This window comes from Homarus americanus, unplaced genomic scaffold, assembly GCF_018991925.1.
Source record: "Homarus americanus isolate GMGI-L3 unplaced genomic scaffold, GMGI_Hamer_2.0 scaffold40565, whole genome shotgun sequence".
Lineage (NCBI taxonomy): Eukaryota > Metazoa > Arthropoda > Malacostraca > Decapoda > Nephropidae > Homarus > Homarus americanus.
In genome coordinates, this window is record NW_024735503.1 from 4,887,328 (window position 1) to 5,018,010 (window position 130,683).

A 130,683-nucleotide genomic window follows, 5' to 3' on the forward strand; every position below is an offset into this window, starting at 1 on the left:
TGACATGCTTTAGTTCGGTTACGTATTGCTTTCCCCGAAAAGTCGATAATCTACTTTATTGAAAAGTAGATAATCTACTTTTCGAAATAACCAACCAACTTTCCGGAAAGTAGATATTTCATTTTCTATGATACAAATTTTCCGTTTTCTATGATAATCTACTTCGCAAAATTAGGTAATATTTCCCCCAAAATTCGATAATCTACTTCACGAAAAGTCGATAATCTACACAAGTAGATAATCTACTTTTTCGGAAAACTCAAATAACCAATAACTTTCGGAAAGTAGATATTTCCATTTCTATGATACAAATTTCCCGTTTCTATGATAATCTACTTCGCAAAATTAGGTATATTTCCCCCAAAATTCGATAATCTACTTCACGAAAAGTCGATAATCTACTTTCCCGAAAAAGTAGATAATCTACTTTTCGGAAAGTAGATAACCAACAACTTTCCCGGAAAGTAGATATTTCCCATTTTCTATTATACAAATTTCGTTTTCTATGATAATCTACTTCGCAAAATTAGGTAATATTTCACAAAATTCGATAATCTACTTCACGAAATCGATAATCTACTTTCCCGAAAAGTGAATAATCTACTTTCGAGGAAATAGATAACCAACCAACTTTCGGAAAGTAGATATTTCCCATTTTCTATGATACAAGTTTCCCGTTTTCTATGATAATATACTTCGGAAAATTAGGTAAATATTTCCCAAAGTCGACAATCTACTTCCGAAAGTCGATAATCTACTTTACTGAAAAGTAGATAATCTACTTTTTCGGAAATGAAATAACCAACTTTCTCGGAAGTAGATATTTATTTTCTATTAGGTATTAGGTAATATTTCCCCAAAACGTCGACAATCTACTTCCCGAAAAGTCGATAATCTACTTTACTGAAAAGATAATCTACTTTCGAGAAATGAACTAACCAACTTTCGGAAAGTAGATATTTCCCATTTTCTATTATACAAATTTCCCGTTTCTATGATAATCTACTTCGCAAAATTAGGTAATATTTCCTCCAAAATTCGATAATCTACTTCACGAAAGTAGATAATCTACTTTTCAGGAAAATAGATAACCAACCAACTTTCCCGGAAAGTAGATAATTCATTTTCTATGATACAAATTTTCGTTTTCTATGATAATCTACTTCGCAAAATTAGGTAATATTTCCACAAAATTCGATAATCTACTTCCACGAAAAGTCGATAATCTACTTTCGAAATAGATAATCTACTTTTCGGAAATGAATAACCAACCAACTTCCGGAAGTAGATATTTCCCATTTTCTATGATACAAGTTTCCCGTTTTCTATGATAATATACTTCGGAAAATTAGGTAATATTTCCCCAAAAAGTCGACAATCTACTTCGAAGTCGATAATCTACTTTTAGTAGATAATCTACTTTCGGAAAATAAATAACCAACTTTTCTCGAAAATATTTCCCTTTCTATTCATTGAGTAATATTTTCCCCAAATGTCGACAATCTACTTCCCGAAAAGTCGATAATCTACTTTACTGAAAAGTAGATAATCTACTTTTCGAAAGTAAATAACCAACCAACTTTCCCGGAAAGTAGATATTTCCCATTTTCTATTATACAAATTTCGTTTTCTGATATCTACTTCGCAAAAATTAGGTAATATTTCCCCAAATTCGATAATCTACTTCACGAGTCGATAATCTACTTTCCGAAAAGTAGATAATCTACTTTTCGGGAAAGTAGATAACCAACCAACTTTTCCGGAAAGTAGATATTTCCATTTTCTATGATACAAATTTCGTTTTCTATGATAATCTACTTCGCAAATTAGGTAATATTTCCCAAATTCGATAATCACTTCACGAAAGTCGATAATCTACTTTCGAAAATAGATAATCACTTTAATCTACTTCCAAAATTAGGTAATATTTCCCCCAAAATTCGATAATCTACTTCACGAAAGTCGATAATCTACTTTACTGAAAAGTAGATAATCTACTTTTCGGGAAAATAAACAACTTTCTCGGAAAGTAGATATTTCCCCATTTTCTATTAGGTATTAGGTAATATTTCCCAAACTCGACAATCTACTTCCACGAAAAGTCGATAATCTACTTTCCCGAAAAGTAGAAAAATCTACTTTTCAGGAAAGTAGATAACCAACTTTCCCGGAAAGTAGATATTTCCCATTTTCTATGATGCAAATTTCCCGTTTTCTATGATAATCTACTTCGGAAAATTAAGGTAATATTTCCCCAAAAATCGATAATCTACTTCTTCGAAAAGTCGATAATCTACTTTCCCGAAAAGTAGATAATCTACTTTTCGGGAAAGTAGATAACCAACTTTCGCGGAAAGTAGATATTTCCCATTTTCTATGATGCAAATTTCCCGTTTCCTATGATAATCTACTTCGGAAAATTAAGGTAATATTTCCCCAAAAATCGATAATCTACTTCTTCGAAAAGTCAATAATCTACTTTCCCGAAAAGTAGATAATCTACTTTTCGGGAAAGTAGATAACCAACTTTCGCGGAAAGTAGATATTTCCCATTTTCTATGATGCAAATTTCCCGTTTTCTATGATAATCTACTTTGGAAAATATGTTCATATCTCCCAAAAAGTCGATAATCTACTTCCACGAAAAGTCGAAAATCTACTTTCCCGAAAAGTAGATTATCTACTTTTCAGGAAAGTAGATAACCAACTTTCCCGGAAAGTAGATATTTCCCATTTTCTATGATGCAAATTTCCCGTTTTCTATGATAATCTACTTTGGAAAATTAGGTAATATTTCCCAAAAAGTCGACAATCTACTTCCCCGAAAAGTCGATAATCTACTTTACTGAAAAGTAGATAATCTACTTTTCGGGAAAGTAGAAAACCAACTTTCTCGGAAAGTAGATATTTCCCATTTTCTATTAGGTATTAGGTAATATTTCCCAAAACGCCGACAATCTACTTCCCCGAAAAGTCGATAATCTACTTTACTGAAAAGTAGATAATCTACTTTTCGGGAAAGTAGATAACCAACCAACTTTCCCGGAAAGTAGATAATTCCCATTTTCTATGATACAAATTTCCCGTTTTCTATGATAATCTACTTCGCAAAATTAGGTAATATTTCCCACAAAATTCGATAATCTACTTCCACGAAAAGTCGATAATCTACTTTCCCGAAAAGTAGATAATCTACTTTTCGGGAAAGTAGATAACCAACCAACTTTCCCGGAAAGTAGATATTTCCCATTTTCTATGATACAAGTTTCCCGTTTTCTATGATAATATACTTCGGAAAATTAGGTAATATTTCCCAAAAAGTCGACAATCTACTTCCCCGAAAAGTCGATAATCTACTTTACTGAAAAGTAGATAATCTACTTTTCGGGAAAGTAGATAACCAACCAACTTTCCCGGAAAGTAGATATTTCCCATTTTCTATTATACAAATTTCCCGTTTTCTATGATAATCTACTTCGCAAAATTAGGTAATATTTCCCCCAAAATTCGATAATCTACTTCCACGAAAAGTCGATAATCTACTTTCCCGAAAAGTAGATAATCTACTTTTCGGGAAAGTAGATAACCAACCAACTTTCCCGGAAAGTAGATATATCCCATTTTCTATAATACAAGTTTCCCGTTTTCTATGATAATATACTTCGGAAAATTAGGTAATATTTCCCAAAAAGTCGACAATCTACTTCCCCGAAAAGTCGATAATCTACTTTACTGAAAAGTAGATAATCTACTTTTCGGGAAAGTAGATAACCAACTTTCTCGGAAAGTAGATATTTCCCATTTTCTATTAGGTATTAGGTAATATTTCCCAAAACGTCGACAATCTACTTCCCCGAAAAGTCGATAATCTACTTTATTGAAAAGTAGATAATCTACTTTTCGGGAAAGTAGATAACCAACCAACTTTCCCGGAAAGTAGATAATTCCCATTTTCTATGATACAAATTTCCCGTTTTCTATGATAATCTACTTCGCAAAATTAGGGAATATTTCCCCCAAAATTCGATAATCTACTTCCACGAAAAGTCGATAATCTACTTTCCCGAAAAGTAGATAATCTACTTTTCGGGAAAGTAGATAACCAACCAACTTTCCCGGAAAGTAGATATTTCCCATTTTCTATTATATAAATTTCCCGTTTTCTATGATAATCTACTTCGCAAAATTAGGTAATATTTCCCCCAAAATTCGATAATCTACTTCCACGAAAAGTAGATAATCTACTTTCCCGAAAAGTAGATTATCTACTTTTCGGGAAAGTAGATAACCAACCAACTTTCCCGGAAAGTAGATATTTCCCATTTTCTATTATACAAATTTCCCGTTTTCTATGATAATCTACTTCGCAAAATTAGGTAATATTTCCCCCAAAATTCGATAATCTACTTCCACGAAAAGTCGATAATCTACTTTCCCGAAAAGTAGATAATCTACTTTTCGGGAAAGTCGATAACCAACCAACTTTCCCGGAAAGTAGATATTTCCCATTTTCTATTATACAAATTTCCCGTTTTCTATGATAATCTACTTCGCAAAATTAGGTAATATTTCCCCCAAAATTCGATAATCTACTTCCACGAAAAGTCGATAATCTACTTTCCCGAAAAGTAGATAATCTACTTTTCGGGAAAGTAGATAACCAACCAACTTTCCCGGAAAGTAGATAATTCCCATTTTCTATGGGTATTAGGTAATATTTCCCAAAACGTCGACAATCTACTTCGAAAAGTCGATAATCTACTTTACTGAAAAGTAGATAATCTACTTTCGGAAATAAATAACCAACCAACTTTCGGAAAGTAGATATTTCCATTTTCTATTATACAAATTTCCCGTTTTCTATGATAATCTACTTCGCAAAATTAGGTAATATTTCTCCAAATTCGATAATCTACTTCCACGAAAGTAGATAATCTACTTTTCCGGAAAGTAGATAACCAACCAACTTTCCCGGAAGTAGATAATTCCCATTTTCTATGATACAAATTTCCCGTTTTCTATGATAATCTACTTCACAAAATTAGTAATATTTCCCCAAAATTCGATAATCTACTTACGAAAAGTCGATAATCTACTTTCCCAAGTAGATAATCTACTTTTCGGGAAAATAGAATAACCAACAACTTCCGGAAAGTAGATATTTCCCATTTTCTATGATACACAAGTTTCCGTTTTCTATGATAATATACTTCGGAAAAATGGTAATATTTCCCAAAAGTCGACAATCTACTTCCCCGAAAAGTCGATAATCTACTTTACTGAAAGTAGATAATCTACTTTCGGAGAGATAAATAATCCAACTTTCTCGGAAAGTAGATTTTCCATTTTCTATTAGGTATTAGGTAATATTTCCCAAATGTCGACAATCTACTTCACAAAAAGTCGATAATCTACTTTACTGAAAAGTAGATAATCTACTTTTCGGGAAAGTAAATAACCAACCAACTTTCCCGGAAAGTAGATATTTCCATTTTCTATTATACAATTTCCCGTTTTCTATGATAATCTACTTCGCAATTAGTAATATTTCCCCAAAATTCGATAATCTACTTCACAAAGTCGATAATCTACTCCCGAAAATAGATAATCTACTTTTCGGGAAAATAATCAACTCAACTTTCGATAGATATTTCCCATTTTCTGATACAATTTCGTTTTCTATGATAATCTACTTCGCAAAATTAGGTAATATTTCCCCAAATTCGATAATCTACTTCACGAGTCGATAATCTACTTTCCCGAAAAGTAGATAATCTACTTTCGGAAATAGATAACCAACAACTTTCCGGAAGTAGATATTTCCCATTTTCTATGATACAAATTTCCCGTTTTCTATGATAATCTGCCGCAAAATTAGGTAATATTTCCCCAAAATTCGATAATCTACTTCACGAAGTCGATAATCTACTTTACTGAAAGTAGATAATCTACTTTTTCAGGAAAGTAGAAAACCAACTTTCTCGGAAAGTAGATATTTCCATTTTGCCAAATTGTTAAGTAATATTTCCCCAAAACGCCGATAATCTACTTCGAAAGTCGATAATCTACTTTACTGAAAAGTAGATAATCTACTTTCGGGAAGTAGATAACAACCAACTTTCGGAAAGTACATATTTCATTTCTATAATACAAATTTCCCGTTTTCTATGATAATCTACTTCTAAAATAGGTAATATTTCCAAAATTCGATAATCTCTTCACGAAAAGTCGATAATCTACTTTCGTAGATAATCTACTTTTCGGAATAAATAACAATAACTTTCCCGGAAAGTAGATATTTCCCATTTTCTATGATACAAGTTTCCGTTTTCTATGATAATATACTTCGGAAAATTAGGTAATATTTAAAAGTCGACAATCTACTTCCCCGAAAAGTCGATAATCTACTTTACTGAAAAGTAGATAATCTACTTTTCGGGAGAAAATAACCAACTTTCTCCGGAAAGTGAATATTCCCATTTCTATTAGGTATTAGGTAATATTTCCCAAAACGTCGACAATCTACTTCCCCGAAAGTCGATAATCTACTTTACTGAAAAATAGATAATCTACTTTTCGATAAATAACCAACCAACTTTCGGAAAGTAGATATTTCCCATTTTCTATTGATACAAATTTCCCGTTTTCTTGATAATCTACTTCGCAAAATTAGTATTTAAAATTCGATAATCTACTTCACGAAAAGTCGATAATCTACTTTCCAGTAGATAATCTACTTTCGGGAAAATAAATAAACCAACTTTCGGAAAGTAGATATTTCCCATTTTCTATTATACAAATTTCCGTTTTCTATGATAATCTACTTCATAAAATTAGGTAATATTTCCCCAAAAATTCGATAATCTACTTCACGAAAAGTCGATAATCTACTTTCCCGAAAAAGTAGATAATCTACTTTCCAGGAAAGTAAATAACCAATAACTTTCCGGAGAAGTAGATATTTCCCATTTTCTATGATACAAATTTCCGTTTTCTATGATAATCTACTTCTCAAATGGAATATCTTCCCCCAAATTCGATAATCTACTTCCCGAAAAGTCGATAATCACTTTCCCGAAAAGTAGATAATCTACTTTTCGGAAGAAATAAATAACCAACAACTTTCCCGGAAAGTAGATATTTCCCATTTTCTGTGATACAAGTTTCCCCGATTTCTATGATAATATACTTCGGAAAATTGATATATTTCCCAAAGTCGACAATCTACTTCCCCGAAAAGTCGATAATCTACTTACTGAAAAGTAGATAATCTACTTTCAGAAAGAGATAACCAACTTTCTCGGAAAGTAGATATTTCCCATTTTACTATTAGATTAGTAATATTTCCAAAACGTCGACAATCTGAAAAGTCAGATATCTACTGCAAAAAGTAGATAATCTACTTTTCGGAAATAAATAACCAACCAACTTTCCCGGAAAGTAGATATTTCCCCATTTTCTATTATACAAATTTCCGTTTTCTATGATAATCGCTATTAGGTAATATATTTTAAAATTCGATAATCTACTTCACGAAAGTCGATAATCACTTTCCAAAGTAGATAATCTACTAGGAAAACGTCAACAATAAACCGGAAAGTATTTCCCATTTCTATTATACCAAATTTCCGTTTTCTATGATAATCTACTTCACTAAAAATGGGTAATATTTCCCCCAAATTCCGATAATCTACTTCACGAAAAGTCGATATAATCTACTTTCGAAAAGTAGATAATCTACTTTTCGAGAAATAAATAACCAACAACTTTCGGAAAGTAGATAATTCCCATTTTCTATGATACAAATTTTCCCGTTTTCTATGATAATCTACTTCGAAAATTAGGTAATATTTCCCCCAAAAATTGATAATCCTTTAAAAGTCGATAATCTACTTTTGCTGAGAATAATCTACTTTTCAGGAAGAAATAGATAACCAACTTTCTCCGGAAAGTAGATATTTCCCATTTCTATTAGGTGTTAGTTAATATTCCCCAAAGCGTCAACAATCTACTTCCCGAAGTCGATAATCTACTTATTGAAAGTAGATAATCTACTTTCGGGAAATAAACTAACCAACCAACTTTCGGAAAGTAGATATTTCCCATTTTCTGTATACCAAATTTCGTTTCTATGATAATCTACTTCATAAAATTAGGTAATATTTTAAATTCGATAATCTACTTCCACGAAAATAGATAACCAATAACTTTCGGAAAGTAGATATTTCCCATTTTCTGTGATACAAATTTTACGTTTTCTATGATAATCTACTTCGCAGAATTAGGTAATATTTCCCCCAAAATTCGATAATCTACTTCACGAAGTCGATAATCTACTTTCGAAAAGTAGATAATCTACTTTCGAGAAAAATAACCAATAACTTTCGGAAGAGTAGATATTTCCCATTTTCTATGATACAAGTTTCAAATACTATGATAATATGCTTCGGAGAATTAGTAATAAAAATTCGATAATCTACTACGAGTGGGTAAATAACCTTTTCCTGAAAGTAGATAAATCTACTTTTCGGGAAATAGAAATAACCAACTTTCTCCGGAAGTAGATATTTCCCATTTTTCTGTGGGTATTAGGTAATATTTCCCCCAAAATTCGACAATCTACTTCCCAAAAGTCGATAATCTACTTTGCTGAAAAGATGGATAATCACTTTTCGGGAAAAGATCAAATCTTAATAACTTTCTGAAAGTAGATATTTCCCATTTCTATTATACAAATTTCCCGTTTCTATGATAATCTACTTCGCAAAATTAGGTAATATTTCCTAAAATTCGATAATCTGCTTCACGAAAAGTCGATAATCTACTTTCCCGAAAAATAGATAATCTACTTTTCGGAAAATAACCAACATAACTTTCCGGAAAGAAGTAAATATTTCCCATTTTATGATACAAATTTCCCGTTTTCTATGATAATACTTCTTGCAAAAATTAGGTAACATTTCCCCAAATTCGATAATCTACCAAAAGTCGATATCTACTTTCCCAAATAAATAATCTACTTTTCGAGAAAATGAAATAACCAATAACTTTCGGAAAGTAGATATTTTCCCATTTTCTATAATACAAAATTTCCGTTTTCTATGATAATCTACTTCAAATTGGGTAATATTTCCCCAAAATTCGATAATCTACTTACGAAGTCGATAATCTACTTTACCGAAAAAGTAGATAATCTACTTTTAGGAAAATGAAAACCAACTTTCTCGGTAGATATTTCCCATTTTCTATTAGGTGATGAGTAATATTTCCCAAAACTTCGACAATCTACTACGAAAAGTCGATAATCTACTTTTGCAAAAGTAGATAATACTTTTCGAGGAATCAACCAACAACTTTCAAAGTAGATATTTCCCATTTTCTATGATACAAATTTCCCGATTTCTATGATAAAACCTTCGAAAAAGTCAGTATCTTCACAAAGATTCGATAATCTACTTCACGAGTAGATAATGCTTTCGGGAAAAATAACCAACCAACTTTCCCGGAAGTAGATATTTCCCATTTCTAATACAACCTTTCTGTGATAATATACTTCAAAAAATTCGATAATATCCCGAAAAGTCGATAATCTACTTCAAAAGTAGATAATCTACTTTTCGGGAAGTAAATATAACCAACTTTCCGGAAAGTAGATATTTCCCATTTTCTATTATACAAATTTCCCGTTTCTGTGATAATCTGCTTCGCAAAATTAGGTAATATTTTCCCAAAATTCGATAATCTACTTCACGAAAAGTCGATAATCTACTTTCCCGAAAATAGATAATCTACTTTTTGAGAATGAAATAACAATAACTTTCGGAAAGTAGATATTTCCCATTTTTCTATTATACAATTTCCCGTTTTCTATGATAATCTGCTTCGGAAAGTGGTAATATTTCTAAATTCGATAATCCTACTTCACGAAAAGTCGATAATCTACTTTACTGAAAAGTAGATAATGCTTTCAAAATAAATAACACAACTTTCCGAAGTAGATATTTCCTTTTTCTGATACAAATTCCGTTTTCTATGATAATATACTTCCGAAAATTAGGTAATATTTCCCAAAAAGTCGACAATCTACTTCCCCAGTCGATAATCTACTTTACTGAAAAGTAGATAATCTACTTTTCGGGAAATGAAATAACCAACTTTCTCGGAAGTAGATATTTATTTTCTATGGTATTAGGTAATATTTCCCCAAAACGTCGACAATCTACTTCACGAAAATTCGATAATCTGCTTTACTGAAAAGTGAATCTACTTTTCGAGGAAATGAAACCAACCAACTTTCGGAAGTGAATATTTCCCATTTTCTGTTATACAAATTTCCCGTTTCTATGATAATCTACTTCACAAAATTAGGTAATATTTCTCCAAAATTCGATAATCTACTTCCACGAAAGTAGATAATCTACTTTTCGGGAAAATAAATAACCAACAACTTTCGGAAAGTAGATATTTCCCATTTTCTATGATACAAATTTCCCGTTTTCTGATAATCTACTTCGCAAAATTAGGTAATATTTCCCCAAAATTCGATAATCTACTTCACGAAAAGTCGATAATCTACTTTCGAAATAGATAATCTACTTTTCGGAAATAAATAACCAACCAACTTCCGGAAGTAGATATTTCCCATTTCTATGATACAAATTTCCCGTTTTCTATGATAATCTACTTCGAAAAATTAGGTAATATTTCCCCAAAATTCGATAATACTTGAAGTCGATAATCTACTTTAAGTAGATAATCTACTTTCGGAAAATAAATAACCAACTTTCTCTAAAATATTTCCCTTTCTATTAATTTGGCATTATTTTCCCCAAATTCGACAATCTACTTCCCGAAAAGTCGATAATCTACTTACTGAAAAGTAGATAATCTACTTTTCGAAATCAAATAACAACCAACTTTCCCGGAAAGTAGATATTTCCCATTTTCTATTATACAAATTTCGTTTTCTGATAATCTACTTCGCAAAATTAGGTATATTTCCCCAAATTCGATAATCTACTTCACGAGTCGATAATCTACTTTCCGAAAAGTAGATAATCTACTTTCGGGAAATAAATAACAACCAACTTTCCGGAAAGTAGATATTTCCCATTTATGATACAAATTTCGTTTTCTATGATAATCTACTTCGCAAATTAGGTAATATTTCCCCAAAATTCGATAATCTACTTCACGAAAAGTCGATAATCTACTTTCGAAAATGAATAATCTACTTTAATCTACTTCGCAAAATTAGGTAATATTTCCCAAAATTCGATAATCTACTTCACGAAAAGTCGATAATCTACTTTACTGAAAAGTAGATAATCTACTTTTCGGAAAATAAACAACTTTTCGGAAAGTAGATATTTCCCATTTTCTGTACAGGAATTAGGTAATATTTCCCAAAATCGACAATCTACTTCCACGAAAGTCGATAATCTACTTTCCCGAAAAGTAGATAATCTACTTTTCGGGAAATAAAATAACCAACAACTTTCCGGAAAGTAGATATTTCCCATTTCTCTATTATAATTTCCGTTTTCTATGATAATCTACTTCGCAAAATTAGGTAATATTTCCCCAAAAATTCGATAATCTACGCTTACGAAGTAGATAATCTACTTTTAAGGAAAGTAGATAACCAACCAACTTTCCCGGAAAGTAGATATTTCCCATTTTCTATTATACAAATTTCCCGTTTTCTATGATAATCTACTTCGCAAAATTAGGTAATATCTACAATTCGATAATCTACTTCCACGAAAAGTCGATAATCTACTTTCCCGAAAAGTAGATAATCTACTTTTCAAAGAATGAATAACCAACAACTTTCCGGAAAGTAGATATTTCATTTTCTATGATACAAATTTCGTTTCTATGATAATCTACTTCGCAAAATTAGGTAATATTTCCCCAAAATTCGATAATCTACTTCACGAAGTCGATAATCTACTTTACTGAAAGTAGATAATCTACTTTCGGGAAAGTAGAAAACCAACTTTCTCGGAAAGTAGATTTTCCCATTTTCTATTAGGTGATAGGTAATATTTCCCAAAACGTCGACAATCTACTTCCGAAAAGTCGATAATCTACTTTACTGAAAAGTAGATAATCTACTTTTCGGAAAGTAGATACCAACCAACTTTCCCGGAAAGTAGATATTTCCCATTTTCTATGATACAAATTTCCGTTTTCTATGATAATCTACTTCGCAAAATTAGGTAATATTTCCCACAAATTCGATAATCTACTTCCACGAAAGTCGATAATCTACTTTCCGAAAAGTAGATAATCTACTTTTCGGAAAGTAGATAACAACAACTTTCCCGGAAAGTAGATATTTCCCATTTTCTATGATACAAATTTCCCGTTTTCTATGATAATCTACTTCGGAAAATTAGGTAATATTTCCCAAAGTCGATAATCTACTTCCCCGAAAAGTAGATAATCTACTTTTCGGAAAGTAGATAACCAACCAACTTTCGGAAAGTAGATATTTCCCATTTTCTATTATACAAATTTCCCGTTTTCTATGATAATCTACTTCAAAAAGGTAATATTTCCCCAAATTCGATAATCTACTTCACGAAAAGTCGATAATCTACTTTCCGAAAGTAGATAATCTACTTTTCGAATGAATAACCAACAACTTTCGGTAATTTCCCATTTTCTATGATACAAATTTCCCGTTTTCTATGATAATATGCTTCGCAAAATTAGGTAATATTTCCCCAAAAGATGACAATCTACTTCGAAAGGTGATAATCTACTTTACTGAAAAGTAGATAATCTACTTTTCAAAATAAATAACAACTTTCCCGGAAAGTAGATATTCCCATTTTCTGTTACAAATTTCGTTTTCTATGATAATCTACTTCGGAAAATTAGGTAATATTTCCCAAAATTCGATAATCTACTTCCCGAAAAGTCGATAATCCTACTTTCACGAAAAGTAGATAATCTACTTTCGGGAAAATAGATAACCAACTTTAAAATAAATATTTTCCCATTTCTATTAGAGTTAGGTAATATTTCAAAACGTTGACAATCTACTTCCCCGAAAAGTCGATAATCTACTTTACTGAAAAGTAGATAATCTACTTTTTCGGAAAATAACCAACAACTTTCCGGAAAGTAGATATTTTCCCATTTTCTATGATACAAATTTTCCGTTTTCTATGATAATCTACTTCAAAATTAGGTAATATTTCCCCAAAATTCGATAATCTACTTCACACGAAAGTCGATAATCTACTTTCCCGAAAAGTAGATAATCTACTTTTCGGGAAATAGATAACAACAACTTTCCGGAAAGTAGATATTTCCCATTTTCTATGATACAAATTTCCGTTTTTCTATGATAATCTACTTCACAAAATTAGGTAATATTTCCCAAAATTCGATAATCTACTTCCACGAAAAGTCGATAATCTACTTTCGAAAAGTAGATAATCTACTTTCGGAAAGTAGATAACCAACCAACTTTTGAAGTAGATATTTCCCATTTCTATATACAAATTTCCGTTTTCTATGATAATCTACTTCCAAAATTAGGTAATATTTCCCAAAAATTCGATAATCTACTTCCGAAGTCGATAATCTACTTTCCCGAAAAGTAGATAATCTACTTTCGGAAAGTAGATAACAACCAACTTTCCGGAAGTAGATATTTCCCATTTTCTATGATACAAGTTTCCCGTTTTCTATGATAATATACTTCGGAAAATTAGGTAATATTTCCCAAAATTCGACAATCTACTTCCACGAAAAGTCGATAATCTACTTTACTGAAAAGTGAATCTACTTTTCGGAGAAAATAAATAACCAACTTTCTCCGGGAAAGTAGATATTTCCCATTTTCTATTAGGTATTAGGTAATATTTCCCAAAACGTCGACAATCTACTTCCCCGAAAAGTCGATAATCTACTTTACTGAAAAGTAGATAATCTACTTGGGAAAGTAAATAACCAACCAACTTTCGGAAAGTAGATATTTCCCATTTTCTATGATACAAATTTCCCGTTTTCTATGATAATCTACTTCATAAAAATTAGGTAATATTTCCTCCAAAATTCGATAATCTACTTCCACGAAAAGTAGATAATCTACTTTCGGGAAGTAGATAACCAATAACTTTCCGGAAAGTAGATAATTCCCAATTTCTATGATACAATTCCGTTTTCTATGATAATCTACTTCGCAATTAGGTATATTTCCCAAAATTCGATAATCTACTTCCACGAAAAGATAATCTACTTTCCCGAAAAGTAGATAATCTACTTTTCGAGAATGAATAACCAACCAACTTCCGGAAAGTAGATATTTCCCATTTTCTGATACAAGTTTCCGTTTTCTATGATAATATGCTTCGGAAAATTAGGTAATATTTCCCAAAAATTCGATAATCTACTTCCACGAAAAGTCGATAATCTACTTTACTGAAAAGTAGATAATCTACTTTTCGGGAAAATGAATAACCAACTTTTCGGAAAGTAGATATTTCCCATTTTCTGTTACGTATTAGGTAATATTTCCCAAATGTCGATAATCTACTTCCCGAAAAGTCGATAATCTACTTTACTGAAAAGTAGATAATCTACTTTTCGGAAATGACCAACAACTTTCTCCGGAAAGTAGATATTTCCCATTTTCTATGATACAAATTTCCCGTTTTCTGATAATATACTTCGGAAAATTAGGTAATATTTCCAAAAAGTCGACAATCTACTTCCCGAAAAGTCGATAATCTACTTTACTGAAAAGTAGATAATCTACTTTTCGAAGATAACCAACTTCTCGGAAAGTAGATATTTCCCATTTTCTATTAGGTATAGGTAATATTTCAAAACGTTGACAATCTACTTCCCCGAAAGTCGATAATCTACTTTACTGAGAAAGTAGATAATCTACTTTTCAGAATAAATCATCAACCAACTTTCGGAAAGTAGATATTTCCATTTTCTATGATACAAATTTCCCGTTTCTATGATAATCTACTTCGCAAAATTAGGTAATATTTCCACAAAATTCGATAATCTACTTCCACGAAAAGTCGATAATCTACTTTTCCGGTAGATAATCTACTTTTCGGAAGTCAAATAATAACAACTTCCCGGAAAGTAGATATTTCCCATTTTCTATGATACAAATTTCCGTTTTTCTATGATAATCCTTCATAGAATTAGGTAATATTTCCCCCAAAATTCGATAATCTGCTACGAAAAGTCGATAATCTCTTTCGAAAAGTAGATAATCTACTTTCGGAAATGAATAACCAACAACTTTCGGAAGTAGATATTTCCCATTTTCTATTATACAAATTTCCGTTTTCTATGATAATCTACTTATAAAAATTAGGTAATATTTCCCCAAAAATTCGATAATCTACTACCGAAAAGTCGATAATCTACTTTCCGAAAGTAGATAATCTACTTTTCAGAAATAGATAACCAACCAACTTTCCGGAAGTAGATTTTCCCATTTTCTATGATGAAATTTCCCGTTTCTTGATAATCTCTTCTAAAATTAGGTAATATTTCCCCAAAATTCGATAATCTACTTCACGAAAAGTCGATAATCTACTTTTACCGAAAAGTAGATAATCTACTTTTCAAGAATGAATAACCAATAACTTTCCCGAAAGTAGATATTTCCCATTTTCTATGATACAATTTCCCGTTTTCTATGATAATCTACTTCACTTAAAATTAGGTAATATTTCCCCAAATTCGATAATCTACTTCCACGAAAAGTCGATAATCTACTTTACTGAAAAGTAGATAATCTACTTTTCAGGAAAGTAGAAAACCAACTTTCTCGGAAGTAGATATTTCCCATTTTCTATTAGGTATTAGGTAATATTTTAAAACATGACAATCTACTTCCCCGAAAGTCGATAATCTACTTTACTGAAAAGTAGATAATCTAGCACTAAAATCGAATAACCAATAACTTTCGGAAAGTACATATTTCCATTTTCTGTGATACAATTTCCGTTTTCTATGATAATCTGCTTAAAATTAGGTAATATTTCACAAAATTCGATAATCTACTTCACGAAAAGTCGATAATCTACTTTCGAAAGTAGATAATCTACTTTCGGAAATCGATAAAATAACTTTCGGAAAGTAGATATTTCCCATTTTCTATGATACAAGTTTCCGTTTTCTATGATAATATACTTCGGAAGAATTTGGTAATATTTCCCAAAAGTCGACAATCTACTTCCCCGAAAAGTAGATAATCTACTTTTCGGGAAGTAGATAACTCAACCAACTTTCCCGGAAAGTAGATATTTCATTTTCTATTATACAAATTTCCGTTTTCTATGATAATCTACTTCGCAAAATTAGGTAATATTTCCCCCAAAATTCGATAATCTACTTCACGAAAAGTCGATAATCTACTTTGAAAAGTAGATAATCTACTTTCAGGAAAATAAATAACCAACAACTTTCCGGAAAGTAGATATTTCCATTTCTGTGATACAAGTTTCCCGATTTCTATGATAATATGCCGGAAATTAGGTAATATTTCCCAAAAGTCGACAATCTACTTCCCGAAAGTCGATAATCTACTTTATGAAAGTAGATAATCTACTTTCGGAGAAATAAATAACCAACTTTCTCAGGAAGTAGATATTTCCATTTTCTATGATACAAATTTCCGTTTTCTGTGATAATATACTTCGGAGAATTGGTAATATTTCCCAAAAGTCGACAATCTAACTGAAAAGTCGATAATCTACTTTACTGAAAAGTAGATAATCTACTTTTCGAGAATAAATAACAACTTTCTCGGAAGTAGATATTTCCCATTTCTCTAAATTATTAGGTAATATTTCCCAAAACGTTGACAATCTACTTCCCGAAAGAAATCGATAATCTACTTTGTTGAAAAGTAGATAATCTACTTTTTCGGGAAAATATCAACAACAACTTTCCGATAGATATTTCCCATTTTCTATGATACAAATTTCCCGTTTTCTATGATAATCTACTTCACAAAATTAAGTATATTTCCCAAAATTCGATAATCTACTTCACGAAAAGTCGATAATCTACTTCCGAAAAGTAGATAATCTACTTTTCGGGAAGCTCAAATAACCAATAACTTCCCGGAAAGATTTCCCATTTTCTATGATACAAATTTCCGTTTTCTATGATAATCTACTTCGCAAAATTAGGTAATATTTCCCCAAAATTCGATAATCTACTTCCACAAAAGTCGATAATCTACTTCCGAAAATAGATAATCTACTTCGGAAAGTAGATAACCAACCAACTTCCCGGAGTAGATATTCCCATTTTCTATTATACAAATTTCCGTTTTCTATGATAATCTACTCAAAAATTAGGTAATATTTCACAAAATTCGATAATCTACTTCACGAAAAGTCGATAATCTACTTTCGAAAGTAGAGATTATCTACTTTCGGGAAAGTAAATAACTCAACCAACTTTCCCGGTAGATATTTCCCATTTTCTATGACAAGTTCCGTTTCTATGATAATATACTTCGGAAAAAAGGTAATATTTCCCAAAGTCGACAATCTACTCGAAAAGTCGATAATCTACTTTACTGAAAAGTAGATAATCTACTTTTCGAAAGTAGATAACCAACTTTCTGAAAGTAGATATTTCCATTTTCTATTAGGTATTAGGTAATATTTCCCAAAACGTCGACAATCTACTCGAGTCGATAATCTATCACTGAAGTAGATAATCTACTTTTCAAAAGTAGATAACCAACCAACTTTCCGGAAAGTATATATTTCCCATTTTCTATTATTACAAATTTCCGTTTTCATGATAATTCTCGTTTAGTAATATTTATATTCGATGATAATCTACTTCCACGAAAGTAGATAATCTACTTTTCGGAAAGTAGATAACAACCAACTTTCCGAAAGTAGATATCCCATTTTCTATGATACAAATTTCCCGTTTTCTATGATAATCTACTGCATTAGGTAATATTTCCACAAAAATTGATAATCTACTCACAAAGTCGATAATCTACTTTCCAGTAGATAATCTACTTTTCGGAAAGTAGATAACCAACCAACTTCCCGGAAAGTAGATATTTCCATTTTCTATGATACAAGTTTCCCGTTTCTATGATAATATACTCGGAAAATTAGGTAATATTTCCCAAGTCGACAACCTATTTCGAAAGTCGATAATCTACTTACTGAAAAGTAGATAATCTACTTTTCGGTGCAGATAACCAACTCGAAAGTAGATATTCCCATTTCTTATTATAGGTAATAGGTAATATTCCCAACAATGATTACATTCCGAAAGTCGATAATCTACTTTACTGAAAGTAGATAATCTACTGGAAAAAGATAACCAACCAACTTTCCGGAAAGTAGATATTTCCCATTTTCTATTATACAAATTTCGCTTTTCTATGATAATCTACTTCGCAAAATTAGGTAATATTTCCAAAAATTCGATAATCTACTTCCACGAAAAGTCGATAATCTACTTCCGAAAAGTAGATATCTAATCTACTGGAAAGTAGATAATCAACCAACTTCCCGAAAGTAGATATTTCATTTTCTATGATACAAATTTCGTTTATGATAATCTACTTCCAAAATTAGGTAATATTTCCAAAAATTCGATAATCTACTCACGAAAGTCGATAATCTACTTCCAGTAGATAATCTACTGGAAAGTAGATAACCAACCAACTTTCCGAAAGTAGATATTTCCCATTTTCTATGATACAAATTCCGTTTCTATGATAATCTACTTCGCAAAATTAGGTAATTCTGAATTCGATAATCTACTCAACGAAAGTCGATAATCTACTTTACTGAAAAGTAGATATCTATTTTCGAGAAAACCAACTTCGGAAAGTAGATATTTCATTATTAGGTATTAGGTAATATTTCCCAAAACGCATACAATCTACTTCGAAAAGTCGATAATCTACTTTACTGAAAGTAGATAATCTACTTCGGAAAGTAGATAACCAACCAACTTTCCGGAAAGTACATATTTCCCATTTCTATGATACAAATTTCCGCTTTTATGATAATCTACTTCGCAAATTAGGTAATATTTCCACAAAATTGATAATCTACTTCCACGAAAAGTCGATAATCTATTTTATAGAAATCTACTTTCGAAAGTAGATAACTCAACCAACTTCCGAAAGTAGATATTTCATTTCTATGATAAGCTTTCCTGTTTTCTATGATAATATACTTCGAAAATTTGTAATATTTCCCAGTCGACAATCTACTTCCCCGAAAAGTCGATAATCTACTTTTACTGAAAGTAGAAACTACGAAAGTAGATAACCAACTTTTCGGAAAAGCAGATTTCATTTTCGCAAATAGGTAATATTTCAAAATCGAATTTCCCGAAAGTCGATAATCTACTTTCCGAAAGTAGATAATCTACTATAGATAACCAAACCAACTTTCCCGAGTAGATATTTCCCATTTTCTATTATAAATTTCCCGTTTTATGATAATCTACTTCGCAAAATTAGTAATATTTCAAAATTCGATAATCTACTCACGAAAGATAATCTACTTTCCGAAAGTAGATAATCTACTTTTCGGAAAGTAGATAACCAACTTTCCGGAAAGTAGATATTCCATTTCTATTATACAAATTTCCCGTTTTCTATGATAATATACTTCGCAAAATTAGGTAATATTTCAAAATTCGATAATCTACTTCACGAAATCGATAATCTACTTTCCGAAAGTAGATAATCTACGGTAGATACCAACCAACTTTCCCGGAAAGTAGATATTTCCCATTATTATACAAATTTCCGTTTTATGATAATCTACTTCGCAAAATTAGGTAATATTTCAAAATTGATAATCTATCCACGAAAGTCGATAATCTACTTTCCCAGGATAATCTACTTTCGGTAGATAACCAACCAACTTTCCCGGAAAGCAGATATTCCCATTTATTATACAAATGTTTTATGATAATTCACTGCAATTAGGTAATATTTCAAATGATAATCTACTTCACGAAAGTCGATAATCTACTTACTGAAAAGATAATCTATTTCGGTGAGATAACCAACCTTTGCAGATATTTCCATTTTCTATTATAGGTATTAGTAATATTTCCAAAAAAACGTCGACAATCTACTTCCCGAAAGTCGATAATCTACTTTATTGAAAAGTAGATAATCTACTGAAAGTAGATAACCAACCAACTTTCCCGAGTAGATATTCATTTATTATACAATTTCCCGTTTTCTATGATAATTTACTTCAAAAATTATAATATTTCCCAAAATTCGATAATCTACTTCACGAAAAGTCGATAATCTACTTTCCTGAAAGTAGATAATCTACTTTCGGTGAGGATAACCAACCAACCTTCCAGTAGATATTTCCATTTTCTATGATACAAATTTCTGTTTTTATGATAATTCACGCAAAATTAGGTAATATCGTACCGATAATCCACTTAAAAGTCGATAATCTACTTTCCAAGTAGATAATCTACTTTTTCGAAAGAGATAACCAACCAACTTTCCCGGAAAGTAGATAATTCCATTTTCATGATACAAATTTCCCGTTTCTATGATAATCTACTTGAAAATTAGGTAATATTTCCCAAAAAGTCGACAATCTACTTCCCCGAAATCGATAATTACTTTACTGAAAAGTAGATACACTTTTCGAAAGTAGATAACCAACCTCGGAAAGTAGATATTTCCATTTCTATTAGGTAAGGTTTTCCAAAATGACGTTAATTCCTCTGAAAGTCGATAATCTACTTTACCGAAAAGTAGATAATCTACTTTTCAGTAGATAACCAACCAACTTTCCCGGTAGATATTTCCATTTTCATTATACAAATTTCCTGTTTTATGATAATCTACTTGCAAAATTAGGTAATATTTCCCAAATTGATAATCTACTAGTCGATAATTATCTACCTTTCCGAAAGTAGATAATCCACTTTTCGGGAAAGTAGATAACCAACCAACTTTCCGGAAAGTAGATATTTCCCATTTTCAACATACAATTCCGTTTTCTATGATAACTACTTGCAAAATTAGGTAATATTTCCAAAATTCGATAACTATCACGAAAAGTCGATAATCCTTTCGAAGTAGATAATCTACTCGAAAAGTAGATAACCAACCAACTTTCCGGAAAGTAGACAGTTCCCATTTTCTATGATACAATTTCCCGTTTCTATGATACACTTCAAAATTAGGTAATATTTCCCCAAAATTCGATAATCTACTCAAGAAAGTCGATAATCTACTTTCCCGAAAGTAGATAATCTACTGAAAGTAGATAACCAAACCAACTTCCCGAGTAGATATTTCTTTTCTATTATACAAATTTCCGTTTCTATGATAACTACTTCGCAATGATAATATTTCCAAAATTCGACAATCTACTTCGAAAGTCGATAATCTACTTACTGAAAGTAGGTAATCACCGGAAAGAAGATAACCAACCAACTTCCAGCAGATATTTCATTTATGATACAAATTTCCGTTTCTATGATAATCTACTTCAAATTAAGTAATATTTCCAAACGATAATTCATCAACGAAAGTCGATAACTCATTTCCGAGATAATCTATTTTTCGAAAGAGATAACAACCAACTTTCCCGGAAAGATAATCATTTTCTATGATACAAATTTCCGGTTTCTATGATAATTCACTGCAAAATTAGGTAATATTTCAAAATCGATAATCTACTCACGAAAGTCGATAATCTACTTCCGTAAAAGTAGATAACTCATTTTCGGTAGATAACCAACCAACTTTCGGAAAGTAGATATTTCCTCCATTATACAAATTTCCTGCTTTCTATGATAATCTACTTCGCAAAATTAGGCATTTATTTCCAAAATTTGATAATCTACTTCAACGAAAAATGATAATCTACTTACTGAAAAGTAGATATCTACTTTCGAAAGTAGATAACCAACTTTCTATAGATATTTCCATTTTTCATTAGGTATTAGGAATATTCAAACGAAATCTAATTCCCGAAAGTCGATAATTTACTTTACTGAAAGTAGATAATCTACTTTTTCGTAGATAAACAAACCAACTTTCCCAGCAGATAATTCCCATTTTCTATGATACAATCCCTGTTTTTATGATAATCTACTGCAAAATTAGAATATTTCAAAATTGATAATCCACTTCAACGAAACAGATAATCATTTTCCTGAAAAGTAGATAATTCATTTTCGGGAAAGTAGATAACCAACCAACTTTCCCGGAAAGTAGATATTTCATTTTCTATGATACAAATTTCCTGTTTTCTATGATAACTACTACAAAATTAGGTAATATTTCCAAAATTGATACAATTCTTCCACGAAAAGTCGATAATTCATTTCGAAAGTAGATAATCTACCAAGAGATAACCAACCAACTTTCCCGGAAAGCAGATATTTCATTTTATTATACAAATTTCCCGTTTTCTTGCGATACCTACTCGCAGACAGTAATATTTCCAAAATCGATAATCTACTTCATAAAGCGATAAACACCTTCCGGAGTAGATAATCTACTTTTCGTAGATAACCAACCAACTTTCCCGGAAAGTAGATATTTCCCATTTTCTACATAAGTTTCGCGTTTTATGATAATATACTTCGAAAAAGTATATTCCAAATGACAATCTACTTCTAAAGTCGATAATCTATTTACTGAAAGTAGATAATCTATTTTTAAGTAGATAACACCAACTTTATCGGAAAGTAGATATTTCCATTTATTAGGTATTAGGTAATATTTCCAAACGTCGACAATCTACTTCCCGAAAAGTCGATAATTACTGAAAGTAGGTAATCTACTGAAAGTGATAACCAACCAACTTTCCCGAAAAGATATTTCATTTTCTATTATACAAATTTCGTTTTCTATGATAATCTACTTCGCAAAATTAGGTAATATTTCCCCAAAATTGATAATCTACTTCACGAAATAAATTCTTTCCCGAAAGTAGATAATTACTTTTCGGAAAGTAGATAACCAACCAACTTTCCCGGAAAAGATATTTCCATTTTCTATTATATAAATTTCCCAATTTCATGATAACTATCCAAAATTAGGTAATATTTCCAAAATTGATAATCTACTTCCACGAAAAGTCGATAATCCACTTTCCCGAAAAGTAGATAACCTACTGGTAGATAACCAACCAACTTTCCCGGAAAGAAGATATTATTTCCATTTCTATTATACAAATTTCCGCTTTCATGATAATCCACTTCAAATTAGTAATATTTCCCCAAAATTCGATAATCCACTTCCACGAAAGTCGATATCCATTTCCCGAAAAGTATAACTACTTCGGGCAAATAGATAAACAACCAACTTTCCCGGAAAGTAGATATTCCATTTCTATTATACAAATTTCCTGTTTACGATAATCACTTCGCAAAATTAGGCAATATTTCAATTTCGATAATCTACTTCACGAAAAGTCGATAATCTACTTTCCCGAAAAGTAGATAATCTACTTTTCGAAGTAGATAACCAACCAACTTTCCCGGAAAGTAGATAATTCTATTTTCAGATACAATTTCCGTTTTTATGATAATCTACTGCAAAATTAGGCAATATTTCCAAAATTCGATAACTACTCACGAAAGTCGATAATTATTTCCAATAGATAATTACTTCGCGAAAGTAGATAACCAACCACCGAAAGCAGATATTTCCATTTTCTATGACAATTTCCGTTTTACAATTCACTTCGCAAAATTAGGTAATATTTCCAAAATTCGATAACTACTCAATGAAAAGTCGATAATCTACTTTCCGAAAAATAGATAATCCACTTTGTTAGATAACCAACCAACTTCCCAGAAAGTAGATATTTCCATTTCTATTATACCTTTTCATATAATCTACTTTTGCAAAATTAGGCAATATTTCAAAATTCGATAATCTACTCACGAAGTCGATAATCTACTCTAAAAGTAGATAATTTTCGGGAAAGTAGATAACCAAATAACTTTCCCGGAAAGTAGATATTTCAATATGAATTAACAAGTTTCCGTTTCTATGATAATATACTTCGAAATTAGGTAATACTTCCAAAGTCGATTAATCTACTTCAAAAGTCGAATAATCTACTACTGAAAGTAGATAATCTACTTTCGGGAAAGTAGATACCAACTTATCGAGCAGATATTTCCATTTTCTATTAGGTATTAGGTAATATTTCAAACGTCGACAATCTACTTCGAAAGTCGATAATCTACTTTACTGAAAAGTAGATAATCTACTGAAAGTAGATAACCAAATCAACTTTCCCGGAAAGTAGATAATTTACTTATGAACAAATTTCCCGTTTTCTGGATAACTACTTCCGCAAAATTAGGTAATATTTCCAAAATTCGATAATTACCACGAAAGTCGATAATCTACTTCCCGAAAGTAGATAATCCATTTTCGGTGATAACTAACCAACTTTCCCAGCAGATATATCCCATTTTCTATAATACAAGTTTCCTGTTTCTATGATAATATACTTCGAAAATTAGGTAATATCGCAAAATGACAATCTACTTCGAAAGTCGATAATCTAATTTACTGAAAAGATAATCACGGAGTAGATAACCAACTTTGTAGATATTTCCATTTTCTATGAACAAGCCTGTTTTCTATGATAAGTAGATAACCAACTTTCCCGAAGTAGATATTTCCACCTTTTCATTATACAAATTTCCTGTTTTCTATGATAATTACTTCGCAAAATTAGGAATATTTCAAAAAGTCGACACTACTTCCCGAAAGTCGATAATCACTTTACTGAAAAGTAGATAATCTACTTCGGGAAAGTAGATAACCAATCTCTTCGAGCAGATATTTCCCATTTTCTGTTATACACTTGCTTTTCATGGAGGGAGGTGGGAAGGAGGGGAGGTGAGAAAGGGACGGGGTGGAGGGAGAGGGGAGGTGAAGGAGAGGGGTAATGAGGATGAGGAGCAGAAAGAGGGCTGGAGGAGAGGGGTGGAGAAGGGGTGGAGAGAGGAGAAGACGAAAGGAGGGTAGGAGAGAGAGGAAGGAATGAGAAAAGACAAGTGGGAAGGAGGAGAGGAGGTTAGGATAGGGGAGGAGGCAGGGAGAGGTGGGGAGGTGGAAAGAGGGGCAGGGGGTGGAGAGAGAAGAGGAGGGGTGGAAGGAAAGGGAGAGGGGTGGAAGGAAAGGAGAGTGAGAGAGGAGAGGAGGTGGGAAGGAGAGGGAGAGGAGGTGAAGGAGAGGGGTAGGGGTATTGCAGAGGGGAGGGGAGGAAGGTGCAGGGAGAGGATAGAGTGGAAGGAGAGGGAAAAGGGTGGGGAGGAGAAGGTGAAGAGGGGTGGAGGGGAGGGATGGAGAAGGAGGAGAGGGGAAGGGGTGGAGGAGAGAGAGAAGGTGGAAGGAGAGGAAGAGGGTTGGAAGGAGAGAGGGATGAAGGAGAGGGGAGAAGGGGGAGAGGGGTAGGAGGGGAAGGAGAGGGGTAAGGTAAGGAGAGGTGGAGGGGCTGGAGGGAGAGAGACTGGGAAGAAGAGGGAGAGGTGGAGGGCGAGGGATAGGAAGATGGAAGGAGGGAGAGGAGGTAGGGGAGTGGGTGGGTGATGAAGGAGAGGGGGGAGGGGTAGAAAGAGAGGGATGGAGGGGAGGGGAGGCGTAAAGGGGAGGAAGGGGAGGGGAGGAGGCACAAGGAGGTAGGAGGGGGGACGGTTGAAGGTGATGGGAGGTGGGAGGTGAGGGAGGAGGTGGAAGTGGGAGAGGAGGGGTGGAAGGGGAGGGGAGGTGGACGGAGAGGCAGATGGGGTGGAGAGAGAGGGGAGAGAGAGGGAGGGGCAGGGAGGGAGGGGAAGGGGAAGGAAAGGAGAGGAGGTGGAAGAAGAGGGGAGGTGGAAGGAGAGGATGAGGGGTGGAGGAGAGGGGAGGTGGAAGGAGAGAGAGGTGGAGGCGAGAGAGGTGGAGGGGAGAGGAGGAGGGAGGAGGGGAAGGAAGGGAGAGGAAGGTGGAAGGAGGAGGGGAAATGTAGAGCAAGAGGGAGAGGCGTTGGAGGGAGAGGGGGGGTGGAAGGAGACGAGAGGGTGGATGAGGAAGGCTGAGGGGGAGGGACAGAAGGAGAGGGGTGGAGGGAGGGATAAGGGTGGAAGGAGAGGGAGACCGGTGGAAGGAAAGGAAACGAGGTAGAAGGAGAGGGGAGGTGGAGGTAGAGGGGAGGTGTGGAAGAGAGGGTATGGGGTAGGAGGAAAAAGTGAGAAGGGGGTGAAGAGGGAGAGGGGGTGAGGGAGAGGTGAGGGCTGGAGGAAAGAGGAAGAAGGGGTGGAGGGGGTGGATGAGCAGGGGTGGAGGGAGGTGGAGGGGCAGAAGGAGAGGGAGAGGAGGTGGAAGGAGAGGAAGGGGGAAGGAGAGGGAGAGGGGAGGGGAGGGTGAAGGAGGGGAGGGGTGAAGGAAAGGGAATGGAAGAGAGGGAAGGGTGCAAGGAGGGAGGGAGAGGAGAAGGTGGAGGGAGAGGGGAGGGATGGAAGGAAAGAGAGAGAAGGAATGAGAGGAAGAGGGTTGAAAGGAGAGGGGAGGTGGAAGGAGAGGGGAAGGTGAAGGGGAGAGGGGAGGGAGGAGGAGAGGGGAGGGATGAAGGGAGAGGGGAGGTGGGAAGGAGAGGGGGGGGTGGAAGGAGAGGGGAAGGGGTAAGGAGAGGAGGAGGATGGAAAGAGAAGGAGAGGTGGAAAGAGAAGGAAGGAAGGAGAGGAAGGAGGGGAGGGGGGGAAGGTGGAAGGAGAGGGAGGTGGAGGGGAGAGGGGAAATGTGGAAGAAAGGGAGAGGGGGGAAGGAAAGAGAGCGGAGGTGGAAGGAGGGGAAGGGGTGGAGGAAGAGGGAGGAGGGAGAGGAGGAGAGAGGGGGTGGAAGGAGAAGGAGGGGTGAAGGAGAGGGGAGTGAGGGAGAGGGAAAGGAGGTGGGGGAGAAGGAGGGGAGGGAGAAGGGAAGGTGGGAGGGAGGGGGTGGAGGAAGAGGGAGGAGGGAAAGGGAGGGGTGGGAGGGAGAGAGGTGAAAGGAGAGAGGAAGGTGTAAGGAGAGGGAGAGGGGGAAGTGGTGGAGGGGAAGGGAGAGGAGGGAAGAGAGGGAAGAGGAGGAAGGAGAGGGGAGGTGGGAAGGAGAGGGAGAGGGATGGAGAAGGGAAGATATGGAAGTAGAGGGAGAGGGGTGGGAAGGAGAGGACAGGAAGGAGTAGGAGAGGAGGTGGAAGGAGAGGATGAGGGAATGAGGAAGGGTGGAGCGAAAGGAGAGAAGGTGACGAGGGAGGGAGGAAGGAGAGGAGGAGTTTTTTATGAGGAATTACCACACAGGTCAAAATGACCCACAACGGAAACCTGGGGCGAAAAAAAGAACGGAAAGAAATAAATATAGAAAAAGGTTATACTGTAAACTACACCACGAAGATGCGAAACCAGTATTAAAGTGAGACATTGTAATAAGGAAACACAGAAGATGGCAGAGCATTCCAAGTTTGGCTGTGTGAGGAAAGGAGGAGGTATTATAACGGGTTATTCTTCTAGTGACCGACATCCACAGAGAAGTGGCAGGGCCGGCGGGCAGGACGTAAAAGGATGAAACCCAACAGGCCTTGCCGGCTGGCACACAGGATGCCAAATCCAGAACATTGCCCGTTAGAGTACCTGCAAAAGAGAGAGAGGAAGAAACATTGCGGCGAAGAGAAAGGGAAAGAGAGATTGTCGACTAAAGGGGAGAGATAGCATAAGACGAAATGTGATTCCAACTATCTAATAGATGGACAGAAGAAGAGCACCTAGAGAAGAGAGAAGCACTTCCGTTAGACGAATGAATTTATATACTTGGAGCAAACTGCTCAGAGGAAGAGGTGAAGGAGAGGAAGAGTGGTGAAGGGGAGGGGTGGAAGGACAGGGGGTAGGGTGAGGCGAAAGAGAGAGGAGATGGACAGAGGGGGGAGAGGTAGAGGGAGATGGGGAGGTAGAAAGGAGAGGAGGGTAGGGATGAGAGAGGAGAGGTGGATGGAGGGAGTTGAGGGAGGTGATGGGAGGAGAGGTTGGAAGGAAGGAGAGGGAGGGGGAGGGAGAGGGAGAAGGTGGAAGGATAGGAGGTAATGGAGGGAGAGGGATAGAAGAGAGGAGAAGTGGAGAAAGAGTAAGGGCTGGAAGGAAAGGAGGAGGCGGGAAAGGGATGGTAGAGGGAAGGGAGGAGGCGGAGGGAGAGGGAGAGGGTGGAAGGTGAGGGGGGGAGGCTGAAAGGAGAGGAGGAGGGAAGGGGAGAGGAGGAGGAAGGAGAGGGGGTGGTGGGAAGAAAAGGGGGAGAAGGAGAGGGGTGGGAGGAGAGGGGAGGGGGTGAAGAGAGGGGTTGAGAGGAGGAGAGGAGGAGGCGGGAAAGGAGGGTGGAAGGAGGAGGAGAGGCAAAAAGGCAGTAGGGGAGGGGTGGAAGGAGAGGGGGAAGAGGATAAGAGGTGGAAGGAAAGGGAGAGGGATGGGGAGAGAGGGGAGGGTGTGGGAAGGAGAGGGAGGGGGTGAAGGAGGGAGGGGTGGAAGGAAAGGGGGGGTGGATGGAGAGGAGGGGATGGAGAGGGAGAGAGGGGTTGGAAGGTGGAAGGAAATGGGAGAGGAGGAGGAAGGAGAGGGGGAGGGGAGGGAAGGTGTAGAAAGAGAGGGGTGGAGGGGAAGGAGAGAGGTGGAAAAGGAGGTAGGAGGGGAGGGAGGAGGCGGGAAGGAGGGTAGGAGGGGAGGAGGAGGTGGAGGGTGGAGGAGGGAGGAGGGAGAAGGGAGGGTGGAGGGAGGAGGAGGTGAGAAGGAGGCAGAGAGGAGGAGAGGTGGAAGGAGTAGGAGGAGGAGGAGAGGTGGAAGGAGGTGGAAGGAGGAGGCAGAGGGGGCAAGGAGAGAGAGGGGATGGGGGAAGGAGGTGGAAGGAGGAGGGAGGTGGATGGAGAGGGAGAGGGGTTGGTGGAAGGAAATGGGAGAGGGAGGAGGAAGGAGAGGGAGTGGTGGAGGAAGGTGGAGGAAGGAGAGGAGGTGGGAAGGAGGGTAGGAGGGAGAGGAGGAGGCGGGAAGGGAGGTAGGAGGGGAGGGAGGAGGCGGAAGGGGAGGTGGAGGAGGGAGGAGGAGAAGGAGGTGAGGAGGAGGAGGAGGTGAGAAGGAGGGAGGGAGGAGGGAAGGGAGGGAAGAGGAAAGGAGGAGGAGGGAGGAGGTGAGAAGGAGGGGGGGGAGGGAGGAGGCGGGAAGGAGGGTAGGAGGGAGGGAGGAGGCGGGGGGGGTAGGAGGGAGGAGGAGGCGGAAGGAGAGGGAGAGGTGGAAGGAGGGGGTAGAGGGGAGGTGGAGGGAGAGGGGTAGGTAGGGAAGAGAGAGGTGGAGGAGGAGGGGAGGAGGAGGGAAAGGAGGAGGCGGAAAGGGAGGAGGGGGAGGGGTGGAAGGAGAGAGGAAAGGATGGAAGGTGAGGGGAGGAGGGTGGAAGGAGGGAAGAGGGTGGAAGGAGAGGGAGGGATGGAAGGTGAGGGGAGGAGGGGGTGGAGGAGAGGAAGAGGGTGGAAGGAGAGGTGGAAGGAGAGAGGGTGGAAGGGGAGGGACGGGGTGGGAAGGGAGAGGCAGAGGTGAAGAGAGAGGGGTGGAGAGAGGAGAGGCGGTGGAGGGAGAGAGGGAGGGTGGAAGGAAAGGGAGAGGAGATGGAAGAAGAGGGGGAGGGGAGGAGGAGAGGGGAGGGGTGAGAGGGAGGGGTGGGAGGAGAGGGGGAGGGGGGATGGAGAGGGGGGAGGGTGGAAGGAGAGAGAGGGGTGAAAGGAGAGAGGGGTGGTGAGAGATTTGATTTGATTTTGCTGCCTACAGCGGCTATACTTTATTGTGCACCCACACTCATCCTGGGTGAGCGGTAGTGAAAAGGATTAGAGTAGAGTTTACAACGGGTCATAATAATTAACCTCCTGCTGGATATTATGGCACTGAATGTTACACAGTATTCCAATTACATTATTTGTTTAGTTCTATACATAAGGTAACTGATACCACAAATGTGATATTATAAGGCAGGAGGCAGTATAATCTGGTCAGCACAATTTTGTTATTCACATTTTTACGTGAGAAGTATCTTGCCAAATTGCGTATTTGGTTCTGGTACATGAATCCGATATAGCTACCAAGTGCAAAAGTGGATACAATCTTAATATGTCGGCTATCTTGCCATTAGAGATGAAGTGTTAGCCATTTCACACACAGTGTGCTTTGGACCTGTCCCTAAAGGTTCTATCTTTCACACAGTCACATCGTATAGTCTAAGTGTGTGGCCATATGTCTTCACACACTTACATTTAGTCTTGTTTACATCTGCTTGAGGAACATACTGCCAGAGTAGTTTTATATCCCAACTTTAATCTAGCGGTTACAACATCTTGTGATCTAGTGATCTTGTTACTTGCTCCATATACATGTTTCACTTCTGATACATCTCATCATGGTAAACTATGGATCGACTAGTGCCTGTTTGCACTTGTCTACTTGCGTCAAACCCATCAATAAGTTCTTTCCTAATTACTTTAAGGGTTCTTTTGACAGACCCAAATTGTATTCAACGGTGTCTTTGTTAGACACGAGTTTGGTAGAGGGCATCAACTCTGTCATGTTTTATGAGGCCTGTGTGAGAGGGGATCCATTAGTAGTTTGACCTTGACACCCCGGTCAACAAGGCACGCATATTTGTGTCTGGTTTCAGAGACAAGAACGTGACAACCTGAGTCGAGGGTGCTATGGGCAAGTAGTGAATATAGAGTGTCAGTATGATGAGACAGTAACAGTGTGGTTTCCCCAATGAATTTAATAGCTGTGAGTATGGCAATCCAATTCAGTTTGTAGAGTGGATGCCCAGTTGTTAATCCTAACTCCTTTCTCAATTATATATTACCGTCAGGTTGAGTCACAACAATAGTACTTCCAGCCCCTCCCACAGGCGGTGTTAAGAGATCCATCAGTAGAGGGTTTGTGTGATATTATCATCAGTCTGTAGAGTGCCTATGTGTTCAAAAAGCTCTCAATTTGGCAGTGTGTTGGAGATAAATGTTTTGTATAATTAATTTTTAGGCGGATACGTCGGTATTGTGATATCGAAGGAACTGTCCGCCAGGGTGGCAGGAAGCGCTGTTGTGTCCTTCAACTTTGTACAGGTGGTCTAGTCCAAACATCTTCATATATGTGTAGCTGTAGTTTGATCCATTTAGACTCAGCAGTCCCATGGTTCATACATTCCAGCAATTTTAAGGAAACAATGTTAATAGGATCACCACGCAGAAGCCCTAGGCTATCATGAGGTTGACTTCTCACTATTCTATCTTTAACACTGGGTATACCTAGTTCTTTCTCATATTAAGTACTTTAGTGCTCGGCGGGGACATCCTAGGATACTCTCCGGAGGGCTTTATTTTGCATTTTCTCGAGCTTGTCAACGCCTTTCCCGTCAATGAAGCGACCAGGGCCGGAGCGTGGTAATCTATCAAAGATCTTATATAGCCTAGGTACATTGTTTTAACAATTTACTATTAGCATCATAGTGCGGGCTGTACCCAGCTGCTGATCTCTAAGAGGTCTCAGTCTGTCAGTACATTGGCGGGTTAGCTGTTGTATGGCGGCAGGTAAGGTACAAGGAAGCTGAGACACCCGCATGTTTAAAAGAAGAAACATAGTCAATAGTGTTGTTACCTATCTTGAACTTATGGGTCAGTGTTTGCGGTTACCAGCTTCTCTTTGTTGAAATCTTAGTTTCAGGAGACAATAAGACCGAGGTTCTCACAGGCTGCGTATACATGGTTCAGGGTAATTTTGCATTTCACGATGAGTTTTAGTATGTATAAGAACATCATCAGCATAGCCACTTATATATTGCTGGGGTTGTCTGGTATTAAATTTAATAATGTACTGATAAGAACATTGAACAAAGTGGGGCTAAGCACTCCACCTTGAGGGGTACCTCAAGTTGTATAACTTTAACTTCACTTTTGTAACCCTGAAACAGCAGAGCAGCCCTCTTTTGGTTAGGGTAACCACTTATCCGAAAACAGCCTACCTCCTATATCCATTTTGGCTAGTTCGTACAATATCATCAGTTGTCTATTGGCAATATCAAATGCAGCTTTTAGGTCAAGAAAATGTGGTGTATCTGTGCCTTTCATCACCATGCACAAAGTTAGAATGTGGTGATGCAATTATGGAAAACCTTTACTCATGTGGGTGAAGCACTTATGTTAGGAGACATGTGTTCTCAGATTCTATGTAAGAGTCTGCCATTAACCACCATCCTCTCAAAGGTTTTACACAGGCAGCTGGTTAGTGATATGGGACGAAAGGTATCAGGCTGTCCTGGCTGGTATTGGTACAACAATACTGCTGGTCCAATGATGAGAGAGGGGTGGAGGGGGAGAGAGGGGTGGAGGGAGAGAAGGATGGAGGGGGGGAGAGGAGGGGAGATGGAGGGAGGCGGAGGGAAGGGGTGGAAGGAGAGGGAGGGGGAGTTGATAGAGAAGGGAGGGGGAGAATGTTCAGAGAGAGGGAGAGGGGGGTGGAAGGAGACGGAGAGGGGTGGATGGCTGGAGGGGAGGGACAGAGGGAGAGGGGGGGAGAGGAGGGGGTAAGGGGTGAGGGAGAGGATGAGGCGGTGGAGGGAGAGGGTTGGAAGGAGAGGAGGGTGAAGGGAGGTGTGGAAGAGAGGGGTGATGGGGGAGGAGTGAAAGTAAAGTGAGAGGGGGATAGAGAGGGAGAGGGGAGGGTGGAATGAGAGGACGAGGAGGAGCGGTGGAGGAAGAGGGGTGGAAGGAGAGGAGGGGGGGGAGGAAGAGCGTGAGGGGCTGCAGGGAAAGAGGGTAAAGGAAGAAGGGGTGGAGGAGCAGGGGTGGAGGGGGTGGAGGGGAAGGAGGAGAATGATAGGAGAGAGGTGGGAGGGGGTGGAGAGAGAGAGGGGGTGGAAGGACAAGGAGGCAGGAGAGGTGGTGGAAGGAGGATGGGGTAGGAAAGGGGAAGGAGAGGTAGGGGTGGATGAAAATGGGGTGGAGGTTTGGAAGGATGATTGGAAGGAGAAGACGAGGGTGTGAGAGAGAGGGAGAGAGGGAGAAAGGAGAGGGAGAAGGAGAGTGGAGGGAACAGGTAGGGTGGAAGATGTGGGAGAGAAGGTGGAAGGAGAGGTGGAAGGAAAGGGGTGGAGGGAGGTGGAGAGGAGGGTGGAGGGAAAGGGAGGAGTGGAAAGAGAGAGGTGGAGGGGTGAGGAAGTGGAGAAGAGGCAGGTGGAAGGGAGATTGGTGGGGTGGAAGGACTGGGAGGCGTGGAAGGAGACAGCTGGAAGGAAAGGGTCGAGTGGTGGAAGGAGGAGGGTGGAAGGAAGGGAGGTGGAAGAGGAGGACGTGGAAGAAGAGAGTGGTGGAAAAGTGGTGGAAGGAGAGGGGAGGAGGAAAGAGAGGGAGGGGTGGATGAGAGGGGAGGGTGGATGGAAGGGGAGGGTGGATGGAGAGGGAGAGGAGGTGGTGGAAAGAGGGAAGATGGTGGAAGGAGGGAGGTGGTGGAGAGAGTGGAAAGGGAGGGTGGATGGAGAGGGAGAGGAGGTGGAAGGAGAGGGGAAGATGGTGGAAGGAGAGGGGGAGGAGATGGAAAGAGAGGGGGAGGAGGCAACTTTGTAGTAAGTGCTGGAACGCTGGAGAGTTTTAAAAGGAGGCTAGATAGATTCATGGATGATAGAGAGTGGTAGTAACTCTCGACAGGAGCTGCCATGCACAGGTCAACCGGCCTATTGCAGACTCCTTATTTTCTTATGTTCTTATAGACAGGTGAGCCAGACCAGCATAATATGCAAAAGTACTTGAGAATATTATCAGAGATGCCGTTATGGAACATCTACTACGATACAACCTTGTAAAGGATTGTCAACAAGGTGTTATGCCGGGGCGCTCCTACTTAACACAATTGCTCAAGGTTTTGTTTATTTGGACACATATTCTGGAACGGAGTGGTAATATCGACAATATTTACCCAGATTTTGCCTGGGCTTTCGACAGTGTACCCACGAAAGGCTGAAAATCAAACTGGAAGGGTACGGAATTCGGGGAAATGTTCTAGCATGGATAGAAGACTTTCTACATGACAGCAAGCAGTGTGTGGTGATTAATGGCACGAAATCATCATCCATACCTGTTACCGCCACAGTAAGATAAACTAGAAGAGAGAGAGAGAAAGAGAGGGATAACCACAATAAGATAAACTAGGCGAGAGAGAGAGAGAGGGTGAGATAAGAGATATAGTGTTGACAATGAATTGCTGACGAATCTGCTGAGGTGTTTCAATGCGAAACATATGGCCCTCGCCTCCGGGCTGCGATTGCCCTCGAGGGTAGTCTACCGATTTCTACAGGACAGACAACAAGTTGGTTCAGACCACTAGACCCTAAAACGTGAGTGATCGTGAAGTATTAGAATCTTATAAGAAACTCTAAATAACTTTAATAAGTATATTTATGTACTGTAATTTGATCATATTATACAAATTGTCTCCTGTATCAACAGTTATAACATGTGAGTTATATTTAAGATGTTAACAGGCTATGTACTGTATATTGATTGTATTATTCATACTATGTGTCCTGAGATAACAGCATTTGTTATACAGTCAACCCTCGCTTTACGTGGTCCCACATTACGAGTTTCCACGTTTACGCGGTACCCTGCCGAAACCGGAATGCTCACTTTCCGCGGTGCGTGTACCCCTTTACGCGGAGAGCGGCTGGCGAGCCGCGCCATTTTTGGATCCAAACTTCCCGCCATGTTGTGTAAGCGGCGCGAGTAGGCTGCGTAGTGTGTGTCTTTGTTGCGTTATCAGTGACGTCATATGACGTATCGGACTGTAATTGGGCCATGCATCCTTGCCTCCCTCCGCTGCTAGCTGTGATTGGTTTAAAGTAATATGACGTGTCCACCCGCGGGAGGGAGGGAGGAAAGACGACGCTTGACCTAGCCGAGGCCGTTTCATCCCTCCAGGCCACACCGTGTATACGTGATTCCATTGTTCTGTAAAATGGCTTCCGCCGGACCACCGCCCCCAGAGAGAAACCTTTCCTTACCTGGACCCAGCCGCCCTAAGCCAAAGAAGACACGACATTCCTTAAGCTACGAAATTAAGTATAAGATCATACAAGAGTTGGAGAAAGGAACAAGACAGGTTGATCTCGCGCGCCAGCATGGTGTTAACGAGTCTACGATCAGGACAATTAAGAAGGATGCAGCCAAGATAAAGGAGCACATGAACATCACAAAGTCTACAGGTGCTTCTATGATCAAGTATTTCCACAACCAGGTGCTTCTCAAGACGGAAAAATTACTTGTGAGCTACTTGGTGCGTCAGGCGCAACGGAACATGGCGGTGGACACGCGCTCAGTTAAGGAGTACGCACGTGAACTGTATGCTGCAGTGTCACGAAAGATGGGAATTACAGAGCCCAAACCCTTTAATGCTTCCTCTGGGTGGTTACAGAGATTTAAGAAGAGGAACAAGATCACCGATATCAACATTGGTGGTGAAGAAGCTAGTGCTGACCGTGTTGCGGCTAGGGAATTTCCTCCGTTTTTACGTGAGATTATGGAGGAAGGATGGTACACCGACGACCAGGTGTTTAACATGGACGAATCTGGTCTTTTTTGGAAAAAGCTACCTTCCAAGACCTTCGTTGTGAAGAATGCCAGCAAGTGTCGGGGCCGTAAGTTGCAGAAGGAGCGCATCACCGTCCTGTTTACCACCAATGCCTCCGGTACCTGTAAGCTCAAGTTATCGGTGATCCACACAGCACGCAAGCCGCACGCCTACAAGAGCATGGACATGACCAAGCTAAATGTCCACTGGCTGACCGCACGTAAGGCGTGGATGTTCTCTACACTGTCCCTCTCCTGGTTTGATGACTGTTTCGTTCCCGATGTGAAGAAATTCTGTGAGCAACAGAATGTGCCATTCAAGATTTTGTTGCTGCTGGACAACGCACCAGGACACACGCCCCTACTGTTAGATCGTCACCCCAACGTAAAAGTGGTCTTTCTTCCTTCCTCCCAACACTACGTCTATATTACAGCCCATGGACCAAGAGTTAATCTGTAATGTAAAAGCTGCATTCTCTACTAATAAATTCAAGCTCCTGAACGACTACACCAACATCAAGGAAAAGTTGCGTAACCTGAGTGATACCGATAGCGAGAGCGAAGACGATGAGGATCAACAGTTGGCAGAGCAAGAAGTACTTTTAAAACAATTCTGGAGAACATTCAACGTCAAGAAAGCTGTGGACTTCTTGGTGGAGGCATGGGATCAGCTGTCTGTAGCAACTGTTCGTCACGCATGGAGACATGTGTTGCAAGGAATTCTGGCCGTTAGGCAGAGTCAATCTGTGACTGGTGAGGTTCAGACTGTTGCAGTAGCAGTGGACCTTGCCAGAGAAGCTGCGCAGAGTGTTACAGCTGCAGGCTTCTCCGAGACCACCAACGACGACATCCTGGAGGTGATAAGGGATCCTGATGTGACTACCGACGAGATGGTAGATGATGATGACGTCAGTGAAGAGGCAGGTGGTGCGTCATCCCAAGAGGAACGCCGCTTATCCCATAGTAATGTTAGGGGTGCCATCGAGTGTATCGAGAAAGCCAAGCTCCTCCTTTCCGACGACCCTGACGCAAACAGGTATGAAATCTTCACTACCCAGCTGTTGCAGACTATGGAGCTCTACATCAAGGTTTATCACGACAACATAAACACCAGCCGTCAGCAAAGCATAACAGAGTTCTTCGCCCGCAACCCACCACAGCCAGCCCAAGCCAGTGATAGTGACAGAGGTAGAGACAGTGATGATGACTTTGAGGGATTTGTCAGGGAGGCACTAGTAATTGTGGATGACACCGATGAAGACTCACCTGAGGGCCAGTAGCCTGCCCTCTGCCTCGGAACCAGCCTCCATTCCCCTACGCCGACCCATCTCTTCTACTAACGTAAGTGTTAACCCCAGCCTTGTTTTTTTCTAACCTAACCTTCATTTTATTCTTCTCTTATTGACTGTTCCCGTCTATATTATGTGTGGGTGAATACCATCATAAAGTTAAGAGGTTATTTTTAGTAAAACGTACGTATTGTGTCGGGAAAAAGTGGAGTTTGGGGGTCGGCCCGGTCTCTATTACAATTAATCCCATATGTTATGTTGTTCACTTTACGTGGGCCGCCGTGGGTTGAATTAACCGCGTAAAGTGAGGGTTCACTGTATGAGAATTGTTCTTTGACTGGTTTTGACCGAATTACGTATATGGTACGACTCAACGTTGAGGGTTTATTTCTCCAGCATCAAACCAATAACGCTCCTATGAGCGTTAACAGTACCTGTCACAAGCGGGGTACCACAGGGCAGTGTATTGGGCCAGCTGTTGATTGTTTGTTTCATAAATGACATGTCTGACGTTGTACACTCCTCCATACAAATGTTTGCCGATGACGCCAAGTTATTTCGGGAAATCAAAAACCAAGCGGACTGTGAAGAGCTGCAGAAGGACCTCTGAGGGCTCCAAGAATTGGTGAAGAAATTGCTGCTGAGATTCAATATCACGAATTGTAAGAGGATGCACCTGGGGCGTACCAACGGTAGGGAGGCGTATCATATGTCCCAACGGGATGAAGAAACTGCGCTATTTGAGACGGAATGTGAGAAGGACCTAGGTGTGTATGTTGACAATGAGCTGAAGTTCTTGGGCAATTGCGAGAAGAAGGTAAATCAGGCAAATAAATTATTGGGTCTTATAAGAAGAACGTTCAGATATCTAGACGGTCCTTCCCTCATAACAATCTTCAAGAGTGAAGTGCTTCCCCATCTGGAGTACTGTCACCCCGTCTGGTCCCCGAGATATGCTAGGGAGCTGCTCGTCCCAATAAACCTTCTTGCCCACAGGTTTCCTCAACAGTTCTCTGAAGGGTTCCATGATTGGGGCTGTAGCCATGAAAGTGGCCAGATGGTTCACGAAGCCGTGCCAGGCCCGGATGTCAGTGATTGTGGGGCGTACTAGCGGGGAAGTCCCTTACGGCCACCATCCTGTCAGCCGTGGGGTGGTATGAGTCCCAGCCCACGTCGAACCCCGCAAATTCCACCTCCCTCTGGCAGAACTTGAACTTCTCTTGGTTCAGAGTGATGCCCTTCTTCCCATATGTCTCCAGAAGCTCGTAATCATGCTGGAACGCTTGCTCCACGTTGCTACCGTAGAGCAGTGTGTCGTTGATGCACTTGTATTTGCGCTCCATGCCAACTATCACGTCATCAGCGCGTTTTGTGTAGGCATCTGGGGCAGCACACTGTCCCATAGGGGTACGAAGGTATTGAAACCATCCCCAGGGTGTGATAAACGTGGTAAGTTTCCTGGTCTCTTCATGCAGCAGCACCTGGTGAAACCCCGATAACTCATCAGCCACTGTTTTGAAGGAGTGGATAGGCACACCGGACAACATGTCAGATGGGGCCGGAGTGCGATGTGTGTCCCTCGGGCATGCAGTTTTGAGACGCTGATAATCGACGGGGCTGCCCATTCTTCTTTCCTGTCATCACCATCCGCGAGCACCACTCGGTCCCCTCGCCCGCGGGAACGTGCATCAACAGTCCTCAAACAGTTGTCAACTTACCTCTTCCTCCCAGTGCTTGGGTACGGATGCTGTTGTGTGGCAGGCAAAGGGCCTGGTCCCCGGTATGAGGTGGATGTGATGCGGTGGTCCTTCCATCACCAGCAATGGACACCTAGCGACGTTAAATGTGGACGCCAAAAAGTGCTGCAGAAGCCAGTCCTGCAGGCGGCGGCGCACATTGGTCTCTACCAATGGGATGGGAGGCAACGCCGGCCACACTGGTGCCACAGGGTCTTGGGGAGGGTCCACTTGCAACCCCGCTGCCATACGTATGGGAAGTCCTTCGGCACCAAACCCAGGCCCTTGCAGGCCGACAGGGACAGGAAGAGCATCGTCACTGATTTGATGAAGTACAGTATACCCTCTGCTGTGTTGAGCGGCCATCTCAGCTAAGTGACATCTAGTAGTCAAGGTTTGGTCTGGAGAAGGTGGGCGGCCTCTATGCCCAACACTCGCCTGTGAGCAGGTCCCGCCACATAGACCTCAACCCCGTGGCAGCGATAGTCAAAATCGGGCAAGCTTTCGTGGTTTCTCCATGGCCGACCGTCACCATGAATTTGGGGAGGTGGCTGAGAGCAGCAGTGACCTCCTTTACTGCGGCCAGCAAGCTCCCTCCCACACCGTGTGGTGATGTGTGGGGTCCTTGCCTAGAGTAGCCGGACTTGCAGCACTTAGCGAGGTGGCCCTTCTTCCCACACAACCAGCACAGAGCCTCTCTTGCCGGGCACTTGTCCTTCCCTGCTGTGTGTTGGCCTCCACAGTTGTTACAGGGTTGTGTCGCCTTTGACACCACTGCTGGGGGGAAGGTTGACTTCCTGGCAGCAGCTATGGTTAGCTGTTCGGGGCATAGTCGGGTCTTGTACACCCGGCAGGTCCACAGCCACTCCGCACACAGCTATGATCTTGCCACTTGTGTATCTGAGTGCCATTTCATAAGTTTCACACCTTCGTCTCAGTATGTCAAGCGACACAATCTCGCCCATGTTCTGATACAGCTCCATTTTCAATGCAGGGCTGTATAACCCTACCATGAGCACATAGGGCATTTAAACCTGCAGTCTATTGCCTGCTGTAAGCACTTATTTAAATAACATTTCAGCGACTCGCCTGGCTCTTGGCGTTCACTAAAAAAAACATCTAGCAATACTGCCTGATTGGACGAGGACGTTACCAAATCCTTCAATGCATCCAATGCCTCTGTCGTTGAGAGGGCCTCCCACTGGGCACTTGTAAACCTGGCGTCCAAAGCACTTTGCAGCTCTGGGACGCATAGCAGACGGATATCCAGTACGGAGTCCATCCTTGACCACCCATTGAGATGCAGTCAGCTGTTGACAGAACTCTTCCAGCTGTGGAACGCTGACGCGGCCATGTCCAACATGCACTTCACTGGAGCTGTTATGGGCGCTGCCCTTGCGCCACCAACCTGCTGGAGAGTCCATTGCCTGGTCTGCAATGAGGCTAGCTGTGCCGATAAGGAGTTGATGTTCGTCTGTTGCACCTGAAGAGCCTCAGCAAGGTTTCCTAGCGACTGTCCAGCTGGCGTGGGCCACCTCCCCACCCTGGGTGATGCCAGCCGGCGTGCCGACACCCCTCTTGACACCTTGAAGTTCGGCCTCATTCTGGTTAGCTTGGTTAGCTTAGAGTCCATAATCACTGTGCCATGCGTGGTTGGTAAATAGCAATCCAAGTTCGTCGGTAACTATATTTGAGTAAACTTATACAGATGCCCAACTAGAAGGTGCACTCTCCTTGCTGGACCATGGACGACTGCCTCAGGAATGCCACCAGTCTCCTCGCCGGCTCCCTACACCTACAGGCCCAACATATTGTACCTCACACACATTCATAGAAAATGGGAAATATTCTTCAAAGAAAATGAGAAATTTTCATCATAGAAACTGAGAAAATTTCATAAAAGGAAAGGAAAAGATTTCATCAAAGTAAACGGGAAATTTTCACCATAGAAAATTAGAAATTTTCACCAAAATAGTAAATTTTCAACATAGAAAATGGGAAATTTTTCTCATAGAAAATGAGATTGTCATAAAAGAAACAGTAAATTTTCATCAAAAAATATGGGAAATTGTTTCCATAGAAAATGGGAAATTGTCATCATAGAAAATGATACATTTTCATCATAGAAAATGGGAAATTTTTGTCAGAAAATGGAAATTTTTTATGAGAAATTTTCATAAAAGAAATAGTAAATTTTCACCATAGAAAATGGGACATTTTTATCATAGAAAATAGGAATTTTTTCCCATAGAAAATGGAAATTTTTTATTATAGAAAATGGGAATTTTTTACCAATGAGAAATTGTCATCAAAAATAGTTTTCACCATAGAACATGGGAAATTTTGATCATAGAAAATGGAAAAATTTCCTCTTGGAAAATGGGAAATTTTATTATAGAATTTTTTTATTTTTATCGTAAAATGGTAAGCTTTCATAAAAGAAAATGGAAAGTTTTTCATTACAGAAAATGGGAAAATTTTATTATAGAAAGATGGAAGATTTTTTAAAAGTTCCTGTTGATAGATATAAATGAAAAAAAAATTAGTTTATTCTTTATTTCATACTAAAACATACGTTATGTACATGGCAGTTTCATTAACCTATATTATTAAAAAACACACCTAAGTGAAATAAACAAAGTAAATAGAGTGGGACGTACAGTCAGTTCTGCTGTAACGCGATAGTTGTGTTCTTGTAAGACCTCGCGTTGTAGAAATTCGCGCAATAGTAATAACAGGGCTTATGGAGAAAATAGGGTTAGGTGCAGATTATGCGAAATCGAAAAAAATTTAGTAGTTAGCCTAACACAAAGGATAGCACAGTCTACATAAATGTTATTCATATCTAATAATGAAATCATACAGTAAATGTTACACTTTACCTTGAAAAAATATAATATAACTTGGTCCCAGATCGCTTTTTCATTTGATCTTCTATCCACACTTAGAAGCCATTCCATCTCCTCAAGTTCCTCTGGCCATGATCTCACACTTTTGTTTGCACTCAAGGTTTTTTCAGCAATACAGCTTGCTTTAATCTTTCCTGCATTGTCTCTAATGGTGCGTAAAGTAGACTCCTTTATTCCCGTTACATGCACAATATCACATGTTCTTTCCTTATTTTCAAAACGCTTGATAACATCAAGCTTATCTTCAAGTGTTAAAGCCTTTTTTTTACGATCACCAGAGGAAATGCGATCACTAGAACGCTTCCTGGAGATATTCTACTTTTCCATATTCACAAAATTGGAGAAACAGTAAGCAAAAAACACTGAGGACGCTTCAAAACTTCCCACGCATTTCAAAATGATCGTGTGTGACGTAAACAGAGCGCGGGTGTAAAACGCCACGTATTTTGTTTTTCTCTTTTTTTAAATTTTATAATTTATATATACAGTACTGTACAGGTATACTGTACACATAAATATTACATAAATTATTTCTGCAATTCTTCACAAACAAAACACATAAATCAATTGAACATGTGATGTCGAACGCGAACTGTAAACACTGCATCACCCCGCGCCAAGCGACAATACTGTACACTTAAAACGTTCGAGTGGAATCGCGTTACAGCCAACACGCGTTCGCGTTTTACAAATATCGTTCTTCTATTCATCAATCACGTTACAGCCAATTCGCGTTGACAAAACACACGTTACAGCAGAACTGACTGTAAAACAATTCAATGTCAGACAATGGTTGCATTAATAAATATCCCAAAATGGCAACTCTCCATAACGGTGACATGAAATATGAGTACAGCATACTGTAACCTTAAACTTCTGGTGATGGAGACTCCTATGACAATGGTGACTCCTCAAGATAGTGACTCATACCTTGATGAAGACAGTCACCACTAGCAATTCATGCAAGGACAGTGATAATTTATAGATCAATAACCCTATCCCTTGCAAAGCTTAACTAAAAGACTTTGATGCATCAGATACTTAACATTTAGTAAGAAACTGCTAGTAGTATTTTATCCACCTTCATGGATGAATCATAAACAAGGAAGCCAAGTTTGGAGTAAATCTGTCAAATTCTAGTTGCCAAGTGTATATACAGTGATAACTGATGCCAAAATAGTAACTAATAAAATAGTTTTTCAAAATGTACCTTAAACTGCCAATTTGTTATTTGCATCTACACTACAGCCTTTGATTATCTCTAAATAAAAAAAGTAATTTGCATTTGAAACTACTGGTATGCATAAAATGCTTCTCACATTCATTTCTTTGGTAAAACAAAATATGAAATACAGTACTGATATAGTAAAACTTTGATAAATAGGACTAATTGGGGCAGACCCATCCAAAAAATGCGAGTCCAAAAAAAGTGCATCACTCAAGGGTAGTAAATATTAAATAACATTGTTAGGAAGGTATTTTCAAATCAAATGCTATACAGTGCATTATAGTGATCCCCATTTCTGAAAATATAAATACAAAATTTTGTACTGTATTTCTAGTGACCAGAGCACCCCAGTCCAACAAATGCCAATTCCAATACAGTATAGTGAAGTCTGATTTATCAAGGTTTTACTGTATTCTAGCCCTAATACAAAAATAAATGGTTGAATATATTTGCTTACAATTACTACTTTGAAATAAACTGTATATGAAGCTACTGTTGCATACAGTTACTTGAGGGAACATCAAATCCATAATTGACTGGATGAATATCATAAATTGAAGAATATGTATGCAAAAAGTCAATACTGTACAACAAAACAATAGCATCAAATATTGGAACAATATATAGAACTTAAAAGAAATACTTGTCAACTCATACAAAAGATTAACAATCCAAAATAATTTTGGTCCCATGGACAGGTATACAGGCTACAGCACTGACAAATTTGTAATATTGTTGTGTGTGGAGACAAAATTTCTCTTATCACTTGTAAAAAATATAAGGGCATCTCCAGACACCTAAATAACATAAAAAGGTTATGATTTTCTTTTAATAAGCAACAAACTTGTACATAAATTTGTTTTGTCATCCTGCCACACAGTTGCTATAGTGTGAAACTTGGGAGTGGTCAAACTCGTCAGTATCACACAAAAAGTTCAAGTTTGTACAATATTTTTACAATTCAAAATTTTCAAATACTGTACCAACATTATTGTTTAACTGGTGATATTTCTGCCTACCCTAAGGCAATTATTATTTTACACAATATACATGAAGTAACATCCACATCATGTGTAAATGAAAGGAAGACGCCACAATGCAATCTTAAAACCCTCGGTCCTATTATCATAGTAAATAATTGTGATACTCTCTCTCTCTCTATTTTCGTGAGTTACGTTCTTGGAAAACATCGCAAATGCTGAATTTAATACCGCATGGAAAAAATAGGGTTAGAAATGATAAATGTTTCAGAGATGGAGTTGATGTTTATATGGAGTGTGTTTTTGCAATACAATTTAATAAATTAACAAAATAATTGTTTTCTCTACATACTATATTTCAAGTTCGAGTCTGTAAATAAACACGTAACTTATAGTATTCAGGATATTACTGTATAACCAACCCTAGCAAAACTGCTTTCTTTAATCCAAAGTTAAAGAGTAAAAACTACAAAAGTACTCTAATGAGGCTTAGAAATAAAGAAAATATAATATAAAACTATAAAATAAGAAAAATGAAGAGTAATGGTGTGTGAGGTGAATATATGTGGATGCAGTGAGCTGTACTGCTGGCCAATTCACCCGAGCCCCTCCCTCCAATGTGGGGTCAAGGCATACACACAAACGTCTCAACTGGCTGGTTCAGCCTGGCTGAACTGTGGGGCATCGCATGGATGAAGGTTTGAGTGTGGAAGGAGCTATTTTTTGTACATAAAGTATGTGCCATTGTATTTTATTATATGCTATGTACCAATTTTCTTGTTTATCATAGAATTACTGGTGATATACATGCGAAAGAATGACTTCAGGTGTGTTTAGATTGTTTGACTAAATTATAATTTTTACTGAACAGTTGAAATTTGGATAAGAGGAATTGCACCATATATTAAATAAAGTCTACGACATTTGATTTACAGTTAAAGTGGAGACATTCTGTATACAATGGCCCGACATGAATGGGGGAGGGTTGTTGAGCCAGTACCATGGGAACCAAATTTTACCAGAGGATGCTGAACACTAATTCTGGTACCTTAGATACTCTATGGTGCAATGTACAGCACCTTATACCCAAAATATTGGGGTGCTACAACAACCTCCCTTCCCACATCCATGTACTAAGTGGAGAGAGAGAGGAAGACAGTGTGGCATACACGGGTGAACTGACTAACCACTGAGTGTGTGTTGGGGAGATCCACTAAAAAATTTTCCTGAATAAGTGAATTCACAAATATAGGGGGATAAGTGTACAGTATATTAATAATAAAATGCAAAATAATAATAGGTTTAACTCAAAAATATTCCTAGACAATGGTTATACATAAAATTATCTTAATGTTCACCTTGGATCATACATTTTAATGTGATAAATTATCCTGCTCACAATTTCTACGATGACACTGCTAAAAAATCATCTACCTGTACAATACAGTAAGTCTTCGATATATGTGAGTTCAGCATATGCAAGACGTCATACTCCCTGATATGGATTCCAACCCTGATGACTGCAGATATCACTCCAAAACCATCACCCACAATGTAAAACCTCTACCACCACCTCGTCTATGTATCAGCTTTTATTGTTAAGTACAGTACACTGTACTGTACACTTTCTTTATCTATTCACTGAAAAATAATATTGTACTGATGTTTTATTATTTGTTGGTCTTGAAAATGAGTCTGGAACATTCTCTTTTTGGGTTATGGAGTGCATCCTATTTTTTCCCATTTAACCCAGTTCTGTATTCGATATATGCGAGGGTTTTCAGGAACGAATCCCTCGCTTATATTGAGGACTTACTGTATTGCAACACAAAGTTATAGAATGCAGATTCATCATGCAAAAATTTAATACAAACAACTTCCTGTACAAACCAAACTAATCACTTCCCACAGTAAAGTACACCATTTAGAAATGTCAGTAAGCTCAACTAACCTTTAACACACCCAAGTTTAGGTACAATTCAAAAAAAGGACACAGGCATGTTTCTCATACACTACTCACACTATACAAAATCCCAGTGCTCAACCTATATTATGCTCAGATTTTACAAACTCCAGTTATTTTAAATGTATGTATTACTGTTTACTCAAACTACAATCGAGAGCACTATTTCATAGAAGAAAAAAAATAAAGTTGCCGAGAAAGAGGTACTGTACTATTAAATCATTGGTGCATAAGTGATTTCCCTATTAGCCAGAACAATTGGAGCATAGCACTTCCGGGGATGAGAGATTTCCAGGAGACAAGACGACTTTCTCAAACCAGGAAAAATTCCTTATCCCCAGAATCTTTCCCGGTTACTGGGCAAAGTTTCCGAGTGTCTAAACTATTCCTCTTACACATATGCGCACTAGCCCACTTCCGAGAACGTTTCTGGGTGCTGGAGATGTTTTCCTCGAGTCTAAACTACTGGAATCCGTAAATACAGTTCTAATTAAGTTAGAAACTTCATTTCTTTACTATAATAATCCAAAATAGTTTATCTAAAAATTTGGTTAAATAAATATAATTAAAAATTAAAAATCTATAGAATATGGTAATGAATGAAGCTGTGTGTTACAGCAAAAACTTTTATTTTTCACTCCCATGGAGCTGTGGGGAATTAGTGGGTCTCGTGTAACTGACCTGACCTAATGCAATGTCAGGTGGAGGTAGGATGGGGGATTAGTGGTCTCATATTACTGACCTGATGGAATGTCAGGCTACCCTTTCTTGGATGGAGGATTAGTGGGTCTCATGACCTGAAGATACTATCTTGAATAAACACGAAATCTCAAGTATTTTTAGAGAGATTGTGATAAGTGCAGATATAAGTATAAATGAGCAAAGTTGTATCCCTTCAACATTACGTTACATAACATTTTAAAATATGGAGTGCGAAAGGTGTGGGTAATTAGAGAGATGGAGTGGAAATGAGTGTCGCCAAGCGCTCCTCAACAGCTGATATTTAAATCGCTACCCTGCAGTCACACACACGCAGAGGTGTCTTAATTCCCTTGCTGGGTGTGTGAGTGGTGTTGGAATGTGTGTGTGTGATTGTTGGAGGGTGTGTGTGTGTGTGGTTGTTGGAGGGTGTGTGTGTGTGTGTGGTTGTTGGAGTGTGTGTGTGTGTGTGGTTGTTGGAGGTGTGGTTGTTGGAGGGTGTGGTTGTTGGAGGGGTGGTTGGTTGTTGGAGTGTGTGGTTGTTGGAGGGTGTGGTTGTTGGAGGGTGTGTGTGTGTGTGGATGTTGGAGGGTGTGTGTGGGTGGTTGTTGGAGGGTGTGTGTGGGTGGTTGTTGGAGGGTGTGTGTGGGTGGTTGTTGGAGGGTGTGTGTGGGTGGTTGTTGGAGGGTGTGTGTGTGTGATGTAGGGTGTATGTATGATGTGTGGGTGGTGTTGGTGTGAGTTGAGGGAAGTAAACCTTTTTCGGGGGTAGTGTCCCCCCCCCTTCCTCACTCAAGCATGGCTAATTGTGATAGGGAGATGAATTTGATACTATAATGATCCTTAATAAATTCTCTACAAAACGTTTCCAATAAGATATCCCTAAACGAAATATTTCTATATGATATAGTGATGGAAATTCCATTACAAGAAAAAACCTAAGAAATGTTGATACCGGAGTGTGTAAAATCAGTTGTAATTTCGTTAGACACCATTTTTTATGAAAATAATCATGAATACTTTAACTAAAAGTTTGGTTAAATGAATATATGTATTTTTAAAAACAAGAGCTCTATATGATATGGGTAAGAATAGAGTTGTGTTACTTTTATACTCTTCACCACTGATAGGCTTGTTAGTCGCTTGGGCGATCGGTCACTTCTCTGTTACGCAATGTTGGCAAGTGTTCTTGTGTACTGTACATACTGTACTACCAGATCCTGTCATCTTTAGCCTAGAATAGGCAAACACTTCACTCAATTGACTGTAATACATAACTAATCATGTCTTACACTTGATGTTGGGTGGAGGATTAGTGGGTCTTATGACCTGAAGATGTCTTGAATGACATTTTTTACCTTTGAGGTATATACATAGTACAGTACTATACTGTATTGTATATGAAGGGTACAGGTATTAATAAGCACAGATTATTACAGTCCCATATCTTTACTAATTATTGAAAAAATAAATAAAAATATTGTATCATAAATGAGTCAGTACAGTAGACAAACAGTGAGGTGACCCTTTGGGGGAGGTGGGGTGTCGACAGACAGGAGAGGAGATTAATTCTTACTCAAGGCTTATGAAAGGCAGGGGTTTAATTTTTTCGCTTATAAAATGTCATTGACTTGACTTTAGGAGAATATAACTTGCATTGCTGGAATTCTTGTAAAATGGCAATTAATTTGAGTATAGAGATCCCATATTTTGCACCAGACATAATAATTTTAGTAATTAACTTGGTACATTTAAGTACAGATTGTGATAACTTATGTGGTTGCAGTTTTGAAGCTTCGTGACATCACTATTGTATAATGCATCTCCATATGCCCTGGTTTATTCAATGATCAGTTGTCTAAGTGCAAATGTAGCCCAGTCGAGCCATCATGTATCAATTAATTTTAAAATAGAAATTATGTAAAATGTTATAAGACAATGGTTTAGTAGTGCTGTTAATGTGTGTGCTGTGTGTGTTGGCATGTCACCTCACCACCTGACTCCTGAACAAACTCTTAATCAATTTCTTAAAATCCTACAATGTGCTTGGCAAGCTCAAAAAACACACACACACACGGGAATTAAGACAACAAACATTCAGTGAGGGTCTTGTTGTGTGACTGCAAGGAGGCGAATTAAAAGATCGCTTGGCAACACTGGTGCATGTTACCACTCCTTTTCACTCCATCTCTCTCATTACCCACCCCTTTCTCACTCTATATTTAAAATGTTATGTAATGTAATGTTGAAGGGATACAACTTTTCTCAATTATACTTATAACAATCTCCCTAAAAATACTTTAGCTTTCGTGTTTATTCAAGACATCTTCAGGTCATGAGACCCACTAACCCCCCACCGAAGAAAGGGTAACCTGACATTTTATCAGGTCAGTAATATGAGAGTAATGAGACCACTAATCCTCCACCCTACTTCCACCTGACATTGAGTCAGGTCAGGTCAGCCCCCCCCCCCTTAAAAAATACTTTAACTTTCATCTTTATTCAAGACATTTTCAAAAAATTCTCTCGATTTTCAACTTCGGAAAATTTGTTCCTAAAGCCAGAAATTTTTGGAAGATTCCGGCTTTGGGAATGATTTTCGAAGCTAATTTCAATTCTGGCTATCGTAGAGTTATAGGTTTGAGGGAATCCGGCTAACAGAGATATTACTTTATGTATATATTTTCACCTCCAACTTTATTCTGATTTCTAAACACCATACCTGATGCTGTACACCAAATTACTGTACTGTACTTAATAAGGTTAGTTAGAGCTACTTTGGTATAACAATTACCTCAAAAATTGTAAAGCAAGTGATATACAGTACTGTATTAAACCAAAAGTTAAAACGGCTGATGTTCAATATACTGTACTCTAATAAGTTCACAGTACAGGTACGTGTGCATCTAATTGCGGCAGATCTCAAAGATTATAATGTGTAAAAATTAGTTGGAATATATCTTCAAGGATCATGGGAAGATTACAAATACTTTACATTAAGTTATTCTAGCCAAGTTGCTTCCCTCTGATGGGTGGCCACAATAAAAGAGCCTCCTTCATGCTCATATCTCCAAAAAATTATACAAAACACATGAGCCTGTTGAATGAGGTTTAAACTGACAGAGAAGGAGTGGAATGAACAAAAAATTAAGTAAAATTACTCAAAATACAGTAATAACAATTGCGCACATAAACAGAATTTTCCTGCCTGTATACAGTTTGATTCAATGATTTCAGTCACTTGGACCCACCTGACAAACTGAGGGTTTTGGCTTTATTACTATAAAAGTAATAATGTAATTACCAGAAATTACCCGTATGCATTTATTGACAAGATATAATATGCAACAACGAGTACCTTACAAAAGAAACCATCTTCAAAAAAGGCTGAGCCAGTAGAACTAATTTTACTGTAGAGAAAGGGATCAGTCCAAATGCCCTAAAGTCTCCACCAGATGAACCTGTGAATACATTCTACCAAAATGCTCATGAATGTACTGAAGTAGAGAAAATTTTAGGTTTTTCATTAATGCAATGGTTGAAATGCAAATCATCAGGCTTTACATTTACAGTACAACTAATACTGAAAATATGAAGGATTAATCCTGAAATCTCACTTTATAACAAAGTATGAACTAGGTAGTTTATGAAGTCAACAAAGCTATAGTGTGACAACCATGGTTCTCAAGACCCTTACATGTTTGATTGGAACCATAATCCATAAATTGCATTCCCTTAAAATTCGCAGGGGTTAGGTTCTCAAAATGGCCACAAATGGCCAAATCTACGAATAACATTGGCTGACCAGGGGTAAGGGGTACATTTTTACTCTTGTGCAAAGAAATGTATATTTTCTTTATGAGTTTGCCCTTTGGACAATTATTTCTTTTACCTGTATTGTATATATGTATGCATGTGTCGACACTGTGTAGACACACACATACAAATAAATAATAATGGGAAAATCCTCTCACAAATAATTAGAAACAAGACAACAAAAATTTATTAAAAATGTGAGAGTCCACCCTCAAGTCAACACCGTGCTTTGTGATTAAAGTTATAAGAAAGCACGGAGTTGACTTGAGGGTACACTAATATATTTTATACATTTTGTTGTCTTGTTTCTGATTATTTGTGAGAGGATTTTCTCATTATTTATCATTTGTATGTGTTTTGTGTTTCTGTGTGTGTGTGTGTGTGTCTACAAACACACACACACACACATATACAATACAGGTAAAAGAAATTACTGTCCCTATAATGAATGGCTCCCTGTCCTGGCTGCAAAAATGCGAGCAACTTTAAAACTACCCTTAGACATTCTTGGGTACATCCAGGGTGTCATCCGCGAATAATTAATCGAGGTCCGCGAATTAATAATTCCCGAATTGTCAAGGCATGCTGTACCTGTATTTTCTAACAGTAGCCCCAACAAAGGGGGTATTGGAGATATGAGTTGCCAAATAAGCATAAGCTAAGAGTCTCCACCTGCCACCCTAACACACATTCACTTCATGACCCATGTTGCCATTAGTTACCAAGGCAACACAACAACCACCAACCATCTCTGGATCCTATAGTGAGGGGTGAATTTAAACATAGATGACCTTCTGGAATTTGGGGACTCTTAGCACCAGTCAGAGACTAGTAGGCTGTAATGAGTTACCCAAGCCACTGCACAAGTTAAAAAATCTATGAGCAGATATATTTATGGGCATGACTCCTGGCCAAAAAATTACAATGTTAACTCATACCCGTACAATGGAAATGCACTGTGTAAATGATATTTGTAATACTGTACAACAAAACATGTTTGATACCTGTATGTATCATGTGTACTGGTTCCTACATACAATGTAAATATACACACACTATTCTCCCAAACATTCAAATTACTGACCAAATACCGTAAATACAGTACACTCGTATATGTTTTGGTGTGGATTTCATACATAACTTCCACACATTCATACAACTACAGTGCTTTAAAAAGCTCTGTCTTAAAATTATTTAACAATATCAATACATGTTCCTTCATTCATTTTGGTTAGTAATTTACAATATTCTGTATTTCAAAGTTTCTCTACTACAATACTGTTTATGGTTTGGGGTAACTGTTTTGCCGCCACATATGTACTTGAGAATGGAGTAATTATATACTGTATATATATATATATATATATATATATATATATATATATATATATATATATATATATATATATATATATATATATATATATATATATATATATATATATATATATATATATATATATATATATATATATATATATATATATATATATATATATATATTTTGTAATGGGGGTTTGATCTACAGTGACACTCATTAACCCTTGACACAATATTGAAGTAACAAAACGCTTAAATACGGAAAAAATGTTGGACGGATCTTTTCACCCAACATTCTGCAACCCTGAGTATCTTATACAGTACTGGATACGCAGTATATGAGCATATTATAATTGTACTGACAAGCTTCGGTGAATGAGGGTTATGGACACATAAAAATCAACAAAATGTCTTCGACAACTTTGTGGAACCATAAAAAAGTGTGACTGTGGCTAAATATTTAACACACAAGTACAAAAATACTGTGTTGTGGGAATGGAAAAGTTTGATATGGAAGATCTGATAATTTTTATTTATTTATTTATTTTTTATTATTCTTTTTAAAATTAGTTGCTACAGTTGGCCACCAAATTTCAGGCAATTAATGGTCCGGAACCACTGATGGTCTGGAAAGTTTTACAGTGCTGGAATTTCAAATTTACCGTGCATTTATGGTGAACTATAGCTGCCCGGGACATGCTTGTAGGAGGCTAACCTTACCGGGCTGTGAGGTGTTATGGTTATTTTTTAACTCATAATATCAGATTGTACATAAAATCTTTGATACAGAATGTGCAAAAACAAACTTATCATAAAGTAAAAAACATAAAAGAAAATAAACTTTCTTTGTGTTAAGAGTTCACGCTAAGTGGGGAGGGTGGTGTGGGGGATCTCACCTGTCTCTTGCGTGTAGTCAAATGATTAACAAATTTCTTTGTCCAGCAGCCAAATGGGAAGAGCGCTAAGATTTTTGTATTAATTAATTTATTATTATTATATTGACTTATTCCTCACATTTACTAGTAATTTTATATTATCTTATTCCTCATAGGAGTAGGTAACTGGCAGGAAATCAGTTTCACAGTTGGTAAAACTGTTTATAGTGTCAGCAGTTGTGGTGGTGTCATGGCCAAGACTCGTTGGTGTGAATCTGGTGTGCTGTTACAAATTATGTCTAAGATTTTAACTATAACTGAGCGGTTCGGAAAAGTAAATTATTATTATTATTATTATTATTATTATTATTAATATTATTATTATTATAGGAATATACAGTATTAAGAAATGGATTAGGATGCAGTATTACATTTATTTATTACTGTATTATTTACTTTATTATTACTGTATATACATTTACCAAATATTTTTGTTTGCACAGTAATTATAAATAGATTATTTCACGTGGCAGCCAAGGGAATGCGCAAAAACTGGACAGAAGACAAATGAATAATTGAACACAAAAATGTCATAAATTTTCGAATGTTAGTCAAAATATATATTCCGAAATCGGTAATTTGAATTTTTCGGTAATTAGAGTGCCCCAGAGCCCTTCTGTGCTAATTAACGAACGTATAGTGTGCATTGATGTCCCAAGTTGAAGAAGATAATCCAGACAGTCCCCCAGGTCCAGAAATATAATCAGCGTAAGTAATACAGCAGTTTATGTAAGTAAACAATAAACTTCCATATACCCTACACCGGCTTTTCATTTAGTAATTGCTTATGCTATGTCATATTGATTTTCTAGCAGCCAAGAGGTTTTCAGAGTTAGAGCATACGGTAGGTTTCGGGAGTGGTAGCTCCAAGGCCATGACCACCCATGGTTCGTTAAAATTGCTGTTCCGGCATCAATGGTGTCAGCAAATCAGTGGTCGACCTGTAAAACCAGGTCATAGCAAGCAGGTTTGCATCTAACAGGTTTTATTATGAAATTAACTGGCACATGTAGCCATTGCATTACACCTTTGACCCCCTGCAGTTACTCCAAAAAGCCAAATATTACTTGACTTATTTAGATGAAGTCTTCATCCAAATAATAATCTCCTACAAGTTACAAATAATCATCTAAACACAGGCAAGCTTACATGTTAGTAGATTTCACGGGTGAAGTTTCTATGTTAAAACAATGAATAATTTCTGAGAATCTTTTCAGTCAAGCACAATTTTCACAAACTCACTGTGAAATGAGACATACATGACCCAGATATCAAATACAGTACCAAGAAACACACAATCATTACCATCACACATGAAAATAAAAAACTTAAAAGAATGAAAGATATATGGTAAGACCATACAACATTTCTTACAAATTACCTTTAAATCTTGAAATTGTTCAATTGAGTCATACTTTCAAAGTATATCTCGACATATAAAGGACACTGTCTAGATTTCTTTATGTGTTCATGATCTCTGGCTTTATATATATATATATATATATATATATATATATATATATATATATATATATATATATATATATATATATATATATATATATATATATATATATATATATATATATATATATATATATATATATATATATATATATATATATATATATATATATATATATATATATATATATATATATATATCATGTAGTGTAACTGATAGTGTAGTGCTGTATTGTAGGTGATAGTGTAGTGATGTAGTGTAACTGATAGTGTAGTGCTGTATTGTAGGTGATAGTGTAGTGATGTAGTGTAACTGATAGTGTAGTGCTGTATTGTAGGTGATAGGGTAGTGATGTAGTGTAGGTGATAGTCTAGTCACAGACAGAGACCACGAGCTGCCCTTAAAACACACTCACACAGTACCAGGTTCTCCAGCTAGTATAGTATATCACAAAACTGAATGCCAGTAAATACATTGATAAATTCACTCCATCCATATATGAACTAATAAATTAAATTATTCATATTTACAGGTGTTTATGACTTAAAAATATAAAACAATTTTACAATGTACTTTTTGTACTGAATAAAGCGGATCTTCTAAATTTAACCAACTTTTTGCAGTGTCAGAGTTTGGGAACCTTACCTTTTGTAAAAACTGCTAATGTTCTGATGCTTACTTTTCTGAAATAACCAATTTTGTTATCAGCTATTATTATTCTCATGGTGCATCAAAAAATACTAATTTATTTTCATAATTCAGAAAATCCAATTTCAGCAGCTTTTTTAAGCCTCCCTCTCTTTAATTTCTCACCTGGCTATGTGAATTGGTAGAGCAGGTGGAAACAGGACTAGAAGATGATATGAGGATGACTGCAGCACGTACACCTTGTAGCTATCAGTGGAGATGTATGACTCGAGGGGTGTATGATCTGGATGCAGCTGTATGTGCAGGAAATAATTTTGTCTTAATTATTACTGGATTTATTTATTTTTATCATGAGCCATAAATGACAATCAAAAGGAAAATGGAATTAAAAACAGATGCACAGTAATATTAAAAGCTGTGTCACTTCATAAAATGTTCTACAAGGATAATAATCACACCCTGCTTTCTTTGCTAACACAATCAGCAACAAAATTTTTATGAGCACAAGATCAATCATAATATCATAATTGAACAAAGTATAATAAACAACTCATCAATCACAGTTTAATGCATCAATATAGAACCAATTGTTCTGAATCAACTTTAATCACAAAAGTCAACTACAACCTATTAATGTAAAGGAGATAAAGTCACATTCACAGGTGTGTGTACATTTCATCTCCAGGTGTCATATGAAGTCCAGGGCAGTGTACACTGAACCTTTTGTTTTGTTATTAAAAACTGATGACAATTATATTTACACACAGTACGATTGCATAAATATTTCCTATAACTTATGAAATGTTCAGCTTGTATTAAATGTATTTATGCATATCTGTTAGGTTATGGTGGTCCAATGAGGTAAAGGAGGGCCACTCATGCAGTTCATTGAGATGAATTAAGGCCACTCATGTAACCCAATTACTAACTTAGGTTGCCCATCACTGCTCTATAGTGTCATTTATTTCCTCCAGAATACTGTACTGTACTTAAAACTTATGTAGCTTTCTCTCCGAGCCCAACTAGGGATCCGTCACCATGACACAAAGTATCATATACAGTACGGTGCTCATTTAAAGTTCCATAATTGCCCATCACATACAAACCAATAGGTACACACCAGTAAATCAAACACAGCTTCTGTTTACTCACACATACAAATACTGTAGTACTTTCTAGCACAGTAGCTTGCATTTCTTTATAATACTCTTTTATATTAAATGCATGATGACTCTCATGGACAAACCCAAGAAATATTTACTCGTGATGGAAAATCCTCTGGAGGTATAGCAGGAGGCTGAAGTAATGATCCAACAACACTTCGGTAAACAGAGCGCAATGCAGCCGTCTTCTTGGCAACACTTAAACATCTAGATCTTGTCTCTTCACTAAGGTGCACACAGCTCACACATTTTTTGTGGTCGTAGTTGACTAGAATGAGCCTGTGGAATTTTAGGGTTGGAAATAACAGAAGCAATAATTTTACAGAGTCCAGTAACCATTACCCACAATAGCTTGAGATTTTTTCTATATCTTCATACAAGTACACCCTATGCTACAGCATCAAGTCCCAAGCTAAATATCAAAACATCTAAAAATCCTCTCCCATGACAAAGAAGGACTCCAGAACTACAGGAACCAGATTCTTCAAAATAAAAGTTATCCAATGTTAAAATTTAACTAAAGAAAGTTAAAGTTAATCTAAGAATACCAGAATACAGTACAGTAAAATGACATAAATTTGCAGAAACATAAAAATAAGGCCAAACACCACAAGCACTTAAACATATTACCCTATGACAGCATTATCAAGCTGGGACAGAAGACTTGGCATAATATTCCATGGTAACAAAGTGGTAAGTGTCTCCAAGACTTGGTATGATGGGGCCCAAAATGATGAGGCTGCACGAATCATTTCTGACAGAGTGGGTGTTGGGCCACAGAGAGTTACCACTGATATATGACCTGTTAGTCGTACCACCAGCATTCTGAACGGTACCTGAAACACATTTTAACCTAGTTACCATTACATTAATTGGCAATTTTTTCTTCTCTAACATGTACTGAATTCAACAGTATGACTACAAGAAAAAGACCAAAATAACTAAAGACAACCATGTTATGAAATACAGTAAGGTCCCACTGAAGGGCAATTCAGTTTAACAATCATCAAGTTTTAAAGTAAAAAAAAAAAAAAAAAAGTGAACATCCGGCATTCAATTTAACCAGAAAAATTCAGTTCACATTATCATGTGGAAATTGGGGCTAATTCAGAAAGGCTAGAGCCCATAACTTGTTGAATTACCGAGGGAGGGAGGGCTCAGCTAAATCATGTGGGAGAGTATATACAGTACCCAACTTGTCAGATGTAAATAGTAATACTGTACTGTAACTCACATTAGGACTTTTATTAGGGAGGTAGATGGGTAAGTCACGTGCTACAGTGAATATGTTGGTAGCCACCAGCAGAGGGAGGAGAACCAGCTCTGTGTGAGACAATGACCAAAAGTTGCGAGTCCCACACAAAATATATCCCTGCAGCATCACACACCCGTATGTTGAGTCTGCTCCTTCAGCAAATTTTTCAAGTTCACTCTGGAAAGAGGGAAGGTAAAATAAGAAATATAAAAACAAATGGAAATAACAATGCATTTTATTTAATAGATATACAATACTGTAATACCTTCATCAAGAAAATAAAAATATTAGTTGAAGACATTCTCATATACACACAATCAACATCAGCAACCCTGAACTGGGCCAACAGTGAACAAATAACCAGGATGACCCACAGGGGACTAATTAACTGAAAACTTTAACCATTAGATTATCTTAAATACATTAAAAGTAAAAACTGAACATGGTAAATCCATATAAAACAATCATTAGAAATTGACATTACAAAATTCTTTTGTGGAGCCTATAATGCCCCACCTGTCACCCATACATTCAATATAACATTAACTATTCCCCTAAAATAACATCTTATATCTTACTTGAGACATGCCCATATGACCTGATAAATAGATAATTTGAGCACATAAAACTTATTAAAGTGTACAGACACACCTAGACCTCAACAAAGTATGCAAGCACAGATATACATATACAATCACAAAACCAAATACATATATACAAACACAATAAAAAAGTAAACTACTGTAGTACAGTACCGGTACATACACAGAATTTTTATGCATACAGACAATGAAGCAGAGAATACTTGTACTGTATAGTGTATTCAGAGACATAGGCAGGCACATACGAGTACTGAGTAACATGTACAAAAAATGCACACACGAGAATAAAACTGAGAACACCAGGATTTATTAAGGCGGTACAAACATATTATGACGTGTAAGCTTGGCAAAAAAGAGCAAATAGTATTGTTTCTAGATGAATAATATGGCTGGATGTGGGGAAGACCAAGCTGGTGATTGAAGGAGTTGGTCAGGGAAGTGCTAGTAGTGGGGTGAATGGACACCCTGAACACAGCAGTGTATGTAGATGTGTGGAGTGCATGCCATCGGGTCACTTTTGAGGATGAAGGTGCTACTGACGGGTGAACTTAGGTCGTGTCAAGTCATAGGTATAAGCCAAATATATGTAAGAGTACTTGTTATGAAAGGAGAAATACCATAGCAGAAAACATAAGTTACAGCAGTAAGAGTGAATATATGACTGACTGTCTGTGTTTGCTTATGCTTCCAGCCACCCTCAAATATGAAGAAATAACAAAATAAAATGATAAAAGAGGAAATAAAAATTATGCATTGAGAAGTATTCATACTCATATACGCTCACATCAGTGGCATATTCTTAATGAATGCAAGCATGCATTGCATGCCTAGTGGAAAGCAAAATATATTTTTAAATAGTATCTTCAATAAATTTTTTTTATCATATTCGCCTCTTATCAGCTTAGTAGCCGTTTGGGTGGTTTAACCACAATAATGTTCATTTTAGCATGTTATTTATAGGATGGTTACGTCTATATGTCCATTGAGGGCATGCGGCTTATCTTTCTGCATGCACTTCGAAAACTGCATTTACTTGTCGAGAGGCTATGTAGACCGGCAGCGGCTCTCCGTCAGCTGAACAAAACTGGCCCACATTATTAGTTTTAATATTTCTAAATGACCCAACAGTTCATTTCCAGTTATAATTTTTTTTCACTTGGGAAAGTTATTCAGTTTTCTATTTTACTTGAAATAACAATTGGATCACATAAATAAAAGCTATTTGCTAATTATGTATTTAAATGTCGGCAATAAGATCACTGACAACTTTACAGAGGGCCAGCAGTGTGCAGGATGCCAAGTCTTATTTCTAAATTACTGTAGATAACACTGAAAGCTTAATATTCTTTTGCCGCAAGTATTTTTGCTCCTATTATTTAAGGATTTATAATAGATACTTTGTCAAATGCCACTGATATAATTTAAGAAATCAGGTGTTTATAAAAGCTTGACAACCCTAATTTAGACATATTTGATATTTGATTTGATAACGGATATATGTGGGTGTTCTGCAAAACCACGGTATGCCACTAGCTCAGGTACATACATAGCCTCCCATATAGCCACAAGTATACACACACAAGTAACAATTCCTGCATACAAACCCACACAAAGACGTTTCTATATACTGTATATAACAGACCAATAACTGGTGACCTCAGCAGGACGCACCTTTCATGTTCGTTAATATTATATATTTATCATTCTTCACTTTCCTCTAGTGGTCATATGAGATATTCATGATGGCATTTCATTAAATTATCACAAACTGTAAGAGATGAAAAAAGTCTGGGGATACATTGTAAATAGGCTATGATCTTTATAAATAACTTACATAATACATTTTATCATAATGACATCGCATACGGAGTAAGTATTGTTTCAATGATACTATCTCAATAACAACAATAAAAAAATCACAACCAATACTGTATCTGTCTTGACTAACTCAGTGTGTTAAAGATTTCTAAACAAAGTCTCCGGTAAATGTAAATGGATCGCAGGACAATTTTAAATCTAAAAAAATACAAATAATTTAAAATTTTAAACTCCCAGAGGTCCTCAAGTGGAATGAACTCAAAAGTTTGTAATTCTGTAGACCATTTCCCTTGCATTTCAGATCCACTGAAGGAATAAAATCCACAATCCAGATCAGGCACATCCATTTACACCAAAAATTACTATGGAGTCATTCATAAGCCTGTGAACAATAGCAGATCTAAAATCCTCCATAGCTGAAAAGCAGTACCAAGTTAACTAGAAAAAGAAATCATTGAATTTCAAAAAACAGATTTTCAGTTTTGTGTCAAGGCCAAGAAAGGGGTCTCAAACTCAAGAGGCTAGATCTGAATGCTGCTGGAGTACAGAACTGAGGCTACCCCTCTTCTCGAGGGAAGGATCAATTTATTCTTTTAGACTGTCCCACTACATACATAACCATTAAGAACTGAAACTAGGTGAAAATCTAGACTTTACCTTAATTGAAAAAAAAATAAATAAAAATAGCAAAGAATTTTTTTTTATTAAATTACAAAGAGGCTGGAAAACCAGCTTTTTTGAAGTGAGACATTGTATAAGTATGGAAACACAGACGAAGGCAGAGCATTCCACAGTTTGGCTGTGTGAGGAAAGAAGGAGGTACTATAACGGGTTATTCTAGTGTGACTGACATCCACAGAGAAACGGTGGGCACCTCGGGCAAGACAAGTGTTACGAGCCCACGGCCTTGCCGGCGGCACACAGGATGCCAAATCCACTGAACATTGCCTGTTAAAGTACCTATAAAAGAGAGAGAGTGAAGCAACATTGCGGCAAAGAGAAAGGGAAGAAAGATTATCAACTTAAGGAAGAGAGTTGATAAGACGAAATGCCTTTGATTCCACCCTATCTAACAGTTGGACAGAAGAGGAGCCACCCCAGATATGAGAGCAGTACTCCAAGTTAGGACGAATGAATCCCTAATAAGCTTGAGGCTACTGTTCAGGAGTGAAGTAGCTACGGCATCTGTACAGCATTTCCAGCTTTCGGGAGGCAGCTTTAATAATGTTGTGGATGTGTGACTTCCATGACAGAGGAAATAGTGAGGCCTAGCATATCTATTTTAGAATTTGGCAGAATGATTTCATCCTGAAATGTGATTGGTGGGAGATCATCTAATTTGGAAAGTGTAATTGGTAAATACAGTGTGTTTTATTACTATTGAATTTAACCAAGTTTCTACCTCCCCATTCGGAGATGCTGCACAGATCCACATTGATAAATGAAATGGTATCAGCTCTAGAAACAGATTGAGTTTGAGAATTAGGGGGAAGGGAAAAATGTGAAGAAGGGTGAAAAGTAGAATCATCAGCATAAGAATGGGACGGGGTTCCGTCCCAACGACCAGGTCATAAGTCAGTTTGGTCGTAAGTCGAAAATGCGAAAATAATACATAAAAATTCTAAAATGGATGTCTCTTTTTCTTCTCAGCACCACAAGAACTCTCACTTTTACGCTTGCCAGCCATTTTATAGGAATTAAAAAAAAAAAAACATTTCAGTACACAGCACGATCGCTAACGTCGGGACTCGAAAATACATACCCGGTAATGTGAAAAATATTTTATATGACAGTGGCCGTCGTATGTCCGGGTTGTCGTAAGTCGAGGAGAGACTGTAGTATATATTATAAGTTGCATCCTTGTATGAACTTTACCAAACAATTTACAGTACTTAAGAGCAGCATTCAGTTTACCATGCTGATACTACCAAGATCTACTTCAATCTTGGCTAACACATCCATTAAGTGTCCACATGAGGCTGACACTTAACATTTTAATAAAATGAAAAAATAGTTAAAAAATACTGTACAGGGTAGTATATTGTAAAATTACCATTCAGTCCTATTCAATCATGAAATTCATTATCAATACAAAATAAATGCGAGAATCTGACCTGTAATGAATGTTGCTCTGGAGGAATAAGGCACTCTGCACAGCCCGTTAAGTGGGAAAACCCCTGATGATCCTCACTACCTATGGCTCGGGACAGTAATTCATCCAGCAATACATAACATGGCTAAAATGAGAAACATGCCAAATTACAACTCGCTGCTCACTATTACATCTAAATTGCAGTACATTTATATTTATCAATCCAAATACATGTCATTTCTTGATGAGTGCAGTCCCCATTCACGATACTATACCCTTTCCATGCTAACCTGGCCCATAAGCCATGCCCCTCTTCTATACAAATAGCTGATTGGTTCGTAGAAAATTCAAACTAAATGTGTTCACAACTGGTAAGCAGACTTGTTATTATCTAAAATAATGTTAAATATCTGAACTATCAAAATGCAAGTGATTTTAAGGCACGAGCACTTCAGAGAGGATATTAGAAATTTTTTTAAATATTATCAAATAAGGTCGATATAAATACAGTGGTCCCTCCATTAATGAGCACAATTGGTTCCACAGTCACTCGTTAACTGAATCTATTACTTCAATGGGATATTGGGTAATTGGTTCCAACTCACAGAATTCCCTTTAAATTAATAAAAAAGTACATACAAAGTACTGTATACCGGTAATATAATTAACAAAACATTAAATATAAACAATATACAGTACTGTACAGTGTACTGTACAATAATAAATAAAACACATGCTTGATAATTTCGCCAATAAAATTTTAAGCTCACAACAATTTATTTAACTAATTCCAGATTTCTTATTTAAACCAACACTAAACTGTATATTATCAATGTGTTAACTAAATTTCAGAATGACCAATAATTTTAACGTAAAAATGCAAAAATGTTCAAAAGCACAAGTTTCTCGATGTTCACTCCACTAGAAAAAAAGGTAAGCAGAAAACCGATTATTGGTGCGCATCAGCTGATCGGTCGATCAGCTGATGCATGCACCAAAACACATTTCTTGTAAGGCTGCCGTTAATAGAATTTGTACTCATTAATAGAACTGATAGTCCTTGCGGGAGGTAACTCGTTGATTGAAATCCCGTAGGTTGAACCGCTCGTTAATGGAGGGTCCACTGTACGCACTTATGCACATACAGTCCAGGGAGGTAAAACGCTCAGGGGAACCAATCAGCTATTTGTAGCTATAGACGAGGGGCGTGGCTTATGGGCCAGCTTAGCATGGAAACACAATAATTTATCTCTCCATTAAATATGAGGTGCTGCAGATGACAACAAGACGAACAACAAAACAGCATGAGATGTAAAGTTATCATATCCTTACATAGTACTTTTCAAAACTACTAAACTTTAACTTCGTACATTTAATTTTTTGCCACTCGTTTACTTCTCGCCCACAGTTCCTCATATTTCTGAAGCATTGATCCTGATAACCTACCCTGATATCCCTCTTTAGTCTTTCCACATTGGTTGATGTAGTTAGGGTGTCCAGACCAAGAAGAAGAACTAGAGAGGCAAACATCAAATCTAGAAGTAAGCCGTCACATCTGTCTCCAACAGTCTCACTTCCTCGAATTAAAACTAGCCGAATGCTGTAAGAAATAACCATAATACAATTTCAAGTTATTTAGTATACGTACCTGTACAGTGTAGGTGTACCCAGATAACTGACGCATATGGATCGGGAAAAGTCGTTGGTTCGTGAATCAATGGTTATTTAAGCATTTAATCCCATAATAACTTAACAAATTCAGGGATTTAAACCCATAAGAACATAACAAATTCAGGGGGTTAGGGAATGGCCACCCTCCAAAACTCCCACCTACCCTTGATATATCTTTGTCGTGCACACTGTGAAGCAAGAAAATAAAGCAAGCACATTAAGCCTTAAATGAGCAATGTAAAGCATAAACTGACACTTATTTACTTGTGTTGAGGATGGTAGAGATGGTCTAGGGTGGCAAGTTCAATCTCTACCAATCTTTGCTGATCCATCATTACTCTTATTATGCCTTATCACATCACATCAAGTTGCCCCTAAGAGTGGCAGCACAAGAGAAACCATCACAAAGACAGAGATACGTGGCATGTTTAAACAAGAGCAAAGATGGTGGGAATGAGTCAGAGGCGGAGTGCAGAGAACTATCGTGGCATGAATTCACACCATACCACAACTCACCAAATTCAAAACAGCTTTGCAGCTCCTCTCCCGATCGTTAGATCTCCGGGGCATCACCGAAACTTATGGGGTATTTCCACAATATGTAATCGTAGGTTATTGAGGCATCGGTTTTCTGGGTATACCTATACAGCATTGAGATCATATGAACATTGGCCCCAAGAGTTCTTCACCTCGAATCTTTGGTTCTATGACCAATATTAATTTCAAAAGTAATGTAAACCAAGGTATTAGGCTATTTATTCAATTACTCAATCAGACAATAATTATTTAAGAAAGTCTCTCTTACTTCTGGCAAATGTATTCCACATAGGAGAAACTTCTGGTACCTGTTGGTAGTGAAGGAAACTTGACTAAGAGATGGAGCTTTATTCCTGATGTTTCATCTTGTGATGAAACGTCAGGAATAAAACTCCTCCTTTTAGTTGTGTTTCCTTCACTACCACACTACCAACTCTCAATTTATAAAAAGACACTACAGTAAACCCATCCCATTTGCGGGTTTACAATTCGCGATTTTAATGATTCGCGGTAAGAAGCTGGTGGCTCGGGTGGCTAGCATGCGAGCCTCCTCCCTCAGCACAACGAGTCACCCCACTCGCCCGCAGTGTCTCATCTCGCTCTGTTTGCCCTCACCCTGTACCCATGACCAAGCATCTCGTGTCATACTCTCAAAACTTTTGTTTCTTTGTGAAAATGGTCCCGAAAAGACTGCTTAGTGTCAGTGCTAGTGATGCTAGTGGAGTGAAACATAAAAGGCAAAAGTCAGTGATGATCTGACAAAGAAAGTTGAATTATTAGACAAGTTAAAGGAGGGGATGAGTGCTACCGTGGTTGGTCGGTTGTTTGGTGTTAACGAATCCACAGTGTGGTTCATAAGAAAGAATGAACAAGCAATTCATGATTCTGCTCAAGCAAGTGCTCCTGCAAGTGTTAAAGTGGCTCAGGTTGTTCATGACAAGAGCATAGTGAAAAATGAGAAAGCTCCAGACTTCCCCATTCGAATGTAAGTACAGTATTGTGACTTAAGTTTCTCATACACAGTATAGGTAAACCTGTATATTAGTGCACTAAGGTATTATATAAGTGGCTATTCGCAGTTTTGCCAATTCGCACCATTTCTTGGAACCTATCCCTCGCGAATGGTAAGGGTTTACTGTATTTAATGAATCTTTGTTATTTAAAGAATGCAACCAACACCATTTTCTTTACTTTGTTATTTACAAAGTAAAACTGAGTTTATGGAAGCAAAATATGACATAGCCAGGGAAGAAAATTTAACCTAACTCAAGGGAAGAAAATTTAAGTTTTTAGGAATCTGCAGTTTTCTGAAACCCGGCTTCGAGGGTGTACAGCTTGGGTTAGCAACCCCTGGCACGCATGCCACGCAAAAGGGTTGAGCATGGCACGCGAAATTATTTTAAAAATATATTACAAAATTTAAAAATAATAGTGCCATTTCAAATAAACAAACTGTGACATGAGCTCGAGCTAGAACTCATGCATCCAGTACCCGTCCACTCAGCTGTAGCCTGTGTTGCATCAGAGCCAGTGTTGCCATTTTAGCTACACAAAATAAGTAGCTCGCCTTGTGTTCTTTTTCTCAAATATTTTCTATATTTAAGAAATTGAGGACAATTTTGTTTTATTATTTTGAATATGTATTTACATCAGTTTTATTAAAATTACACAATCATCTTTCTATTAGTATTCAAGCTACCAGATTATTTATTTGTGGGAGTTTCTATTTCTAGGTGGTAACACTGGTTACTCAGACCGTCAGGCATGGTCAGTGTACTTTCAGCTGCGGTGACAGAAGCTACTCATAATTAAGTAGCCACATTGGCAGCTGCCAAGAAAGCCAAATTAAACGTTCGATCGTTTCAACCCTCTTGGACAAAAGACTTTGGATTTATTCTAAAGAATGGTCGAGCTGTGCGTGCTCTGTGTTGTGAGAATGTTGTTTGCCGGACATCAAGTGTAAAGAGACATTATGAAACGAAGTATGAGAAGACATTTAAGGACAATGCATACAAGGCTGAAGCAATTAAGAAGGCAGTATCCCGCAAAGAAAAACAAACAGCGTTATGAAGAATCTGAGTGCAAACAAAGATCATGCAACTGAGGCCAACTACAAAGTTTCTCTCTGTATTGCTAAACATGGAAAATCATTAGTTGATGGGGATTATATAAAGGAGGACTTTCTCAACAGCTCTCACGTTTTATTTAGTGATTTACCAAACAAACACAATCATCTCAAGGATAAAAGACATGCCTGTTGCAGCCAGGACTGTAGAGAGGCACATATCAAGACATGGCGGCAAATATAAAAGAACAGCAAACTATTGCATTAACAAGTGCAAATGTGTTCAGTATTGCTTTTGATGTGTTGATATAAATGACATACCAAGTTTGGTTATTGTAGCCAGGTACAGTGACACGGAGATACACGAGGAGCTGTGCTGCTTAAGACCTATGCATGGTACTGCCAAGGTAGATCACATTGTTAAAATGTTCATTGATCATTTTGAGGAGAGAGGGGTTGATATTAAAAAAAAAATATTTGCAGTTACAACGGATGGCACTCCTGCTTTGGTAGTAAAACAGGGAATTTGTCAAGCTAATTGAGGATAAAATCGGGCACTGCATTATTCATCAAGAAAATCTGTGAGCCAGAATTTCAAACTCTGATCTCAATAAAGTAATGGCCACTGTGACAAAAGGTTTGAATTTTATGGTTGCACGATCTTCTCTTACACACAGACAATTCCAGTCTTTTCTTGATGAGATGAAAAGTGCATACCTTATGGAGGCATACCCCCTTTACTCATGTTAGGTGGTTAAATTGCGGGAAGGTTTTAGAACGGTTCATGGAATGCTTTGATGAAATCAGGATCTATCTGAAAGAAAAGGGCCAAAAATACCCATAACTGGAAGATGACCAATGGGTAGTGAAACTTATGTTTCTCTCAGACATCACCAAACACCTCAGTGATGTTAATCTTTGCCTGCAGGACAAACAGTTGTGGATCTGTATGACACTTGGAAGGCTTTTGTTGCAAATCTGGCAGTTTACTTTGTGAATATTAAAATTACAACTTTCCACTACTTCAAGCACCAGAAGGGGTTGTCAGCACATCATTCTATGATGTTACAGAAATTGCAGTGTACATGCAAGAACTGAAGTCATAGTCCTCACTCAGATTTCAAGATTTCCAGCACATTGGCCCAATGTTTTTCTTTTTAATTAAACCTGAAAACTTTGAGGAGAGTGACTTGGACTCGTCTTTATTTGAGTGGATGGAAATTGGGGACCTGGAGATGCAGCTGATCGATTTTAAGTCGTCTTCATTATAGGTAGTAAAGTTTATGGAACTACGTAAATCACTTGAAACGACTGTGAGTGATCATGAGGCCTCCATCCTAAGCTGCTGGGCATCCCTACCAGAGAAATTTGATTTCTTGATGAAGGTTACCTTCAAACTGCTTTCAACCTTTGGATAGACATATCTATGTGAGCAGATATTTTCACACAGGAATAATATCCTCAATCCTCAACGGAGCCGACTTACAACTGATCACTCCAAGGGGTGTGTGCAACATAAGATGTCCAGATATACTCCCGATATAGCAACGCTGAGCAAGAGGAAGCAGGGACAGGGATCACACTAAAATGGTGAGAGCATTTTATAGTATTTGATTATATATTTTACCATTCATATGCAATTGTGTGTACTGTATTTCAAATACCATGTATGACAGCATTATTCATCAATATACACTTGACAATAATTTGCACATTGAAAATTATAGTTGGCAGTAGGGAAGTAGAAATGTTAAAAACTGGCACAGTATGTTTAAAAGGTTGCCGACCCCTGGTGTACAGTACGTACAGTAATATCTCTGATAGCCGGAATCCCTCAAACCCGAAACTCTCCGATAGCCAAAATTGAAATTTTCTGAGGGGCACATTTTCTGGAAAATTCTGAGAAAATTTTCCCGGTACCCGTAAAATTCCGGGGATGTGGGATTTTTTTCCGGGTTTGAGAGATGATATAATGGGCAGTTTCTGAAACTTCCGATAAAATTTTTCCGGTACTCGGAAAATTCCAGGGATGAGGGATTTTTTCTGGCTTTGAGAGAGTCGTCTCGTTACTGTACCTGGAAATCTCTCATTCCCGGAAGTACTCTGCACCAATTGTTCCGGCTAACGGAGATATCACTGTACCCGTTTTATTTTTTTACGTTTTCTTTAAGTAACGGTACTGTACTGTAATTATTGTATATACAGTCTATACAGTACTGTACTGTAAACATATGCAGTACTGGTCTATACATATTACAGTACAGTATTAAGTTTCTTTCTATGTAATAACAGGTAATGTAAGTACAGTATATACAGTATAGAAGTACTGTATAGTATTTTTATGATGGAATGAGAATTAGACCAACAACCCTTTTATTTTTTTACATTTTTGAAAAATTTTCTTTTTTTAATTAACTTACCTGGTATATGCATATACTGTACTGTATCACATTTTTTTTATACACAGTGCTGTACTGAGAAAACACTTACCTATCATGGTATGTCTTCCACATAAGATTTGAATTTGGGGTTCTTGTGGTACAGAGAGTGACTCCATGTGACTCACCAAAAACATGAATCCCATTCAGAGAACCAATCAAGGCATATGCTGGCTGAAACAAAATGTAATATTAAAAAACAGATGACAGTAAAAGTGAGAAAAAAATTTTGCTTTGTGCATGTTTTTATTTCTTTGTCTATACAGGAATTTAGATAAGCTCACACATTTTGTTATGGACTACTTTAGCATTCAATTACAAATCCACAAATCCTATACTGTATACATTATATACTGTATACATTAAGTCTTTGAACTAGGTAATGAAAATAAAATATTGAAATTTGGACCACAGGAACACATTCATAAATAATTAGTCCTCTTCACCATTGAACGGCCTGTTAGCTGATTGGGCGGTCAGTCACATCTCTGTTACGCATTGTTGGCAAGTACTGGGCATGCACCTGCTACAATGTTGGTCAAGTCTGGTCTTGAAAGAGCTCACACTCAGTGCCGTCACAACACTGGCAGATTGTTCCAAGAGTTCACAATTCTCACTCCGAAAAGGTTTGCCCTCACAGTTTTCTGGACTTGCGGCATCTTCAACCTTGAGCTGTGACCCGTTATGGGGCGGGTGTCTGCCAACACCAGGTAGGACACTCGACTGATTTGTGAATTCTGAGATGTTTATAAACTTCAATTAGGTCACCCCTTGCCTGTCTGTAGTATAAGCTAGGCAGCCTGAGCATATCTCTTTTTAACTATACCTCATCTATTCTATCAGCTACTTCCTCAGTCTTAGTTAGAATCTCTTTCCCAGCTTGCTCTAGTTTGGCAACCAACAAGGATCCAGCTTCCTCTATTTTCGTCACTAAGTTTCTCTTTCTCTTATGATCTGTAACAGCCTCCATACTTTACTGCATTCAGCATCATCCTAAATGCTGTTAAGCTCGGACCAACACAATCCACCCTAGACGTCCCCTTGCAGTAATTGTTTGTCAACAAACTTCCTGTGGGGTTTTAACCTGATTCCTTACGTCTATGCATGTCTTGTCGAAAAAAAAATCACGTGATGATATAGATACATCACTGGTCACGACTGGATGACGTCAGTCAATATTGCGCATGCGTGAAGCGCAGATACAGTAGGCTCTCACCAATAACGTTTAATAGGTGCCTGAAAAACACTGTTATTAGCAAAAACGTTATTTGTGTGACATTAAAATACATGTAAAAAGGGTTTATTGGTGCCGCCGCCACAAGAATTTCACCCATTTTTTCCCCCTGAAGCCCTCCTAACACTTTTTGTTAGCTGAAATAAAAAGAATTGTTATTCAATCATCAAAATAAAGAGTTTGAGTAATATAACACTTAGCTTGGGGGAGTTTTTGAGGTGCTTGGTGTAATGATTGTTCCATATCAGAGGGCCGCTAACACTTGCACTGTCTTTCATTCTACAAGCTAACCATTTCACAAGAAAATGCTCTATCACTAACAACCTGTTTCTATCGCCTTTATCATTCATGGTTCGCTTCGCATTTCCATCACTCCCGAAATATTTTTAGCCAGCGCAATACTCTTCTTGGTCTCCTCTAAGTTCCTCTTAATATTTCGCACTGTAGACTCAGGACAGTTCAATTTCCTCACTTTAAAAGTTCCCAGTCATTCAGGTGGCAAATCACTCCCTCCACCACCTCCCCTAGTCCCCACAGGCAAAAATGTGGAAGCCATTATTGATCACCGACCCTAACAACCACTGGTTATAGTGGCGAAAATCTCACACGTGGGCGCAGCGTTGTATTCCACTGAGCGTGTGTGAGAGTGAGGCGGAGTGGACAACTACGTCATCAACATGGCGGCAAACAAACGCTATCATTGATGCGCTTGGACGCTTCCCGCGAAATTTCCGTTATTCAAGAGAATCCAGAAGTCATTATCGAAAATGGGTATCTATTGTAACTTTCCGTTATTGTCGAAAACGTTATTGTGGAAGTCATTATTGGCGAGAGCCTACTGTAACATCTCCTCAGAGACGAACACTGGAAACTACGTCAAATCAATTAAATTTAATTGTGTCGCTATTAATCATTTCCGCCATGTATATATGGGGTTCAAACTGCTCAGAATAACGAGATCTAAATGTTTCAGTAGTTTATAACTTTTGGACATGCTACGTCCTAAAGTAAAATAATACAGGATTTTTAGCTCTATCTTCCTATATATAAATCAACTTAGTGTTCCATGGCTGTCTGTTACCAAAACAAGTTTTTTCTTTCGGTAGCTCGTTCCCAGGAGACTGATGTTTAAAGTATTACCCAAATTCCGGTCCGACTAATTACCCAAATGTACCCAAATGTAGCCGCAATGAAGTCAAATAATGGTCCTAAATGAATAAATCGGACTGCCAACCACTTCTCGACTAGTATTTGGTGTCACAAAGTCACAAAAAATTGGAAAACTTAATTTAAATTGAGTTAATAGATCGCGTGCTTGTACCGAGGGAGCGAGTAATTACCCAAATGAACCCAAATGTACCCAAATGTAGTCGCAATGAAGTCAAATGATGGTCCTACAAGAGTAAATCAGGCTGTGAATCACTTCTCGACTATTATTTGGTGTCATAAAGTCACAAAAAATTGGTAAAATGAATTTAATCTGAGTTGTGTTAGGTTAGGTACATGCACTCGATCTATTAACTCAGATTAAATTAAGTTTACCAATTTTTTGTGACTTTGTGACACCAAATACCAGTCGAGAAGTGATTGGCAGTCCGATTTATTCATGTAGGACCATTATTTGACTTCATTGCGGCTTTTTGGGTACATTTGGGTAATTACTCGCTCCCCCGGTACATGCACGCGATCTATTAACTCAGATTAAATTAAGTTTTCCAATTTTTTGTGACTTTGTGACACCAAATACTAGTCGAGAAGTGATTGGCAGTCCGATTTATTCATGTAGGACCATTATTTGACTTCATTGCGGCTACATTTGGGTAATTAGTCGGACCCCCCAAATTACCTCAAAGTTGCTGGTTGACATATAATAAGGTCTTACAGTATTACTAATATGTGTCGCATAATTAATCCTCTCGAGTCATTTATACAGTAAACTATCATCCACAGTTAAATACATGGTTACCATATATATACTACATGACATATTGCACTTTTATAACTACATAAGTACAACAAATATGTATAAAATATTTCTCCTACACAAGGAATGCATTAAAAGATGCCCTAGTGTGTATACCATTATCCCTGTACACTGGTAGGGATTAAAGGCCTGATACCCCCTGTCCCTGAGGTGCACCTGCATCCATTCCTGGATTCCACCTGTTGCAACGAGACCCTCCCTCCCTTCAGGGCTTCTTTCTTTATCCTCAACATTCGCTTGACTTAACACAATACATCACAATATCATTTTATTTTCGTGAAATAATGTTGTCATATACATACGTACCGGCTTGCCAGGTCCCGTGTGTCGCACAAACAGGGGAACTCCGCTTACAGCAGACAGTCCCACAAGCGTACACGACGCCATGTTGTGTTTACCTGGACTACAGTGTTGCCACAACCCAGCCAGCTTTCACCTCACTTTACCTCCCCTTTACCCTGCGTATCTGGCTACACTGCTTTAAATTCGACCCCTGTATTATAGTACATTAATATGTGTGGTTATCAACTTGATAACCACACAAGTAACATGAAAACATGAAGTTCCCAAGCGATTTAGTATAATTCACATCTTCAGGGGTGAGTACAGACTAAGGAATAGTTAATAACAAGGCATATATATACTGTATAGTACCAGGAGAGTAAAACATAAGAACCTAGGGACACCAGTTGGCTACCATTGTCCATATCCAAGTCATTAAGTAGTAACCCAGCCCTTTTGCCTGGCTATAAATCTTCTTAATGACAAAATTTGAATCCAATTTGTATTGTACATGCCATTACGCAAATTCATGTTAACAGATTCGGTATGTTTAATGAGACTAGATGCTATACTGTTTATTCTGACAATTGAATTACAAGATAAGATTGAGGAGGCATTGGCCCAGCCAAAATACAATGATTGCTATCTCCCATATGAATGAACACAGCATTGGATTCCTGGCCTGTCCTAACACTATATTTATGCTGTTTAAGTCTAGTTATAGTGTTGCAGTGCCAATTTTTAAGGTGCAGGAGCTGTCAAAATAATTTCCGTTTCCTAAACCGTTTCTATATTTTTTATACTCTTCACCACTGACCGCCTCGTTAGCCGTTTGGGCGATCGGTCACGTCTCTGTTTCGCACTGTTGGCAAGTACTGGGCATGCACCGGCTCCTGAATGTGCCTGAACCTGCTCCAGTGTTCAGTGGCGCACGCAGGGGGGTTTCCTGGTTGCCCGGAAACCCCCCCTCCAGGTACTGCATGGTGCGGCCAACCCATACCTTTAGTAACACGAAGGTTGGGTCAGCTTACCTGACCTCACCCCACGCCACGGTAACTTCCACTACCTCTGCCATTCCCATGCACCTGAATGCACTTAATATACAGCACTGCCAGACAGTGTGAAATATTGAGATTTAATGTTTTTTTTTTTCATTTTCTCATCTACATTGTACATTTTCTATAGATTTTACACATTCAGTACAGTAATAACCATATTATATACTCTATATTTAGTGCAGTAAATTCATGTATTTTAAAATTGTGTAAATAAAATATTTAAAAAAAATTATGACATCTATTATCCTGTAATATAAGTCTATATGCAAAGATTAGGATGCTGAATTACACCAGACTTCTCAGTAATTTGGAAACCCCCCCTACTCAATTTCTGGGTGCGCCCCTGAGTATTGGTCAAGTCTTGTCTTAAAAGAGCTCACACTCGGTGCCATCACAACACTTTCAGGTAGATTGTTCCAAGAGTTCGCAAATCTCACTCCGAAAAAGTTTGGCCTCATAGTTTTCTGGACTTGCGGCGTCTTCAATCTTGAGCTGTGACCCCTTGTGGGGCGAGCGTCCGCCAGATCCATGTAAGGACGCTGGACTGAGTAGTGCCCCCTGAGATGCTTATACACCTCAATTAGGTCACCGGTTATCCCTTGCCCGTCTGTAGTATAAGCTAGGCAAGTTCAGGCGCTCCAATCTCTCAGTTGATATATATATATATATATATATATATATATATATATATATATATATATATATATATATATATATATATATATTTATCAAGATTTATCTTATCCACGTTTTCATTGTGGATTTACATGATATATATATATATATATATATATATATATATATATATATATATATATATATATATATATATATATAATATTTGATCTAGTAACGGGCTGTTTGGGTTCACACTCAGGATGGGATGGAGAAAAGAAAGTCACAATGTTGTAGTGGACGTCTCCTCTACAAACTAACTGCGTAGATGCACACCACCTGCTATCACATTCCAATGTGCCCCCTTCCCTAGCAACCAACCAGATGTTACCGTATCTTAGCAACGGAACTAGTCACCGGCTACTTCTCGGGTTTTCCCACCATGACTCATAGCGGCTGCTGCGGGGTATATAAGCTCTGTCTCTCCATTGAGATTCAGTCTGACCAATCTTCTTGAACAAGCAACACCTCCTCCTCTGCCGCTGCCTGGCGACCCTCGCCTCTCCTCCGCCTGCCTGGCGGTCCTCGCTCCCGCCAGCGAGCATGTCCTTCTCTGAGCTTCCTCACCAACCAACTCTCATTCTGCCCATTTTCCTGAACAAGCAACATCTCCTCCAGCAAGCTCCACGCTGTTAACATTTCATTCAACCAGGAGGCCAGCAACAGGCAACATCTTCTCTAACGAAGCTCCTGCACATCTACCTCCTTCAACAAGCTACTCACCGCACGTCTCTACCAAGCAGCCCCTCACCACACAGCACCTCCAGCACCAGACTGTCTATCATATAACTTATATATATTATATAAGAAAACCACATTAGAGTTTCCTTCCATCCTGAGTGCTAGACGACTTTAATATCTCGATACCCCTACAATGGTGACTCCCGGAGATTAGCACTCACACAGGATGGAGGAGACACTGATCACGCTCCCAGTCTTCAAGCAGACACCGGCTCCTCTTCCTGCCCCACGCACCACATCCTATGACCCCAGCACACCCGTCCTGCCTCAGACGCCGACCCAGCAGTACCTGCCGTGAGGGAAGCACACAACATCCATCGCCTCCACACCCCCTCTTTTCTCCCTCAGGTACTCCCTGCTAATGTCGTGGACCCAGCTGCTGTCACGAGCCCTAATCCGCTTCTGCTGACCCAGCCCCTGCTCCTGATCCAGGCCCACACACACCCCAGCAGGCGCATCTGACGACCCTGTACCTGTCGTGAGGGAAGAACAACATTCATCGCCTCCACACACCCTTTTTCTCCCTTCTCCTACAGATCGTGTGTATCTAGACAGCTGTATTTCAGCGATCGGCTCATCACGCCATCGCCGTTGTCTCACATGAGGCATGCACCGCCCGGTCTTCCTCACATGTGCTAAGCAACTCTACAATCAACAAGTCTCCTACACCGCCTGGAGGGGAGGGGGAGTATTGTAGTGGACGTCTCCTCTACAAACTAACTGCGTAGATGCACACCACCTGCTATCACATTCCAATGTGCCCCCTTCCCTAGCAACCAACCAGATGTTACCGTATCTTAGCAACGGAACTAGTCACCGGCTACTTCTCGGGTTTTCCCACCATGACTCATAGCGGCTGCTGCGGGGTATATAAGCTCTGTCTCTCCATTGAGATTCAGTCTGACCAATCTTCTTGAACAAGCAACACCTCCTCCTCTGCCGCTGCCTGGCGACCCTCGCCTCTCCTCCGCCTGCCTGGCAGTCCTCGCTCCCGCCAGCGAGCATGTCCTTCTCTGAGCTTCCTCACCAACCAACTCTCATTCTGCCCATTTTCCTGAACAAGCAACATCTCCTCCAGCAAGCTCCACGCTGTTAACATTTCATTCAACCAGGAGGCCAGCAACAGGCAACATCTTCCCTAACGAAGCTCCTGCACATCTACCTCCTTCAACAAGCTACTCACCGCACGTCTCTACCAAGCAGCCCCTCACCACACAGCACCTCCAGCACCAGACTGTCTATCATATAACTTATATATATTATATAAGAAAACCACATTAGAGTTTCCTTCCATCCTGAGTGCTAGACGACTTTAATATCTCGATACCCCTACAATGTGCTCTCTGTATACATGTTGTATTGGATGTACAATGCAGCTTGGTGCTGGGAAGTGGCAGCGTGGTTACAAGCGTGATGAAGAGAGAGCTGGTTGGTGAGGGTGCTCAGAGGAGGACAGCTTGTGGGTCGCCATGCTTGCCGGCGGGAGCGAGGGCCGCCAGGCAGCGGCGGAGGAGGTGGTGTAGCTTGCTGCTGCTGTAGCTAGAAGAAGAGAGAGCTGGATGGTGAGGGTGCTCAGAGGAGGACAGCTTGTGGGTCGCCATGCTCGCCGGCGGGAGCGAGGGCCACCAGGCAGCGGCGGAGGAGGTGGTGTAGCTTGCTGTGGCTGTAGCTAGAAGAAGAGAGAGGTCACCACGAGGTCAGGTCTGAAATAGCGGAGGTAGGCGTGGCTTAGTAGTTGACCTCCGTCATGTAGGGCGGCGCTGGTTGACCTAGACCACGAGGCATACACTGGGGAATTCGCGGGGTCGGCTACTCAGCGACAAACAGCGTTTGTAGGGGAGAAATCCACTACAATACTCCCCCTTCCCTCCAGGCGGTGTAGGAGACTTGTTGTCTGCAGGGTTGCATGGCCAGGGCCGGCGCTACCCACTAGGCGAACTAGGCGATCGCCTAGGGCGCCAACATCTGGGGGCGCCACAAAGTCAGGGCAAACTTGGATAAAATTAAAAATGAAGGGAAAACTGTGGTGGACACTGTGGTGGAGCCGTGGAGGGTCGGAGGGAGGCGAGGGTAGGTAGACGGTAGCCGACTGTGTTTTCTTTTTTAATATTATTCGTTAACCCCCCGGAGGGACTAACCCGGGTCCTTATCTTTGGCGGCCTGGAGAACTGTCGAGCAGTGACCTGAAGGCTGACATCTGAGGAACCTGTAGGGGTATCGAGATATTAATGTTGTCTAGCACTCAGGATGGAAGGAAACTCTAATGTGGTTTTCTTGTATAATATATAAGTTATATGATAGACAGTCTGGTGCTGGAGGTGCTGTGTGGTGAGGGGCTGCTTGGTAGAGACGTGCGGTGAGTAGCGTGTTGAAGGAGGTAGATGTGCAGGAGCTTCGTTAGAGAAGATGTTGCCTGTTGCTGGCCTCCTGGTTGAATGAATGCTGGACAGCGTGGAGCTTGCTGGAGTAGGTGTTGCGTGTTCAAGAAGAATGGCCAGAATAAATCTCAATGGAGAGACAGAGCTTATATACCCAGCAGCCGCGAGTCCTCTATGAGTCATGTTGGGAAAACCCGAGAAAGTCGCCGGTCTCTGGTTCCGTTGCTAGGTTACCGTATCATCTGGTGTCGCCGCTCGCTTGGTTGCTAGGGGAGATGGTAGCAGCTGGTGACGCCGCTACGCAGTTGTAGGGGAGCAGTCCACTACAATACTCCCCCTCCCCTCCCGGCGCGGCGGGAGGCTGGATGTTGTCCGGGTTGTGTCCCACACATAACACATACCGGGCAGGTGTATGTACGACTCGACCGCTACGTGTAACAACTCCGTCTAGTGACACAAAACCTGTGGGAGAATTAGGAGGAGAAAGAGGGTTTGGGATTAGAGGAGGTTGTACAAGCAATGGTTGTTGTGCTCCTGCTGCTGCAGGGGCTGCGTCAGGAGGAGGGTCCATGGCAGGAGCAGGTTCTATGATAGAAGGGAGGTCTATTACAGGTTCAGGTTCTATGACAGGAGCAGGTTGTACATGAGGGTGAAAAGAGGGTGCCCAGAAATGTCGTGGGCGTGGTGTTGCTGCCGGTGGTAACTGCGGGTAGACTGGTGCAGGCGTAGTTTGTTGATGGTGCTGCTGGGCTGGGGGCCCGACGGGTAAGGCGGCCGGTTTGACTCGGTCTATGCTGACGGTGTCATGTCTGCCATTCCGGATAATTGTCAGGAACTTTGCTGAACGGGTAACCACCTGGAAGGGTCCATCGTAGGGGCGTTGTAATGGGTTGCGGTGAGCATCATGCCTGACGAAAACATACTCGGCTGTGAGTAGTGCAGGAGGGATGTGTTCAGGGCGCCGAGTAGGCTGGCGTGGAGCAGTAGCTCTGAATGCAGAAACTGCTTGTCGTAGCTTTTGGAGTAAGTCGTGACGAACGGCTGGAGTGGTTTGGTTGGGATCATGAGGAAGTGAGAAATCCCCGGGTAGCCGAAGGGGCTCGCCTAGTGTCAGATCTGCTGGGCTACAGTCCATATCCTCCTTGTGTGACGCACGGATGCCGAGGAGCACTGAGGGAAGCTCATCAGTCCAGCTGTAAGGGTTGTGCTGTGCCTTGAGTGCGTCCTTCAGCTGCATGTGAAAACGCTCTACCATGCCGTTGGCTTAAGGGTGGTATGCTGTAGTGCGTTGTCTAGACGTGCCGAGGAACTGTAGGAGGTGCTGGCAGAGTTGTGACTCAAACTGTACTCCTCGGTCAGTGATTACGGTTGCGGGGGGGCCAAAACGGGAAACCCAACCGGACATGAAGGCGCGGACAATAGTCTCTGCTGTAGCGTTGGGCATGGGAATTGCTTCTGTCCACCTGGTGAAACGGTCGATGCAGGTGAAGATGTAGGTGCTACTGTAGGATGATGGTAGAGGTCCCACGATGTCGAGGTGTACTACTTGAAAACGTCCTTTGGGAATAGGGAAGGCTTGTAAGGGGGCCCGTATGTGACGATGTATTTTGGAGGACTGGCAGGCCAGGCACTGGGCAGCCCATTTCTTAGTATCAGACTTGATGCCGGGCCAGACGACACGTTGCGTGAGGAGGCGCTGGGAGGCCCGCACACCCGGGTGGCTGAGACCATGGATGCGGTCGAAAACAGCGCGGCGGTGGACGTGAGGCACGAACGGTCTAGGCTGTCCACAGGATACGTCGCACCACAATTTTATCTTTGTGCCAGGAACAGGGAGTTCTTGGAGTATGAGGCCTGAGGGGGATGTCTTGTATGCTGCCAGGTCTTCGTCTTTCTCTTGAGCCGCGGCTAGCTGCCCATAATCAATGGGTGGAGATGAGGGAAGAATGGTGGATATACAACGAGAGAGGGCGTCGGCGATCTCGTTGTGGCTGCCTTTAATGTGTTGGACGTCGCTGGAGAACTCCGAGATGTAAGCCAAGTGGCGCAGGACACGAGGTGTATGTGACTGGGAAGCTGAAGCGAAGGCGTGGACGAGGGGCTTGTGATCAGTGAAGATGGTGAACTGACGGGCCTCGAGGAAGTGCTGGAAATGTTTGACAGCCAGGTATATGGCCAGGAGTTCTCGATCAAAAGCGCTGTACTTGAGGTGTGGTGGTTGAAGCCGTTGTGAGAAGAAAGCAACGGGCATGAAAATTCCGTTGATCTCCTGCTGTAAGACGGCGCCCACTGCAGTAGAAGAAGCATCTGTTGTGAGAGTGGTCCGGGCGTTAGGTGCGGGGTGGGCCAGGAGGGTGAGGCGTGTAATGTGCTGTTTGATAGTGGTGAATGCCGTAGTAGCCTCTTGAGTCCACATGAGAGACTTGTGAGACTTCTTTGGGCGTCCCTTGAGAAGGTCGTGTAGGGGGGCTAGGACGGTGCCAGCTTTGTCAATGAAGCGGTGGTAGTAGTTGACTAAACCCAGGAATTCTCGGAGTTTCTTCGCCGTTTCAGGTTTGGGGAACTCCCTAATCGCGGTTATCTTCTGTGGTAGGGGTTGTATGCCACTGGGCGAGACTCTGTGACCGAGGAAATCGATGGCCGAGGTTCCAAAGACGCACTTAGCAGGATGAACTTTCATGTTGTTGTTCTGCAGGCGTTGGAGGAGTTGTAGGTGGTGGCGGTGCTCGGCAGGCGTCGAAGATGCGAAGAGGATGTCGTCAATGTAGACGGTGACAAAATCGAGGTCGCGAAGCATATGGTCCATGAACCTCTGGAAAGTCTGTGCTGCATTGCGTAAGCCAAAACTCATGAAAGTGTACTCGAAGAGTCCAAACGAAGTGGTGATGGCTGTCTTCTGGGTATCTGCCGGTGCTACTGGGATCTGGTGGAAGGCACGCTCCAAGTCAATCTTCGAGAAGATAATCTTGCCATGAAGTTTGTGGTGAAAGTCCTGGACATGCGGAATAGGGTACCTGTCAGGTTTGGTGATGAGATTCAGGGCTCTGTAGTCGCCACACACCCTCCACTCGCCGGGTGTTTGCTTAGGAACCATGTGAAGAGGCGATGCCCAGGGACTCCTTGAAGGGCGAATGATGCCGTCTTGCAGTAGTTTGTTGAATTCTACTTTGGCTGTGTTCAGAAGCTCAGGGCGCAGGCGGCGAGGGCGTGAAAAGACTGGTGGTCCTTTGGTTTCGATGTGGTGGAAAATTCCCGATGTAGGTGGTGGGGGTAGGGAGACTCGGGGTGAGAAAAGCTCCTTGAATTCGTCGAGCAGGGAGGAGAACTCGTTGGAAGGCGCAAGACAGGTGATAGTGTCGGTGTGTCTGGCACGAGAACCCTGGATCTTGCGTGCTGTAGGCTCATGGATGAGGCATAGATGACTTGGTTTGACGCCGAGCTTGTGGAAGGTGAGGAAGTCGAAACCAAGGATGGGTTGAGACACGTCTGCTATCACGAATAACCAACGCAGAGTCTTGGGCAGACCGAGGTCTAAGGCGAGGGTGCGTACGCCGTAGGAGGCGATGGAGGTACCGTTGGCAGCGAACAGGTCATACGAGGGTTGCTTTGACTTGTCTCGTAGTGAGGGAGGGATGAGGCTGACCGATGAACCTGTGTCGATGAGGAACTTCTTGCCGGAGGTGCGGTCGGTGACGCGCAGTAATGAGACGCCTGGAGGGACGGAGGCTGAGGCATCTACCAGCCTCCGGTGTTGCCGTTTCCCGAATAGGTGCAATAGGGCTCACAGTTTCGAGCATTGCGGCCGAAAGTCTGGTGATACCAGCAGAGGGTAAATTTGTTGTGCTGGGGGTTGGCTGCTGTGTGTCGGAACTTGTAGGGCGTGGTGTGTGAGTCAGGAACTGGCGCAGCAGCGGGTATGGAGGAGCAGAACTGCTCAATGGTGTCCATCCTGCGGTTCAAAATTTGCAACAGGTCCTTGATGTCTTGTGAGGTAATGCTCGGCTGAGGGGTGTTGACCCGGCTTACAAGTTCGATGGTAGGTACTGGTGTGACCGTGGCGGCAAGGGGTGCAGCAGCGCACTCGTTAAAAATTCTATCTGCCGCGGTTGCATATAGTTCTGGTGTCGTAGAGTAATCTACTGCGGACAGGATGTTGCGTACTTCTGTGGGTAGCTTTTGTGCGTGAAGCTGGCGCAGGATAGAGTCGGGGAGTCTGTCTGTGTGACGGGAGTTCAGCCGACACATCTCCTCCCAGAGACGTCCCGGGGTTGAGTTCCCGAGGGAGATAGAGGATAGATCTTGCAGGAGATTGGGGCTGGTCTGTTGATAACACGTCTTCAAGGCAGCCCGCAGGGTAGCGAATTTGTTGTCATCTGGAGGGTTGGAAATGGTTTGTGAGACCCGCGTGGCCACTTCCGTGGGCAAGGCACAGAGCAGGGCGCCATACTTTTGCTCGTCGGTCGCTCGTGAGCCGGCGAGGGCTGCTTCCACATGGTCTAGCCAGTCCTCGATGTTGTGGTTGAAAGTCGGCAGAGAGATCCGTCCGTCCTCCATCCTGTGTGAGTGCTTATCTCCGGGAGTCACCATTTGTAGGAAATCGTGGTATAATGTTGTCTAGCACTCAGGATGGATGGAAACTCTAAGGTGGTTTTCTTATATAATATAAGTTATATGATAGACAGTCTGGTGCTGGAGGTGCCGTGTGGTGAGGAGCTGCTCAGTGGAGACGTTCGGTGAGTAGCGTGTTGAAGGAGGTAGATGTGCAGGAGCTTCGTTAGAGAAGATGTTGCCTGTTGCTGGCCTCCTGGTTGAATGAATGCTGGACAGCGTGGAGCTTGCTGATGTAGGTGTTGCATGTTTAAGAAGAATGGCCAGAATAAATCTCAATGGAGAGACAGAGCTTATATACCCAGCAGCCGCGAGTCCTCTATGAGTCATGTTGGGAAAACCCAAGAAAGTCGCCGGTCTCTGGTTCCGTTGCTAGGTTACCGTAACATCTGGTGTCGCCGCTCGCTTGGTTGCTAGGGGAGATGGTAGCAGCTGGTGACGCCGCTACGCAGTTGTAGGGGAGAAGTCCACTACACTACCACAAAGATCCAGCCAGGCGAGGGTACAGGGAGAGGATGTTTTTGAAGAGTCCAAGTGGTGTAAAATTAAACTAAAGGGAGGGGACTTACTTATTGTCGGGTATATCTACAGATCCGCAAACTGTGGTCCACTAAATCAAAGGAACTTAAGAACCTTAATAGACAACACGGCAATGCTCAACCCTAGCCACCTCCTTGAGTCCTTATCATGGGGGACTTTAACTATGGCGACATCGACTGGAGAGACGAGTTCACCCGAAATGACTTGAATAACCCTGCTACGCCTTTTTGGAGAAACTCTGAGAGATAATTTTCTGTTCCAACATGTTAGAGACCCGACACATTACAGAGGGGAGCAAACACCCAAGCCACTAGACCTCATCATAACAAACGAGGAGGGTATGGTGGCCAAACTGGAACACCTTGCCCTAGTTGGCACCAGTCACCATATAGTGTTGTCATTCAGATTTAACTGTTACCTAGTTCAAGATAAGGCCAGGCCAAGGGGCAAATATTACAAGGGAAATTACAACGGGATGAGGGAAGAGATGAGGGGTATCCACTGGCCTGACTCATTAAGGCACAAGAACGCAGACACTACGCTGAATACCATAACTAGTAAAGTGACCCATCTGATCGATAAATATATACCCAAGACCAAACCCAGTGCCTCTAGGAATACGAGGGGATCCCTACACATGAACCATGCGGCGGTTGACAAAGTTAAGAAGAAAGCCCAGAAATTCAAGACGTGGGTTGGATCAAATGATGAGCAGGACAGGAGGATGTATGCAAGAGCCAGAAACCAAGCAAAGATAGAATGTAGAAGGGCTGAAAAGGAGTTCCAGAGGCTGGTTGCAAGCGAGGTCAAGTCAAATCCAAAGGCGTTTTATCGCTATGCAAAGCCGAAATTAAAAACGCGTGTAGGAGAATCAGACCTGAGGCTTGAAGATGGTAGTTACGCAGAATCTGACCAGGATAAAGCTGAGGCATTGAACAGCTTCTTTTCCTCGGTGTACACAAGAGAGGATGCGATTAACCTTCCTGCGTTTGAGGACAGACGGTTCGACACAGTACTGACGCACATTGTGTTCACAGAAGAGGGTATTAGAAGTAAACTGTCAAAGCTAAAGGTCCATAAGAGTCGCGGCCCTGACATGGTGCATCCCACAGTGCTAAGAGAGTTGTGCAACGAGCTTGCCGAGCCCCTGAAGATCCTGTTTTGTAAATGCCTGGATGAGCAAAGGGTCCCCATTGGATGGAAAGTGGCTTATGTGAGTCCTATCTTCAAGAAGGGCGATCGTCACTCCACGAACAACTAAAGACCGGTGAGCCTGACCAGCATAATATGTAAAGTACTTGAGAGTATTATCAGAGATGCCGGGATGGAACATCTACTACGAAACAACCTTGTAAAGGATTGCCAACACGGTTTTATGCCGGGACGCTTCTGTTTAACACAATTGCTCAAGGTATTGAATATTAGGCCCCATATTCTGGAACGGGGTGGGAATATCGACAATATTGTTCTAGATTTTGCCAAGGCTTTCGACAGTGTACCCCACGAAAGGCTGAAAATCAAACTGGAAGGGTACGGAATTCGGGGAAATGTCCTAGCGTGGATAGAAGACTTTCCACATGACTGCAAGCAGTGTGTGGTGATTAATGGCACGGAATCATCATCCGTACCTGTCGCAAGTGGGGTACCACAGGGCAGTGTATTGGGCCCGCTGTTGTTTTTTTGTTTCAAATGACAGCCTGACGTTGTACACTCCTCCATACAAATGTTCGCCGATGACGCCAAGTTATTTATAGAAATTAAGAACCAAGCTGACTGTGAAGAGCTGCAGATGGACCTCTGTGGGCTCCAAGAATGGTCGAAGAAATGGCTGCTGAGATTCAATGTCACGAAGTGTAAGAGGATGCATCTGGGGCATACCAACGGTAAGGAGGCGTATCATATGTCCCAACGGGATGAAGAAACTGCACTATTTGAGACTGAATGTGAGAAGGACCTAGGTGTGTATGTTGACAATGGGCTGAAGTTCTCGGACCATTGCGAGAAGACGGTAAATCAGGCAAATAAATTATTGGGTTTTATAAGGTCATGTAGAAAGTGCTTCCCTATCTGGAGTACTGTCACCCTGACTGGTCCCCGAGATATGCTAGGAACTGTCAGTTGGTTGAAAATATCCAAAGGAAGGCCGCCAGACGGGTCCGACTATTTACCCAAATGTAGCCGCAATGAAGTAAAATAATGGTCCTACATGAATAAATCGGACTGCCAATCACTTCTCGACTAGTATTTGGTGTCACAAAATCACAAAAAATTGGAAAACTTAATTTAATCTGAGTTAATAGATCGAGTGCATGTACCTTACCTAACCTAACCTAACCTAACACAACTCAGATTAAATTAAGTTTACCAATTTTTTGTGACTTTATGACACCAAATAATAATCGAGAAGTGATTCATAGCCCGATTTATTCATGTAGGACCATTATTTGACTTCATTGCGGCTACATTTGGGTAATTAGTGGGACCGGCTAACGAGTGGACCATTTGGTGAAGAGGATAAAAGAAAAGGAAAAGTAACAGAGACGTGACCGATCGCCCAACCCTTCCACTAATAATTTTTTTTTACATACACTCCACTTGTATGAATAATTCGAAATCAATGTTGAAAGCAAGATGATGAAATAAATGTTGCCTCTTGAATGTTCATTGTTTACAATTACAAGCCATCAGCTGTTTGGGTGTGGCTGAGCACGTGTCAGTGGAGCTGCTCTCAGGTACGTAAAATTTGGCGTAAATTATTTATTAAAGATGAAAAATTAGAGATATTTTAGTTCTATTGGACTCAATAGCAACTTTACAAATCATTTGGAAATGGAGCAGACGGTTAGCACCAGAACACTTCTGTTGTTTGGCTGAGTAAGCAGTTAAAAATAAATATCCTCGTTAACTTGTACAGTTCATTCCGAATTGAAATAAAAAATATATTTGGTAGAATTATAATTTCGGTTATCCTCCTATTTGAAGTAGGTCAGAATCGTTCAAAACAAATAAAAAACATCGGAAAACAATTTCAACCTAACCTAACACTCGACCCTAGCCTAAACCTCTCCTTGACGGTGGTAATTTAAAATCCTAATACCGGTAGTCACTGGATGACTGAAACAATAATACTGCCAAATTAACTCGGTAATTATTGAAGACTGTTCTGCGGCCGATTTTTCATAGAAAACGAACATAAAAACACTGCAATTTCATTGTGTGCAGATCGTTCCAAAGTTCCAAGAGTTCACAATTCTCACTCTGAAAAAGTTTGCTCGCACAGTTTTCTGGACTTGTGGCTTCTTCAACCGTGAGCTGTGCCCTTGGTAACTTTTTCTCATCCTGAACACTGACCTGTGTCGATCCGCACCATCCTTCCAATACCACAAATGCTTACCACTGACTGGTCCAGACTCAAGAATACTTATAGGAATTGCCACATCATGATTTTTTTGAGATAAGACATAGAGTAGTGGGAACAAGTTACCAAACATCATCATTAACTCGAATACGCTGGATAGCTTCAAACATAGGTTAGATGGATATATGAGCGATAGGGGTTGGGTGTAAATGGGACTGCCCAGTATGGGCCAATAGACCCGCTGCAGTTTCCTTCATTCTTATGTTCTTATAAAGTGATATTGAATAAAAGATATTCTTCATGGACTTATTGTCTTTATTATAAGATAAGACATATTGGTAAAATGGCAGCGATACATACCACCATCATCTGCACATTTCTTCATAAAAAGAAAAACTATAGTATTTCCATGCTAACCTGGCCCATAAGCCACGCCCCTCTTCTATACTAATAGCTGATTGGTTCATAGAAAATTCAAACTAAATGTGTTCACATTTGGTAAGCAGACTTGTTATTATCTAAAATAATGTTAAATATCTGAACTATCAAAATGCAAATGATTTCAAGGCATGAGCACCTCAGAGAGGATATTAGAAAATTTTTATATATTGTATAAATTACATGTTTTTGTTTTTACAGAAAGTACAGTCATACAATGAGTACTCAGAGAGGCAATACCAGCAGGATACGTAGGCAGAAACACCAAAACAGGACTGTCTTCAACAATAGTCTTCATGACACCAGTAAACATACCAAGATGCTCAATAATTTGGAAATTGCTGAAGTAAGAATGAGACATTTTCTGAGGTACTGTATGAGATATACTGTAGTATTAGTAGATTTTTCTTATCCTTTTTGCCACCTGTTAGCCAACTTCGCTCACTGTCCCATAAGTTATGTGGAAATCAAAATGGATTTAGAAAGGAAAGAGTAATTTAGGAAAATATCATTGGCTTCAAATTCTAAGAAAAAGGGCTTTTAAGGGTCAAAGAATTTTTTATAATGTTCCATGAATTATGAAAAAATATTAGATTTAATGAAACAATAAAGTTATAGACGTCTTATAAAAATTAGACATTACAGTTCTAAAGTTTTGCTGCTTACAACTACAGTACTTTATTTACTTTTGTATAAATTTTACAGGTATGTAAACGATGTCAAGAGGTGATAGCATGGAAAATCAAATACAAGAAATATAAGGCTTTAAGTCAACCCAAAACTTGTACCGGGTGTCGCCAAAAGACCATCAAGGTAATTCATCTTCTGTAATTCTAACAATTAACTAAATTAGAGTGTGTTTTCTTTTTCAAATCTGTTACAATATAGGAAGAAAATAAATGTACTCGTATATAAACACAAAACGTTAAGCATTCAAAATATTAAATATACTAACACTGGAAAAACATTAAAACATAGGCATACTAAGGGGGGGGGGGGCAATCTTGAGCTAATAAATGATTCCAAATAAACCATTTAAAAAAATAATAATAATAACAAAATAAATACAAAATAATAGCATCACTAACAACCTCAACAACAAAAGTATAACATAAAAATATTGATTATCTCATATTTCAACAATACCTTTGTATGTTTAGTTCAGAGTTTGCCTATCCCCTCCTCCCCATTGGCAAATTTCTAGGTATGCCACTGCATTAAAATGACACAAATTTGATGTCAAGGCTGAAATTTCTGGACAGTACTGTAATTTGCAACTTTATTTTATTTTTAATTCTGACAGACTAAAACTAATTGGCCATTTTAAACTATTAGAGGCTTTCTATTTTGGGATGCAATCTTGGAGCTGTAAATAAATGATCTCCTTCAAATAAATAACCAATTGAAATTAAAATAAAGTTGAAATAGAAGTTGATTGAATACACATGCTAATCACAAAACCTCACAACAACCCCAACAACAAAAGTATAACAACAATTGATTATTCATGTTTCAACAGCTTTGTATGAGTTTTTGCCTTCCCATTGGCAAATTTCTAGGTATGCCACTGCATTAAAATGACACAAATTTGATGTCAAGGCTGAAATTTCTGGACAGTACTGTAATTTGCAACTTTATTTTATTTTTAATTCTGACAGACTAAAACTAATTGGCCATTTTAAACTATTAGAGGCTTTCTATTTTGATAGGATGCCTATCACATTCTGTGTATTAATTGTGCCAAGGACTTGGACGTTTGCTGTAAATGTGGGAAGAAGGAAGAAATTGTTGCCCATAAATCTCCTTCAGAAATGGTAAGAAAAATTTAAATAACCAATTGAAATACTGACCAAGCTTTGCTCACTATTTGGCTTCCATAACAGTTGAAATTGGTCTTAGAAGTTGATTGAATACAGGTTGCTTTATGAGGTGTGATGCCACTAAACCAAATTTAAGGTCTCTCTTTTTTCTTTTCTTTTTTTTCATTGCCAAATGTAATGGGATTTTCGGGTAAAAGCTGAGATGTAGGGGAAAAGCTTTGGATATATTTTACTGTAAATGTTATATCTGCCTGTCTTATGTAAATATTCTAGATTTTTTGCCTTCTCTTCATTAGTATTTTAACGGGGTTGTATGAAAATATGAAAGGACCATTATGATCATATAGTTTATGCCTAAAATAATCTTTTTGAACTAATAACCATATACAGTACAGTAATATAGAAACTAAGGATTTGAATGTGAAAATAATCATTCACCCCCAGGAGCGGCTCCAGACAATGGCACAGCTAGAGATGGAGGTGAAAGCCTTGTCAGAACGAAGAAGACGAGCTTATTACAGGTTTGTAGATTAATCTTAAATTTCAAGATTAGTTCGATGTAAACATAAGAATATCCTTTCTCTATGGTGACACACTAAATGGAGTTGGGTAGATGCTGGGGCTTGTTCTCCTATGTAAACAAACCCAATAACTTATCGGGGTTAAGAGTGTCTTTTTGTTTTGTTTTTTCTGGAAAAATAATTATTTATGATAATTTATTAACCCCACACCAAATTAACCTAAATAATGTGGGAATTACCGGTATGATGAAATTGCATATTGTTGGTAAAGGGGTTGGAGAATTTCCTAGTCTAGCCAGCCACCCGCCCTAGTTCCTTCACACACAATTTGTATTGTTGTTTTATTTGGCACTTGTCTCTCAGGATAAGCATTAGTGAGTGCTTCACACACAGCCACAAAAGATTTTGATGCAAAGTAATGTTCAACAAAGAGCACACGTTCAGCCTGTGAATACACCATCCTCTTACCCTGGCTACTGTAGCTCAACTGAAGTCGAACCTATAATTAATTTTTATTTTTTTTATACGTTAAGTATCATGGAGAAAGTTGGGAGAGTCCATTACACAAAACTGGGAGAAGGATATGTCTTTTGATTTCATATTTGTAATTTGTGATTGTTGTTTGGGTTGCATTATATGTTCATCTAAATGATACACCCTGTACAATAACATGGCCACAAATACTATTTGTGGATTTTGACAATTCACAGGGTCCATGGAACCTAACCCCCACGAATAATGATGGATATCTGTACTGTGATTTTGTAACTTTTTCATTGACCCCCTTCATTAAAATTTACCTAACAAACACTCCACCAAATTAGGTGGCTGGTTAGGTCATAGATTCATCTCCACAAGGTATTTCATTGTTTACTATACAGTATTACTACTTGGTTCTGCTCCATTATCCTTATATGTGGTATAATATTTGGAACATGGCACTGGAACATCTACCGGATCACTATACTGACCTGAATTGATTACAACATTATCAGCATGGTGGAACTTAATTTGGTCAATATGTCAACGTACAATTCTACCATCTGTTAACAGAATCATGAATAGTTTATCTCTTATGTTCTGGGTTACAAATCCTGGTTGCCACTTTTGGCCATTTGAGAGATTTAAAGTATAATCAGAATCATTGACACGGATATCTCGAGACACTGAATACTGATCATGAAACTCTTTTTGTTTAATCTGCCTATCCTCAACTTTACCTCTGAGATTGGGATGCACTAGTGACAAAGCTGTTTTAGTTCTCTATTCATGAGTAATTTTGCTGGAGATCGACCTGTCACAGTGTGGGATCTAATACGATAACTTAGCAGGAAACGAGACAACCTTGTCTGAAGGGAGCCCCTTGTCACTGTCCTCAGCCCATTTTTCACAACCTGAACTTCACGCTCTGCCTGCCCATTTGATGCAGGTATGAATGGAGCACACTGAACATGTTTAATACCATTAAGTCTCAGGAAGTTTTGAAAGTCTGAACTCGTAAAGGAAATACCATTGTCACTAACAATGGTATCTGGCAAACCTTGTTGAGTAAAGATTGCGCGCAGAGACTCTATCATACTTTCTGATGTAATTGAAGTCATTATTTACATTCAATCCACTTTGAATAAGCATCTGTCACAATCAAGAACATTTTTACCCAGGAAAGGACCAGCAAAATCTATATGGCGTCTCGACCCAGGTCTCGAGGGCCACGGGTGAATAGGAGATTTGGGTGGTCTTTAACAGAGCTCCTGACAACTAGAACACCTATGAACACACATCTCAAGATCCCAGTCCATATTTGGCCACCACACATGACACCTAGCCATTACAACAATACCAGGGAGAGAGTCATGTAATAGAGAAAGAAGTTTAGAGTGTCCCTTTGTCGACACCACAATTCTCGACCCCCACACTAGACAATCTGACTGAACTGAGAGTTTGTTTTTCCTACTGACATATGGCTTAGTCTCTGATGACAAACTTTCTGGAATGTTCTCCCAATCACCAGTCAAACGTACCTCTTTACACATGACAAGATTGGATCATTGTTGGTCCACAAACCTATTTGTTGGGCTGTCACTGGTGCTACTTCGTCTTCAAAGCATTGCATTACAAGCAACAACTCGGCAGACTGAGGAGTTACAACAGTCGAAGTAGGAAGGGATAAGCGACTCAGTGCATCGGCGCTGGTATCAGTTTTACCGGGTTTGTACTTTATGCTGTAGTCATAACCAGACATCACCAAAGCCCATCGCTGAATACGTCCTGAAGCATTAGGGCTGATTCCTTTATTTTCTCCCAACAATGTTATCAGTGCTTTGTGATTCGTTTCAAGCTCAAACTTATGACCATAAAAGTACTGGTGCATCTTTTTTACTCCAAATACACAAGCTAAAGCCTCTTTTTCCACCATACAATACTTATGCTCATCTGAAGACAATGTGCGAGAGGCAAAATCAACAGGTTGAAGTCTTTCATTTTCATTGTATTGTTACAAAACAGAACCAACACCATGTGAAGATGAATCACAGCTCAAAACATGTTTTTTACTGGGATTAAAGTGAACTAGGAGATGAGAAGAAAAGTTTCTTAGCCTCTTTAAAAGCAGTTTCCTGATCAGAACACCATTTCCAAACTCTATCTTTCCTCTCCAACGCATGTAATGGCTCAAGTAAAGTGCTTAAATTTGACAAAAAATTACAGTAGTAATTCAAAATCCCTAAAAATGCTCTCAATTTCAAAACATTCTTGGGTTTGGGAGTATTTCTGATAGCCATCGTTATTGATTAAGTTGGCATGATACCACTGGCCATAACCTTACGACCCAGGAACTCTACCCCAGGTGCCATAAACACATATTTCTGAAGTTTTAGTTTCAACCCAACTCCATCAAGGCGGCGTAATACCTCCTCCAAATTTCCCAAATGCTCATTTTCTGACTTACCCGTCACTAGAACATCATCCTGAAGCACTACAGTTTGAGGGATAGACTTCAGAAGACTTTCCATGTGTCTTTGAAACAGCAGCAGCTGACTGGATTCCAAATGGGCACCTGTTGCTAACAAACAATCCTTTATGGATGTTAATACAGGGTGCAAGTATATGTCTGTGACTCCTCATAAAGTTCCATTTGAGCATATGCTGAGGTAAGATCAAGCTTGGTGATTGGAAGTTCCACTACCAAGAGTCTGAAATAGATCATCTGCTTTAGGTAGTGGGTAGTGATCGAGTTTGGAAAACCTATTTATAGTAGTTTTATAGTCCCCACAAATGCGCACACTACCATCAGATTTCATCTCAGGGACTATTGGACATGCCCAATCACTGAATGCCATTGTTTTTATGATACCCTCAGTATGGAATTTGTCTAGCTCTTCCTTAATGTTCTCACGCAACATATAAGGTACAGATCTGGACTTGAGAAAGATTGGTTTGGCATCCTTATCCACATGTATTTTCATTTTATGTCTACTGAATAAAACAATGCCATCTTCAAACACAGACCCGTATTTCATCAACACACTGTCACATGTTTTGCTTGAACCAGAAACTGACAACAATTTAAGCTTACCTCAGTCCAAATCAATAATTTTGAGCCAGTCATGACCAAGCAATGTTGGGCCACATCCTCTCACAATCCACAAAGATAATTCACGAGACGTTTCTTCATAAGTTACGGTAACCATAGCACTACCAACCAAAGGCACTAGCCGATCTTTATAAGTTTTGAGATGCTTAACAACTGGTTCCAATTCTGGTTCTACTTCCCATTCTTTTTCCCTAACTTTTCATATGTCTCATGATTCATTCCAGTTTTGCAAGCTCTGGTGTCCAATTCCATGTTTTCTCTAACACTGTACCTGGTACAGTATTACTGTAGATGGTACAGTGTACCATCAAAATCAACTGGTACAGGTACAAGTTTAGGAGAGTGAAGGATCATCACCATTGAACTTATACAATAAATAGAGTTCCACTTCACTGTCACTTGTCCCAGTTTCTAAAATGTTTGTTGTGCCAGGGTCGTAAATACTGGAAAGCTCCTGCAAGCCAACAGCTGTCAAGCTGCAGTACATAAGTTTCTGCAGATTTATTAGCCCTAAGGCACATTTTTCCCACACCTGTTACAAGTATATTGCTTGAAATGACACAGGTGTGGTTTGTGATTCCAACCACAACGCCAACACTCGATCGATTCCTTGCCTTCAATGTTCGCCACATCACCTCTGCGACTACTGTACTCCTATTGGCCATTCCAGAACTCGGAGACGTAAACTTGGGAGTTGACTGTGGCTTGCATTTACTCTTATAACCTGTCCATGGTGATTGCTTTACCAAGGGTCAGGGTATCACCCTCCGCGAGCAATTTCTTCAGAATTGAGTCATCATTAATACCCATCACAAAAAAATCCCGCAACATGGTGTCCAATGTAGCTCCGAATCCACAAGGCTCGGCCAGATGACGTAAATCAGCAACATGCTTGATATATCCTGTCCTTCCTTCCTGACATGTGTATAGAATTTTTTACCTCGATATGATCACACCTGCTTTCGGTTTGTAGTGGTCCTCAACGAGCTTGGTAAGCTTCTCATAAGTCTTGCTTGTAGGTTTGGCAGGTGCTAGGATATCCTTCATCAAACAGTAAGTCCTGCTCCCGCACACCGTCAGCAACACAGCACGCTGACGGTCAGCCTCACCCGTAGCGTCAAGCTTGTTAGCCACAAAATATTGGTCCAGCCGTTCTACAAAATCAGACCAGTCCTCCCCCACTTGGAACTCCTGCAACAATCCAAACTGGGCCATGGTCCAGGGTGTCCGTGAGGCAACAGAACACTCAAAAGCCACCTCGTCGCTTTTTGTTTTGTATATACAGTAATTAGCCATCGTACGCTTACATCAACAAAGTTGATTACATTATAACACAGAAAAGTAAGTGCAACTATCAGTGTATAACATGAGCTAACAGAGACGTCTGTGTAAGGAATCACTCCACAGAGAATAATACAATGAAGCATTGAAAAATACAAACAAAACAATGAGACATGTTTGAACCCGAACATAACAATTACCTTATCTTTTATTCTTCACAGGTGCTCCCCGTCATCTCAATCACCCACTGTAGTCCATTCCATCCTCCCCTTTCATAAATTATTCTACTGCCTCTTCAATATTGTCTGCTGTCAACTTAAGTCATCAGCATGCAACAACTCCCACCTCAGATTCATCACTATCCTCACCACTTTATATACTGTACACTGTAGCTACTTGAAATAATAATTTTCATAATTTCAGGTACATTGATAAACTTGAGGGAAAAAAGAAGAAAAAGAAGAATGCAAAGCAGCAAGATACAGGTTCTCTTGAAACAGAAAGAGTAAACAAGGAATCTGCAGAGAATGAAGAGGAAACTTGTGAAGAGCCAACGCCTCTGTCTCTAGAAGAATACTTCCGAAATGCTCGGCAGAAACTTGAAGAACTTAAGAAAGGGATGACTGCTGATGATGACCTGTTTGATGATTTGAGTATTAGCAGTGATGAGGAAGAAGATGACTTTGAAGATGGTGATGAATAAGATGTATCATTTTTAATCACTTGTGACGATAAAGGCTCAATAATAAATGCAATAGGAACATTGCACAATAAATAGTGAAAAATAAAATACTTTGTTTTTCAAGAAAATTTAAATAAATACACGATTTATTATGCTATACTGTATTTATATTTCAAAATTTATTTATAAAAAGCTGACTTAGTTTGCAGTAAGATACAGCAAACTGTGCTACTGTACACTGTATTAATATGAAAGGATACAGTGAGGAAGTAAATTAACAATTGAAACTATCACGAAGGACTGTATGTTATAATTTAAATTTGTACAGTACATGAATGGTAATTAATAGGAGTTAAATGAGATGTTAGTGGGGTAATGAGGTAGACTCACAACATGGCAATAGCAATCAGAGTACAGCATACCCTTCAAATTCGCAGGGGTTAGGTTCTCAAAATGGCCGCAAATCGGCCAGGTGGAGGGAGGTGGGGGGGTATATTTTTACTGGTGTACAATGAAATGTACTGTAAAAGCCCTTTATGTGTTTGCCCATAGGACAATTATTTCCTTTACCTGAATATATATGCTGATAACCACAAGGAAACAAGAAAACACGAAGTTCCCAAGCGCTTTCGTGTAATTCATATCTTCAGGGGTGAGTACAGTCTGTACTCAACCCTGAAGACGTGAATTACACGAAAGCGCTTGGGAACTTCGTGTATTCTTGTTTCCTTGTGGTTATCAGCATATACTGTACTTGGATCACGCGCACCTACAGTGATTTACTTGCATATGTATATATATGTGTGTGTGTGTGTGTGTGTACAGTAGACACACAAAACACATACAAATAAATAATAATGGGGAAATCCTCTCACAAATAATCAGAAACAAATGTAGTATTAAAAATGTTGAGTTTACCCTCAAGTCTACTCCGTGTTTTGTTATTAATAAAGCATGGAGTAGACTTGAGGATAGACTCAACATTTTTAATACTACATTTGTTTCTGATTATTTGTGAGAGGATTTCCCCATTATTATATATTTATGTGTTTTGTGTGTGTCTACACACACACACATATACAGTATGCAATACAGGTAAAGGAAATTACTGTCTCTAGAACGAATGGCTCACTGTCCCAATCGCGAAAATGCCAGCAACTTTAAAACTACCCGCGGACATTCTTGGGTACATCCACTTTTTCTTTTATCCTCTTCACCACTGATCGGCTCGTTAGCTGCTTGGGCGATCGGTCACGTCTCGGCGAATAATAGAGGACCGCGAAATAAAAATTGCGAATTATCCGGGCATACTCATATCTGAGGGTTGGTAACCACAGTCCTCCACTCTAAACATCTCGTGCTACTTTTATCAATCCTCCAAGATTTTGTTGCTCTCTCAGAACCCAGTTTTTAATTTCATCCATCCCAGTCTCTGCCTTTCCCTGGCACTTTTGCCTACAACTCTGCCCATTAATATTTTTACCATTCTAATGTATTGTACGTACTGTGTAATGTATTGTACGTACTGTGTAATGAATTGTACGAACTGTGTATTATTGTTTTTTAAGAAAAATGGAGCATTAAGCAAACTTGTTATCACTTGTCCCTTAATTTTACTTGAATGTGAATGTTACATCCTTTTGAGTTATTGTTTTGTACTAACACTTATTTTTTTAATCATTATCTCTGTGCATAAGGGATTTGTTTTATATGTCTATAAAAATGTCTTGGTGATTTCTTTTTTCATTAACCAGTTTTTTACTAATTGGTCAGTGCCACTTTTTATCATAACAGGAAGCTGTTTATGCTTATTTTCTTAACTAAAATAAATAGCATTAGTTTAATTACAGCTGGAGAAGGTACAAGGTGATTGTGATTGGTGGATCTATTCTTGGCTGTATCACTGTCAGGATAAATATTAAACAAACTAAAGGTAATATTTTTTAATAAACTATTCATTATTATTTTAGATCAAGAGTAGTTTCTAAATGTTCATATATTTGCTTAAATAATGAAGAAAATTTGGTGTAAGAATCTTGTGGCAGCTGTGGCTGTAGTTAAGTTGCCAATTTATTAATATTATTTTCTTCATTATTTAAACAAATATACAAACTTTTGGAAACTTCTCTTGATCTAAAATAATAACGAATAGTTTATTATAAAAATGTTACCTTTAGTTTGTTTAATATTTATCCTGACAATGATACAGCCAAGAATAGATCCACCAATCACCATTACATACAGTCTTACTTTACCAAGCATTGCCAGGTAAAATTGTGTGTACGAGACCCAGGGTGGGTTCGCTGGATCTTTGGTTGACTGTACATATACGTATACAGTACTATACTAGGCCTATGATAACATAATTTCTTTGAAATTGTTTAATGTAAATTTGTAAGTTACCTTTAATTACTTTACTATTTCTATTACTTGAAATAGTGAATGAAAAGATTAAATTTACATATATGAAAACATCCCTTAACTATCAACTGACTGAAGAACTAATTGGATCAAGTGTGCTGTTTATAATCCCCTCATCAGGAAGTGACCATAATACTGTACACTATGTACTTATTGCAACAAAGTAATGTACTGTACAGTGAGAAATAAGACAGCATAGTTGAAGTAAATAGTAATACAGTGTACAGTAGTTTACAACACTTGCATAGGGAAACCACCTACTTTTGATTAGTTTTTTATTGAAACCATATCCTTTCTTATCTCAAAAATATGCAAATTCAGTATTAATGAACAGCAATTTTTTTTGTATTACTATTTTTGCAGAGTTACTTCACATAAATAATTGACTTGCATCTGCCAATATTCTTGGATCTTGGGTTTATTTTCTCCTTCTGTAGCCTTGAGCAGCTGGGCCATGGTACAGCATAAATAATATGCCTTGAATGCGACAATGACGCCTTGGTCCATAGGCTGCATCAGTGCTCTCATGTTGGGAGGCAGAAATACAACTTTTACTGTCATGCAAGTCACTGAGATTGGGAGGATGAGCTGGAGCATTGTAAATGATCAGAAGAATTTAGAAGTCAAGGTTCACCTTGGCACAGTATTCCTTCTGTGCAGTGATGGCGTACATGTTCAACCACTGGCTAAATGTGGCGCCGGTTATCCATGCCTTTTTGTTTGCCTTGTAAATGACAGGAAGGTGATCCTTAGAGTAACCTTTCAGGGCCCGTGGGTTAGCAGCTCGAGAAATCAACATCGGCTTCAGCTTGAAGTCGCCAGCAGCGTTCGCGCCAAGCAGCAGCGTCAAGCGGTCTTTTGCTGCTTTAAAACCTGGTGCTCTTTTTTCCTCCTTGGAGAATAGGTCCTCTTAGGCATCCTCTTCCAAAAGCGACCAGTCTCATCCACATTGAAGACTTGCTTCCTTGATAATCCGTTTGAAATCTGGCGGGAATGTCTCGGCAGCAACCATATCTGAACTGACAGCTTCACCAGTCATCTTAATATTGTGGAAGTTATACCTGCGCTTAAATCGTTGACACCAGCCTCGGTTGGCCGTAAAGGTCTCTTCCTTTAATCTTTCACCCTCTTCTTCCTTTCGTCGTCAAACAAGGTGTAAAGGCTTAGGACTTTGCAATATAAATCCCTTGCCAGCCTAATCAGGATCTTATAAAAGGAAAGTCAAGAACCATGGGTTTCCAAGGGTAACAAACAACCGTTAGAGATTGACATCTCTTTACTACGAAAATAATCAATAACTGACACCACTCACACAAATATTACATAAACAATTATGGGAGTCAAACAATGTACAGATATTTCCTACGGCGGCAGCCCGGTGGAATGTTCCGTTAATGCGGTGGTCCGCTTTCAGGGGGAAGGTCCAGGGCAGCTTCCTCACTTGGCGCCGGCGTTGGTGGGCGATGTCTTGCCACACAGGAGAGACGCCAGGGCACGGACGGTGGATAGGGCGTGGAGGAAGTGGCGATGAGGTGGCAGCCGCGGTAGTAGCTGGAGTAGGTGTCCGGAGATTGACAGCCGAATAGTGAAGGACTGGGGAATCAGCCCACAAGCCCCAGGAGCCTCAGATGAGCACACAACCAGAATTGTAATCGAACAGCAGGGGAAGTGCAGCTGTGGTGCTGGCTGGGTAGTCTCTGGTGTGCGACGAGGCAGCAGCGACGTTCTCACCTCCGTCTACTCCCTTTAGTGGGGCCGCGAACAAGCAAACGAGCGGCGGACGACCATCCCGCTCGTTACCGCCCTTACACAAGGATCTGGCCTTATGCTGGATAACCATAAGGCTCACAGGTGCATTGCATTGATTCTGGTCCTCCATCCACATAGCCAGCAACTTTTCCACTTTTTCGATCACAGTACTTCTAGTATGAGTTGTTTTAGTTGCACTGAGAATAGTACCACTTTCAGCACTAACCTTAATCTTGTCAGCGTTGGTCCGGATAGTATACACCATTGTGGGGGTTAGACCAAGCACAGCGGCTATGTCCACAGCACATTCCCCTTTTTCAAATCGGCTTAATACATCCATTTTCGTAGCAAGGGTAATGGTCTTATGTTGCCTCTTCACTGCACTAGCATCAGTAGCACTTGATGGGCGCTTGGAAGCCATTTCGAATGGTTATAGTACAGTTTTAGAGCAAAAGCACTTAAGCACACATGAATGATGTGAAGTCGTAACAGACTGGCTTGGCGCCGCTTGGGGACGCTGTGAAGTTCCGCGAGTGAGGGCAGCGCACCGAGCCGAGAGAGCGTAGCATGGCCAGACGAACGGGTGATGCGCTGTGTTAAGTAGTCCGTGACAACGCAAAATGACGTGGTATCGGATACCCGGAACGTTAAACGAATTTTTGGTCTCTAAAGTTAGCGGCGTAGTACCGAAACAACGTTAAACGGGACGATGTTATACGAGGATGCACTGTACCCAGTAATTATTGTGTTCAAATAACCATTGAAATTTATTACAGTACTCAGCTTAGTAACTTTGTGTTGGTGGCACATTTATTGGATCAGACAATAATTATTTATGAACTCGACTTCTCACAAAGTCCCATGACTCATGAGAAACTACTGGGACATATACAGTACAGTACTAACCCTGGAAGTGTTTACTGTTACAGTGTGCATTATACCTGTAAAGGCTAAAACTAAATTATTTTGCCTACTATACCTTAGGTTTTGTATATACTACAGTACAGTATAGCTTAAATTGTAGCTACCCTTAGTGGGTTAAGTTAAGTAAGCGTGTGTGAGTATTTTCACATAGAGCATAAAGTTCCAAATTCTGTACACTACTGTACACAGGGGTACTCAACCCACTGTCTGATGTGGCCCTCGGCAAATAGTATAAATATAATTAATATAACTGCATATTTTATAGAAATTAAATATAAACAAGTACGTACTATTATGATAACGATAAGTATTGCACATCTGGCATGCCAGATTAAGCAGGTGGACGACTCTTAGAAATCTACTTGATTTTTTCACTATAATTTTATTTTGAAAACAGTATTTTGATAATAAAGCCTTAATAATCAATGTTATTAATGTGTATATTATTTACTATGCTTATTCACATTAAAGTCAATGTGCGGCCCTCATCACACAGATGCCCATCTAATGTGGCCCACTCACGCAAAAAGTTTGAGCACCACTGCTTAATACGTTATACCTGTACCTACATAGGAAGCCAATCCTAAAACAACAGTACACAATAATGACAGCATAAACGCATCACTTATGGCATACTGTACAAAGCTATGTGAAGTCTCTTTCAACCTTATGTTCAGTGTCAAACTATATCATGAAAGTTCTACAAATGTGAAGATAGGAATGAGGGGGGAAAGTGTAGAGAAAAGAGAAGGAAGGGGGAGGTCATGACTGAAAATGAAAATGAGCAGGAGGAAGGGTGACATGGGAAAAGGAGTGAGGGAGGGTGAGGAGGTGAGTCAAAGTGAGGCTGAAGAAAATAATTAAATTGAGGGAGTGTGAGAGGGGATTACATAAAATGCGAGTGAAGGAGTGTGAGAAATTAGTAAAGGCGAGAGTGAGTGTGAGAAGAGGAGTGAGGGAGGAAAAGGCTGGCCAGAACTTCCTGTGTCATGCCACTGTCACGTCCAAGGATGCTCATCTTGTGGTCCTGCCAACACACACGCACACAAGTTATGTCACATTTTCACCAAACAAGGATAACCTTTTGTTTTAACTGCTAAAACTAAATGGAATTTCTTTCAAATTTGGTCAAATTGTTCTGACTCATTAAAGATGTTGTATGCTATCATAAGCAAACTAAACAGTATCTTCATTAGGTCGGTAAAATTAGGTAAGTTTCGTTAATATTCAATCAGTTACTGGTAATTTATAGTTTTTGTTAAAATTATCTTCATGGTCGTCCCTATGCACATATCAGTTTGTGTTTTCGAGAAAACAAATTTTTTCCTATTTCTGTAGTACACACACAGAAACACTTGCTGTAGATACACCTGGCAGCCACATTTGAAGTTACGAGGTGTTCGGCGGGGAGGCTCAGACACAAGCACACAACTTGAGCAATTATGGTTAACTTTTGTTACCTAACCTGACCTTGCAACCTATTCATATTAGTGAACTTTTCCTTGGTGTTTCTCAATCCACTTGTTTGTTTATCTCAGAGGAAGTGTATACGTACTGTACCTTGTAAACAGACTGTGGCTGATTAGAACCTTGAGGACGGGAGAATGTGTGCATGTACAAAATTGCATATTGACTTGATAATTTATTTAGGAAGTGTAATTTTTCAAAATTTTTAGTGGATTTGTTAAGTGTCTTTCATTATATTATTAATATATTTAATGACATTACAAATTTTATCGACGATATAATCTAACCTTCAGTCAGGTCAGGTGACCTGACATGCCTCAAGGACAAGGGAAGGACGCTCACCAGTGTGTGAATCAGGTGACTTGGCTCAATAGCCCTTGAGCTATTTTACCGTCCGACTGGTACTCAATTCTATACAGTACTTCACTCAGCACATTTATTCAATGTTTATTTCACACATTATATTAATATTAAAGCTTTTAAGAGAACATGCACAGCATAATATTTTCTCTAGACATGAAAGTGATATGGCATGATGCAGACATTATATTTTTCGTCGATAATGCCTTACAAGTACATAAGAACCTTAAATGTGTAAGGTGCTGTTAACTGGCTGACCAAACCCACATGAGAGAATGTGAGTGTAGTTTATTTGGAAGTAAGACGTATTAAGGGGATATAATTTAGTCAGGAAATTTTTGGTCCATGGCCCGAATTTTCATCGTATATAAGGCTCGTGGCCCAAACATCCGAATGCTGGCTTATTTAGCAAATCCAAAATGAACAAACGAGTCACATCTATAAATGATTAAGTGCGAATATACTTTATAGTAGGCTACCAGAGCTTTATAGAGGACCCGTTGTCAACTACTCCTCATGTATATTGAGAGCACTGTTCAGTTTTCTCACGGGCCTCTTGATCTGTGAAAGGAGTTTTCTGTTTTTATCACGGATTGAGGAATGTGCACAGCTTCTTCTAGCAATACAAAGGTCATCGAGGAGTTGGAATCCTTTATGGTAGCTACAGTGTGGCACTTTTTAAATCTCTCAATAGCTACTTGAGTTCTCCAGGCGAGCCTGTAGACCCTTGTAAAGGTGGTTGATGGAAGTGTCTACACAATTTCCCACTCTTCTTCACTTACAACTTGTGTATATACGCAGATGTGGACAGTGTGGGCATGATTCATGTTGACTGTGATGTTGTCAACCTGTATACCAGTGACTACCACCACAAATCCCCCCCCACCCCCCCCGCCAATATAGTCTTAAACACTATGACTTGTACGTCATCTCTCCTGATTCAAATTAATGTCATTGACATAAACGTTGTAAATGGTTAATGACCGAAAAAACCCTTCCGCCCAGTAGGCCTAACACACACGGTACTGGCTCAGGGAGACGCTGGTGTGTGACGACCTTTGTTCTCTTGGGTTTAAAATCTTGTCAAGATTCTTCAGGCGATCATTTATCACCCTAAAATTATCTTTCTAAATCAGGAAACAAAACATAAAATTTATGCGGTAGTAGATTTAATGGATCACCTGTCACACTCCACTTACACCAGTTGTATTTCTCTGTCGCCAATTTTCCACCAGAAAGAGGTTTTATCTCTTTAATAACTAAGTCGATAAAATCAGTGCCGGATTAAGACCTGTGGAGGCCCATGGGCAGCCTCTTTGTGGAGGCCCCCCTCATTATAACTACCCAAGAGGGTGGGGTGGCGAGTGAAGCAAGCCTAAACATCTGGGAGTTCCGGGGGGCGCTGTAAGCCCCCCGGGAAAATTTTGAAATTTGAACACTTCTTTGGAGAATTTTGAAGCCATATTCAGTTATATTGAGAAAAATTGGAACATTGAGAATTTTTTTATTAACTGTATATTTATTGATAGTGTACAAATTCCCAACACACACACACACACAACAGTGAGACATGACTGGAGTCATTCATGTGGTTTCAAGTCGACCAGTTCTGATATGTGGAGGCCCCTGGGCAGCTGCCCATTTTGCCCACTCCTGAATCCGGCCCTGGATAAAATACACTAATTAATCTCTACTTTGACCATGCCAAACCAAGAAAGTGATCACCTAATGATTAGCTCCCCAGAGTATATCTCCTAAGATTAACCACACTAACGGTAATGTAGGATGGTTAATGTTAAGGTGAAATAAGCTGGGGCTAACCTCCTGCTGATCCCACAAAAGAATCACATAGTGCCACAATCCACACGACTACTGGTAGTCTACAATACAGTACTTGGATGACTAACTCTTCTTCCCCCCCAACACCACCTTCCCTTCCGGACAAGGTTAACGAGACCTATTTCACTTCCTGTAGGGACACGCCTGCACCAGGATGCTTTCGTAACGTTCGGCACGTACCCATCCTTTGTCAGGAATGCAGGATGACTAGTCTGGCCAAGAGAAGCATTCCGAGTACCATCATCCTGGCTGCTACAGATTCCGCGATAGAATAACTGCTCATGTGATTATTTAATTATCTATTCTAAACCCTCTACGATATCAATACCATTTCAAATACCATCTTTCTTATCAATATTTATTTGTCTTAGATAGCATTTCAGATTAATAATGGAGCTAATGTGATTAAAACTACTTCACTCAAGGTTAACAGCAAAATTGTCGTGTAAAACACCTTTGGTTATCATTTGTTTAAAAAATCTTAGGGCAAGGGCGGATCCAGGAATATAAAAAGTGGAGGTAACAAGAAGTTTTGGGTGGGGAACATGGCGAGCAAAGTGAGTCCACCCAGCTGGAGAGCTTGGGGGGGGGGAGGACAGTAAGCCCTCTCATGATTTTTTTTAATCAGACCAATATCATGGCATTTTGAGGCCTTTTGAAGCCATGTGCACTTGATATTATGAGATATTCTGAGGTCAATAGAATTTACTTTTTACCATACAAAAATGCCTGAGTACAATACTGCATTAAAGAAAAGGTAATGGAATTGTATGATGAAAGGAGTGGTCCGGACCCCCAGGACGCCCGTGAATCCGCCCTTGCAGAGGCTTGTCTTTGATGAGGTTAGACAAGAACAGAAGGACAAAACCTAAACATAGTGTTGAAATAAACGGGATTTAGTTGGATGACGACAGGAATAATGACACAGCAGCAGGACGCCTGAAGGGAAACACTGGGGTTGTGGTACGCTCGGTTAAGCAGTCTAGGGCTAAGGGAAGTCCTGAGAGGGGGACGAGGAAATCATAGGACGTTGGCGATGCAGAGTGGAGTCCTGGGAGGAGCAGAGGTCAGGATGAGGAGAGTGAGCGCTTAATTAAGAAAGGAGAGTGTGAGTGGGTGGGTTGTTTAACTAACGTCCAGTGAAAGGGTAATGGGCGGATGAAAGTGAGTTGTCCTGGCCTGAGCTGCCTTTATACAGGCGACCGTTTATACTTGTGGAAATTGAGCGACCTTCCCATTGGTCCAAGTGTTAGCTGCTGACGGAGGGTGCTAACAGTACCTAAGTATTATTGCTGTAGCTGGGCATCAGAGAAGAAGTTCTGGCAATTACCGCAGGGTCGCTAACAAGATACACCTGCGGGGACAGTTAAGGGAAGAAGGTTAATTAGATAATGACCGGAAGACAGTAGTAGTAGGTCGCCCTCCCTGCCTCTACAGACGACGCCTCACCGCACCACCGTCCCAGATCAACAACAACAAACACAACATCCGCACCACAACCAATCACTCACTCAGACACCTCACAAGTTACGGGTTTAAAAGAGCTTGAGGAAAATCATAAACAAATTGCATCCACCTCATCTAAATATTCATCCTGGCCCGAAATACTGATTTACATTTTGAGATTGTTGCCCAAATATGTACGAAAGAGAGAGAGAGAAAGAGAGAGAGAGAGAGATAACTGACATGTGATCTCTTATTTGGGTGACTAAGCTTTTTTTATAGTGGGAGATGAGGTTGATAGCGTCAGAGAAGAATAGGTGAGAATTATCAAGGTGAATAAGAATAGAATGAATAACAAAAGAAGAGAAGCAAGAAAATGAAGAAAAGAAGATAAGGAATAAAAGCCAAAGAAATTATCAAGAAATAATTAAACATAAAAAGAAAGAAAATATACAGAAGAGTAGGAGAAAATGGAGAAAAGAGAATAAATAAGAAAATAGAAAGAAAAGAAGAAAACAGAAGAAAAAGAAGAGGGGAGAAGAGAGAGTAGAGGAAATGATAAAACAAGAAAAGAAGGACAATAGAGAAAGCAGAAGATAAAGAAAAGGTTTATTACACCAGATTACACCCATGTTGTGCTGCTTCCTCATTATATTCATGTTTTTCAATTCTACTGTAATTTATGTATATACTTATATAATATAAAGAAATAATAATAATAATTAAATAACATAAATAAATATTGCAGTGATAACCGTGGTAGCATTATGAGATGTACTTATTACTACCATGCTATTGTACTATTCCAGATGATACTAAATGTTACATAATATTTCCTTGAGATAAATGTATAGTATATATCAGGTGCCTACAGGAGAGCTCAGGTTCTCAACGGCTCAGCCATGTTAATATTGTTATTATTATTCACTCTGTATCTGTGTTTTTCTGGCTAAATAAACTGTTTCAATTCAGATTATCATGAGAGACGAGTAAACCTTAAGCTAAATACTGTACCATAAGCCCTGTAGCTAGCCTGTGTGTATGTCAGGGTCGGTACAGTACAGGAATGATGGAAGCACTGTAGGTTTACCCCAGCCTTGTTTAACGATACACTTGATCTATATTACGCAACATTAACTCTCTCTCTCTCTCTATGATCTATCTATCTATCTATCGATCTCTTCCCTGTAAATTTACTAATATGCCAGAACGGTCTACAAAGATATGTTTAGTTTATCCTAACCTAACCTATCCTAACCTAACGCAATTCTTCCCAGGCGGGGCAGTTGGGGGGGGGGGGGTTATCAGATTGGAGTTGGGGAAAAAATAAAACAGATTTGTGCTGAACATGAGTTTAATTTTCACCTGACGTGTTGAAGAACCATATGTAGCTCCTGTACCTGTTAGCGGTATATAGTATATCTAATACTTGCATATATCGTTAGCATGAAGCGTGAGATAAAATAAGCAAGTGAATTATAATAATATTTATTCTGGCGACTTAAGTTTTACATACTTAAGTTTTACAAAACACAGTGATCTCCCTAAGGTCATTCGTCAGCTGACAGATGACAGGTGCTTCTCCTTATCCACTCAGAAAATGATAATATTTTTAACAGAGTTATGTGTTTACGATCCTTGTGCCCCACACTAGGAGACTTGCACTTTACAATGTTAAACAGCACGTCAGTCATTCGATCATTTGAAAAAAAATCGTGCAAATAATTTTACCTAAATTGTGTTACATTTCCATAAATGTTTGTATCGCGTGCATACTTGATGATGCGCGTCCAAGATGTTGTTGATGCAGATCACGTTCAAGGTGGTCTAGTGCCATGAGTGGTTCCTCGTCCACTACTCTATTTCCAGACCAATGTTTACCTATTTCGCGCCTAAATCTAAATTTGTCTAATTTAAAACCATCGTTACGAGTTAACTCCTGGTTGGATAGTTTGAGTACCTTTGTAATGTCACCTTTCTTAAGCCCTGACTTCCATTTATACACCTCTCGAGGGCGTGCAAATTAAGATGCTTTCGCCTGTCTCTGTACTCAAGGTTCCTAATGCCCGGGATTAGTTTTGTCATTCTCTGAATTCTTGCCAGAGATTCTATATCCATTCTGTAGTACGGTGACCAGAATTGAACTGCGTAATCCAAGTGAGGTCTCACAAGCGCAAGATATAGTTTTAGGATGACCTCACTAGTCTTGAAACTAACACTCCTTTGTATTAACCCAAGTACTTTATTATTCTTGTTTCGAGCAAATACACATTGTTTATTTGGTTTAAGATTCCTACTTAGCATTACTCCTAAATCTTTCTCACAGTCGGATTTCTCTATAACACCGTTGTTCATCTGTTATCTGGTTTCCCTGTATACATCTCCTAGACTAAGTGCTTTACATTTGTCCACACTGAATTTCATCTGCCATTTTTCAGACCATCCGAAAAATTTGTTTAGTTCTTCCTGTAGTTTTGCGGAGTCCTCGTCAGATTTAATTACTCGCCCTATTTTAGTGTCAACAACAAATTTACTTATGTTGCTGTCTACGACGATATCTATGTCGTTTATGTATATAATAAATAATAATGGTCCAAGTACTGAGCCCTGGGTACTCCACTAGTGACGTTACTTCAATCGGATTTACTGCCGTTAATGCTCACTCTCTGTTTCCTGTCCTGTAATCACGGCCTAATCCATTTTAGAATATCTCCTCCAATGCCATGAGCCTCCTCTTTTCTCATTAGTCTTTCGTGGGGGACTGTGTGTGTGTGTGTGTGTGTGTGTGTGTGTGTGTGTGTGTGTGTAAACAACTCGTCAGAAGTCTTTATGAATCATATTTACACAGAATAATCTCTCCACAAGATACAATATGAACAAGACAGGCCCAACCATACATTGGAAACTTTTCTTAGAACCCAGTTGTTGGCGTGACTAACTCGACATTTTCATTAGCTATAGCTGCCACGACTCCACCTGCACTGATCACGTTACTCACTGTTGCAGATGTGACGGGCCGTTCGCGCTATTCTTGTGGTATCTCGCTAACAACATAATCTCTTACCTTGAGAAACTGGACAGTCATTCATCACTGTCACAAACGCAGCCCCTCGTGTGTTGTAGACCTGATAAGACACACCTTCAAGACATCTCGCCGACCTTCCCAACCTGAAAATAAAAAAGATAACAAAGAATGTCCATCAGATGACTCCAACTTCTGTGCTATTACTGTGGCGTTTGGCTGGTGAACAAAGGTTGACTTGTTTTTAAGGCATCGCATTTATAACTCTGTTACACATACACGGATTATTCTAATCTGACCCCAGCGCCACCTAGATATTAATCCAGGTCATCTATCATGGAACTTCACCCAGTTTGCAGGTAAATGTGGTGTGTTGACGGCGAGAAAGACTTGGGGAAATAATTTTCTCACCAGAGCTGCATCACATAAATAGTGGCTATTTAAGAGACACGTTGGTCAAGAGGTCATTGTGAGAGGTATTTATGAACTTAATATCAAGCAAACAGCACCTGAAAAGAACTAAGCTTATTTCACCTGAAGATTAGCTACGATCCCCATAACCTTCTTCTTTAACCTCAATATTAGGTTTCCAGTTCAGTAGACCCACTTTATTTGCCGTCTCCACCTCCCCGTCCCTCTCCCCACCCGAGTCCATCTTAATTACTCCTATCATCTCCCCTCCCAGCCTCCATCTGTAACCCAAACCAGGAATCCAGGACCTAGTGTACCTTTCATACAGCCAGAGGGAAAAGGAGGAGGCGTATCGGGTCATGACAGCCAGGCCAGGGCGGTGTAGGATGGCAACGGTCATAGGGTTCACCGTGAGAAGTCCGTGGTGACATGGCTCAAGGCGTTACTATCCTCAACTCTGGTGCGTTGGTTCGATGCCCTTACGCCATGGTGTTATTTGGTGACTTGTGAAAAATAATGTTGCAAGTTTTGTTCTACTGTCAAAGGTGATTCCATAGACAAAGAATGTTTCACTTTCACCGGAACAAATCTCTATTGTTTCATCATTTTGGATCTGGATGCCACTGAAAACTGTTCGTCTAGATTAATTTACTATCACGATACTGTAAAGGGAAACATAGAATTATATAAAACGAAGTTATTATTTTAATACACCTGTCTAAAAACCTTTACAAGAAACTAAAAGAAGAATTGAATCACCTGAAGATTAGCTTTCCCAGCTTATTTTTGGATACTTTAAGATTAACCACAATAGCGCGAACCAAAAGTAATCTAACGTAAATTAATATAACCTAACCCAACACAACCTAGCTTAATCCAACCTTACACCTCCAGGTAGCATTAGGACGTTTAATCATCAGGTAAAATAAGACGGGATATCTGCCATCGTATCGTAACCTAACCTAACCTACGTGTGGGTTGAGTCTCGTTCGTCAGTAAGCTAATGGCGTTGACGTGCTGAGTGAGGGAGTGGTGTTACAGGAGCTCGCGGGAGGAACGACCGATAGGAACACCTAAGAGATCGACATTTTCTTTGTTTTATTATTATGAGTTTTTTGTTTTACATTCCGGAGTTTTATCGTGGAACTACAGGAGAGAGAAGCAGACGAGGAAGGCCGAGGCACTGTGTGTGTGTGTGTGTGTGTGTGTGTGTGTGTGCGCGTGTGTGTGTGTGTGGGGGGGGTGGGTGGGGCGGTCTTTCACACACCCAGCGCCGCCGAATTAAATGGAACGCTAAATATAGGTTACGCAGAACAAAAGTGTTATAGATGGATATTATTAACCGTTGAAAGGGCAAAAGGAAGGACCATAAATTTATCTTTCCCCCGGGGTCTGGCCAGCTCTCTGCGGCCCTACACACAACGCACCCGCCGACCCCACTCACCTCTCACACGACTCAGCCTCCTTAACAAAATTCAGAGCTAATGACGAAAATATGAAAAATAAAGAATGAAAGAGAGAAATGAAGAAAACAGACAGAAGTGGTTCCTAGTTTCATTTGAAGTATTTGAGTGACTACTACTACTACTACTACTACTACTACTACTACTACTACTAATAATAATAATAATAATAATAATAATAATAATAATAATAATATCATCATCATCAACATTATCTTTATTTACCGATCTTCATTTCTTGTGATATTCCTACGTCAGTTTTCGTCGCTTCACAAACTTGCAGTAGCAGAACTTATCTTACCTCAATCAACTGCCGCAGCCACATACAAGGTACCAACTGCCGCAGCCACTTACAAGGTACCAACTGCCGCAGCCACTTACAAGGTATACTAACTGCCGCAGCCATGTACAAAGTATGCCAACTGCCGCAGCCACATACAAGGTACCAACTGCCGCAGCCACATACAAGGTATACCAACTGCCGCAGCTACATAAAAAGTATACCGACTGCCGCAGCCACACACAATGTACCAACTGCCGCAGGTAATGAGGTTCAATGTGTTCAATGACTATGTTGATTATTCGTATGTATTTGTATGAGGAAAGCGGGCCAAGCACAAGCCAGGAGCTGTTGTGGGTAGAGTCTACACTCAACGAAACACAAAATTTGTTTTATTCTGCATCACCTGAAGATTAGCCCTCCCAACTTATTTCACTTGATGATTGTTAAACACTCTAGCTTTACCTGAGAGGGTGTTAGGATACTACTGTATAGGCAAGGTTTGTGTTAGGTTAGATTAGGTTAGGTTAGGTTAGGTTGGGTTGGGTTAGGTTAGGTTGGGTTGGGTTGGGTTAAAGTTAACGATTAGATTATCGTTAGGATGGTTAATCTTAAGGTGAAATAAATTGAGGGCCAGATCATCAGGTGACTCGTTTATCTATTTCATCTATCATCTCATAATTACCTCACCTGCCTCATCCACCTGTTCAGAACCGTCCAAGATGACCGCTAGCTTCGTGTACCTCATTATAATACCAACCAAGATAAAAAGGAAGAACAATAACACCAACCGCCCACTTGAGTATTCTCCTTCTTGGTGGTGGTGATCCCGAACCGGCTGTGTTTACTCCAGCTAGCTAGGAAGTGTAAGGTGAGTCATGGCCACCATCAGGGCCGGATTCAGGAGTGGGCAAAGTGGGCAGCTGCCCAGGGGCCTCCACATGTGCGGTAGTAGCAATATCAGGGCTGGTCGACTTGAAACCACATGAATGACTCCAGTCACGTCTCACTGTTGTGTGTGTGTGTGTTGGGAATTTGTACACTATCAATAAATATACAGTTAATTAAAAATTTCTCAATGTTCTAATTTCCTCAATATAACTGCATATGGCTTCAAAATTCTCCAAAGAAGTGCTCAAATTTCAAAATTTTCCCGGGGGGCGCTGTAAGCCCCCCGGAACCCCCAGATGTTTAGGCTCGCTTCACTCGCCACTCCACCCTCTTGGGTAGAATTAATGAGGGGGGCCTCCACAAAGAGGCTGCCCATGGGCCTCCACAGGTCTAAACCCGGCACTGGCCACCATACACCACTCTTTCCAAACTATACTCGTTAGTTCCTCCGGGGAGAACAGTCACACACTCCTTCCACAACAAGAGACATTAACCAAACACTTGGGGGCAGGAGGAAGCTATGTACTCGAGGTCAGTGACGTCCTCGTAACAGAGAAGGGATGATAAAGTGATGGTTAATTGCTATGTTGGCATCTCGGGTGTAGGGTCTTGGGAGGGGTATATAGTGTGGCGGTACACGAGGCGGGACATATACTGTCATATCCTGCCCCTCGGGACAACGCCTCTTACCACTCTAGCCTGTAAAGGTGGGTTGCAAGTGTTGTATAAAGTTGGGTCAGTTCTCTCACAACAAGCTTTGTGTTCTACAATGACACTATTTTGGTCTCACTTTCGTTATCGTAATGGGAAGACAAATTTTATAGTAGGTACTATTTATCTGTACCATCTATGAACCAATCATTTACTTTCATTATAACGTTTTATATTACATCATTACTAACACGTATAAACAATTAGTATCAGCGTACAGTACAATTGGGTTTCGCTACTTAACACCAAAACAAAGAAGATAAAATAATGTTTGTTCTGTCAAACTTCCTTTAACTGAAAATGAGAATATTTTTTTCACATATTAATAAGATTTAAAGGATGTTCATTCTTTATCTTACTGTAACACTAAGTTCATCTTGGAGAGGGAGGGTATGGCTGAACTTGGTGTTATAGCAGCAACACGAGTACTGTATTAGGTTAAGGAGGCGCATGTTTACTATCTTGGATCATGTTGACACTTTCACTCCGACACGTGTTACCATTCAGTCGCTCAGTTTCCTTGGTTCACGACGACCGCCGGCTTCACTGCCCTCCTGATACGCATGAGTTACTCTTCAAAATTCTCTTTTAAAGTCTACTATTTAGGACTTTTATTGATACTTCTACGACGAATTCTAGTGAAGGTTGGTGAGTGGCGCCTCCCTAGTGCCGCGCCACCCTCACTACACTCGACCACCTCTTACTAGTAATCCTACTTGTCATGCTGTGGGACAGTGAGACACCCCACCTTGACTTGTCTCATAGCGGGGTCACATACTCTCTCTCTGGAACACCTACAGGATCATCCCAAGTTATTTTAATGTGCATTAACGTAACGACGGTAATGAATAATTGGCTTTAAATTTTACCATTTGTTAATTTGTTGGTACGTGAGCCGTAATTAACTCAGAAGAAAGAAATTATAAACATATTAATATTAATAAAAAAAACGCGAGTAGTGTGAAAGAAACGACAGTTAACATACAAAAATATTAACAAATTAGAAGAGTATCTATGAAAGCCCTGACAGTAAAGGAGGAGGAGAGGATAAACATCTCACTGTTAAAACACGTCTGGCGCGCGGGAATTTCTATGCTCTAATAAATAGTGAGCTAATGTGACGCATTAGTGGAGGAGTCCGGTACCGCGGTGTTTGTAGTTACAATATTAACATGAATTAAGATTCTAAGATGTGATTAACGACGTTACGGTGAATTTTAAAGACTGTAAGTGTATACCCATAAGCTGTTCTATATCCAGTATACTTTTCGTGTTTTTTTTACTTACAATGACTGATATATTCGTCTATAGTACTCACTAACTACTGATTATATCTTAGTGTCTCAGTTATAAAGTTTAGCGCCAAAAGGCAGGTTCCCGAAGTTAAGGCATTTTGCTGCCCAAAAGGTATATTTTCTTCATAACAGACAAGATTACTGAACAAAAGGCAAGTTCCTGAGAAAGTGGCAGTTTTTCTGAGTTAATGGCGGGTTACCAGCGCAATGCTCGGACACTGGCTGTTGTTGCGTAAATACTCGGTGCAAGACGGAAAGTAAGTCTCCAGCGTAGGGAGTTGGTCTTTTGAATTATTCATATACCTTGAGCAAGAGGAAGATGTTGTAACAGGAGGGTGTACAACATACGCCACCAATAATAGAATACTAGCAGGTAGATTGCCCTAACATAACACAGGTTCACCAGCCACAAGGCAGCATCTCCTTTGTTTTCGCACACACAGCGTCATTCTACTCTGAACGAAGAAAGCATAACGATGAACAGCGTTGCCAGATAACTATTTCTCAACTTCTGAATTCGTCAACCTATTCTATAACTTAAGTGGTCACGTGACAGTCACAGTGGAAGTGAAGGTTATTCACTAGTACATCACTTCAGACAACGATAATACCGAGTGTCGTAACCAAATTATATGATGAAATGGGGGCGTGGGGAGGAGGAGGTCGGTGTTAGTTTAGTGTTAAAACCAGTGCCATTAGTCATAGAATTGGAACGAACGTGGGAGCCCCTGGCCAGTCACTCCACACCCCACACCCCGCCGGGTCAGTAGGGCCAAGCTGCGGTTATTGCCGTGGTAGGAGTGTCTAGAGTAGGGAGCTCATAGGAACCTTCTTTACTTCCATGTGTTTTTGTGCAGCGGCAGGAGCTACAGTGTGTGCTCCTGTAGTTATGGTGGCAACAAGGGGGAGCCTCCGGGAACATTTAGTACTCCCATGCATACTATCTACAAGAGGGAAAATATGGAAGAACATTCGTGTTTACTACTGTAGAAGTGACAGACGAAGAGTAACGGAAGTTTTCAAGTAGACTACCAACCTGTCTTCGTGTGGCGTTAGGGAGACCTTAAGAGGGTCTACGTGTGTGTGTTGTGTTGCCCACGAACCTCCTGTACCGGTAATTCATAACTCAGAGAATACAGTTTCATCGTAAAGTTCAAGTGATATGATAAGTGAGAGGAAAAATTGGCGGAGGAAATTGATATCAATGAAACATCCACTAGTGATTTATGAAAGAAAATTATCAAGATTATGAGTGAAAGAAGAAGAAAAGTATGAGTTAACGGTGAGTTGAAAGAATGAGAATAATGAAAGAGCGAAAGAAACGAAAGAAGGGCAGACAAACAATTGAAAAAGTGACATTAGAACAACGTGACAGTGACAAATGACTGAATAAAAGATCGACAGTACAAAAGAGTGACTAATGAGCGACTGTATGAACCTGAAACAACAGCAAAAAAAACAATTGAGTGTTCTTAAATTGGTAACAACGGCGGTGAAAGTGAAACAGATTGTGACTGTGAAGTAATGAATGGACAAGAACACGTGTGAGCATTACCTCGAAAGTTGCAAGAAGGAAAAATGAATCCACACACCGAGAGAGTATACCTGTGATACTGAGAGTGAAATCATTTATCCACCTACCCGTGACTAATCATTCACCCACTCACCATCATCACCACCCACTGCAACAACTCCTTCTTTACCTCCAGTTTTACTCTCTCTCTCTCTCTCTCTCTCTCTCTCTCTCTCTCTCTCTCTCCAGCGACGTTATTCTTCTTTGATCAACTCTGCCCCTTGTTATCTGCTCCGTGATTGTCCTAAGTCCCTTAAAACACTTTCTTTCACTCTAACTTCCCCCCAAAAGTCTCTTCACTGACCATCACTTGTTCCTCCCTCTAGACACCTTCTCTAAAGCTCTATTTATCTCAGTCTCCCTCTAGACGTCCTCTCCCATTCTCTCGCCACTGCTCATGTTTTACGTTTCTCCTTCACAGGAATTTAGTGACGGCCCAAGATGTTGTCTGTACGCGTGGCGTTTGTGCTCCTGGTGTCCTTCGCCAGCCTGGCCACCCTGACGGACGCCCTGGTCTTCTGCCCGAAGTTCCCCTCCTGTTGTTACCCTTATGATACCTGCCATGCCCTCTGCCCCTCCTGCAGGGAGGCGCGTTTCTTCAGAAACGGCATCAGGAAGTTCCCCAAGTACTCCAGACCTTGCTCCATCGGCGGCACCTTTATCAATCCAGACCCCTTCCTCTTCCCCGGCTCTGTACCCTTCCCCAACCCACCCATCTGCATCTAGACCCCATCATCCTCCACCTCTATCATCATTACTGCCAACCATCATCTCATATCTAGTCATTATAATGTCAAAGAGCCCACATCATCAATATTCATCCATTCAGTATAGTTCCAGTCGCCCATTATTCATCATCTCTTTTCATGGGTTATATTCATCATCATTATGCATCAGAGCGTCATCAAAGTCAACCAGACGTACACCCAACTAGTCAGTGTTTGTTGTTATGTGTCGTCTGCTGCTGAAGGTGCACGGGTCCTCCTCTCCTGCCCTGAGTTCATCTACACCTGGTTCCTCTCCCCTCCATTATGTCATCCCAGTACACATGCCATCCATCCATCCATCCACCCCAGTAAAACTTCCACCTACACATCCATCTACTCCTCCCTCCCAATACCCCTTCCATCCCAGTGACCCGTCCATCCATCCGTCCAAATACCCCTTGCATCCATCCATCCCCGTGCCTATTCCATCCATCCATCCCAGTGACCCTTCCATCCATCCACCGACCCATCCATCCCAGTACCTATTCCAGCAAGCCATCCATCCATCCATTCATCCTATCCATCCGTTTATCCTATCCATCCATTCATCCTATCCATCCATTCATCCTATCCATCCATTCATCCTATCCATCCATTCATCCTATCCATCCATCCTCCTCCCAATACTCCTCCCTTACATCCATCCCAGTACCCCTTCCATCCATCCGAATACCCCTTCCATCCACCCATTCCATCTATCCATCCATCCTAGTACCCCTTCCATCCACCCATCCCAGTACCCCTTCCATCCATCCGAGTACCCCTTCCATCCACCCATTCCATCTATCCATCCATCCTAGTACCCCTTCCATCCACCCATCCCAGTACCCCTTCCATCCATCCCAGTAACCCTTCCAGCCATCCATTACAGTACCCCTTCCACCCATCCATCTATCCCTCCCTCCCAAATATTCATCCCAGCACACCTTCCATCCATCCATCCATCCATCCATCCAAGTACCCCTTCCATTTATCCCTCTTCCCGATAATTCAGCGTCACTAGCCTCATCCATCCATCTATCCATCCAAATCCTGTAACACTTGACATTCATCCTCTCATTTCCCATCCTCTCACTCCACCCTCATCCCGGCTGGGTTACGAAGGTGTCTCATCTGACGGGATTAAATCAAGAATAATACACAAAATGCCCCCAAAGTCCTTCTCTATCTACGAGGAACTTAAAATGATTCTCGTTTATGTCAGAAGAGAAAGACTGATGGATACCTCCCCCCTACCCCTTGGAGTCGTTTCAAGAAGGGGGTGAAATGTGTTTAGGTTAAGTAGTAAAGTGGGGCTAAGATTTCTCACCGAGGAGGAGCTGAAGTAGGGAGCATATTGGTGTCACTGTGACTGAAACAGAGGTGCTCTTAGACATGGGCCAGTGAGGAGCTACCTGAAGGTGTCAAGGAGAACCCTACCTTTGCTGTAGGTTGCCTCGACGACTTACTCCAACCCCCCTACCCTACTGTTGCATTACCCGGGGACCTGCATGATCTGTACACAGTATTTATATTGTTTAAGCCAGTTAAGGCTCAATGTATCTCATAGTTATATGCCAGTGAATAAAAAATATAATTGTAATATATGTCTTAATACCCACTGAAATATTATTCAATCATTCAGTCAGTCAGCCAGTCAGTCAGATAGTCAGTCAGTCAGCCAGTCAGTTAGTCAGTCAATCAGCCAGTCAGTTAGTCAGTCAGTCAGTCATTCATTCATTCTTGATCCAGATATAAGGGTTTTTTAAGCTTGATGATCGATTAGATGTTTGTCTTTGGCTGAACTTCAGAACAAGAGGCAGAATGTATGCATATGTCCAGCTTAGTTAGACCTCACTGTAGAGAAAACGGGACCAAAGGAGTAACAGGAACCGTACAGTGTCATGTGAAACAGTCTATGGTTGGTTGGTGTGTTGTTGACCTGTTGAGAGAAATTGTGTCAACAACTCATAGTCTTCAGCAACTCGTGTGATGTTTAACCTGATGCATTGCTAGAAGAAAAAGGAGGAGAAGCGACTGAATGTAACAACCAGCCGACTGAGTGTGTAACTTCCTACATTTTCTTAATTAAAAAAGTAATTTCATGCCATAACACAGAATGAGGGATAGAGACAGGGGGGACTGAAGTACAACAACACTTTATACTCATTAATTGAAGCCTGAACCAAAACAAATGAACCATAATAGAGAGCAGATAGAGTGATTATCTTCACCTACCTGTAGTTCCCGCTGCCTCAGTCAAACCTAGGTAATACTACTACTACTACTACTACTACTACTACTACTACTACTACTAATAATAATAATAATAATAATAATAATATAAAAACAAAACGAAAGGGACAACAGTTACAAAGGTGATAATCTGTTTCAGTGTGTGTGGTATAAACAGAGGTACACGGCCTTTCTCTGACACATAACACAGCTCTCCCCTGACACATAGCCCGGGATACCTGTCTGACGCCTGTCCAACGGCAGATGTTTCTCCTGACAGGTAAATCAGGTATAATTATCACAGTTATTATAAAACACAAGAAGTGAAGGACCAAGGATACGACGCTCCTTTAGTCCCGCTTCTTGTGTAATGGACGCCTTCCTCTCCTCTACATAATAACACCCCTTAACCCCCTGAGTACCATGACAGCCTCTTGAGTACCATGATAGCCTCTTGAGTACCTTGATAGCCTCTTGAGTACCATGATAGCCTCTTGAGTACCATGATAGCCGCTTGAGTACCATGATAGCCGCTTGAGCACGATGATATAACACCAAGAGTACCATGACAGCCTCTTGAGTACGATGATTTAACCCCTTGAGTACCATGGCAGCCTCTTAAGTACGATGATTTAAAATCTTGAGTACATTTGACAGCCTCTTGAGTACGATGATTTAACACCTTGAGTACCATGACAGCCTCTTGAGTAAGATGATTTAACCCCTTGAGTACGATATCTTGACAACTAAAGGGATTACGTCATCGTACTCAAGGGTATAAGTTCTCCTCTACTTAACAAAGACACTTAAACCAGGATAAAACAAATAAACAGCGGCTATAAACACTTAGAAATAACACACGACAAACAAACACTCCTGGCCAACACAAGACAAACAAACACTCCTGGCCAACACAAGACAAACAAACACTCCTACAACACAAGACAAACAAACACTCCTCCAACACAAGACAACAAACACTCCCCAACACAAGACAAACACCCCTGGCCAACACAAGACAAACAAACACTCCTGGCCAACACAAGACAAACAAACACTCCTGGCCAACACAAGACGAACGAACACTCCTGGCCAACACAAGACAAACAAACACCCTCCAACACATGATAAAACAAACACTCCTCCAACACAAGACAAACAAACACTCACAACACAAGACAAACGAACACTCCCAACACAAGACAAACAAACACTCCTCCAACACAAGACAAAACAACACTGGCCAACACAAGACAAACAAACACCCTACAACACAAGACAAACAAACACCCTACAACACAAGACAAACAAACACTCAACACGATAAACAACACCCCACACAAGACAAACAAACACCTGCCAACACAAGACAACAAACACCCTGGCCAACACATGATAAACAACACCCCTGGCCAACACAAGACAAACAAACACTCTGGCCAACACAAGACAAACAAACACTCCTGGCCAACACAAGACAAACAAACACTCCTGGCCAACACATGATAAACAAACACCTCCTGGCCAACACAAGACAAACAAACACTCCTGGCCAACACAAGACAAACAACACCTGCCAACACAAGACAAACAAAACACCTGGCCAACACAAAACACAACAAAACAAACACTCCTACAACACAAGACAAACAACACTTGGCCAACACAAGACAAACAAACATCTGGCCAACACAAGACAAACAAACACTCTGGCCAACACAAGACAAACAAACACTCCTGGCCAACACAAGACAAACAAACACTTGGCCAACATAAGACAAACAAACACTCCTCCAACACAAGACAAACATTCAACACAAGACAAACAAACACCCTGCAACAACAAACAACACGCCAACAAAGACAAACAAACACTCCTGGCTAACACAAGACAAACAAACACTCCTGGCCAACACAAGACAAACAAACACTCCTGGCAACACAAGACAAACAAACACTCTGGCCAACACAAGATAAACAAACACTCCTGGCCAACACAAGACAAACAAACACTCCTGGCCAACACACAAACAAACACCCCTGGCCAACACAAGACAAACAACACTCCGCCAACAACACCCTAAACACAAGACAAACAAAATCTGGCCAACAAAGACAAACAAACACCCGCCAACACAAGACAAACAAACACTTGGCCAACACAAGACAAACAAACACTCCTGGCCAACACAAGACAAACAACACTCCTGGCCAACACAAGACAAACAACACCCTGTCCACCAAGACAAACAAACACTTGGCCAACACAAGACAAAACAACACTGGCCAACACAAGACAAACAACACTCTACACACAAGACAAACAAACACTGGCCAACACAAGACAAACAAACACTCCTGGCCAACACAAGACAAACAAACACTTGGCCAACACAAGACAAACAACACTGGCCAACACAAGACAAACAAACACTTGGCCAACAACAAAAAATGACTTGGCCAACACACGACAAACAAACACCCTGGCCAACACAAGACAAACAAACACTCCTGGCCAACACAAGACAAACAAACACTCCAAACACAAGACAAACAAACACTCCTGGCCAACACAAGACAAACAACACTCCTGGCCAACACAAGACAAACAAACACTCTGGCCAACACAAGACAAACAAACACTCCTGGCCAACACAAGACAAACAAACACCCTGGCCAACACAAGACAAACAAACTCCTGGCCAACACAAGACAAACAACACTCCTGGCCAACACAAGACAAACAAACACTCCTGGCCACATGATAAACAAACACTCCTGGCCAACACAAGACAAACAACACTCCTGGCTAACACAAGACAAACAAACACTCTGGCCAACACAAGACAAACAACACTCCCCAACACAAGACAAACAACACTTGGCAACACAAAAAACAACACTCTGGCCAACACAAGACAACAACACTCTGGCCAACACAAGACAAACAAACACTCCTGGCTAACACAAGACAAACAAACACTCCTGGCTAACACAAGACAAACAAACACCCTGGCCAACACATGATAAACAAACACCCTGGCCAACACATGCAAACAACATCTCTGGTCAACACAAGACAAACAAACACCCTGGCCAACACATGACAAACACTCCTGGCCAACACAAGACAAACAAACACCAACACAAGACAAACAAACACTCCTGGCCAACACAAGACAAACAAACACTCCTGGCCAACACAAGACAAACAAACACTCCTGGCCAACACAAGACAAACAAACACCCCTGGCCAAGACATCTGTACGGGAAATACCACATGTCAGTCAACTCCAGGATAAACACGACACACAGCAATTAACAAACTACAACAATAAGATCGTAATTTACCTGTTTATTTATCTAACTGTTTATCTTATTTATTTTTTGTCTCTAGCTATATATCTTTATTTGTATGTATGTATGTATGTATGTACAGTATGTATGTATGTATGTATGCATGTATGTATGTATGTATGTATGTATGTATGTATGTATGTATGTATGTATGTATGTATGTATGTATGTATTTATGTATGTATTTATGATTATCTATCTAATTCTTTTTCCTTAAAAAGACTTCATATATAGGTAGTAGGTAGCTACCAAACAGGGAGGTACTACCGCCTGGGAAGATATTGAAGCATAATGTATTGTTAATCGGTAGACCCTGCTGCCATATGGCATCATGAAAATTGTGACCAAGTCCCAGGTGGTCATCTGACTTTCTGCTCATTTACACACACAATTGCAGGGTCTCAATTGTTTTTCTACTTCTGACAACACAACATACATATACATATATTGTTTCTCACTCTTGATATTTTTTCATTTTCGTATTTATTTGTTGTTGTTGTTGTTGTTGTCGTTGTCGTTGTCGTCGTCGTCGTCGTCGTCGTCGTTGTTGTTGTTGTTGTTGTTGTTGTTGTCGTTTGTCGTCGTCGTCGTCGTCGTCGTCGCCGTCGTCAGTCGTTGTCGTTGCTGTTGTTGTCGTTGTCGTCGTCGTCGTCGTCGTCGTCGTCGTCGTCGTCGTCGTCGTCGTCGTTGTTGTTGTTGTTGCTGTTGTTGTCGTCGTCGTCGTCGTCGTCGTCGTCGTCGTCGTCGTCACGTTGTTGTTGTTTGTTGTTGTTGTTAGTCGTTGTCGTCGCCGTCGTCGTCGTCGTCGTTGTTGTTGTTGTTGTTGTCGTCGTCGTCGCTCGTCGTCGTCGTCGTCGCCGTCGTCGTCGCTCGTCGTCGTTGTTGTTGTTGTCGTCGTCGTCGTCGTCGTCGTCGCCGTCGTCGTCGTTGTTGTTGCTTGTTGTTGTTGTTGCTGTTGCGTTGTTGTTGTTGTTGCTGTTGTTGTTGCTGTTGCTGTTGCTGTTGTTGTTGTTGCTTGCTGTTGCTGTTGTTGTTGTTTGCTGGTGTTGTTGTTGTTGTTGTTGTTGTTGTTGTTGCTGTTGTTGTTGTCGTTGTTGTTGTCGTTGTCGTCGTCGTCGTCGTCGTCGTCGTCGTCGTCGTCGTCGCTGTTGTTGTTGTTGTTTGTTGTTGTTGTTGTCGTTGTCGTTGTCGTTGTCGTCGTCGTCGTCGTCGTCGCTCGTCGTCGTTGTTGTTGTTGTTGTCGTCGTCGTCGTCGTCGCTCGTCGTCGTCGTCGTCGTCAGTCGTCGTGTCGTTGTTGTTGTTGTTGTTGGTTGTCGCCGTCGTCGTCGTCGTCGTCGTCGTCGTCGTCGTTGTTGTTGTTAGTGTTGTTGTTGTGCTTGCTGTTGGGTTGTTGTTGTTGTTGTTGCTGCTGTTGCTGCTGTTGTTGCTGGTGTTGTTGTTGTTGCTGTTGTTGCTGCTGGGTTGCTGCTGTTGCTTTCGTTGTTGTTGCTGTTGTCGTTGTCGTTGTCGTCGTCGTCGTCGTCACCGTCGTCGTCGTCGTCGTCGTCGTTGTTGTTGTCGTCGTCGTCGTCGTCGTCGTCGTCGTCGTCGTCGTCGTCGTCGTCGCTCGTCGTCGTCGTCGTCGTCGTCGCTGTTGCTGTTGTTGCTGTCGTTTTGTCGTCGTCGTCGTCGTCGTCGTCGTCGTCGTCGTCGTCGCTGTTGTTGTCGTCGTTGTTGCTGTCGTTGTCGTTGTCGTCGTCGTCGTCGTCGTTGTTGTTGTCGTTGGCACGTCGTCGTCGTCGTCGTCGTCGTCGTCGTCGTCGTCGTCGTCGTCGTCGTTGTTGGTTTGTCGTCGTCGTCGTCGTCGTCGTCATGCTCGTCGTCGTCGTTGTTTGTCGTTGTTGGTTTGGTTGTTGTTGTTGGTGCTGTCGTTGCTTGTTGGTTGTTGCTTGTCAGCTTGCTGGTTGCTTCTGTTGTCGTTGGTTGTTGCTGCTGGCTGGTTGTTTGCTGTTGCTGGTGCTGGTTGCTGTTGCTTGTTGGTTGTTGTTGTCGGTTGCTGTTGTTTGTTGTTGTTGGTTGTCGCTTCGTCGTCGTCGTCGTCGTCGTCGTCGTCGTCGTCGTCGTTGGTTGTTGTTGTTGTTGTTGTTGTCTGTTGTCGTTGTCGTTGTCGTCGCCGTCGTCGTCAGTCGTCGTTGTTTGTTGTTGTCGTCGTCGTCGTCGTCGTCGTCGTCGTCGTCGTCGTCGTCGTCGTTGTTGGTTGTTGTTGTTGTTGTCGTTCGCTCGTCGTCGTCGTCGTCGCTTCGTCGTCGTTGTCGTTGTTGTTGTTGTTGTTGTTGTTGCTGCTGTTGTTGTTGCTGTCGTTGGTTGCTGCTGTCATTTTCGTTGTTGTTGTTGTCGTTGCTGCTGTTTGCCGTTGGTTGCTGTGCTGCTGGTGGCTGTTGTTGGTTGTCGTCGTTGTCGTTGTCGTCGTCGTCGTCGTCGTCGTCGTCGTCGTCGCCCCGTCAGTCGTCGTCGTCGTCGTCGTCGTCAGTCGTCGTCGTCGTCGTCGTTCGTCGTTTGTTGGTCGCTCGTCGTCGTCGTCGTCGTCGTCGTCGTCGTCGTTGTCGTTGTTGTTGCCGTTGGTTGGTTGCCGTCGTCGCTGTTTGTTGCCGTTGTCGTCGTCGTCGTCGTCGTCGTCGTCGTCGTCGTCGTCGTCGTCGTCGTTCGCGTTTGCTTGTTGTTGTTGTTGTTGTCGTTGTCGTCGTCAGTCGTCGCGTCGTCGCTCGTCAGTGCTGGTTGGTTGTTGCGTCGTCGCTCTGCTCGTCGTCGTCGTCGTCGTCGTCGTCGCTCGCCGTCGTTGTCGTTGTTGTTGTCGTCGTCGTCGCCGTCGTCGTCGTCGTCGTCGTCGTCGTCGTTGTCGTTGTCGTGTTGTCGTTGTCGTTGCTGTTGTTGTTGTTGTTGTTGTTGCTGTTGTTGTTGTTTGTTGTTGCTGTTGCTGGTTGCTTTTGTCGTTGGTTGTTGTTGCTTGCTGTTGCTGGTTGTTGTTGTTGTTGGTTGCTGTTGCTTTGCTAGTTTGCTTGTTGCTGTTGTTGTTTGGTTGGTTGCTTGCTGGTTGTTTTGGTTTGTTGCTGGCTGTGTTTTGCTGTCATTGCTGGTTGGTTGGTTGTATTGCCGTTGCTGCTTTGCTGCTTGGTTGCTTGCTGTTGCTGTTGCGCTGGTTGTTGCTGTTGTCGTTGTTGCTGCTGTCATTGCCTTTCGTTGTTGTTGCTGTTGCTGCTCGTTGCTGTGGGTCATTTCGCCGTTGCTGGCGTTGGCCGGGTTGCTTGCTTGCTTTGTTGCTGGTTGTCGGCTGGCTGCTTGCTTGGTTGTTGTTGCTGAAGTTGTTTGCTGTTGTCGTTCTGTTGGTCGCCGTTGTCAGTTGTTGTTGCTGCTGTTGTTGTTGCTTGGTGTTGTTGTCAGTTCTCTGTCCATCTATTCTTTGTCGTTATTGTTGTTGTTATTGCTGTCTGTTGTTTCTGTCGTTCTGCTTGCCTGCTCATTGTTGTATGCTGTCAATGGTTGTTGCTGTTTGCTGCTGTTGCTGTTGGTGGTTGTTGTTGTTGTGCTGTTGTTGCTCGTTGCTCGTTTGTCGTCGTCGTCGTCGTCGTCGTCAGTTTGTTGTTTGTCGTCGTCGTCGTCGTCGTCGTCAGTCGTCGTCGTCGTTGTTGTTGTTGTTGTTGTTGTCGTCGTCGTCGTCGTCGTCGCTCGTCGTCGTCGTCGTCGTCGTCGTCGTCGTTGTTGTTGATGTTGTTGTTGTCGTCGCCGTCGTCGTCGTCGTCGTCGTCAAGTCGTCGTCGTCGTCGTTTCGTTCGTCGTTGTTGTTGTTGTTGTTGTTGTTGTTGTTGTTGTCGTTGTTGTTGCTGTTGTTGCTGCTGTTGGTTGTTGCTGTTGTTGTTGTTGTTGTTGTCGTTGTTGCTTTGGTTGCTGTTGCTGCTGCTGTTGTTGTTGTTGTTGTTGTTGTTGCTGCTGTTGCTGCTGCTGTTGTTGTTGCTGCTGCTGCTGTTGCTTGTTGTTGTTGTTGTTGTTGTTGATGTTGGCTGTTGTTGCTGCTGGTTGCTTTGCTGCTGTTTGTTGTTGTTGTTGTTGTTGGTTGTTGTTTTTGCTGCTGTTGTTGGTTGCTGTTGTTGTTGTTGTTGTTGTTGGTCGTTGTTGCTGCTGCTGTTGTTGTTGCTTGTTGTTTGTTGTTGTTGTTGGTTGTTGGTTGGTTGTTTGTTTGCTGTTGTTGTCATTGTTGCCTGATTGGTTTGCTTGGTTGTTGTTGCTGTTGCCGCTGTCATTGCTGTTGGTTGGTTGTTGGTTTGTTGTTGTTGTTGCAGCTGTTTGCTGTTGGTTGTTGTTGTTGTTGTTGTTTGTTGTTTTGTCGTTGTCGTCGTCGTCGTCGTCCGTCGTCGTCGTTGTTGTTGTTGTTGTTTTTGTCGTCGTCGTCGTCGTCGTCGTCGTCGTCGTCGCTCGTCGTCGTCGTCGTCGTTGTTGTTGTTGTTTGTTGTTTTGGTGCTGTTGTTGTTGGTTGTTGTTGTTGTTGGTTGTTGTTGTTGTTGCTAGTTGTTGTTGTTGGTTGCTTGCTGTTGCTTTGCTGTTGTTGGTTGCTGTTGCTTGCTGCTTGCCTGTTGTCATTGCTGTTGTTGTTGTTGTTGTTGTTGGCGTTGTTGTTGTTGTTTATGTGTTGCTGTCGCTTGTCGTTGTTGCTGTTGTTGTTGCTGTTGCTGTTGTTGTTGTTGTTGTTGCTTGGCCCCAGATCCTTGATGCTGGTTAATGACCTGCCTGCATGAATTTGAACGTGTTGTTTATATCTAAGAGGTATTATATGTACTGGAGGAGGACTAGTTTGTGTGGGTGTGTGTGTGTGTGTGTGTGTGTGTGTGTGTGTGTGTGGTGTGGTATGAGATAATTTCTCTGTCTCCTGTCACCACAAGTATACCATATTCTGCAGGTTTTGACTACCTTGAGGGAAGTACTGTGTGTGTGTGTGTGTGTGTGTGTGTTTAGAGAGGTGGGGTAGGGGGTCGGAGGGAGCCACCATTATACACATACATATAAGTTGGTTCTTATTGTCTTGTCACTTATAATTACATTATAATTATAATTATAATTACTTACAATTACATGTTTCAGCACACACACACACACACACACACACACACACACACACTCGTAAACATACAAAGGTCATCAACAAATAAAATGGGATTGGACAGATATCGAGTACACACACACACACACACACACACACACACACACACACACACACACAAATAATAATAATAATAACAATATTGTAATAATAATATTAATAATAATAATAATAATCGATTGTAATTATTATTATTATTATATTATTATTATCACCACACAAGTATTTTCCCTGACCTTCTAATCTCACAGTGTGGTGTAGACTTAACCTAACCACATCCGCTTCCCCTCTCCTCCCCACCCTTCCTCCTCCTCCACCATCATTCCTTGATTATCTCCTCAACTTTTTTTCTCTATTTTTCACTCTTTTCTCGTTTTCCTCCTTGAACAACGATTTCTTTCCTGTTTCATCATTATTATTGGTTCCCTCTTCCTCCTCCCCCTCTTCCTCCCTCCCCCCCCTCTTCCTCCTCCTCCTCCTTCCCCTTATTTTCCTTCCTCAAAATAACTTCCTTCTCCCTAACCTCAATCCCCACTACCCTCGCTAACTAATATAAACTAGTGTATTGGTTGCTTGATACCTAACCTAATCTAACCCATCCCAACCCAACCTAACCCAACCCATCCAACCTAACCTATCCTAACCCAACCTAACCTAACCTAATCTAACCTATCCTAACTCTATCCTAACCAACCTAATCTAATCCATCTAACCTAACACACACACCAAGAACGTCAGGAGACTCTATATTAAGCCATGTATATAGTTCGATACATTGCTTTTGCTCTGTGGTAAAGATTATAACAATTAAATTCTTATACAGTTTTTACTATATAGAGAGAGAGATTATGATATGTATGTAAGTATAATTACTGTAGGATAAGATAAACTAAGTCTTGTTAAAGTAGAGTAAAATAATTCAGAGTTTCAACCGTGTCTGTAGGTAGTTGTGTTGTGACCAGTGATACAGGGTACCATTCCTGTTCATTCTGTACTCAATCGTTATTCGTACCGGTTCGTGTTACCAGTACCTCCTCTTCCGTGTCACCAGTACCTCCTTTCCGTGTCACCAGTACCTCTTACGTGTCACCAGTACCTCTTACGTGTCACCAGTACCTCCTCTTACGTGTCACCAGTAACCTCCTCTTCCGTCACCAGCACTCCTCCATGTGTCACCAGTACCCCTCCATGTGTCACCAGTACCTCCTCTACGTGTCACCAGTAACCTCCTCTTACGTGTCTACAGTACCTCCTCTACGTGTTACCAGCACTCCTCTCCATGTGTCACCAGTACCTCCTCTTACGTGTCAATGCCACTCCTCCACGTGTTACCAGTAATCTTCCTCCACGTGTCACCAGTACCTCCTCTTACGTGTCACCAGTACTATCTCTTCCGTGTCACCAACCACCTCTTCCGTGTCACCAGTAACCACCTCTTCCGTGTCACCAGTACCTCCTCTTCAGTGTCACCAGTACCTCCTCTTCCGTGTCACCAGTTCCCTCTTCCTGTCACCAGTAACCTCCTCTTCCGTGTCACTAGTACCTCTTCCATGTCACCAGTAACCACCTCCCTTTCCGTGTCACCAGGCACTATCTCTTCCGTGTCACCAGTGCCCCCTCTTACGTGTCACCAGTAACCTCCTCTTCCGTGTCACCAGTACCCCTCCCTCTTCCGTGTCAATTAGCATCTCCTCTTCCGTGTCACCAGAACCACCTCTTCCTGTGTCACCAGTACTCCTCTTCTGTGTCACCAGTACCATCTCTTCCGTGTCACCAGTATCCTCCTCCTTACGTGTCACCAGTACCTCCTCTTCCGTGTCACCACACCTCCTCTTCGTGTCACCAGTACCTCCTTCCGTGTCACCAGTAACCTCCTCTTCCGTATCACCAGTACCTCCTTCCGTGTCACTCAGTACTCCTCTTCCGTGTCACCAGTACCTCCTCTTCCGTGTCACCAGGCACTCCCTCTCTTCCGTGTCACCAGTTCCCTCTTCCGTGTCACCAGTACCTCCTCCTTCCGTGTCACCAGTACCCCCTCTTCCGTGTCACCAGTACCTCCTCTTCCGTGTCACCAGTACCATCTCTTCCGTGTCACCAGTACCTCCTCTCCGTGTCACCAGTAACCTCCTCTTCCGTGTCACCAGCACCTCCTCTTCCGTGTCACCAGCACTCCTCTTCCGTGTCACTAGTACTCCTCTTCCGTGTCACTCAGTACCTCCTCTTCCGTGTCACCAGTACTCTCTTCCTGTGTCACTAGTTCTCTCTTCCGTGTCACCAGTACCTCCTCTTCCGTGTCACCAGTACCCTCTTTCGTGTCACCAGTAACCTCCTCTGTGTCACTAGCACCTCCTCTGTGTCACCAGTACTCCTCCTTCCGTGTCACCAGTAACCTCCTCTTCTCTGTGTCACCAGTACCTCCTCTTCCGTGTCACCAGCACTCCTCCTGTGTCACCAGGTACCTCCTCTTCCGTGTCACCAGTACCTCCTCTTCCGTGTCACCAGTCCTCCCCTCTTCCGTGTCCCCAGTACCTCCTCTTCTGTGTCCAGTCCCCCCCTCTTCCCGTGTCCGCATTCTCTTCCGTGTCACAATCCCCTCTTCCGTGTCCTGTACCTCCTCTTCCGTGTACTAGGCCCCCTCTTCCTCATCACCAGTACCCCTCTTCCATGTCATCCACCTCTTCCATGTCACCAGTACCTCCCTTCCGTGTCTGTCCCCCCCCTCTTCGTGTCACCAGTACCCCTCTTCCGTGTCACCAGTCCCTCTCTTCGTGTCACCAGTCCCTCCTCTTCCCATGTCACCAGTACCCCTCCTCTTCCATTTCACCAGTTCCTCCTCTTCCGTGTCACCAGTACCTCCTCTTCGTGTCACCAGTAACCCCTCTTCCGTGTCTGTACCCCCCTCTTCGTGTCACCAGTCCCTCCTCTTCCCGTGTCCAGTACCTCCTCTTCCGTGTCACCAGTACCCCTCTTCCGTGTCACCAAGTACCCCTCTTCCACGTGTCACAGTCCCTCCTCTTCCGTGTCACCAGTCCTCTCTTCGTCACCAATACCCCCTCTTCCGTGCCAGCAGTTCCTCTCTTCCGTGTCACCAGTACCTCCTCTTCCCGTGTACCAGTACCTCCTCTTCGTGTCACCAGTACACTCCTCTTCTGTGTCACCAGTACCATCTCTTCCGTGTCCCCAGTACCTCTCTTCCGTGTCACCAGTCCCTCTCTTCCGTGTCACCAGTACCTCCTCTTCCGTGTCACCAGTACCCCCTCTTCCGTGTCCAGATCCCTCCTCTTCCGTGTCTGTACCTCCTCTTCCGTGTCACCAGCCTCCTCTTCCGTGTCAGTACCTCCTCTTCCGTGTCCCCAGTCCCTCTTCCGTGTCACCAGTCCTCTCTCTTCCGTGTCACCAGTACCTCCTCTTCCGTGTCACCAGTCCCTCCTCTTCCCATACCAGTACCTCTCTTCCGTGTCTGTATATCCTCTTCCGTGTCACCAGTACCTCCCTCCTGTGTCTGCTTCCTCCTCTTCCACTGTTCTCTCTTCCTGTCACCAGTCCCCCTCTTCCGTGTCACCAGTCCCTCCTCTTCCCGTGTCACCAGTACCCCCTCTTCCGTGTCACCAGTTTCCTCCTCTTCCATGTCACCAGTACCTCCTCTTCCGTGTCTAGTACCTCTCTTCTGTGTCTCGTACCCCCTCTTCCGTGTCACCAGTACCTCCTCTTCCGTGTCAGTACCCCCTCTTCCGTGTCACCAGTACCTCTCTTCTGTGTCACCAGTACCTCCTCTTACGTGTCCACCAGTACCTCTCTTCCGTGTCACCAGTACCTCCTCTTCCCGTGTCACCAGTACCTCTTCACGTGTCACCAGTACCTCCTCTTCCGTGTCTGTACCTCCTCCGTGTCACCAGTACCTCCTCTTCCGTGTCTGTTCCTCTTACGTGTCACCAGTACCTCCTCCTTCTGTGTCACCAGTACCTCCTCTTACGTGTCACCAGTACCTCCTCTTCCGTGTCTCCAGTACCTCCTCTTCCGTGTCTCCAGTACCTCCTCTTCCCATTGTCACCAGTACCTCCTCTTCCGTGTCACCAGTTCCCCTCTTCTGTGTCACCAGTACCTCCTCTTACGTGTCACCAGTACCACCTCTTGTCTGTTACCTCCTCTTCTGTGTCACCAGTACCTCCTCTTCCGTGTCCAGTACTCCTCTTCGTGTCACCAGTACCACCTCTTCCGTGTCACCAGTACCTCTCTTACGTGTCACTCCTCCTCTTCCGTGTCCAGTACCTCCCTCTTGTGTCTCAGTACCTCCTGTTTCACCAGTGCCTCCTCTTACGTGTCCCAGTACCTCCCTCTTACGTGTCACCAGTACCTCCCTCTTCGTGTCCAGTAACACCTCTTTACGTGTCACCAGTACCTCCTCTTCTGTCACAGTACCTCCCCTCTTACATATCTTCCTCTTCCGTGTCCCAGTACCTCTCCTTGTCTTGAGTACCACCTCTTACGTGTCACCAGTACCTCCTCTTCCGTGTCTTGTTACCCCCTCTTCCGTGTCACCAGTACCTCCTCTTCCGTGTCACCAGTACCTCCTTCCTGTCACCAGTACCTCCTCTTCCGTGTCACCAGACTCCTCTCTGTGTCACCAGCACCCTCTGGTCACCAGTACCTCTTCTGTGTCACCAGTACCTCCTCTTCTGTGTCACCAGTACCTCCTTCCGTGTCACCAGTACCTCCTCTTCCGTGTCACACAGTACTCCTCTTCTGTGTCACCAGTACTCCTTCCTGTCACCAGTACCATCTCTTCCGTGTCACCAGTACCTCCCTCTGTGTCACCAGTACCATCTCTTCCTGTCACTATAATTCTCTTCCGTGTCACTCAGTACCTCCTCTTCTGTGTCACCAGTACTCCTCTTCCGTGTCACCAGTACCTCCTCTTCTGTGTCACCAGTACCATCTCTTTCTGTGTCACCAGTAACCTCCTCTTCTGTGTCACCAGTACCATCTCTTCCGTGTCACCAGTACTCCTCTTCCGTGTCACCAGTACCTCCTCTCTGTGTCACCAGTACTCCTCTTCTGTGTCACCAGTACTCCTCTTCTGTGTCACCAGTACCATCTCTTCTGTGTCACCATAACCCTCTTCTGTGTCACCAGTACCACTCTCTCTTCCGTGTCACCAGTACCTCCTCTTCCGTGTCACCAGTAACCTCCTCTTCCGTGTCACCAGTAACTCCTCCCTACGTGTCACCAGCACTCTTCCGTGTCACCAGTATCCTCCTCCACGTGTCACCAGTAACCTCCTTCCGTGTCACCAGTACCTCCTCTTCCGTGTCACCAGTACTCCTCCCTTCTGTGTCACCAGTACTCTTCCGTGTCACCAGTACCTCCTCTCTGTGTCACCAGTACCTCCTCTTCCGTGTCACCAGTACCTCCCCTCCGTGTCACCAGTACTCCTCTTCTGTGTCACCAGTACTCTCTCCGTGTCACCAGTAACCTCCTCTTCCGTGTCACCAGCACTCTCTCCCGTGTCACCAGTACCTCCTCTTCTGTCACCAGTCCTCCTCTCTTCCGTGTCACCAGTGCACCTCTTCTGTGTCACCAGTACCTCCTCCTTCCGTGTCACCAGTACCCTCTACGTGTCACCAGTACTCCTCTCCCGTGTCACCAGTACCTCCTTCTGTGTCACCAGACTCTCCCTCTCTTCTGTGTCACCAGTACCTCCTTCCGTGTCACCAGTACCTCCTCTTCCGTGTCACCAGTACCTCCTCTTCCGTGTCACCAGTACTCCCCCTCTCCCGTGTCACCAGTACTCCTCTTCTGTGTCACCAGTACCTCCCTCTTCCGTGTCACCAGTACCTCCCTTCCGTGTCACCAGCACCTCCTCTCTTCCGTGTCACCAGTACCTCCTCTTCCGTG

At 40.8% G+C, this 130,683-nt stretch overlaps 4 protein-coding genes across 6 annotated transcripts; 2 read left to right on the forward strand and 2 right to left on the reverse strand.

Moving 5' to 3' along the window:
• Nucleotides 1-54,253: 54,253 nt before the first annotated feature.
• On the reverse strand, nucleotides 54,254-71,888 carry LOC121871234 (protein fuzzy homolog). The gene is made up of 9 exons (XM_042373442.1): nucleotides 71,805-71,888; nucleotides 68,333-68,454; nucleotides 63,016-63,169; nucleotides 61,592-61,714; nucleotides 57,037-57,234; nucleotides 56,433-56,638; nucleotides 55,901-56,081; nucleotides 54,805-54,932; nucleotides 54,254-54,674 (listed from the first exon to the last, which is right to left on the reverse strand). The coding sequence occupies exons 1-9, from the start codon at nucleotides 71,883-71,885 to the stop codon at nucleotides 54,617-54,619; spliced, it is 1,251 nt and encodes a 416-aa protein (XP_042229376.1). The 5' UTR covers nucleotides 71,886-71,888; the 3' UTR covers nucleotides 54,254-54,616.
• Nucleotides 71,889-83,608: 11,720 nt separating this feature from the next.
• On the forward strand, nucleotides 83,609-93,820 carry LOC121871236 (uncharacterized protein C9orf85 homolog). Of its 3 annotated transcripts, none has more exons than XM_042373444.1 (6): nucleotides 83,609-83,663; nucleotides 85,778-85,922; nucleotides 86,282-86,389; nucleotides 87,286-87,390; nucleotides 87,841-87,917; nucleotides 93,214-93,820. In XM_042373444.1, the coding sequence occupies exons 2-6, from the start codon at nucleotides 85,794-85,796 to the stop codon at nucleotides 93,491-93,493; spliced, it is 699 nt and encodes a 232-aa protein (XP_042229378.1). In that variant the 5' UTR covers nucleotides 83,609-83,663; nucleotides 85,778-85,793; the 3' UTR covers nucleotides 93,494-93,820. The 3 variants fall into 3 exon arrangements, with proteins under 3 accessions (XP_042229378.1, XP_042229379.1, XP_042229377.1); XM_042373443.1 differs by lacking the exon at nucleotides 83,609-83,663 and adding an exon at nucleotides 84,321-84,512; XM_042373445.1 differs by lacking the exons at nucleotides 83,609-83,663; nucleotides 87,286-87,390 and adding an exon at nucleotides 84,316-84,512.
• A 28,778-nt stretch (nucleotides 93,821-122,598) lies between these two features.
• LOC121871155 (cell wall integrity and stress response component 2-like) lies at nucleotides 122,599-125,387 on the reverse strand (the record flags this gene model as incomplete). The annotated part of the gene is given in 3 exon segments (XM_042373298.1): nucleotides 122,599-122,616; nucleotides 122,619-123,016; nucleotides 125,384-125,387. Coding segments are annotated over 3 exon segments (420 nt in total), but the record flags the coding sequence as incomplete, so codon positions are not given.
• Nucleotides 125,388-125,544: 157 nt separating this feature from the next.
• Nucleotides 125,545-130,260, forward strand: LOC121871156 (uncharacterized protein PB18E9.04c-like). The gene is made up of 5 exons (XM_042373300.1): nucleotides 125,545-125,579; nucleotides 125,817-126,009; nucleotides 126,376-126,976; nucleotides 127,090-127,243; nucleotides 129,651-130,260. The coding sequence occupies exons 1-5, from the start codon at nucleotides 125,545-125,547 to the stop codon at nucleotides 130,258-130,260; spliced, it is 1,593 nt and encodes a 530-aa protein (XP_042229234.1).
• Nucleotides 130,261-130,683: the final 423 nt, after the last annotated feature.

What these genes read in the sequence shown, in the direction of transcription:
- LOC121871234 (XM_042373442.1), bottom strand. Translation starts at nt 71,885, where the DNA reads ATGGCGTCGTGTACGCTTGTGGGACTGTCTGCTGTAAGCGGAGTTCCC. An exon ending in CAGAGGATTTTCCATCACGA is followed by an intron (nt 54,933 to 55,900) that starts GTAAATATTTCT and finishes CTGCACATACAG; the next exon opens with CTGCATCCAGATCATACACC. An exon ending in CTACCAATTCACATAGCCAG is followed by an intron (nt 54,675 to 54,804) that starts GTGAGAAATTAA and finishes TGGTTATTTCAG; the next exon opens with AAAAGTAAGCATCAGAACAT.
- LOC121871236 (XM_042373444.1), top strand. Translation starts at nt 85,794, where the DNA reads ATGAGTACTCAGAGAGGCAATACCAGCAGGATACGTAGGCAGAAACAC. An exon ending in GTCGCCAAAAGACCATCAAG is followed by an intron (nt 86,390 to 87,285) that starts GTAATTCATCTT and finishes CTATTTTGATAG; the next exon opens with GATGCCTATCACATTCTGTG. An exon ending in AGAAGACGAGCTTATTACAG is followed by an intron (nt 87,918 to 93,213) that starts GTTTGTAGATTA and finishes TCATAATTTCAG; the next exon opens with GTACATTGATAAACTTGAGG.
- LOC121871156 (XM_042373300.1), top strand. Translation starts at nt 125,545, where the DNA reads ATGTATATAGTTCGATACATTGCTTTTGCTCTGTG. An exon ending in ACCTCCTCTACGTGTCACCA is followed by an intron (nt 126,010 to 126,375) that starts GTAACCTCCTCT and finishes CCGTGTCACCAG; the next exon opens with GCACTATCTCTTCCGTGTCA. An exon ending in CACTCCTCCTGTGTCACCAG is followed by an intron (nt 127,244 to 129,650) that starts GTACCTCCTCTT and finishes CGTGTCACTCAG; the next exon opens with TACCTCCTCTTCTGTGTCAC.